Source organism: Pseudonaja textilis, chromosome 11 (genome assembly GCF_049901715.1).
Source record: "Pseudonaja textilis isolate UNSWEBS1 chromosome 11, rPseTex1.2, whole genome shotgun sequence".
NCBI lineage: Eukaryota > Metazoa > Chordata > Lepidosauria > Squamata > Elapidae > Pseudonaja > Pseudonaja textilis.
The window spans coordinates 7,078,024-7,193,857 of record NC_142000.1 but is presented as its reverse complement, the minus strand read 5'-3'; the positions used below and the strand labels follow the sequence as shown (position 1 = coordinate 7,193,857).

The window sequence follows — 115,834 nt, the reverse complement described above, 5'->3', positions numbered from 1 at the left end:
TATTCAATTTGATCTTTGGTTATCTCCTCCAGCCATTTTCTAATTTTTGCCAGTATTTCTGGGCTTCTTTACAGGTCCACCACATATGAAAGTAGGTTCCCTCTATGTTTTTACATTTCCAACATTTTGGACTAGAGTTTGGGTTCATTTTCGCTAACCTCGAAGGGGGTAAGTGCCATCTATATAACATTTTATACATATTTTCTTTGTACGCCGCAGATTTCGTAATCTTAATGATTCTATTCCAGATCTTTTCCCATTCTGTTAATGTAATGCTTCTTCCAATATTCCTACTCCACATTATCATGTTCCCTTTCACTATCTCTTGCTCTAATTCTACCTCCAATAAATATTTATAAAATTTAGAAATATTCTTTTTATTTGATCCTAATAAGATTTTATCTAAGTGTTGTAATTTGCTATAAATTCCAAACTCTTTGATATCTTGTTTGTATCTACTATGGTGCCGGGTCCCGAGCATCTTCAGAGGGCAGCCCGGGTGGATGGAGGCGCTCTGTGCATCCCTGGAGGCCGGCATCATCCCTGGGTGGAATTCCAGGGAGGCTTCCGTTTGTCTATGTCTGCAAAATATATATACTGTCTTTTGAAACACACACACACACAAACAAATTTTCCTTCTCTCTGTTTTCGTTTTTCTCTCTCTTATCGTTTTGTATGCGTCCTTTTTCTTAGTGTTTTTTGTTTTTTTTTTGTATTAGGAGGAAAGGAGGGAAGGAGGAGAAGATAGTTGGATAAAAAACAGAGAGAGGGAAAAAGGATGAATGAATGGGAGGGAAGGAGGAAGCCTAGACTTTAGAATGGCAGGCTGGATGGTAGGAGGGAAGGAAGGAGGAAGAACAGAAGGGGGGAAGGAAGGCCTAGAATTTAGAATAGATGGATGGATAGTGGGAGGGAGGGAGGGGAGGAAGAATGGAGGGAGGGGAGGAAGGAAGGAAGGAAGGCAGGCAGGCAGGCAGGCTTTCCTAACCTGCAGTCACTCTATCAGATGGACAAAGCGAGTTCTAGTGATGTACTGAACTGTCACTCAGGAAAGCGTCTGTCTTTTAATAATGTGGGTTAACAGGAAAGAGGGCTACCAGACGTCTGATTCTTGGCAACCCTGAAGTCTTATTATTATTGTTGTTAGGTCAGCATAATGCCTAACATTGTGGTCAACTTGAAGGTTGGCTCTAGGGACACCCATATTCAGGTTGAAGTCTCCTTTTGGCCAGGCATGCTCCATGCCAACCTGCCTCTGGAGGGAGTTGCTGTGCTAAAGAAAAGGCAGGTATAAATCCCCTAATGGAAGAACATCGCTGTTTCGCCTTTAACTTTCAAGTGTAAAATGAGCTGGATTAGAAAAACTGACCCGGATGAACTAATTTTGTTTTCCAAGGGCTTGTTTCCCTAAAGAAAATACGCACCCACACAAGTCTCATTGCCTGTTTATCTCAAAGTGCCTCCTACTCAAAGTCACTGAGTCTTAATCTCCATTTAGGATAGCTGCCTTTTAAAACTTTCTTGGTTTTTTTCTTTGAAAAATACAGTATTTCACTTCTCATCCAAGAAGCTTCTTCAGTTCATCAGTTCAGTTCTCCACCGAAGAAGCTTCTTTAATGAGAAGTGAAACTTTTTCAAAGAAAACAACAACCTGTTGTCTTTTTTCAGAAAGAGGGAAGTGCTGAAGAATCCACTTTATCTCATCCCAACCATGTCATTAAATTAAACGAGATGGCAGATATAAGGTCAGTCAGTTAATGTCATGTTGGGGAAGATTTGAGAAGATAATTGCTCTCACTCCCAATCCAACTCCAGATTATTTCTTCCATTTCCTTGCAACACCCCAAAAATAATTAGGGTTCCCACCCATATAATATAGATAATGCTTATGAATGTTAAGGCAAAACACCCTAGATTGTAGTTGGATAAGATTGTAGTTATAAAATATATGATTGATGCAATGATAAATCAACTGCAAGCAGAGTAATAGTGATCTATATGTATTTTTTTCTGTGAAAATTCTTGTTTGCCACCTTTTATTTATTTATTGCCTTGAGCTTGTAACCATTAGAAATAAGGACAACCTATATCCAGCATGAAGACTTTGTTTGTTCTTTATTTTTAATCAATCAGTCAAATGTTTATCACAGTATAATTAAAAATAGTCAGAAGAGTATCCAGTTAAATATTGTAGAACAGAATAATATCAAATAAAACCAATCATAATTTGGCACCCTATCTGTCAGCTACACGTAAACAAAAATACAACTTAAGCTATAATATAACAATCCTTTTAATTGTGTAGGCCTATAGTCATTAGATACTAAAATGCAACATAATACCAAAAGATTTGGTGCATTAATTATATAAAATAGCTATAATGATTATTCATCATGTTCTGACCAATCTTTAGTGCTAGTGCACATAATTTAGTTACCTGCACTGTGACTACAATCCATTCCTCTTTAAGCAGCCGCTTGAAGATAAACAATATCTGAACAACCAAATTCTTTTTTCCCCCATTCTTCCTGTTTCCTTCCATAGTGCGCTAAAGCCAATTATTGGGATATAATTTTAAATTTTTCCTTTGTGATCATAAACTCACCATCTTTTTACTTTGGTTCACTTACCTCAGGTCTGCGATTCAACATTTTATTGATTTATTTCCCACCTTCATTACTTTTATAAATAATTCAAGGCAGTGAACGCATCCAACACATCTTACTCCTATTTTCAGCACAACAATGATCCTGTGCGGTGAACTGGGCTGAGAGAGAGTAACTGGTCCAAAAAGTCACTCAGCCAGTTTTTCATGCCTGCAGTTCGATTAGAACTCACAGTAGCCTTGTGTCTTTGCCACTAGACCAAACTGGTTTAATTAAGGGTTTCGTTAAAGAAGGCTAGAAATTGAGATTTTATTACAAACATTAATTTATTTAGAAAATGCAATTAAACAGGTGTGCATCCTGTCAATTCCAGTATATCTGAAAACTCCGTTTTAGAAAAGCACAGAATTTAATAGTAATTACAAATTGGCTATGCGGCATGAAAATAGTGTCACCTAGGAGATGCTAGCTCAGCTTTATGTGGGATCGTGGGCATGGAACATTTTCTTTGGAGGCAGAAAAGGGTTTTCAATGTCTCATTAAAACACTCAGCCTAAGTAAGAGTAGGAGTATGATCAAAAGTTCCTACTAATCTCCACTCCTTCTCCTATATGAGAAGTATTTAATTACTCCGTGACATTCATGATGAGCGAAACACAATCCTTTTGAGTCACAAACGAGCTTCTTTGACAAGCAATAAACAATAATAGTTTTTGTAGCCAAAATTGATTTGCAAATAATACATTATGTTTCCATTGTTAAAAAGTTTGTACATTTCTCCTCAACTAAAGTGACAAATTCTGAGCTAGTTTATCCTAACTTGCAACATAAAACAGCTTTGTTTTCCTTCTCATACAATGCATACGTATTAGCTAATCAAATCAAACATTAAAAATATGAAAAAGCTTAGTTATAAATTCTGCTTCCTCACCTCCTCTGAATATTCACAAAACCTTTCTTAAAATAGTAGGTATTTATTTCATATGCACATATGTATATATGTGTACACACCCACATACTCCAGCAGATCAAAACATAGTTTAATGTCTACTTTAAATAATTTTAGTCAATTTGGCTGTCACAAACTAATTCAATGTTACTACCGTGCCTAAAAAGCAAGAGCATTGGAACAGTTTCATTGCCATCAAAGTAGCCTTCTTTGGCCATCTTAAATCTTTTCAAACCCTTGGGCATATCTCCTTTTATCTTTTCTGTTCCTTAAATATCCTGCATGTCAAAAATGAGACTCTCGGGGGGGCGGGGGGGGGATCTGGAAGCCCACCTGACTCTTACTGGCCTAAAAATGTAATGGCTCCCCCATATGATCCTTGCAAATGAAAGATGTGGCTGCTTATTTACTGCTATAGTCTTCAACTTATAACCATCATTCATATATGACCGTTTGCAGTTGCAATGGCACTGATAAAAATGACATGTGTTCTGGTTCGCCAGCAGCCAGCAGTGGAATCGGACAGTGGGGAAGAAAGGGGACCAGTCAGGGAATGTGGAGGGGACTCGGATGAGGGTCCTGCATCTGATGCAGAGATGGGGCCAGGACCAGCTGGGAGTGGGGTGCTGCCTTTGGAGCCTTTGGAGTCTGGCAGCAGCGAGGCAGAGGAACAAGGGGAGCCTGTTCCCAGTGCACGTGTGCACAGAGCTGCTAGAAGGCGAGAGCAGGTGAAACAAAAGGGGCAACTCGGGAGTAAGGCTGGGAGGTGATTGCCCCTCCCATAAGGGATAAAAGTCAGGCCAGGATGATGAAACCTTTGCAGGAAGCAAAGTAGTTTGATTGGTTCAGAATCATCCTTGAAGCTCTTTGTACTTCATATTTTTGTGGGTTTTTTGTACTTTGGTTGGTTCTTTTCTAGTTCATTTGATACTTCTGTTTTTGGCAGCATTTGACAGAACTGAAAGGTGTGTGCTTATCTCAGGGGACTGTTTGAGCTTAATTCCGACTGGGAATGAAAACAATTCCCAGCATTGCAATAAAATAAGTCTTGTTTTTAAAATGTGTGATTACGGTTTACGAAGCCTGGGTCAGAACACATGATAAAAGTGACTTTCACACAGTTATTTCAGCATCCCCATGGTCCCATGATCAAAATGCAGACGCTTGGCAACCGACTCCTATTTATGACGGTTGCTGTATCCCGGGGGCTCATGTGATCCCCTTTTGCGAACTTCCGACTGGCAAAGTCAACAAGGAAGCCAGATTCATTTAATAACTTCACAACTGCTGTGATTCGCTTAACAGCTGCGGCAAAGGAAATCGTAAAATGGGGCAAAAATGTCTTGGTAAGCAACAGAAATGTTGGGCTCAGTCGTTAAGTCAAGGACTATCTGTAAGGACATCTCATGTCTACTGCATATCACTGGCTGCCCGAAATGGCTTCGCTCATAAATGATGCACAGCTCTCTTTAACTCCATTTTCCCCCATCAATACACTGAACTGCAGCTGCAGTATTATTATTACCTTTATTGTCAAACATGTGTACAATTGACATTGGCTGAGCCTCCTTTCGTGCACCCTCCCCAACACAACACAGTGAGAAGTCCCTAACCCAGTCCCAATCTTATTACACTATGTGACCTTGTTGCACAAACCCCAGCTCCGCAAGTCTATCCTACTATGTTGACTTGAAGTTATTTTCTGTTCAGGAGTCTGACAGCCTACGGGTAGAAACTGTTCTTCAGCCAGGGGTGGGATTCTACCAGTTGACACCTATTTCCTAGAACTGGTTAACATTCTAAGCAGTTTGGAGAACCAGTTGTTAGAAGAAATTACTGGCCTAATCCTGTAAGGAAGGCAGGAAGGAAACATTCTGGTGTTGCTTACAGAAACTGCCTCTCCGTTAACCCTTATTACATTCTTGGCAGGACTAGACTTTCTGTCTCAGGAACTTCTCTGGAGTTTTTTTTCCCTTCCTTTGCTTGTACTTTGCTTGTGTGGAGTGACCATTCAAAGTTACAGTGGCACTGAAAAAAGTGACTAATGACCATTTTTCACACTTATGACTGTTGCAGCATCCCCACGGTCATGAGAGGCCAGGTGAGGCGATGCGGGCCTCGATGTGAGTGATATTGAGTTGGCTATGCCCAGCCAATAACATGGCCACCAAGCCACATCCACCCAGTCACATGACCACCAAGCCACGCCCACCAACTAAGCCATGCCCACAGAACCAGTTGTTAAAAAATTTGAATCCAACTTGTCTTCAGCCTGTTGGTGCGGCTGGCTATGCTTCTATATATCTCTACCCGACTGCAGGAGATTGAAGAAGTGCTGACCGGGATGTGAGTTGTCCCTGAGGATTTTCCTCACTCTTCTAAGGCAGCGAGTCCCAGTGAGGTCATCTAGTGGGTATCAGCCCACAATGTTTTGTGCTGTGTTCACCACCCTCTGTAATGTCTTTCTATCCATGGCTGTCAAGCCAGCATATCACACCTTAATGCAATAGGTGAGGATGCTTTCTATTGTGGACCAGTAAAAGGAGGTCATCAGTCATTGTTCCACTTTATTCTTTCGCAAGACCCTGAGGAAATGGAGTCTCTGTTGGACCTTTTTGCAGAAGGAATTCATATTCGGAAAAGGCCAGTCTGAGATCTCAATAATCCCTATATAGGCCTACTACTGTTTATATTCTGCACGGAGGGTTTTCCAGCCTGGGCCCCAGTATTAGGAAGAGATCTGGGGGCTGGCAGCAAGCTGTCCCTGCAGTTGCTTTGGTTTTTATGGCCAACTGCTATCCTCCAAGTTGAATTTCTGCCCTCCAGCCAGCCAGGCTGATGAACAAGAGATTGGGAAGCTTAGCCTGGAAGACGTTCAACTGCCTATCATCAACTGACAGCCATAGAGCTGATTAAGGATTTTTCCAGAGCAATGTTTCTAAACCTCAGCAACTTTAATAAGAAGTGTGGACTTCAAACTCCCAGAATGCTGGCTGTGGAATTCTAGGTGTTGAAGTCCACACACCTCTTAAAAGTTGCTGAGGTTAAGAAACAGGCATGACATCTCTTTTAAAGATGCAGCGCTGATTTACAGAAGATGTAAATCTTATATGAAGAAAGGTCATTTCTTATTCTGTTGTACTGCTTACTATAGAATGCCTGTTTTTGCAACTGCTAGTCATTTATTTTACACACACACACACACACACACAAAACTGCATTTTATGGCTTAGCTTGGGTTTCCTAGAAACCACTCCAGGTTATTGGAAATCATTAATCATCTGGGAGGTGTTTCTTGAAGGGAAAAAAACAAAACAATGGCAAATGCTTACATGCTGTTGCTAAGTAAACAATATGCCCAGAACTGTGCTTTGCTTCCAAGGAGCAAAGCACAGTTCATAAGAGGCTTTATGTTTTGTCTCTGGTAACTTAGAGCAGCACCAGACATGGTTAACATGAGAAAAAGCAGGTACTCATCCCTGCAATCTCGGGTACAGATGACTGAATAGCTCTAGTGGAGACCTCACCTCGGTTGCTGAGTGAGGATGGCACAGCAGTATCACTGCATTGGCACGTTCTCCGGATCCCCTCCATAAATAGACAGCACAGTAATATCTTGATATGACAGGGCTTGGTCTAGACTAGGACTCTTCCCATACTTGGTAACTTTAAGACCTTATTGTAGGCTGGAGGAATTCTGGGAGTTGAAATCCACAAGCCTTAAAAGTTGCCAAGTTTGAGACCCCTGGACTGAAAGATAAAGTGGGCTTTTTTAAAAAAAAAAGGGAGGAAGGAAAGGAAGGAAGGAAGGAAGGAAGGAAGGAAGGAAGGAAGGAAGGAAGGAAGGAAGGAAGGAAGGAAATTAACTGTGCTTCCTTCCTTCCCAACAGATTGTGAATCTGAGGCTTCGTGTGTCAAAATCAAGGGTTTATTTCATGGGGCATTATGTATGTCAACTGCATAGTTATGAAAAGGGTGGTGGTTAATGCAAATAATAAAAATGTCGATTTTTCCAACCCTTTGCTCCCCCGCTACCCTGCTCCATTTATATCTTCCAGAAGACCTTTTTTGGCAAGGCATCGTTTGCAGGTGTTGAAAACATCTAAGGAGCCAGCTCTGCCACCTCGCTTGAATATCCAGCCAGGGGGCTGGTTAACACCCTGAATGCCTCTCCCCTGTCTTTTAATTAACTTTTAGTGTCAACTTTAACTATCCTGGCCTCCATTTTAAATTTAAATTTTAAATTCAGTTTTTATGTTTTTAATATTTTAGTTGAACACCGTCCAGACTCCTCTGTGAGGCAGATCTGTGCTTTCTAAATTTATTTATTCGTGTCAGAAGCATCATCATTAAAAATTTCATGCATAGATATGGATACAAACATAAGAACATAAACTTTAAAATGTATAAAAGCCTAATTTGGGTGGTGCCTGCCCAGAAGCATGCAACATCAATGGCATTCTGTTGCACTGTCACAAGGCCCTCAAGAGGACATGGGGCGGAAGGCAAGGGTACAAGTGTGTGTTGCTTTGCAGATCTCCACATTCACTGTAGGCAGAAGTCAACAAGTATTCATTCCCCTTTATTCAAGGTATCTTTTGATCTTGCTGTTCCTAAAGATGATAGGTAGGTAGGTAGGTAGGTAGGCTGGCTGGTTGATGGGTAGATAGGTAGGTAGGTAGGCTGGCTGGTTGATGGGTAGATAGGTAGGTAGATAGGCAGGCAAATAGATATGGTAGATAGATCAGATTAGATTAGATTGGATTGGATTAATGAATGGATGGATCGACAGACGGACACAGGCAGGCAGGCAGATATGGTAGATATATTAGATAGATAGATAGATAGATAGATAGATAGATAGATAGATAGATAGATAGATAGATAGATATAGAAATAGACATAGACATAGCTATAGAGAGAGATAGATAGATAGATAGATAGATAGATAGATAGATAGATAGATAGATAGATAGATAGATTAGATAGACAGACAGAGAGGCATAGATAGATTAGATAGACATAGTTAGATAGATATAAATAATTAGATAGAAAGATATAGATAGATAAGAGACAGAAAGATAGGTAGGTAGGCAGGCAGGCAAAAATAGTCAGTGTTGGAGAGAAAAATGGTGCTAGGGAAGAATCTTAGAGTCTCTTGGACTGCAAGGAGATCAGATCAGTCAAACCTAACGGAAATCAACTCTTGAGTCTGTTCTTTGGAAGGAGAGATCCTGAAGCTGAAGCTCAGATAATGTGCGCCAAAAGAGGGGGAGGCAATGGCAGAGGATGAAATGGTGAGGTCATCGACGCAATGAACATAAATTCGGGGGAAATGTGGGAGACGATGGAGGTACAAGGCATCCTGGCATCCTGTAGTATACAGGGCCCCATCAAGGGTCAGACATGACTTAGCAACTGGAGAGGAAAAAAAAAACTAGATAGCTTCACCTGCAGCAAGGAGAGAAGGTCCTCTACCATGGCCCCAGGCTCTGGGCTGCTTTAGCGGAACTGCACAACGGAGCAGGTCCTCCAGAATCGGCCATCTGAATCAGAGTCATTCCCTGCCCTAACAGATCTTCCTCCGAGGACAAGTCCATTGATGAGAAAGATTCCCGCAGTGGTGCCTTTATCACACCTGAATGCCCATTACATCTGAATCTACTTGTGAAATATCACGAGCGAAGACTGTTGAAATCATCTAAATATGAGGAAACTGGCCTTGCAGGATTTCCCCTCACTGAGGAATCGATCGACTTTATCTTTATTCTGTATCGATAGGATCTGTACTGATATGATCTTTCTCATCTTCCCTACCTACCTTCTCCTAGTGGTATTTATGATTTATCCCTTGCTGTTGCGTCTTACGATTCATGATAGTAACGATGACCTCGCTTTGTGGTTTGTATGCACACTGAAAGCTTGCGCCCCTGGGTGTCCAACTACACTCGGCCATGAAGGAATTAATTCTTTAATTAACGAAGGAATTAATTCCTGAAGGAATTCTCAAGAATGAGAAAGCAAGAATAGTTAAGTATCTGTTTTCAGGAGCTCATCCACTCTCCCTCCCCTCCCTCTATCGCCAGCTATAACTTCCTAGATGAGAACTCGTATAAAAATCAAGAATGAACGTCCAGATGGGAAATGACTCAGAGAAGTTAGGAGGCAGCTCCGTGCCGAAGCCTCTTTTAGTTCAGATGGAAGTCACGTTTTCACTCCCACCAGGCTTCCTCCCGTTTCCCACGTCACCGTCCTTCAAGCGAAAGCCTCAAGAAACACAATCCTGCGGGAGGCTTGGATTTGTACGACTTCGCCACTCTGTACCATCAAACGGGCCGCGCGTGGTTCTTCTGCCCGTCCCACGAAGCGAGCCGCCCGCCCTTCGCACTGAGAGGCGGCATTCGCTCGTTTTGCCGCTAAAAGAGACTTTGCGCTTCGTTCTACCCGCAACTTTGCCGGCCAACTGCAACCCAGGGGGAATTTCCCTCTCCCGGGGGGTGGTTTGCATCGCCGCCACCCGAACTCGGCCCGCTGCGGTTTAAGCCGTCCGGGTCTCCTCCTTCCACCGCCTCTTCCCGAAAGGAACCGGGACCGCCGAGGCTAAAAAGCCCGGGAGCCGCCGGCACCGAAGCTGACCCAGCTCGCACCGTGGGAAAAAGACCGTGGATGGTGGCCGCCCGCCGAACCACGTAGGAGCGAGAGGCTGTTCCTGCGGGGGATTCCCACGCGCCGCCCTCGGCCGCACCCCCCCTGTCTGAAGGACGCGCGGAGGACGGGCGGCCCGAGCCGGCGAGCGAGGGAGGCGGGAGCGGCAAGGGGAGGCGAGGCCGACCCGCGGCCCGGCGCATCTCGAGCTGACTGCAGGGCTCCGCGACGTCAGTAGCCGCAGAGGCACAAGCAGCGGCGGCGCACCGGCAGTTGCAGCACCGCCGCCGCGAGGAAGAGCGGCGGCAGCGGCGGCTCCTGGTCAGCCGCTCGGCTCCCCACACGGGGACCCTGGCGGCGCCGGCGCGGGGACTCTGGTCCGAGCGGCTGGTGGCCGCGGGAGAGGCGCCAAGGCCGGCTATGCGCAGGCAAGAAGAGCCGGTAGGCGCCGCGGAGTGACCCCCGCCCTCCCCAAGCCACCCACCGAGGAGAAGCCGGTGCCGCGCGGCAGGATGGAGAAGGCCGGCTCCCTGCACGCCTCGGTGCCCACGCCGCCGCCGCGCCTCTACCTCCCGCGGAACTTCAGCTGCAGCGCCTGCCTCTACGGCAGCCTGGCCGAGCAATGCAAGGGCGGCTGCAGCCCCGAGATCGAGGCGGTGGAGCCGCTGCCCGCGCCCCCTCGCCGCCCGTCACCCGCGAAGCCGAGGCCGCCCGGTCGCCGCCGCCACCACCGCCGCCGCCCCGCTCCCCTTCGCCGCCTCTCTCGTCGCCGCCGCCGGCCAGCCGCGGCAGAGAGCCCACGCTCCCGTCCGTGCCGCCCAGCCCGACCCTGCGCCGCCGCGCCAAGTCCCTGCCCACGCCGGGCGAACGGGGGCTCCGGCCGGCTTTGCAGCAAAGCCCGTCGCGGCGCAAGACGGTGCGCTTCGCCGACTCGCTGGGGCTGGAGCTGACCGCCGTGCGCCACTTCTGCCAAGCCGACGTGCCGCAGGTCCCGCCGCCGCCCGCGCCGCTGCCCGCCTCGCCTCTCCCGCGCGGCGCGGACCTGCTGAAGACGCGCAAGCCGCCGGCGCTGGGCGAGCTGGAGCCGGTGCTCTTCGGGCCGCCGGCGCCCGTGCTGGAGCCGCTTTTCCCGCCGCAGCCCGGCGCGGGGGCGCGCTTCGCGGAGCGCGTGCGGCAGCACAAAGTCAAGCTGGAGTGGGTGCGCCCCGAGGCGGCCGGGCTGCGCGGCGCCGTGCGCGTCCTCAACTTGGCTTACGAGAAGGCCGTCTCGGTGCGCTACACGCTCAACCGCTGGGCCAGCTGCAACGAGGTGCCCGCCACTTACCTGCCGCCGCCCGCCGCCGCCCACGACGGCCAGACGGACCGCTTCGCCTTCCACCTGCCCGTGGGCGCCGGCACCACGCTGCTCGAGTTCGCCGTGCGCTACCGCGTGGCCGACACCGAGTACTGGGACAACAACGACGGGCACAACTACAAACTGCGAGGCAGGCAGCGACCCGACGGCCAGGAACCCGACGGCGGCGGCGCCTGGATTCACTTCATCTGAACCGAGCTTGGCTCGGGTTTCTCCGGGACTCCCCGGCCGGGAAAGCGGGCGCCTTCCTGCCTTCCTTCCTTCCACGGAGAAAGGGCAGGAGCGCTCCTTGGAGATGGGACGGGGAGGCGCGGAAGCGTGACAGACTCCCCCCCTCTACACACACACCATTTTAATTCAAGTGCTAAAGTATAAATCGCCCTTCGGATGCCAACTGTGCAGAAGAATCGTTCATCGGAGGGGTTTGAAGTGGGCAGCCCCCTATGTCCCCTGGTCTGGGCTTGGAAACTTAAGCTGTGCTGGGTCTGGTTAGAGCTTGAATGGGAGACCACTGAGAAATCCCACCAGCTAGGCTAGAGGAGTAAATTGGTACATCAAGGCAATTCAACTCATTGGGTCAAGTTTGATTCCCAGTAGATGATGTCTTTACTTCCCTTTTGGGGGTGCATTTTCCCCAAGAGGTCAGGAAGGGCTGGGCAACTGAAACAACTTTGACTTGCCGCATTTAATTAACCAGCCAGGGACCTCTTCCTTTTGCCAGCTCCTTGACTTGCCATTCCAGAGTAAATCCAATTAAACGTCTGACTTCTTGAAACGCCTAATCTGTACTTATTTAGAATTGCTGGAGCCAAAAACAGCTGCCTGCTGTCTCTTTGGAAGAAAATAAAACCCCTCCATCATGGAAACGGTTAGAATGAAGGCAAGCCTTTCTTCCTCCTGTCACACAGGCCACTTTTCTAGGGTGGGAGGATTTTCAAGAGAGGAGGGGGGCCCTGCTGCATGAGCCTTTTTCTGCATTTGAGATGGTCCAGGCATTAGATGCCCAGGTCAGGGGGTCTCCAACCTTGGCAACCTTTATGGACTTCAACTCCCAGAATCCCCCAGCCTTCAAAAGAGTCTTAAAGTTGCCAAGTTGGGAGAGTTCTAGTCTAGTCTAAGCTTTGCTGGCTGAGGAATTCTGGGAGTTGAAGTCCAGAAGTCTTAAAGTTGCCAAGGTCGGAGAGCCCTGGCCCAGGTGATTTGAAATGCAAGTTTCTGGTGAAAGTTACCCCATTGGTTTATCCTTAAAAGAAATAATCTTCTAAATATAAAATCAGGAACAACCATATCTGGGGTTGGGAAGAGAGTCATAGAGTGCCTCCCTCAGATTGGCTGGATGCTGGTGAGGTCGCAACCCATTTTCACTTCCTCCTTAAAAACAGCCTTTTCAGTGTCCAGTCAAATCTACTGTAGCTTTTCCCCACCTCAAAAAAAAAAGCGGGGGGGACAAATGAAAGTTTGTTTAGTTGGACCATGCTGAGGCAACACATTCTTTTCCTCAGAGCTGTTGGATTTCACATGATTCAAGGACATCCGGGTGACCTTGGAGAATCGAAAGTCTGGCACTTCTGAAGAACACCAGAATGAGGAAGATGGACGGGACAGAATTTTATTTTTTTATTTTTATTTTTAATGCGGCCAGCAATGGAAAGAAGAAGGAAAACAAAATCGGGAGCCCTAGATCGGAACTGCTTTGGAAAGCATCCCAAAGGTTGAAGAAAATGGCCCCAAAAGATGTCCTGTTTTGCATGCCTGCCTGCTCTTTCTTGCAACATTTGTCTAAACGTGTAGATGATCTCAACGAACCATTCCAAAGCTGTGTGAGAGCAGTCTCGTCCGTGTCTGGTTGTGCTCTCGGTTGACGGATCTCAGCCTTGTACTTCTGTTCCATCCAAGGCTCTGCACCTTCGTGCCTGAAAGGTTATCAATGAGATTTTTTCAACATCTGGGAACCTCTGACTTTATTCAAATTCCCGCAGCCTTCTCTCTCTTTCCCTCTCTCCCTCTCTCCCCCCCCCCCCAACCTCTCAAGCTGCTCTGGACCGTAAGACCTTGTCTAGTGTTTTCACGGGTATCTTCTTCTCTGCCAATTCTTCCCTTGCTGTCACTTAGTTGTGAGATGCTCCCGATTTATATTTATGTCACCAGAGGATTATTTTCAAAAAAAGTGTGTATTTCCAAGTTAAATACAGATGGTCTATATTTTATATTTTGAGAGTTATAATTGGGGGAGGGGTGGGGTGGGGGAAGAGAAGCTTCTTCTTCAAAGAGGAACAGCGCGCAATTATTCAGAAACGTGTGTTGTAATGACTGGCAAGTATTACCAGTCTGGTATCGTTTTTTATGATACCCGTTTCCTCTTTTCTTTTTTTTTCCACCCTTCCTTGATTCTTACAAAACCTGAAGATCTGAGGCCAACCTGTAAGGGAGTGAAAATGAGTTAATACTGCTGTTGAGGAGCAGAACTTGGGAAATCCAACTTCCGTTCCTGAGCATTTCTAAGCATAACAGTCAAATTTTGGGTCATCAGTACATTTTGGGGGTGGGTTTTAAGAAGTCAAAAAATTACAGCTCAGAAGTTGGGTTGCCAAGCAACTGGAAGTAAGGTAGTTCTGGCAGATAAAACCTCTGTATTGGGGAAAATGTGGAATATCAGAGGAGATGAATATCGGAGGACAATACCAGAAGCCCTTTGAGGTAGACCAGGTCAAGAAATAGATACTGTAGACGTACCAGAAATTAACCTTATTTGTTGTAGGGCAGAATAACACAATCTTGAAAGCCTAACTTATTGTTTATTTGCCCTGTCTTATACTGAAGAAAATCAAGGAAGAATGACCGTGAGTTTCTTGCTCACCCTTTCTTCTTTCCTGGGACAGAGCCCTCTTTTTCTGAGACCTCCACCTTAATGGGTCGCTCATTCTGAAGCCCAGTTTTACAATCCTTCGCCCAGAGCTAAATCTGCTTTGCTGGCGGTCCCCGTATCACATTCCGTGGATGTTTGTTCCAAATTAAATGCTCTTGCAAAACAAGTGTGCAGACATCAGGGTGCATAGGATTGTAGCCTTTGGTTTCATGACCAACCCTGTTTCAGACCGAAGATAAGAAAGATTTTTCTTTTCGCTGGGTATGTTCAGGTGTGCGCTGACAGCCATCTACCAGAGATGCTCGAATTGGGATACTGGGACTACAGTCGCAGGATTCGAGGCCTTTGTGGCACCTTCCTGCTGTAGGAATCTGTTTTATTTTATATCCGGTCATGTAGTTGGACACATGGCTCAGTCAGAAAGGCAAGACAGTCTATATTAGCCACGTATTTGTGCATGACCCCAGGCTGTTCCTGGAGAAACTATACATTAGCCATAATAACCAAGAAGTCTGTGCAAAGTGTTTGGGGGGGCATTCAGCCATCCAAACCTGCTGCTCAGAGCATCAAGGTGACCACATCCTTCAAAAGCTCTGCCAGTGGAGGTCTCACCTTGAATTTCTGAGCACACACCTACGCCGCTGAGACCTTTAGTGGCCATGTCGGTGCAAGCATCTTCAGCAACAGAGAGGGATGCTTTGGTGGTCCTGAAATTCCCCCACAACACACTCCCTCAAATACAATGCATGGGCCATTGACTAGTAGTCACTGATAGCCTTATTCACCTTGCATTTTTAATCTTTTAATCTTAGATTTTCGATGCTGGGACCTAAGGAACTGAATAATTGAAATAATTCTTTTATGCAGCCTTTCCTCCAGAATGTAGGAAGTCTGTTGAGGCTTACGTTTTTCACTCTGCGAATACATTGCTGTGTCTTCGGCAATAGGCACATTTGCATTCTTTGTGGGCATTCTGGGTTGTTGTTGTTTTTGCAAACGCGCCGGCATAATTTGACTGCTGTTATTTATTACGACTGCAGCACCTGTGCCCAGTAAAACACCATTTAATTATGTGGGAAAGGTGTGCAGCACATAAATCACAACTTCAGAGAAATATGGACGTTTTGATGCTAGAGGGAAAAATGGAATTAGAATTTCTAACTGGTTTCCTATTGGATGCCAAGCAGAATTTTTTTATTTATTTTCAATCCTTGATGATAGAGGAACCCTGGGAAAGAAGGCTAAGTTTTGCTCTCTCTCTTAAATAGAAACTTAGTGAAGATATAACGCAGATTGTTTATCTTAACAAAGTCCCGTGTCATCAGGAGATGATTAAACTGAATCCCAAAGGCTCACGTTACGTACCCTTTTCATCTTGCGAATTATAAACCAAAATGAAGAAGGAAAAACCCTATCCTAAAAATGTTATTTAAGTACATTTCCAAATGTTGGAGAAATCCTAGCCAAGTTGTCTGGGTTCTTCAGTGGATCTCTGTTTCACTGGCTAAATGCTTCTCTTTTAGAACCCCCTTCCCCAATGAAAAGCCAAAGAGATAGAGCATCAAGCATCAACGCCCTTATTTTGAATTGTTGGTGGTCCCCAAGACCCCCTTCAACCAAACTGGCTTAGAGAAAGCCTTCAGTGAAATGTATCCAAGGTCCGTTTTTTTTGTTTTTGATAAAGAAATCCATTTTTTTTTTGCGGCGGCTTATGGCTTAATACAAAAAAGAGCAGCATAGTTTAGCACAGCTTCTGATAGCTGCCAACCGATCTGCAATTTATATTTTTCACCATTTAGGCTGCCATCCTCTAGCCGGCAAACCAGACTGCATGGCTGGTCAAACATAACTAAGGCCAGCCTTAAAGGAAGGCTTCCCCATTTGAGCAGCAAGTTTTGTTCCTGTGTAATAGTTGCGTGGACGTTTTTCAACTTTGATTTAGCTGTAAGCTATTTTGACTCCTGCCCGTTCCATTTGAGACCAATGTATATTTAGATAGGGAAGGTGTTTATTTTTCTATAACAGTGTTTTAATAATGATCAGCTATCAGTTCTGAAAGACAATATATATATATAGGTACAGGTATGTACCTATCTTTATGTATCTTACCTTTATATCAGGGGTGGGCTTCATAAATTTTAGCAAGGGGTTCTCTGCCAGGTTGCTGAGTGGGTGTGGCCATGACACGCATGGCCTAATTGGCCTCCTGCATCATGGTGACGGGGGGGGCGTGTTTGCCCTCCCCGGGCTCTGGAGGCTCTCTGGAAGCCAGAAATGGGCCCATTTCCGGCCTTCATGAACTTCCGGGAGGCCCGTTTTTCACCTTCCCCAAGCCTCCACGCATGCCCTGCACTTACCTGCATCCCAAACGGGCCACAGACTCCTGGGAGGGGAGGGGCAGGGTGGGTGGGGCTAACCATTTGGGGGTTCTCTGAACTAAACACACTATATAGAGCTTGGTCAGTTTGACCCGAACCGTAATACTCACAGCTCTTCATGATCCAGGCTGGCTAATGCACCTCTTCTCTTGTAATCCAAATGTCTTAGTAAATGCTTGCCTATCAAACAGTCTGGCGATAATATTGCACTAGCTGCTTAATAACCAGCAAAAGAGTATTTATGATTTATGCTGCTCTCTCTCTCTCCAATTCCTGATCTTCTAGAATGAGCTTCCATGCCCTGGAGTTAATTCACTTTGGTTTGATGTCTGTCAAGCTTTCCTCGCCAGTACTTAATCCTGGCATAGATTTATCCTGGCAGGGCAAATGGTCAGAAAAGTCAAGATGAGGGCTACAGGGAGCCATCCATATGAAAACAGAGTTTCTATTGTATCATTGGACTTCTGGTTTGTTTGTTTTTTGTTTTTTTTTTATTGTATCCTACCTGGCATCATGCTTTTTTCAGCCATGTCCTCACAATGTTGGTTACATCAGCCCATGAACAAGGCAACCTTAATTTGTCTTTGTGACCCGGTGCTAAAATGCTGGCTTGTTCCATCCAAGGGGCAGCCTCTAGGTATGTCAAACCAGTTGGGCTTTGCCACTGTCTTGCAAGAAAGTTTCATGATTGGAAGTGATGGGGCACAGGAGCGGGAATGATAATCTCGTACCAGTATAGGTTTGTTGGTTTGTTTTGCTAATTCAAGGATGACTAGAGATTGTTTCAACTTGGCTGCAGGGACAGGGCCTGGGTCTCTGAAGGCAGATGGCTCAGAAGAAATGGACTGAGCTAATACAGAGACCGCTGGTGTTAGCAGGAGGAGCTTCCCTCAGATTAAGTGCCCTTATTTACACCTCTTTGCTCGTACTGCCAAGACTCATCTCACATACGTTGGGTTCTGAACCTTATAATCTCCCCCCAAAACAAAGTTAGACAAATAGTCCTCAATAATCCTAATTGGTACTAAGCAGTCAGTCATTAATTAAACCATCCTGTGACTTACGCCTGATTTTACTATATATATATATATATAAGTTTTCATATATATATATATATATATATATTTTCTTGAGTTTTCCACGTCATTGTAGTTGTGCTTTATAGCATTTGGCAGAATTCATCTGCCATCATCAGGCTTCTGTATTCATAAGATGAACACTATACAGAAGCCTGATGATGCAGATAAGTTGCAGCAAACGTTGCTACAACTTTAAAAGCACAACTACAATGATGTGGAAAATCTGAACAAAGCTGAATGCCATATATAAATATATGTATGTATGTATGTATGTATGTATGTATGTATGTATATTTTGCCACAGTCATTAAGCAAACCTGGCCTCCCACATAAACTTTGTTTGTTGGAAGCCAGCTAGCAACATCAAAAAATGATGATGAAGTAACCCCAGGGTGCTGTAACCATCATAAATCCATACCAGTTGCCAAGCACCCAAATCTTGAAGACCAACTCAGTCACTTCCCTCAACACTGCCGTAACTTTGAACAGTTGCTAAACCAATGGCCGTAAGTCGGAGACCACCTGTATGACCACCTGTTCATCCTATTGAATCAGTCGGGAGGTAGCTCTAAAGAGGAAGAAGAAGCCAGGAGGAAACAAGATGAGGAGGATCCAAATCCTGGCCCTGGAAGTGAAGATGGAAAAAAAACTTTCCCTGGTCAACGTCTGCATAATGTGTCAAAGACACAAGAGAAGATAATTGGACTTGCCTGATGCTCAGGTCCTAGCACTGGCCATGTTTCTAAAACAAGGGTCTCCAATCTTGACTTTTAAGACCCGTGGACTTCAACTCCCAGAATTCCCCAGCCTGCCATACTGGTTGAAATCAACAAGCCTTAAAGTTTGGAGACAAGCCAACAAGTTGCCAAGTTGGGAGGCCCCTGTCTAAAAGATGCCAATGGACCTTTGTGCACATGAAACCTTGTACGGCAGAGATGGAGGCTAGATATTAAGAGTGGTGTGGTGGCCTAGAGATGGAGCTCTTATGTCATAAACCAGGGCACTGTGAGTTTGATCCTAGATAGAGGCCGATATTTCTGTCTCTGGGCACAATGAGAATATAGAAGCTGAACACAACTCCGTATTGGCAACAGGAAGAGCATCCAGCCATTAAAACACTCTGCTAGCTCCATTCAGTTGCCCAGATTCCACCTTGCAAAGGATTATGGGGTCGTTAAAAGATGATGAAGAGGATGATGATGGCAGAGCTAGATATTTTGGGGGAATCTGTGGCTTCTGATCTGATAGGCGTTGAAGCTTCTGTTTTAATTGTATTGAGAAGAGTTGGTATCTTTCCTCTGTCTCCCCCTCCCCCCATTTCTTCCCATTAGAAGAATGTTCTGGTCCATTAACAATCACTTATTCTGGATCCTGATCTTCAGGATTTCATAGTATTGCGGATTGACACCATCTGTTGTTGCTCAACCTTATGCATCGACCTTCTTAAAGCTAATTCTGTAAATCATGATGTTTTGTTCACAGAGACAGTGAAATGTATTCATAACATTGCTAGGTAGCGTTTATGCGGCTTTCCTAAGCATCGAATTGTTCCCTTCGGATGGATTCAAGCGGTCGAGCAGGAAGCAAAAGAATCGCTTACGAAAACTCAGGATTGTTGAGCAGCATTTTGGAATCAAACACAGAGTTTGATGAGCAAACATTGACGGTACTGGGGGGGAAAAAGTATTTTTCCCAAACGAGTTTTGATAAATGTGTCACCGAATGTAATCAAACGTTAGCTGAGCTCCTTGTCTCGTCACAGCCAAATATTTCATACCTTAAGGACCCTTTTTTTAAAGAGCAAGATCTGTGTGTGATTTATTGACTCAATCCCAAATGAAGGACACAGAAGCAAGGACTTTTTCTTCTGAACCAAAGTTGTGTCGTACTAACAAAAATCAAATTTTCTCTTTTTGCTCTCTCACTCTCTTTCTCGCTACCCCCGCTTGATGGGATTGTGGATATTTTTTAAATGCCATATATTTTTAGAAAAACGATTTGTTCTAGTGTGCCCTTATCTGTGTGTAAACCAGCAGATCCTTTTTAGCAAGCTTAAAATGACTTTTCCTACAAAGCAATATTTAAAGCAATGGGTTGCAGGTCTCTCCTTGGATTAATGTGTGTAAAATGCAAATGTGGCATACATGTTTGTGGCTTAGCACGTTGAATCAAATTGGCTGTTTTCAGGTGCCAAACCTTCTGGGTTTGTGATGTCATATGCTCCTCAGCGATCTTTCAATAATGACATATTTTGATATGTAAAGGCACTTGAAGTTCCTGAAAGCAAGAAGTTTACTAGAGATTCTTCAGTAGAAAAACTGAGTAAGTAGGCAGGTTGTTTCACGATGTCTCATATAGTACGGTTGGATTACGGTTGCTGGAATTGGGTATGTCTAGTCTGATGAAAAGAAGGAGCCAAGCTATTCTCCAAAGCGCCTGAAGGCAGGACAAGAAGCAACAGATAGAAACTAATCAAGGAGAGAAGCAACTTAGAACTAAGGAGAAACTTCCTAACAGTGAGGACAATTAATCAGTGGAACAAATTGCCTTCAGAAGTTGTCTATTCTATTCTATTCTATTCTATTCTATTCTATTCTATTCTATTCTATTCTATTCTTTCCTATTCTGTTCTGTTCTGTTCTATTCTATTCTAATAGTAGTACAATCTGTAATGTGTTTCAGGTAGTCCTCAACCTACGACTGTAATGGATCCTGCTCATTATGATTATAAATCACAGCAGTTGTAAGTGGATCATTGTATGGCCAACCCAATTTTATGACCTTTTTTTGTTGTGGTCATTAAATGAATTGTGTGGATGATAAGCGAATACGCAGTCATTAGGTGAATGCCACAGCCATTGTTTACTATGGGGCATTTTTTTTTTTGCCAAAAGCCAGGGTAAACACCAGTTTTTTGGCAAAAACTGTTGTAAATCATAGTGTGTGATCCCAAACGGCTGTAAATGCAGGCCAGTTACTGACCGCCTAATATGCAGTCAAGTGACCACGGGGGGCGGCACAACCATCATAACTTTGGAACCAGGCCCCTTCATAGCTTCGAACATCCATAAATGACCAGTTGTAAGTCAAGAACTACCTGTATACTTTTGCCTGTAAGATCTGCACTTGGAGGACTATTGCTTGGAAGGTTAAACAAAGCTTTAAAAAGTTTCGCCCAGGGGCAAACCCCTGATTCTAACAGACTTTAGTGGACAGGTACCACTCCCCTCCCCGAATTTCCACTATAATTAGGGTGGCTGAACTCTATTTTTACGCCTTATACAAATTTGAGAACTGAGCATTATCCAACTGATCGGTGTTTTTCAGCCTGGACAACTTGAAGATGTATGGACTTCAGTTCCCAGAATTCTGCAGTCCACAGATTTTCAAGTTGTCCAGGTTGAGAAAAACTTGCCAGGAAAAATTGTGAAGTATAGTTGTGGCCAAAGACCAGTGGTGGCATTCAATTTTTTTTTTTTTACTACTGGTTCTGTGGGCCTGGCTTGGTGGGCGTGGCAGGGGAAGGATACTGTAAAATCCATTTCCTCCCCATCCCACTAACCTGCTTTCCAGCTCTGTTCTCCTGTGCAGGGCAACCAAAGAAGACCCAGCCAATCAGCTGGGACTCAATGGGAAGCAGAGAATAGATGGGGGCGGGGCCTGTCAGAGGTGGTATTGGCCGGTTCTCCGAACTACTCAAAATTCCCGCTACCGGTTCTCCAGAACTGGTCAGAACCTGCTGAATGCCACCTCTGCCAAAGGCATTCTAAATTTGAATCTTTTAGGTGCTTTCCAAGGATAATCATTGTTACAACACTTGGTAGTGGATCTATTCTTTAAACAGTTCCTTTAAATCAGAGATTGGTTTTACACTGTGAATATCTCCTTCCAAAACACTAAAATGAAACCCATCATTTATTAGTCCTTTCTTCCCCCCCACCCCCTGTGTGTTCAAAAAGCTTAACAGGTTGTTAACATTTTTCATGTTATCACAGTAACGAATCGGAGGGATAACTGTTTGTGCTCCACATATCCATTCATGATTCAGGAAGGAATAAGGTCACTATAATATTATCATATGAATTCTCTTCTTTGAGGGTATTTTTTGAAAGTGTTTTATGAAAGTGTTTAATCTTATGCTGCATTGGCACCCAGAGTTGGAGTTTCTCTCTTGCACATGTTGAAGTACTTAAAAAAAAAAAAACGCTTCTCCATTTTTGCACGGCTCTTTAGCAAAACTTGAATAATCGTGTTGTATGTTTGTCTGTTGTGGGAAGGTGTGAATTTTAGGACAATCAGCTTGTACAACATCGCAAATGCGATAGCCTTGGCACTCTGTTTGTGAATCCTTTCAGATCCCTTTCAATTTTATTGTTAGATTCACTTTAAAAAAAAAAAAACTTTCACTATGTGAAAGCATTAAAGTATTGCCTTGTCACTGGCCAAGCAAGCAAGCATGCAAAACAAATCTATTTAGAGGAAAATATAACTAGCACTTCCAAAGAGCATTTCCCTCCCCTCCACTCCATTTGTGTGTCTGTGTGTGTGTGTGTGTGTGTGTGTGTGTGTGTGTGTGTGTAGCAACATGGTAATGCTTGGGCTTTATTTGCTTTAGAAACTGCCCCAAAATACTTTCTGTTTTTGAATTAAAAACATGTTAGTCCCAAGGAATTTCTCTATGCAATAAGCCGTCCATTCCTTCCGCGTGTATTTGGGGCTTTGGTTTAAAGAAGAAAAACAAGAAAACATTATGCAAATGAGCACTTTATGAGGCTGCAAGCCTGTATATGAGGATGCATGAGGATTGCACCCCAATGAACCTGGGGGAAAAAAGATTGTTGCTCGTTAACTCTTTAAATGAGTGTAGGAGTTTATTGTGACTTCTGTTGGAGGGCTGGTGAACTTGCGTCGTTTCTGTTCTGAGCCTCCGTGCAGCAAATGAACTACAAACACGTATAGCGGACCGGAATCAGCGAGGTTTCCCTGGAGGAAGCAGAAATGCTGAGCAAACAAAATGCATCTCAGCCTTTCCACCACAAAAATCCATTGACATGTAGAGTAAGGATTTATAGTGAAGTTATACAGGTAGTCCTCAACTTATGATAACAGTTGAGCCCCAAATTTCTGTTGCTAAGCGAGGCAGTGGTTAAGTGAGTGGTTAAGTGAGTTTTGCCCCATTTTATGACCTTTCTTGCCATTGTTGTTAAGTGAATCACGGCAGCTGTTAAGTTAGTGACATGGTCGTTAAGTGAATCTGGCTTCCCCATTGACTTTGCTTGTCGGAAGGTCGCAAAAGGGGATCACATGACCCCAGGATACTGCAGCCGTCTGTTGTGGTTAGCCGGCAGCAGGTGCGGATGGCTGAGGAGAGCGAGGACTTGGATGAGGGGCCAGGACTATAATGGAGTGGACTGCTGCCTTCAGAGATTGTGGGGGCTGGCAGCAGTGATGAGGAGGATCCCGAGGAGCCTGTGGCAAGTGCGCGTGCGCGCAGGATTGCTCACAGGAAAGAGCAGTTGCAGCAGCACGGGCGACTCGGGAGCAAAGCTGCATGGTAATGGCCCTTCCTTCAAGAAGATAAAAGCCAGCTGTGAAGCGAACGTTCTTTGCAGGAAGCAAAGACGTTTTGAAACTCAGCCTCGTGGACATTACAGAAACTTAAGTTGGTCTTGGGAGATTCTTGTGTTGTGAAATATTTCTTATCTGTTATTCTTGTCAGCCTCGCACAGTTTTGGCGAGGCTCGTGCTTATCAAAGTTAATTAGTTTGCAGCAGCCTTTTAACCGGGGATTCGTCAGAATCATTAAAAGGTTTTTGTTCCTTTTGGTTCGTGTTCATTTTATTGGAAAAGGGTTTGGGTCAGAACACTATCATAAATATGAACTGAACTTTGATTACATGACCCTGGAGATGCTGCAACGGTCATAAGTGTGAAAAACGGTCATAAGTCCTTTTTTCAGTGCAGTTGTAACTTCACACGGTTACCAAATGAGTGTTTGTAAGTCACGGACTACCTGTACTCTATAAAGATGATCTGAATAACTATATATATATATATATATATATGATAATGATTAACAGTAGCTGGCTTATTTATATAAAATAAAGGAGTTTTCTTTCAGAAAAATAGTAAAGAAAAAATTCTTTGATGGTAGTTAGTCTGTTCAGTGAAGCAAATTACTTGTTACTAATTTTTCAGGTTAATATTGCAATCCTGTCTTGAATCTCGCAGCTAAACCCTATTGATTCAGTGAAGGCAAGATTGATCAGACAGGATCTGTACATTCCATTACAAATTGGAATTACGTCCAGCCTTTTGAAATAGTTTAAACTTTAAAGGTACGTTTCCACCCACTGTACTTTATTTTTCACTAATCACTAAGACTGCAATTTACACCTTTTTAGAGGGACTTGCACAGGAAAATATTTTGTGGATTGTACCAATGCTTGCTAGCTCTCAGAGAACTCCTGTTGTGAAAATGTAACTTGGTTATTTATTTCCACTCATTGTATTCAGCATTATCTCTTAGCTGCTAAGTGTCTTGATTCTGTAATGTTTAGATTTCAAACATTGGTTGATACGGTTTTTTTCCTGATGTTTTTCTTTGTACAAAAGGATTTTGTGCCATTTTATATTAATGTCTTTTACTTTTTCTGAAGCCAGTAAATATCAGTGTGATATCTTGCCTTATGACAATATTACATGTCTTGTCTAAAAATGTTATTCAGGTTGTCCTAGTACACTGAAAAAATATATTTGTAAGTATTTAATTACTAAATGTCATTAAAACTGGTGCAAAATAAGAGTATAGTGAATTTTTATACATTGTGCAGGCAGCTTGTAGGAAAATCTTTGCTCTAATCGCAGAGCCATTGGCTAAAATTGTCATAAATTGGCCAAAATTCTCATAATACCACTTACTTATATATTGCTTCACAGTGCTTTACAGCCCTCTCTAAATGGTTTACAGAGTCAGCCTCTTGCCCCCAGCAATCTGGCTCCTCATTTTACTGACCTCAGAATGATAGAAGGCTGAGTCAACTTTGATCCTGGTGAGATTCAAACTGCCAAATTGCAGTCAGCCAGCAGTCAGCAGAAGTAGCCTGCAGTACTGCACTCTAACCACTGCACCACCACAGCTCATAAACTATTGGCAATGGAGAATCTAGTCGTACATTTCTGATTTTTCCCATTAGTGCAAATAATTAAGCCATACTGATGTACTTCACTTGGAATCTGAATAAGAATTTGGAGAAGTTTTGTCACTTTGGCTTTAAAAAATGGGATCTAAACCCATTTCTTTTCTTGTTTTTCTATTTCCTGGCTTGATTCAGAGCTCAACTCAGGTAAGGATAGAAGACACTGTCATTCCCCATTCTGGAAAATGAGCATGCATCATTTTGTATTTGCACCAGCAATGAACCCCAATATCCACTTCAGAGCAAATGCAATTAGCAAAAATGATAGCTCGATATTTATGTATTGACCAAACGTCAAAAACAATAAATGGGCAAAAAGAAACTTGAATAAGAGAGAAAAGAGCAAAGGTCTTAAGGTTGCTGATTCAAGTTGTCTATATCAGCTGGAAAGTTGAGAACTCGTGTTCAAGACCCAAGCACTATGTGACGGGATGAGCTCCCATTCTTGCCTCTGTTCCTACTAATGTAGCAGTTTGAAAGCATGCAAATGCAAGTAGATTAATAGGTACCACTTTGGTAAGAAGGTAACAGTGTTCTGTGCTCTTTTGGCATATAGCTATGCTAGTCACATGAGCATGGAAATCGTCTTCGGGCAACGCTTGCTCCCTTGACCAAGAAACAAAGATGAGCACCATGCCCTACAGGTGGACATGACTGACAGGGAAACCTTTACCTCTATATAGTATTAATTGTTTAATATTGTTAGGGATACACCCCTAGCAAGATCTGCAGGGCAGTCAGGCAGGCAGGCAAAATATGTGAGATATTGTGTTGTGTAGCTTACACTCAGTAAACCATACACAGTGCCAATTAAAGTAGTTTTATTCCAGCAAGAGTTAAAGCATAGTCAAAACAGTCCATATATCATACACTTAGTTCAGTCCGTCCAGGGATTATTCAGTTGCAAATTCCAATGTCAAAAATGAGAGGTCGGTACACTTACAAAATAACAGTCCGGTAATTTATCTCCTCGCAGTAGAGAGAGATATGCACCAAACTCAGAAACTCCTCTCTTCCTTTCTGCAACTCCAGTAATTGCCAGCAAAGCGTCAGGGAATCGTCAGCTTCTCATCAGCATCTCTTGCTCCCTCTTATGGTGTTTTCACACCACACCCAAAATACATGCTTTGCATTTAAAGTAACACACACTTTAAACTAAGAATCATAGCTTATATATATATTATCTTACCCAAACTAGTTAGGTGACCAATGTTATACCTAACAAATATTTTTTATGCCGGCCATTTCCCTTGTAAGGGAATGTACAATTATAAACAGACAGATAGAAAAATGACAAAAACATGAAAACTATCAAATTAAAATTGTACCAAAAAAACACAGGACTGAGAGATGGATGGCCTGGGGATGAGGTCTTCTTACCCTATCAAGCATCTCCAGCGATGAGATATACACTATGCCAGAATTTTGCTAATGCCACTAGAAACAACGCCATGGATAATCAGTGTGAACAGACTCAAAGGAACTGGCCCTTCATTACTGCAGCTGCAGCCCTTTTAAAGCCATGGCAGCCTCGGAGCAGAGGTGGAAACTAAGGCTCCTGGCCACCCCATTAGCCTGCACCATGCAAGAAACAATATCCCCGAAGGATAAGTCATTGGAGTTTTGCTTTGTCACGAGAAGCAAATCAGGCCATTCTCTCCTGGGGTGGCCAACAATGACCGACTAGGGAGTATTCCTAAGATGGAAATATTGCTCTCTGCAGCGGAAGGCTTGCCAAATGTATAATTCAGATTGCCTTCAGAGCCTTGTGCCAAGGCTGCATGGAGCTGTGTTCCTTGGAGTGACGCATGCTAAAATCCTTGTTTTGCTGAAAAGAACAGACAAGCGAGAAGCCAATCAGACACAACCAGAATCCTGTTCCCAGTATGATTTAAATTATTTAATTATTGCCTTTATTATGTAAGTGCAGCTTGCAACCCACTTGGAATGGGGGACGGGGGTGTATGAGTTTTAGGATAATCTTTCTTGTCGGTTTCTTCAGGGTCCCTGTTCCTGCCATAAATCACTGGGTGTGTCCAGGGCTCCTCGAAATGTTCACGGGACATGAACCTGTAAAACCTTTCAGCAGTTCTTCTAAATTTGGAGGTTAAAGACCGCAAGCAAACTGCAGGCCGTATCTGCTTTCTCTTGGTTCAAATGTGATTTCTGGAGGTCTTGGCTCACAGGTCAACAATTGGGGCATCCGTTCAGGTGTCTGAGCAAATCACGTTTTGCATGGAAGTGCTGGCTCCAAATTCTTCAGCCATAAATACTTATACTATGTTGATTCATTGTGCATAAAACCGTGGTTAAAGATTCTTTAATCATACCTGGGACGCGGGGGCTCAGTGGCTAAGACGTTGAGCTTGTCGATCAGAAAGGTTGGCAGTTCGGCAGTTCGAATCCCTAGCACCGCGTAATGGAGTGAGCCCCTGTTACTTGTCCCAGCTTCTGCCAACCTAGCAGCTCGAAAGCACGTAAAAAAATGCAAGTAGGAAAATAGGGGCCACCTTTGGTGGGAAGGTAACAGCATTAGGTGCGCCTTCGGCGTTTAGTCATGTCACCACATGACCATGGAGACGTCTTCCAACAGTGCTGGCTCTTTCGCTTTGTAGCGAAGATGAGCATCACCCCCTAGAGCCGGAAACGACTAGCACGCATGTATGAGGGGAACCTTTACCTTTTAATCATAGGCATGAATCGTATAATTCCTTAATTGTGAGAAGTATGTATCCTAATCCCGAAGGTGCTTTTCCAAGAGGCAGTTGGACTTTCTGGTTTTTCTTTGAAGACATTTCACTTCTCATCCAAGAAGCCGAAATGGAGCTGCCTCTTGAAAAAGCACTTTGAGGACAACCATGTCCTGGATGACCGAGAATCTCCACAGACATATGTATCCCACTGACTTCTCTATTCAAGGAGTTTTGTGAGGCCTGAACCACCAGTGTTTCAGTACTCCGTGACCAGTGATGGCATTCAAATTTTTTTACTACCGGTTCTGTGGGCGTGGCTTGGTGGGTATGGCAGGGGAAGGTTATTGCAAAATCCCCATTCCCTCCCCACTCCTGGAGGAAGGTTACTACAAAACTCCTTTCCCTCCCCACCCCACTAACCTGCTTTCCAGCCCCGTTCTCCTGTGCATGGCAACCAAAGAAGACCCAGCCGATCAGCTGGGACTCGGGAGTCAGAGAATAGATGGGGGCGGGGCCAGTCAGAGGTGGGATTTGCCGGTTTTCTGAACTACTCAAAATGTCTGCTACCGGTTCTCCAGAACTGGTCAGAACCTGATGAATACCCACCTCTGTTAGAGACCATATGTAACATTCCCATTAAGTTCTTCCCTGCCCCCATCAGGAAGCAGGAACCCCCTCAAGAGAAAATCAAAGTTGTCGACCCCTCACCATAAATCTACACTTAGAAAAGCATCTACCCATCTGAAGGAATTTGCCCTTCCCCAAGACTTCTCAAAACAAAACCCCAGGTACACATCTAACATACACCTCACACTCAAAGCTAGGGGAGGAACACCTCAATCTACATACCTGAACATCAAAGCCTCTTGTCGTTATAAATACCTATTTGTACATCCTTAACCTGTGGCTGACCCCAAAAGTGAACCTCTTTGCTTTCAGGAACGAATATACGTCATCTCCTTTCCAAGCAGCTTGTCTGGATTTCATTTTGATTTCTTTTTGCATAACCCTGACAGAAATTATTCTTCTGATACCATAAGGCAGCTTTCCTCACAAAGATGGAAAAAAAGATAAAAGCCCCCTCAAAGCCCTTGGTAAAGTCTGCTGCTCTGATCAGTACTCCAAACTTGATACATAGAGATACATGGAATAATAAGAGTTGGAAGGGACCTTGGAGGTCCTCTAGTTCGCCCCCCTGCTTAAGCAGAAGACCTATAACATTTCCAATAAATGGTTGTCCGGTCTCTTTTTTGGAAAGCCTCCAGTGATGGAATACCCACAATTTCTGAAGGCCTCGTTGATGTCCCTCACCGTGAGAAAATGTCTCCTTAATTCTAGGTTGCTTGTCAGCCTAGAAGGTGGGAGGTGCAGTGGTTTAAGCCAGCCGAGCCAATTCTACAATTCATCCTGTGCGATAAAATGAGGTTCATTCAAGGCTTTTATCATAAATATTATTAATTGCCTTGCTCATCCCCCTCCCATTGCTCATTTTCTGGATTGGTGCTTTGTAATTGAAAAGTCTTTGATCCCGTTCCCATGTTCAAACGCTTCTGTAATTCATGCACAGCGTTCACATTTTATGGCCCAATCCCCTGTTGGCCTCCTCCTCTCACCCCACATTTTTACGGTCTGTTTGCTCTGCAGAGCAGTTGGCAGGGCCTTTGAAGATCATCTCCCCCTGCCCCCTGCCCCACAGAGCTTTCTGAACGTTTCCATGCCAGCCTTTTCCTCTTGCCGTTCACGTCCGAATGTGGAAAAACAACCCTCTCATGTGGATTCGGGCTAGGAGACCATTGCAGTGGTTGTTTCAATAAACATCCGTGTGATAAAAACCGTTTCCCAGTCAGGCTGTGCTGCTGTTTGCACCCAAATGAATGACATCTTTTTTTTTTCCCCCATCGCTGTGCTCAGGTTTTTATGAGTGAGACTTTGCATTCTCTTTTCAAGGCTTAAAAAAATAGTTTGGAGGCAGCCTCCCTAAAACTTGAATGAGATCTTAGTTCCTGCTTGGTTTTATAGCCTATCCAAGTGGAGTCTCTATGGATGGGGTTGTCCTTTTTCTTCTGCTTGCTTTTAAAACTCCCTTTGTTGCTAAAGAATGAGATTTAAGAGGGAGGGAAGAGAAAACCGCAAAGGGTCAACGTGGGAAGCAAATCCTTTCCCCTCTCTCCTTAGAGATCTGTGTGTGTGTGTGTGTGTGTGTGTGTGTGTGTGTGTGTGTGTGTGTGCATGTGTGCCATTCCTAGATTGGGAGACAATATTTTTAGTTAACATCCAAGCAGGCCTTTGTGGTCTCTTTTGTAGGCAGTGATAAAGATCCCTTCCAGTTCCTGCTGACTTGTGGCTGCCATCTTGAATTTTTTAATCCTTGCTCCCCTGTGTGTGTGTGTGTGTGTGTGTGTGTGTGTGTGTGTATGTATGTGTGTGTATATATATATATATATATATATATATATATATATACACACACACACACACATATATCATTTCACAAGTGAAAGGACACTGCATGGTGGCGCAGTGGTTAGAATGCAGGATTGCAAGCTAACTCTGCCGACTGCCAGCAGTTCGATCCTGACCAGATCAAGGTTAACTCAGCTTTCCATCCTTTTGAGGTGGGTAAAATGAGGACTCAGATTGCTGAGGGCATCTACCTAGGTTTATTAGCAGCAAGACAGACATAGTTTTCAACTGCCTTCTTCTTAACCGTGCTTCTAATACTGGGATGTGCTTGCAGACCTGACCCTGATTAAATTAGACAGGTCCAACCCCGCACCTTGAGCTGAATGTTGGACTACAAGACCTCTAAGATCCCTTCTGGCCGTATGACCCTATGTTGTAAGCAATAGCAATAGCACTTAGACTTATATACTGCTTCACAGTGCTTTAAAGCCCTCTACAGTCAGCCTATTGGCCCCAACAATCTGGGTCCTCATTTTATCCACCTTGGAAGGATGGAAGGCTGAGTTAACCTTGAGCCAGTCAGGATCAACTTGCTGGCAGTCAGTAGAGTTAGCCTGCAATGCTGCATTCTAACCACTGCGCCACCATGCAGTGTCCTTTCACTTATCAAATAATGTGTGTTTATATTTATATATATATACAGGGGAGGAAGGGGTTTAAAAAATTCAAGATGGCAGCCACAACACCGCCCCTCGTTATGTGCGTCAGTCAGACCCATTTAAATAGAACAAGGCTCTTTTTTACCGTGCAGTCGTGGCTGCCATTTTGAATTTTATTGGCCTGCCATGTGGATACTCTTGAGTACAATAGCCTGTGATTTACAGCCATTACTTTGGCAACTATTCGAAATCAGTGGAGCGTTAAAGAAAATGATTCATGACTGGCTGGGCCTCACACGCATGACTGTCACAACATCCTCACAATCCTGTGATAAAAATTCAGGCTTTTGTCAACCGGCATGTATTTGTCACTGTTGCAGCATCCTAGGGTTATGGAATTGCTACTTTTGGATACACACTCAAGTGTGATGACCCGGGGCATGGCACAAAAGCAACAAAGTCACAAAAATAGGTAAAGTCCCTTTAATACCTCCAACTTGGCCCCCAATGTCCAAAATTCTCCCAAGAACAGTCTTTAAAGGGAAGAAATGCAGTCCAAACCCAAAATACATATAAATTATAAATAAAAATCAACACAAACCACGCTGCAGCAATTATCGAGACAAGGCAGCATAAGGGATTGCAGACTTCAAAAGATAACGAAATACATTCAGTTGGGAGGACGCCAGAACCCAGATAAGGCTCAACAAACAAAGATAATTCATGCTTTGCTTCCAGCAAGGTGCTGTGTCCAAACGCCCTTTATAAATCCTATTTTCCCAGCTGCAGCTAATGAAGGGAATCAGGGCCCCTTTCTCCCCCGTAAGCCACGCAACTCACGTTGCTCCCTTCTCCATTCCTCCCTGCATGCCCTAGGATGAAAAGGGGGTGGGCCTGGATCTTCCTCTGAATGCCCAGCTAGCCTGTGCCCTTCCCCAGTTTCTTCCACAGCCACCGGAGCCACACTCCCACTCTGTGTCAGCTGCTCGACCTCCCCCTCGGAATCAGATTCCAGCAGGGGCATGACACTAAGCCTGCTTCTAACAAGCATAGTCAATGGGGGAAGCCAGATTCACTTAACAACCACATGATTCACTTAACAACTGTGGCAAAAAAGGTAAGCAGGATTTATTTAACAGCCACCTTGGCAATTCTGGTGGCAATTCCAATCCTAAATTGAGGACTACATATAAAGGAGGAGATTCGTTGCACTTGGAGATAGTTTGCTTTCAGCCAATCTTTACGGCTTTAATTTTGAAATACCCCCCCACACACACCCGAAAGCTGCTTTTCTTCTTTTTGTCTTTCATAAACCCCTCGCAGAGGCTGTCCTCACATTGCATTTCCTGCAGGCTGATTTCCTATGCTGGAAAACATCCATTGCCATTAAAAGAACATTAAAGTTCTTTTCTAAAGGCACCGATTCCCAAAAACTAATAGTAATAATCAGATTACCCCAACGACTCACGATATTTTAAAATGTCTGCTATAGTCCATTGCTGAAAAGCCTGAATCATAAGCAAAAATAATGAATGTATTTACTCAGGAAAAACAACTATTGTTTTGCAATTCATCCCCAATTCCTCTGGCTCCCCCCCCCAAATAAATAATTCCCTCCCTATAATGTTGGAGATTAAACTATTGCATTTACTCCCCCAAAAATCTGGGGTTTAAATCCCAAGCACTGTGTTAAATTCATGTACAAACTAAATTCACGTACAGACTAAATTCATGTGCAAACTAAATTCATGTACAAACCATGATCCCTGGACAATCACAGCCTAAATTTATTCATTGCACTGAAGTATGGTTTTGTTAACCGATTGGACCAATAATCCACAATGTATTCGGTAAGATTCACCCATTGTGCTGCGAAACAAATGACTGTTTACAAACCAGGATGGTTAGGATTCCTCCCTTAGCCAAACCCAAGACATATTGGGTCTTAGTTCAATGTTACGAGTGACCTCAGCTGATGTCTCTGAGATTTGATTCCAAAGCTTTTGTTCAGCGTTTTCTATTTCAGGATGTTTAAGAATCAATAAAAAAAGAGCTAAGAGACTAAAACAGCCTACAACGTTAATGGATAAATTAAAACACTGAAAGCACTAAAGAGCACCACTGCCAACATCGGATGAGTTACAAAGTGTGTGTGATTCCTTCTCTAAGCATTAAAGCTAAGCATGGAGGGAGTATTTTGTTCTGTCTCCTTCAATCGCAACCATCTAGGATGGTTTTCCTACCTTGGAGAACGCCGGATGGAGGAGGTCTCCGACAATCAACTTTCTGCTTGGTTTTCTAGCAAGAAATCAGGTAGTCCTTGACTTACGAACGCAATCGAGCCCAAAATTTCTGTTGCTAAGCGAGACATTTGTTCAACATTTTACATTTTGCCACAGTGGTTAAGTGAATCACTGCAGTTGTTCAGTTAGTGTTGGAAATAACTCAACGCCAACGACAACAACAACAAAAAAACTTGGATCGTTGAAAGCAAAGAGGATTTATTAAAAAAAAGAAATATTAAGATGGTTCGCAAAGCGCCGGTGGTCTTTAGAACCTCAACAAGCAGGTTCAAAATCAAGAGCCACCCCTTTAGAACCTCAAACCATACTTTATATACAGTTTCATCTCGTCACGCAAGTTCCCTCATTCTTTGAGACTCATTCCCTCCCAAGTTCAAACTCATTGGATTTGCCCTCAAGTGTTGCAGCTAATCCCAGGATGTCTCCAGGGAAAATTGTCTCCTTCCGATATGTTCTCATCCGTACCCATCCATACCTCTTACTTTGGCTGCCCACCTGGCATTTTTCCTTAGTGTTAAGGAATGTAGCATCCCCTCATCGGAGCCTCTTTCTAAGCTCATCATATGCTACCATTTTGTCCCAAAGAGATTATAACAACCCCCCCGAACATAATAAACATAATATAAAAGGCATATACATAAGACAAAAATATAAAAAGGCTTAACAATGGAGCATGTCAAAAGTATAAAAGCAAAGTATGTATATATACAGGGAGATATATTTCATTTGATAACATATTAACAGAATTGGAAGGGATCCTGCAAGGTCATCCAGTTCAACCCACATTTGTGAAACCTTGAAGCATCTTTATTTTTGAATTTACTTATTTCTTACATTAGCAATGTGGTTGTTAAGTGAATCTGGCTTCCCGTTGGCTTTGCTTATCAGAAGGTCACAAAATGTGATCCCACGACCCCGGGACACGGCGACCGTCATAAATATGAGACAGTTGCCAAACTTCTGAATTATGGGGTTGCTGCATGATCATGGGGATACTACACTTAACTATAAGTGTAAAAAGCGGTCATACGTCACTTTTTTTCAGTGCCATTGTAATTTTGAACAGTCACTAAAGAACTGTTGCAATAGTGGCATGGTGGCCTAGAGGTGGAGCTCTCACCTCACAATCAAAAGGCTGTGAGTTCGATCCTAGGTAGAAGCAGGAATTTCTCTCTCTGGGCACAATTAGAATATATCTGCGGAATAAAACTCTGCATTGGTGACAGGAAGAGCATTCAGTTCAGTTCCCCAGACCCCACGCCGCAAGGGATTATGGGATCATTAAAAGAAGATAAGGTTGATTAAGCGAACTGTTGCAAGTTAAGGACTATCTACACACTACCAAGGATTATTTTTCCATTAAAGATAATAAGTTGGAGTATAAAACCCAGCAACTTCATAGAAAGAAGTAGCATTTCTCCCTATAGGCACCTGTGGTAAAGGTACAGTTATTCCTTGCTTAATTACAATCATGGGGACCATAATTTCCATAACTAAGTCATGTGGTTGTAAAACCTGACAAAATATGACCATGCCATTTAGCGACAACTGTTCTCGCAGCGCCGGTTGCCATTGTTAAGTGAGTCCTTGTGGGCCCTTAAGTGAAAACCTACTGTGATCGCGATTTCTGACTTCTCACCAATTTTTCCATTGACTTTGCTTGTTGGAAACCAGCAAGGAAGAGATTGCAAATCTCAGTTATAGGATTGTGGGATGTGCAACAGTCAGAAATCTGTTATCCCGATTCATAAATCAAAAGTTTTGCTTAATGATTTTATTCTCTTACTGGTTTGCTTTGAGACTCTTCTTCTTTCTTGGAAAAACTCACTTAGATTTTATATACACACACACACACACACACACACACACACACATACACACACGTGTGTGTGTGTGTGTGTGTGTGTGTGTATCTTTGGTTATTCGGGTTTTCTCCCGCGTAAAATTACTCTGAGAAGCACAGAGCCGAAGACAGAAGCCTGAAGATGATGAATGAGACTTCATCGAAACGTTGCCTAGATACTTTCAATTTTACGCAGGAGAAAACCCAGACGAACACAATACAGAAGCCTGATGGTGGCAGATAAGATTCTGCTGAAACATTTATATATATATATATATATATATATATATATATATATATATATATATATATATATATATATATATATATATATTTGTTTTCTGAGGTTCTCGCGGGTATTTGTATGTGGATCTTTGGTTGTTCGGGTTTTCTCCCGCGTAAGATTCGAAGTATCTAGGCAACGTTTCGATGAAGTCTCATTCATCATCTTCAGGCTTCTGTCTCCGGCTCTGTACTTCTCAGAGTAATGTGAGATTGCAGCTGCTTCCTCCTTTTAACTGCCAGTGGGGGTGGGACTTGATTGGGTGGGGGCTTGGCTGTGTTCTGATTGGGTGGGGGTGTGTTCTCATTGGTAGGGGGTTTGGCTGTGTTCTGATTGGTTGAAAATATATATATATTTTCCATCAGTTTTAACTCACTTAGATTTTCTTTTCTCCTTCCATTATATGATCTAAGTGAGTTAAAATTGAAAGGTCTGATTTATTGCTTGTTCAAAAAAAAAAAAACTTCCAGGAAAGAAGACTCTCAAAGCAGATCTGTAAGAGAATATGGTAATTAAGCAGAACTTTTGATTTATGAATCGGGCTATCCGTGTTTTTAATGAAGGAGAAACCTTGCCTTCCAGCTCCTCGGAGGAACTGATGCAATTATTTCAGGCTGCTAAAATAATTACCTTGGTGGTGTTTTAATTCTGTAGTGGAGGCCTTCTGCTTCTGAAGTACATCTTTAAATAGGAGCATGGCTAGCAGAAGCAGACAAATGTGAAAAAAAGGCTCAAGTTTAGCTTTCAATTCAGGGTAACCCTCACATAAAACCTGGACTACGTCATATATCAGATCAGGGCAGGTTTGCAAAAGCTGTTTCATTCTCCGAATTAATACTGGCATAATCTTAAAGTGCAGCCTAAATTCACTTAGCAAATTCTGAAGTTAGACCAGAGGAACTATGTTAATCTGGTTGTTGTTTTTTTTAATCAATATAATATATGCTGCTTGATATGTTTATTCCTGCTTCACATATATCTCTATGCTGAATCCCCTTCTCTAAATTGTTGACTGAGCTACAACATCTTGGTTGCAGAAATGGGAACAACTGTTAGATGGCAGCAGACTTTCCCAACTCTTCCTGAACATGATCAAACAAACCTGTATGAAGAAGACATGAAGAAGACACTCGACAGTAACAGAAAACCATTTCTTAGTCCAAGGGAGGGAAGGAACATGAAAGACTTGGGAACTCCACTTTAATTTGGAATGGGACAACTCACCGCAGCCAGCTCACCCTGACCAACTCGTTTGACCCAACTCACCCCGGCCAACTCACTGCGAGATAATTCAACACGGGATAATAACACAAGAGAGGCACAAGTAGAATTGCAGCCTCGAAGCCTTCTAACTCGAGAAGGTTCAAACCTTAAGTAAGACAAGGCCTGCTGCAATTAACTTGTCCCTCTCTTGAATTATCCTGAGCTGAATTGCCCGCAGCGAGTTTTCTCCCATGGGGAATTTTTCCATGGCAAGTTGGCCAGGCTGCCAGGGTCAGTTGTCTTAGGCCACTTTAATTATGCTAGGTATAAGCTGAGCTGGATAATTGCTTTGACAAACTTTTAAGGTTCTTTTTTATTTTATTTTTATTTTTGACAACAAACACAAACAAACATAAACATAAAACCTTTCGGTTTATACAGTGTGTCGGTTGGTATATATTTCTTGTGCATAGTATCTGTAATCTTTCCCTCTTAGTTTTAAATTTATACTCATAATGATCAACTTTCATGTCATATTATGTTATTAAATCATCATTAGATTTTAATTGCAAGTTCACATTATCCTTTTCGAGCAAATCTCCATTTTTACCAATTCTAATTTTTATCATAATAATCAATTATACTATTGTATTATCTTTGCTATTGTATTATATTTATATTATAATATGTTTCATTTTCCTGTTTTTCTACCTAACCATTGATAAAACAAGTCCCATATTTTATAATGTTCTTTTTCTTCTTTCTCTCTAATTGCCAGTGTTAAACTTTTAAGGTTCTGTTATTATAATAGAATGTGGGAAAAACCACTTAAGATAAGAGACAGCATAGCCCTCAGCTAAATAGGGGATGGAACAAGAGGCTTAGGGGAGACCTTCCCCAGAGAGTATTGTGATTTCAGACTTGCAAGATCGATATTGCTTTCATGAGATAAATCAAATGAGCGAATTCTACTTTACTGTAATGCTACATTGACAGAATCTTGGCTGCAACTATTCATATGTCAGGTAGAGCAACTTTAATCTTAGACTTTTGCCCAATTGTCATCTACCTTGCCAGCCATTCCATCCGGTCCTATTTCCATAGAGAATTTATATCCTTAACCATCACTTATCCAGCAGCCCTTTCATAACTCTGCTTCAATTCTCCTGATCAAGGAGAGAAGGAAGCTACAATTAAAGAGAAATTTCCTAATGGTTAGAACAATTAAATCAATGGAACAGCTTGCTTCCAGAAGTTATGGATGCTCCATCACTGGAGGTTTCTAAGAAGAGACTGGACAGCCATTTGTCTGGAATGGTATAGGATTTCCTCCTTGAGCATGGGTTGGACTAGAAGACCTCCAAGGTCCCTTCCAACTCTGTTATTCTTCTAAGCATTTTCATTCCAGCTGATCTTGGTAACCTGAGAACTGTCACATGAAGGATGGGGGCCTGAGAATGGCATTGGCCCTTCCCTTGGTATTCCTTTGCTAGTTGCATTATATCATCAAGATTATAAATAGGAGTTGGTGCGGTGGCCTAGATGTGGAGCTCTTGCCTAACAATCAGGAGGCTATGAGTTTGGTCCTGGGTCTGCTGAACAAAACTCCGCATTGATGACAGGAAGGGCATCCGGCCAGTAAACACTCTGCTAGCTTCATTCAGTTGCCCAGACTTCAAGGGATTATGGAGTCTTTAAAAGAAGAAGATGATCGAGATTATAAATCGGAAAGCAGAACAATATCGCATTTCTTGGGCTATAGTTATTTTTGACCGAAGTGCAGGGTAAAAATATGCTGGAAATAAAATCACAAATATAGACATGGCCATCTGCTCAGGTGACTTTCAAGAGGAATGAGGTTCAAATGAATCCTGCAGGAAGAATGGTATATGTAAAAACAAAATGGACTCAACTAAATGCCGAGAAGTACAGGATAATCAGCTTCAGCAGCAGAGAGTTCTCACTTTTCTATCCTGCTTCACAATCTCAGCTGTTCAGCCGCAATCCATAAAGAAAGAGAAATAAAGCTCCATGGCACGTAGACAAGTCTTTATTCGTCCATATATCAGTCCGGGTTCGGGTAACAACAAGCACCAAAAAATGATAGTAAAGTCAGCTCTGGCACACCTTGCAGCCAGAGCTGTATTTATCCACCAGATAATAACGTAATGAGTTTATCCACCACCCGGTGGCTGCTACCGCTTAATTTCCGGTTATCCTCGATCCATGCATTCTTCTGTTAATTAACCACCCTCCTTTCCTATACCCTCACCACAGTACGCTTTCCATATTCCACCAAGGCCCCTGTGCCCTCCCAGTGTATATGCGTCCCTCAAGGTCATTGTTTTAACGGTTAGCCGGTTCATCGCTCTGCCAATAGCCTCCCGCAACTTGTGATAGTTTAGCGTCTAATATCATTGGGGCTCATCGTCTATCACCGTTGGCAACTCCGACCCAGTGTGGGTTGGCCGGCGGGTGCTTACTACTGTGGTAGAATACCCGGATGCAGTGGAACGCTCGGTGCCATGGCTCCAGCATGTCACGGGGCCGTGACAGTTCTCTGAAGTGTCTCTGGACACAAGAATGCTCTACTAGATAAACTGTTGCTATCACAAACCCTCACACACACAAAATGTAGGTTGTGCTACCTGCCTCTGATTCTTTTAAAGCAATAAAGTACCACTTATATTCACCTACAAGGAATGAAAGGAAACAGGCGAGATTCTGTTTCCCTGGAACTACAAAAATCCTAACTACTAGATGGTAGCAAAAAGGCAGAGTTTCCTATATCTCTTTGCTGCCATCTTCTGGATCTTTGCAATGTCTTCTGGATCTTTGCAATGTCTTCTGGATCTTTGCAATGTCTTCTGGATCTTTGCAAGCCAAATTTAATAGCCCTGAACAACATATCTCTGGAGATTCTCCGTCATCCGGGTCATGGTTGCCCCAACCGTGCTTTTTAAAGAGGCAACTGGACTTCCTGATTTTTTTTCTTTGAAAATGTTTCGCTTCTCATCCAAGAAGCTTCTTCAGAGCTGAGGGTGAGAAGCGACACGTCTTCAAAGAAAAACCAGAGAGTCCAGTTTCCTCTTGAAAAAGCAGCTTTTGGGATCTTAAGCAACATCTTAAAAACTAACATCACAACTGGAGTTTTTAAACAATGTCGTTTCTGATACCTAAAGTTAGGGAGCCACAGAGATGCCACAGTAAACCACAATAAATAAAAAAGGTTTTATTTTAACAGAAGGAGACATTGCCTTCAAGCTAAGGACTTTCAAGGGATGGATGGAGACTTACTGACGCTACTTACCTCACCCATTTGTGGGCATGATCAGGTCCCCTCCTGATAGTTTAGACTTCAGCTCCTATCCAATGCACCCTGCAGGGCCTGTGGCAAATATTTTTGAGAGTCATGGCCCCACACATCCTTTCCACTGATGATGATATTCACTAGCCTGTCTTTTTCTCTCCTAGCTCAGTCTCTGTTTTCCATCCTTGGACCTCTGCCAGGGATAAAACGTGGAAACCTTTACATTTCCACTGGAATGTTGCCAGGGCTACAACCGACCTTTCTCGGTCCATCCTGGTAATGCATGGCTTGTATCCAGTTCTTTAAATGTCGGTTTCAATTACTCTGCTGCGATTGTGTGCGCCGGGGCGGAGATCAGACGCTGAGTGGATCATAAATCTCATGGCACTCAAAGGATAAACGAGCGAGTCTTTTTCTCCTTTGAGCTGTGTCACAGTTGCCAAAATAAGATGGGTTTGGAACTGTCCCACCCAGTGGTAGGATCAGGATGCGGCTGCTTTCAAAGGCATCTCTTTTTAATGGAAGACAAAAGAAGCTCTTCAACTAATAATGACCCTGGCAGCAAAAGAGGAAAACTGGCTATTCTGTCTCCTTTTAGCATCGACTGTGCAGGTAGCCTTCGACTTACGATCACAATTGAGCCTGTTGCTAAGCAAGGCAGAAGTTAAGTGATTTCTGCCCCCCTTTTATGAGTGCCACAGACTGGACAACCAGTGTGTAAAATCTATCCCAGCCCACAAAAGGAAAGAGGATGTAGGAAGCATTTTCGAAAGGACCGTTCCTAGTTTTCCAAAGACTAAAAAGAAGGAGAAGAGAAAGACTTTCAGTTTGGCAAGATTCTGTTAAGGTGACCTTACAAGAAAGACAGAGCCACGTTAAACATTTTCGGCGTGTGAGTATTTTCACAAAATAGCTGCCATGGTGGGTATTATACCCATCACAGAAAATGAAACCCATCTCGCCCCCTTTTGCTTCCCGGAATAGCCACTTTGTGTATGTTCGGCATTTGGGTGCCTACGTGTCTTTCCGGAGAGAGAGTCACATTTCCCAGGAAAATGCTAAGATGTGACCTCTTGATATTTCTTGAGAATGTTTTGGGGATTAGGCAGACCCTAAAGCATCCTTAGAAATAAAACTGAGGTATTGAGCTGAGGTTTTGTGCTTGCTCTTTATTTTAAACAAAGCAGTGGACTATATATAAAAAGAAAAACCAGGAAGGACAAGGTACTGGGGGGAAAGGGAGTCGACATCAGCCTCTCCATAGAAAGATTTGGCTTTGCAAAGGAAGATTTATGTCTGCAAGAAGGATTTGCGTTTGCAAGCATTACACTGGGGACATGGAGCGTAAGACACAGCCAGGGACAATGAGAAAGCATTACAGTCCCTGCCATGACATCAGTGAATTGTCTGCGGTCTTGGCCAGCCATCTATCATCCTGGCCAAGAGATCTGGGCTAGCAGATGCAGACGGACAGCAGAAGCCTATCCTTCTATCACCCAAGCTCAGACTCTGTTTTCAACCAGAAAAGGCTGCAGGCAACAAATCAATCAGTTGAGGGGGGGGGAGAGGAGAGGAAGGGAAGAGCAGCCTAAAAAGCAACTTCAAACTGAAGAGAACAAACACAGCAAGTTAAAAATAACTTTACCTTTTAGCAAGCTAAGCCGCCATTTAAGTTAGGCAGAAGTATTCTTGCCAGGGTATTTTATACCACCATGTACCCCAAATGCCATACAGAATAAGACTTGGAAGGGACTTTGGAAGTCTTCTATTCCAACCCCCTGCCCAAGCAGGAGCCTCTATAACATTCCAAACACATGCATGTCCAGCCTCTTCTTAAAAACTTCCAGTAATGGATCACCTACAACTCCTGAAGGCCAGCTGTTCCACTGGTTAGTTGTTCTCACTGTGAAGAAATTTCTCCTTAGCTCTAGGTTGGATCTTGATAAGTTTCCATTTGTTACTACTTTCTCTCCTCTCAGGTGCTTTGGAGACTAGGTCAACTCCCTCTGTGCAACTACCGCTCAAATATTGGAAGACTGATATCAGTGTTTACCACCACCATCTTCTTCTTCTTCTTCTTCTTCTTCTTCTTCTTCTTCTTCTTCTTCTTCTTCTTCTTCTTCTTCTTCTTCTTCTTCTTCTTCTTCTTCTTCGTCTTCTTCTTCTTCTTCTTCTTCTTCTTCTTCTTCTTCATCTTCTCTTCTTCTCCTTCTCCTCCTCCTCCTCCTCCTTTTCCTTCTCCTTCTGGATTCAAAAATTTTCACTACTGGTTCCGTGGTCATGGCTTGGTGGGCCTGGTTTGGTGGTCATGTGACTGGGTGGGTGTGGGTGGGTGGTCATGTGATTAGGTGGGCGTGGCCAACTTGACATCACTCATGTCAAGGGGCACCTTACTTGGCCTCTCCTTGCCTCAAAGAGATACAATTTCCCTGTTTATTTATTTACTACTACTGAACATCCCAAATGCACTATTTAATTCTATGTATATATGCCATATGTGCACATATATATTACATAGTATAGAGTGTGTATAGACCCACAAAAAGATACGTTATCTACTATATATACAGATAGATAGATAGATAGATAGATAGATAGATAGATAGATAGATAGATAGATAGATAGATAGATAGATAGGCAGGCAGGCAGGCAGGCAGGCAGGCAGGCAGGCAGGCAGGCAGGCAGGCAAGGAGGTAGTAAGATACGTGCACCATTTTTGTCCAACCAGTTTTATTAAAAAGTTGCAGCTTCCTCAGAGGCAACGGCATGGCTAAACCGATGGAGGATTTAAACTGGGATCCAACATGAGAAGCAGGAGAGGAAGACAGGCTGATTAGCAAGATGCACGAAAGCTTTGCCTTTTAATCAAAACTTATTAGCGGGAAGGGGAAGGAGGACACCTCCTGTTTGATGGTCAAACGGATGTTGCTTTTCTTTTGCTTTTAGGGCCAGAAGGAGAGAAGGAGAGCAGGGCTGTTTTCCAGCATTCTCTGTGGGAAGCGGCTTGGAAATAATAGTCGTGTCAGCTGAGGCTGTTATTTTCCCAGTGAGTGTTTTGCATCAGAGCCATTCAAAATTAAAGTTATCAAAGGGGGGAGGTTTCCTTTAGACAGGCTTCATAAGAGGCCCCATCCATTCCAGCAGGCGGGCGGGTCTTTAAACTTCTCTGAGCAGACCAGTACTAAAAGATGTGGCTTTTAAAAAAAAATTCCTATAGGGCCTTTAAGGACCAGTCTTCAGAAGTTGTGGGTGCTTCGTCACTGAAGGCTTTTAAGAAGAGACTGGACAGCCACTTGTATGAAATGGTATTGTTCTCCTGCTTGAGCAAGGGGGTAGACTAGAAGACCTCCAAGGTCCTTTCCATCTCTATTCTGATTCAGGGATTGCTTGCCTTCAGAAGTTGTGGGGTGCTTCATCGCCGGAGGTTTTTAAGAAGAGAGTGGACAATCACTTGTCTGAAATGACGCAGGGTCTGCTACTTGAGCAGGAGGCTGGACTAGAACAGGGGTCGCCAATCTTTTGGACTTCAGGGACCACCAAACTCATAATTTTAAATTCCGCGGACCAGAGACCCCGAGAAAATCCCTCCAAAAGTCTGCAGGAAAATACAGTTTTCCTATCGATCGATCATTCTTTATTTGGGATCGCAGGATACCGGCTCCAGCTCCATTCTCGAGGAGATGAGGAGAAAGAGAGACTTTTGTCTTCATGCAAGGAAAGCAGCAGAAGCAGCAGAAGTCTTTTCTTTCTCTCCCCCAAACTCCACCAGAATGGCGCAGCCTCTTGGAGCAGGATGCTTTGCAGGGTCCCAAAGACTCATTTCTGACGGAGTTGTTAAGTGATTCACTTAACAACTATGGCAAGAAAGGTTGTAAATGGGGCTAAACCCCACTTAACCACTGTCTCGCTCAGCAACAGACATTTTGGATTCACTTGTGGTTTGTAAGCCAAGGACTATCTGTATAGATCAGTGATGGTGAACCTTTTTGTTGTGGTATGCCGAAAGCACGTGTGTGCTGGCACCCACAATGCAATGTGCCCCCCTCCCTGCGCACGCAACACTCCCACCCTACCGCCTTACCGGCACTGTGCATGCGCGTGCCTCCCAGCTGGTTTTTGCCCCATTTGAGGCCGTTCCCCCGCCCCCGGAGGCTCTGCAGCCTCGGGATGCAGAAAAACAGGCCTTCTGGAAATACCAGAAGTGCCGAAACGGGCCTGTTTTTAGCCTCCCAAGGCTGCACAGGCTTCCCTCGAGCCTCTGGGAGGGAGAAAACAGCCTCCAACAGGCCGAAAATCAGCTGGGAGATGCGCACATGCACAGTGCAGGTAAGTTTGGCTGGGGCTCGCATGCCCGCACAAATGGCTCTGCATACCACCCGTGGCACTTGTGCCATAGGTTCGCCCTCACGGGTATAGATCCATAACATTCCTAGCAGAACATTTCACGCATTTGAAAAGCCTTTCCTTTTTTAAGCGGGTGCACAACTTAGGAACTGCACTTGTCATAGAAGAAGAAGGTTTTTTAATGACCAAAAAAAGGCTTGATGGTTTGTTTTATGAATCGCAACCTCTCCCTGCAGATCCATAAAGGGACAATTTTCTCTCTAAATGAACTTGACTCCTACTGAGACTGCAGACCAATAAAAATGGTGTACTTATGAGTCATCACAGTTTTCTATTTTATTTCTTAAGGGAAGGGTTTTGAAGAAATAAATCTTTCTGTTTGATAGAATAATGCAGTCTTGTTTCTGAAATTAGACAGACAGACAGACAGACAATAAACAGATGAGATTCCAGTGAGATGATAGAGAGATGGTAGAGATGATAGAGAATGAAAGGAAGAGAAAGAAAGAGGGAGGGAGGGATGGAAGGAAGGAAGGAAGGCAGGAAAGCAGGGAGGGAGGGAAGGAAGGAAGATGTATCTTTCATTCCTAGTGTTTTTCGAAATATGTAAACTGTATATATCCGTGATGGCGAACCTACGGCATGTGTGCCGGAAGTGACATGCAGAGCCATCTCTTCAAGCATGACAGCCATTGCCCATTGGTCTTCTGGGTTCCGGTGCATGCTGGCCACCTGCTCTTCCAGTTTCTAACGTGCATGTGTGCACAAAGATCAGCTGGCTGGCACTCATGCACACAGGAAGACCAGCTGGCCAGCATGCATGTGTGTTAGAAAACAGCCGGCCACCTGGTCTTTCGGTTTCTGATGTGCATGCATGCAAAGACCAGCTGGCTGGCTGGTTTCTAACACTCATGAGTGTGGCAGTCAGCTGGTCTTTGTGGAAGCATGCACATTAGAAGCCGAAAGACCAGGTGACATGCATGCACACGTCGGGAGTTGCTCTTTCATTTTTCAGCGCGCACACAGGCATGTGTGTTTCGGCACTAGGTTTCTTGAGGGGGGGCGCTCCTGTTGGTTAACCACCATTGGTACATTGGCTGATGACAGCAGTGCAGTGATGCTCTCACCTCACAATCAGGAGGCTGTGAATTCGTTCGTAGGTAGCATCAGATATTTCTGGGTGCAATGAGTTATTGTGTGCTGCAAGCTCCACATAGGCATCAGGGAAGGCATCCAGCCAGTAAATGCTCAAATTCCAATCAGTCACCTGAATGGTTTTTCCTTAATCCATTTACTCTTTTACGGAAAAAAGTATATAATAATTTCAAGATTGTTGTGTTACTTATTGAGTACCGTATTTATCGGCGTATAACACGCACAGGCGTATAACACGCATTCCCTTTAATATGCGGCGGGCGCAGCGTCACGATGCTGCGCCGCCGCTAGGCATTACTGGGAACGGGACATCGGCGTATAACACGCATACATCATTTGCCCCCTATTTTCAGGGGGAAAAAGTGCGTGTTATACGCCGATAAATACGGTACACTGTCCAGTAGATTCCTATCAAAATGCAAATTTTTCTCATGGTCTTTCTACCTCTGTCCCTCTGTGTACCTCTGTGTCTGCATGTGAGAGAAAAAGAGTTGTCATCTATGAAACACCACCAAGGTTTTTAAAACTGGTCTGTCAAAGAAGCCATTGTAGCATAGTTCAGGCAGGCAATTAAGTCACAATTACATTTTGCAGCAAGTTTGCATAAAATAACAATAACGTGCATCCAGCTTCTGGATGTACGTCCAAGCCTGGACAGTGGTCATTTATTCAATAAACCACAACAAAACAAACACATGCTTAGTAAGATATATGGACCTGGGCATTATACAGAGAACCATCTTTGCTTTCTCCAGGAAATAAATTCGAGAATTAGGTAAGACATGCAAAATAAGTTAAAAAAAATGGACATTGTGGCACCCAAAATAGCTCTGAAATGTCTTCAGAGATACTCTGAATATGCATCCTTCTGCCACAACTTAAGATAATCTAAGCCAGAGGTCCACAAACTTGGCAACTTTTAAGACTTGTGGACTTCAACTCCCAGAATTCCTCATCCACAGGAATTCTGGGGGTTGAAGTCCACAAGTCTTAAAGTTGCCAAGTTTGGAGACCTCTGACCTAAACAGCGCCACACCCTTGAGGCCTTCTGGCCTCTATGGAGTTAAGCAGACATTTAAGATGTTAACACAAACATGTTGCTGCTTGGAGTCTGAATTTGTTCTGTACTATTCTCCCATCTTCCCCCCATGTTGGTGTCACATTGAGCTACTCAGGGAATTCTGGGAGTTGTAGTCCCAACACAACCAAGAGATAGCACCTTGGGAAAAACACTCCTAGTCGCGGGAACTCAGTGGTTGCTTAGCAAGCCAGCAGTGCCCTCTGCTGGTGGGGTCCAGAACTCACTCTTTTTCTAGCAGTTGATTTCCTGGCTATTGCAAGTAGAATTTACTAACGGCATTTAATTCCGTTGTACGAGGTGCAATGACAATAAAGTAATGAAAATCACAATGTCATGACATGCATGGTATCACTTCTCCCCCTCATTTCAATTTGCAGATGTCAGGGACTGTGTTTGTCCCATACTCTGGGTCTTTTCCCACTTCTATTTTTACCTTGATATACCAAGAAGATATTGAGACTCTAGAAAGAATGCAAAGTAGAACAAAGATGATTAGGGGACTGGAAGCTAAAGTGTATGATTAACGGTTATGGGAACTGGGGTATGTTTACTGTAATGAACATAAAGACTAGGGGTTGACATGATAGCAGTCTTCCAATATTTGAGGGGTACCCAACAGTAAGAAGAGGGTCAATCTATTCTCCAAAGCACCTGAAGGCAGAATACGAAGTAGTGGGTGGAAGCTTTAAGAAAAGTTCCAACTAGAAATAAGGAGACATTTCCAGACAGTTTAACCAGTTGAACAGATTGTCTCCGGATGTTGTGGGTACCTCATCACTGGAGATTTTCAAGAAGAGAATGGACAACCATTTGTCTGAAATGGTATAGGTTCTCCTGCTTGAGCAGGGGGCTGGACTAGAAGACCTCCAAGGTCCCTTCCAATCCCGGCTATTCTATTTATTTATATTCCACCTTTATTTTTACAAACCATTCAAGGAGGCGAACATATCCAACACAGCTTTCTCTTCCTAGTGTTGCGTGGATAGAAATATTTATATTAGATTTACATTTATATTTTGTGTATTTTTGTAGTACTATTTTTTTTTTTGCTGACTCCAAATTATGACTCATATTTACAAGGGTTGCTGTGTCCCTTGGTCACACAATAACCTTTTGCAACCTTCTGAAGAGCCAAGTCAGTGGCGAAGCCAGATTCATTCAACAACCGTTACTAACTTAACAACTGCCATGATTCACAGCTGTGGCGAGAGGTCGTTAAAAAAAATGGGCAAAACTTGCTTAACCATTGTCTCACTTAGCAACAGAAACTTTGGTCGTAAATAGAGGACTACCGGTGTGGAGGCACCAAGATTGACTTTCAAACTTTCTAAAAAAACTCCAAGGTCAAATACACCACCTCAGTCTTACCCACCACTTAAATTATTAAGCTACGACAAACACAGTTGGTAAAGTCAGGATTTTTTATTAACTTTCTGTTATCTTATCTGCTGCGAGGCAGGAAGACTTAGCTGGAGGTCTCCATGTCTCCAGCCCAACCCTTGTACTTTTGAACCACCTAATCTCTGAGGACTTTCACTAATATCAAAGGCAGCAGGACAGCTTCTGGAAGATGACCAACACCAGACGCCCAGGGAAAAAAATGGGTGGAAAAGAAATGCAAAGAAAATCTGTACAAATAAAACATAGACGTTGGAATTAAGGCTGTTGCACCAGCTTCCAGATCTATCTTATTAACCCTCTGGGTTTATTTCAGGAACAAAGCTCATTGTAGCCCAGAGAAGGAATTATGGACTTCAAACTTTGGAATTATATTCATCAGGATGAAGGGGGGGAAAGTCGAAACGATTCCTGATGTTTGCCTTACTAAGAGAAGCCACAAACATTTTAATTTACATTTGTGGGCTGCCTTTAACTCAATTGGAAGAAAGGCAGTATTTTTGTCCCCCCGTTGAAAATTTCCTCCACCAGCTGCTGTGCCAACTTCTCTTTGTGCCAGTAATTTGGGGCCATCTACGTCAAAGAAAGTAGCTGGGTACTGGCTCAGCTTGCCACCTTCTAGCTATTCTTCCATGGATTTGATGTATTTTTCATACGCATCTTCAGTCAAGAGATCGTCCAGTTCAGAAGGATTATCCACAGTCATTTTGATAAGCCAACCTGTGAGCCAAAAAAAAGACAAATTAGGGCGTGTGTGTTTTTAAAAAGCACCACAATATCCAGGGCTCTTGTGGTTCTAGTAAATGCTACTCTTGGGTCCAATGGTTTCTAGTCTTAACTCTACAGATTTTTGTTCAGTCATTAAATCAGGTCCAACTCTTCACCACCCCATGGACCATAGCATGCCAGATCTTCCTCCATTGTCTCCCAGAGTTTGCCCAAGTTCACGTTCATTGCATCAGTGACACCATCTGTGATGATGTGAGGCATAACACAAAAATAACCAAGTCACAAAAATCCAATAAAATTCTTTTAATGCCTCCAACTTGGCCTCAATGTCCAATTATCCTCGGCTGGAAATCAAACTCTTAAAGAAAACAGTTTATGGAGAAGTAAAAGTAGTCCACACCCAAAGTAAAGTTAATTTGAACCCAACACAAACCACACTGAAAGAATTACTATAGCAGGCAAGGATGATTAATTGGAGACTTCTACCAGATAATGCAGCAACCACAATTGGGAGGAAGCCAAAACACAGATAAGTTCCAACAAGAATAATGCACGCTTTGCTTCCAGCAGCCTTGCCATGCGCAGTTTGTCCTTTTAACCAGTCCTCCCAGATGCAACCCATGAAGGGGATCAGGGCCCCTTCCTCCCCCATAGACCATGCCACTCACGTTTCTCCCTTATCCGTTCCTCCCTGCGTGCCCTAAGATGAAGAGCGGATGGGCCTGGGTCTTCCTCTGAATGCCCGTCTGGCCTGTGCCCTTTCCCAGTTTCCTCCACAACCACCGGGGCCACACTCCCACTCCCTGTCAGCTGTACCATCTCTCCCTTGGAGTCAGACTCCAACATGGCATGACACCATCTAACCATCTCCTCTGCCATCCCCTTCTCCTTTCGCCCTCCATCTTTCCCAACATCTGTGTCTTGTCCAAGGAGTCCTCTCTTCTCTACTCATTAGGTGGCCAAAGTATTTGAGCTTCAGCTTCAGGATCCGTCCTTCCAAAGATCTTGACAGGTAATCCTTGCTTAACTTTGCAACCAAAAGAAACAACTGACTTTCCCAGAGCTACTTACAATCCAATTTCAAAGTTCTGGCAGCCTTATAAACCCTGTGGTCACATGGTTATATTTTGGGGTTCTTAGCAAATCGGCTGTCAACTCATAAAACATTTCTATGCCCGTTTTATAGTTTCCAACAGAAAGGGGAGGGAGGAAGGAGTATGAAAGACCAGTTTGGAATCAAAAGTGCATTCCATTCATGTTTTTTCAGAGATTGTAACTAGGCGACTGAAGTTTCTGCCATGCAAAGATCTAATTGGAGAACATGATTGATGACTCTTGGCTATGGACGTGTTTCATTGGAGAATATGAATTATGATACACCCAGAGGGGTGGGAAAAACACAGGCTCAAGGGTGACAGTGAATTACATGTCTCAGAGTTGGCCATATCCAGGTCATGCCGACATGTTAACTCCCAATAAATCCTTTGTAGTTTTGGAGATTTGGCTCAAGACTCATGATTTAATTGGGGTAACTGCCGGAATCCTGGCATCGGCTTGCATTTAAGGCTCTTTGTAGCACCCCAGACACGTGACTTCAAATTTTGCCATTTTTTTTCCCCCAGTTTCCATTATTTACTTCCAATTCTGGGCCACAAAACCCCACAAACCACCCATTGGGGGACAATAGGCTTGCTTAACAACCATCACAAAAAGGTTGCCAAATCAGTCATGTGGTCCCATGGTGATCCGCTTAAAGACCACGAGTTACAATTGTAATTCCGGCTTCAATTACAATTGTTAAGTTGAGGACCGACTACCTGACTTGTTGATCCCACAACACTCTGTTGGGTAAGTTCCAATATTATCATTGGGATATTCTGCAAACTACTGTTCAGAATCCTTGGGATCCTTCTCTTACCATCTTGGTAACAAGATTTGTTGACAAGTCCAGGATTATCAGCAAGGGCGGTGTTAATTTCTGTGACTTCTCCTGTGACGGGAGAGTAGATTTCACTAGCAGCCTTCACACTTTCCAAGGCTCCAAACTCATCTGGAACATTAAATGGGAAAAGGCCTTGGTACAGAAAACCCAGAACGAGAATTTGCATTTTTATGATGTGTCATGCTACAAGTGGCTGCTGGATTGATGGCGCGCGTGTACGTACACACACACACACATACACACACACACACACACACACACACGTTCTCTGCTCTCCACCTGTCCATCTTTCTTTTTTGGTAATCATACAGTTGCATTTCTTTTTCATTGTTTTTTTCTGGATCTATTATCTTCTGTTCACGTTCTTTTCATTTCTTCCTTTTTATTGTTGTAAACCACAAAGCAAGATAGGCATCAAATAAAGTTAACAAATGAATAATAATAATAATAATAATAATAATAATAATAATAACAACAAATAATAACAAATAATAATAATAATAATAATAATAATAATAATAATAATAATAATAATAATAATAATAATAATAATAATAATAAACATGCCAAATCCAGTCTGAACATCTAGCTGACTCTGTGACAAACAGGGGCCTCAGCTGCAGTCCCAAAACCACTGGAGCATCACTTGAAAGACATTGGCATTGACAAACTCACAATCGGTCAATTGCCAAAGGCTCAGAACAGCTGACATCCTGCCATGATTCCTGTAACACTATCAAACGTCCACATCTGAATATCCCACTTGTCCTTGGAAAGGACTCAACAGGCAGTCAAAAATGCCAAATCCAGTCTTGAACATCTGGCTGACTTGTGCAATGACGCATAATAATAATAATAACAACCGTTAATCTGCAGCTATGGAACCAATCTAGTCCTTGCACTACTCGAAGTGCTTGTCCTATCAACAGAAGCTGGTAGTAGCTTAGCAGGCTGTTCACACTCTCTCTCTGGAGAAGGTTTAAGAGCTGCACATATCTGGGGGATGGGAGGGTACCCACAGCCTTGCTAAATAAACGTAGAGGTCCACATTTAGTTCTTTCCTTCAAAGACCTTTTCATCTGCCTTCCTGAAGCAGTTATCCTTTTGGAAACAGGAGTCTTTCGTAACTTGTTTCTCCTCTTGACAGCTTGTAAGACAAGGAACTGGGGGCCAGTTTTTTTCTTAATGTCAAGAAAAAGAAATACTTGGGGCATACCCTTAAAAAAAGCCTAAAATAACTTTATTCCTCCAAAGCATAATGTTATTGCTGCCTAATCTAACATTTACCTTTTTGGGGTGGTGGGGAGAGACAAGATTGTTTTAAAAATATGAATAAGGCTCACCTTGTTTGTTCAGCTTTGTTCCAATTTCTGGAAGACTGCAATACACAACATCCCCTAACGCTTCCTGAAATGAAAAATTCCTGCATCAACAATGATCTAGAGAAGTGGAAACCATTATGGGAAAGAAAGTTGAGCATCTCATGGTGGAGTTTAAGCAGAAAACATACGGAGATTCTCAATCCTCCAGGTCATGGTTGTGCCAAGGTGCTTTTTTCAAGAGGCAACTGGACTTTCTGGGTTTTTGTTTTTTTCTTTGAAGACGTTTCGCTTCTCATCCAAGAAGCTTCTTCAGCTCCGTTTCTTGGATGAGAAGCGAAATGTCTTCAAAGATAAACCAAAAACTCCAGCTGCCTCTTGAAAAAAAAAAAACACCTTTGGGACCAGCAGAAAACAAGTTCATACCCCTCCCAGTCAGTTTGTGCCAACTGGCTGACCCTAAATATGAGAAGCTTTCTTACACTTCTCACGTTGTCCTTAAGAAAGAGAGCCAGTGGAGAGCCAGTTTGGTTTAATGGTTAAGGCTCCAGGCTCTAGAGAGCAGGAGGCGGTGAGTTCGAGTCCTGTCTTATCCATGAAAGCCAGCTGGGTGACTTTGGGCCAATCACCAGGAGACGGTGAGTTCAAGTTCTATTTTGGCCTTGAAAGCCAGCTGGTGGATGACTTTGGACTAGTCACTCTCTCTCTCTCTCTCAGGCCAACTCATCTCACAGGATTGTTGTTGTTGTGGAGAAAATAGCCCAATTGTGTTGGATATTGTTGCCACCTTGAGTTATTTGTAAAACATAATAAAGGCGGGATACAGAATAGAATAGAATAGAACAGAATAGAATTCTTTATTGGCCAAGTGTGATTGGACACACAAGGAATTTGTCTTGCTGTAAATACTCTCAGTATACATAAAGAAATGATACATTCATTAAGAATCAAGAATCATAATGCACAACACTTAATGACAGTCATAGGGTACAATAAGCAATCAAATCATACTAGGAAACAGTCAATATAAATTGTAAGGATACAAGCGACAAAGTTACAGTCCTACAATCACAAATGGGAGGGGATGGGTGAGAAGGAGTGATGAGAAGATTAATAGTAATAGTAGTGTAGACTTTATAATAGTTGAACAGTGTTGAGAGAATTATTTGTTTAGCAGAGTGATGGCTTTCGGGGGAAAAACTGCCATCACTTGTGACTTTCAAGAAGAGATTGGATTCCCATCTGTCAGAAATGGTGTAGGGTCTCCTGCTTGGACAGGGGGTGAGACTAGATGACTTACAAGGTCCCTTCCAACTCTGATTATCTGTTTAATCTGTTTAAATAAAGTCTTAAAACACTTCAAGACATACAACTTGCAAAATTCCTCACCAATCCAGTGGTCCCCAGCTGAGGGTGTTCAGAGCAAGCACAGCCTGTTGTGTTGTGTTTCACAAAATAACAGCTTTTGACATTACGAAAGTGCTGCTGACCACTTGGACAATGTCAGGTTGACTTTGAAAATGCTGACCTCATAAAACAGCCTTAGGTTCCTTCTTAGTGAATTCACACCACTTGATTAAATATCCAGAAGAAGAACCACAAGATTGCTAGAATTCCCATCACAAGATGTGCCTTGGCTGCATGGACCCCTCAAATATCTCTCTCACACTTCCCAGATACTTGCTCCTTTGACCACAACTGTCAGAAACTATCAGCATCACTGTCACCAGTTTAAGATGAAAGCATGCCAAAAAAAAAGATCTGTCCAGAAAACCCTAAAATGACATTTGGAGGAAATAATTAGGATATCTTGGCAATATCCATGGATCAGGGACAGCCTCACCTATTTTGGAGCACTGTTCAGCCATCCTCTTTACTAAAATGTTAAGTTACAGGTAGTCCTTGACTTACAACCACAATTGAGCCCAAAATTTATATTGCTAAGTGAGACATTTTGCCCCATTTTACGACCTTTCTCGCAACAGTGGTTAAGTGAATCCCTGCAGTTGTTAAGCTGGTGACACAACTGCTAAATCACCATGGCTTCTCCATGGACTTTGCTTGTGGGGTGGCCCGCCAGTGGCTAGCGGAGCTGGCAGCAGAATCGGACAAGGAGAGGACATTGGGGAGGAACATGGGCCAGTCCTGGAGGTTGAGGAAGGCTCGGATGGGGGCTCTGCATCAGAGGCAGAGATGGGGCCAGGGCAGACTGGCAGTTATCAGCTGCCTTTGGAGCCGGACAGCAGTGAGGCTGGGGGAGCAAGTGGAGCCGGTTCCCAACCTGTCCATGCAAAAGAAAAGAACAATGACGAACTCAGGGTCGACGTGGGAGTAAGGCCACAGGTGGATGGTGAATGGCCCCTCCCATAGGGATTAAAAGAGGAGCAAAAGGGGAGGGGGCCCTTGCAGGAAACAATTCGTTCGTTGCAGCAGTGTGAAGATCTGTCTGTGTATCTCAGAGGCTCTGTGCCGAGTCCTTCCTTGTCAGCACCGCGTTTGGAAATACTTACTTGGCAGCTCTCTAAGCTAGGTAAGGTCTGTGCTCCTAATTGCACCCTTGAAAGACTGTTTGCCAGGCCTTTGGCTGAAGGTGAATGCAAGAAATTCACCTTCGTTTAATAAAAGGGGTTTTGCCCGGACAAAGAGTCTGCTTTGTGCTTTGGGGGGAAGCCCAGGTCAGACCAGCTTGTCAGATCACAAATGGTGATCGCATGACCCCTAGGACACTGCAACCATGCATGCCAGTTGCCAAGCACCTGAATTTTGATCACGTGACCATGGGAATGCTGCAACAGTCGTGAGTATCAAAAGAGGTCCTAAGTTACTTTTTTCAGTGCTGTTGCAACTTGAACGGTCCCTAAAACAAACCGAAGACTACCTGTATTGCTCCTAGTGATCTAAAGGCTACCTGGCCCTCTCTTACGTGACAAATGCATTTTCTTCAACGAACCAAACAGAAACCAACAGAAACTTTTGGGCTCGATTCCCTCTCGGGTTCCTAAGCTTTTTTTTGGGATGAGGCCAAGCCAGCGAGGCACAGCCAGGGCTTTCAATCGTGTTTTCCAGGCAGGAAAACACCCCTGAGGTCCAAGTCCACAAACTGGCTTTGCAGGCAGAAACGGCAGTTAGGACAATCAAGAAATCAAAGAGCAAGGCCAACCGACGAGGCCAAGATCACCAGGGAGGGCAGGAACAGTACCTGTGCAAAGTTGCTAATTCCTATCGTTCCAATTCCGTTTTCGACGGCGATCCATTCGTGCTTGTCTGTAAACCGACGAGCTAAAAAATAATAACATCCCCCAAAACAAAACAAATGGGTCAGTTTTAAGGCTCTGTATTTGCATCTACCTTGGCAATCCTACTTAGGTTCTTCTAGTACAGGGGTCCCCAAACTTGGCAACTTGAAGACTCCTATAGCAGGACCCCCAAAAGTATAAAGATGGTTTATGCGCTCAGATCTCGCACGAGAGCAAGCCAGCATTGTTCCCAGGTTGCTTTTCAAGAGCCCCGTGGAATCCTTTGAAATCCCCTGGCGTGCCAATGCCAGAAATCCAAAGAAATTGTTTACGGTTGGATTGTTTAAATTGTTGGTCTGCCTTTCATGCTTTGTAATCAACTCAGGGACGCCAACATACCTAACACTCCTCCCTCCTCCTATTTTCCCCACAACAACAACCCCGTGAGGTGGGTAGGGCTGAGAAAGAGGAACTGGCCCAAAGTCACCCAGCCGTCTTTCTTGCTCAATTTCTCCCAACAAAATTCTCTGCACCCCCGGGTAGCCTAGAATCCAGAATGATTGTATTGGAAAGGAGGGGGGGGGAAGGGAGAATAGGCTACAACGCACTTCATAGTAACGTTTGGCTGGTTGACAGATTACCAAAAATGACCTTCGCTCAACATCGGAAGCTTAGCCTTGCCTGGAGGGGAGGATCGCTACGTCCTGGGGTTAATTTGTTTTTTCCACCCTGCGTTGCAACAACGGGCCTGTCCAGGAAGCCAACTTCCTGGGTGAGCTGCCCACGCGTGGAAGCAAAGGCCCGTGACTTCCAGGAAGCGGGCTTCGCTTCGGATTCCAGGGAAGCCTAATCCAACTCTTGGCATCCCCTCCCAAACTCCCCGAAGCGTGCAGCTCAGCCGTCGCCAAACTGAGTTGCACTCGTATGCGACCCGGATATGCACGGACTTTCACTCCAAGTCAGGGCGCACAGGGGCAGCAGGGGGGCTGGCAGCCTTGGAAGCTCTGGAGAGGCCTCCGGCTAAGCGCATCGATGCCCGGGCTTTGGCTGCGATCCCTCGGCTCGGCTGGAACCGGAGCAGAGCGACGAAGGGGGCTGGGTGACTCCCGCCGCGCTTCGGCGCACGCCTCTCCTTGCAATGGCGCAAAGGAACTCCGGTTCCCCTGCCGCCCGCCCGCCGCCCCTTCAACCGCGCCCCGGCCGCCACTCACCGGCGAGCAGCAACGCAGGGCTGGTGCTGAGCCGCCGGGCCTCGGGGCTGCGTACGATGCTGCTGCTGCTGCTGCTGCTGCTGGGCCAACCCAGCAAGGAACCGCGCGGCCCGGTCCGTGCGCCAAGCCCGACCCTCCGCAACGCTCGCCAAGCCGTCGCCGCCACTGCCATCGCGGGGCCGCTCCACGAAGAGGCGGCCCGGGCCGGAGGGCAAAAGCAGCCGGGGGAGAGGAGGGGAGGGTGGAGGCGGGCCTTCCCGGCCCGAGGGGGCCTGGCCTGGCTCCTCGGTCGGGCGAAGGGAAGGGAAGGGGTGCCGCGCCGGGCGGAATCGCTGCGCGCCGCCGCGGAGAGGGTGGTTGTGGGGGTTGCCTCCTTTGTCCCGCGCGATGCGCTCTGGAGTGGAGGGACTACAATCCCCCTCTTTCCCGGCCTGCATAAAGGAAGAATCCGGGGAACCAGGATTAAACCTCCGGCCGGAGAGGTTTTCTGCTGCTTCAAAGAATAGCAACCAAGGAGAGAGAGGCAGTTGCAAAACTGCAGAGGTTCCCATTTTTAGGGGATGGCGACGGCCCCCCAACTGGGCAAAATCAGGCCTGGTTTATGGACCGGGATGGAAAGCTCAGTAGGCAGGATATAGAGTTGGCCAAACGTTTGGGAGTTTAATGGCCAACCAAGTCCAAAGCCCCTTTTAGAAAACTGTGCATGGTGTCGACAAGTCAAGCTGGACCTGAGAATGCTTTGCTAGTTAGTCTTCAGTGTAAACCTTTTTTTACTTAAATTGTATCTCCTATCGGTTTTTGTTTTTCAAAGCACTTCTCCCCAGTAGATTGCAACATGTCTGTTTTCCTTCGAAAACCTGAATAAACATCCTCTTTTGTTCTCTGGAAAGTAGGTTGGAATCCCCAGACAAAGAGTGTTGAGGAATTATTTTGGAAAAAAATGGGTGAGAGATTTGTGAAGCGCTGCACTGCTGCAAATCCAGTCCCCCAAGAAGGGGTGTTTGGTTTAACCCTTTACATTTTGTAATTATATTTACTAGGCCTTTAGTGGAAAATGTCATATCAAAAGGACTGGTTCAGCTTTTCTTCTCAATCATTTCAATTTTTAAGACCTTCCACTCACACATGATGACTTTTGAATGAGAGCCAAACATTTCCATGTGGAAATTTTTACAGGAATGTGAGACACGCCAGTTGCAAATTGATAGCAGGCTTCTAATTTTAAATAAACTGAGCTACAATTATGCTTTAACACTTAACATTTATTATATCACACTGAGAAATAGTAACAGGAAACAGCCATGTTAAACCTGTTCCATATAGCTTAAAGTATTTCTATATCTATAGTGAGAAACCACATTCAATTATTGGAGATCAAATGAAGCTTTTGATTCCTAAAAATGAGCTCACGTTTTCTACCACAGCATTTCACAAACCCCAAAATCACAACATTTACAAGTAATACAACAGCTACAAATTCACAGGAGAAGTAAAATCTTGGCTGAGTCATCAGATGTCATTCCCAGATGCTTGCAGATGCTTGCCACAAACTGGAGTTTGGTCATTTTTATATTTAATTCCAAGAAAACTGCACATTTTCTTCATCATGAGGTCTACTATCTCTTCTTCTTCTGAAGCCTTTTAAAAAAAAGAGAGAAATGTTATCAGTGTTTTATGATGCTTGATTCCTAGATAGAAAACTGTTTCTCAACCTTAGCAAAATTTAAGATGCGCAGACTTGAACTCCCAGAATTCCCCCAGCCAGGCGGCTGATTTGACAGTGAATTGATGCCACAAAATCAAGAAAAGGGAAAGAAATCCATCTTGTAAATCAAAATGTGTTATTTAATGCAGAGCATCCTACCCTGATATTATCCAGGTGTGTTAAAATTCCAAGCACCCCCAGTCAAGCTGAATCAAAAGTTGGATTTTCTATTTTGATGGCTTTTTAAATAATGATTTTTGACATTTGTGTTTGGGCAATTGCACTGCATCCATCTTCAGCCATGCATGCTTCCCCCCCACCGTTTTTTTTTCCATTATTTCCTTCAACAAAATGGCAAAAAAAAAAAAACAAAACACTGCCAATCTGAGACAGTTCCCCCAATCACACCGGGTGGTGACAGAGTTGCAGAAACTCCAGAGGCCCGTAGAATACTTCCTCGTGTCTCCTTTAAACGCTGAGATTCGATGAACAAACCTGATAATGTTTCTGCTCCTCACTAAAAGCCACCAGGATGACAGAAATGAACAGGTTCAAGACCACAAATGTCATAAAGATTATGCAGGAACCGATTAAGAAGGACCCCAAGATAGGATTGTAATCCAAGACCTGTAATGCGAGAAATATGATTAAGTCTATGAAAAAACAAAATAGAAGAAAAAAAATGTTTTTATAAAGCTGTTTAAAAACTTTAAGCAGGGCACTAGGTGCTGTGTTGCCTGGATGCATCAGAGCCTCCAATTTGGAACAGGAATCCAGCTATCCTGTGTACGTTGAATAGACCTATTTCAATGCTTATGATTTTATGTACCTGTTCAATTTTTATTTTTGACATAAGTGAAACAAGTTTTTTTTTTAATTGGCATAATAATAAGTAAAATCTGTTTTTTTAACAGAATAGAATAGAAATTCTTTATTGACCAAATGATTGGACACACAAGGAATTTGTCTTGGTGCATATGCTCTCAGTGTACATAAAAGAAAAGATACATTTGTCAAGAATCATCAGGTACAACACAATGATAGTCATAGGGCACAATAAGCAATCAAATCATACTAGGAAACAGTCAATAAAAATCATTAGGATACAAGCGACAAAGTTACATTCATACAGTCATAAGTGGGAGGAGATGGGTGAAAGGAAGGATGGGAGGAATAATAGTAATAGCAATGCAGACTTTGTAAATAGTTGGACAATGTTGAGGGAATTATTTGTTTAGCAGAGTGATGGCATTCAGGGAAAAACTCCTTGTGTCTAGTTGTCCTGGTATGCAGTGCTGTATAGCATCATTTTGAGGGAAGGAGTTGAAACAATTTATGTCTGGGATGTGAGGGGTCTCTAAATATTTTCACAGCCCTCTTTTTAACTCATGCAGTGTACAGGTCCTCAATGGAAGGCAGGTGGGTAGTAATTGTTTTTTCTGCAGTTCTAATTACTCTGAAGTCTATGTCTGTCTTGCTGGGTTGCAGAACCCAATACATACATACACACATACATACATACAAACATACACACACAGACACATCACTATTGTCATAATTTTAGCCATTGTCTATCCACTGTAGACAATGTTTCCAACCCATATGGTCCCAAGATTTCTTTTGCCAATTGGCCCTGCAATACTAGCTAATATTTTCAGTCCATTTTGTTTTAGGTCTCTTTCGTGGATTCTTTTGATCAAGTGGGATCCATTCTATGATCGCTTTGGTCCACCTGCCATCCGTTCTTCTTGCTATGTGACCAATCCATTTCCATTTCAATTATTTTACTCTCTTGATGATATCGTCTACTTTTGTTTGTTCTCTAATCCATCCATCCATCAAACCCATTCTAATAACAAGAAGAAGCTAGCCCAGCTTCCTGTAACCAAATTATTTTCCATGTATGGATTGCAGCTCCAAAAATTCTCAAAGTGGCTAAGATGACTGGGTAACTCTGACTCCAGATAGTTGAAGGATATCAAGTTGGAGAGACTTAAATGCTATGCTAGGTACAATCCTTTGCATGTACATGCAAAAATAAGCTTTGTTGTATGTGGTAAGGATGCATAGATTTGCACCCCAAGTTAGTCTATATTTCAGTTTTGATTTTTCCCCATGATACATTTTTCTCTCTCTAGATCTAAACCACATGTTTCTGCTCACAAGATCAGTCCAAATTTTTCCATGCTCTAAATAAAATAAACACAGTTTGAACTTTTCATTTGATTGGTCATATTTAGAAAGTGTCATACCTCTTCATAGTTGAAGATTCCTAACTGAAGGCTGACCATAGTCTCAGCAGAATCAAACAGAGTCTTGTATGAATTCAGTTTCCAGCCATATATTAGATTTGTCTGCATTTAAAACAAACAAATAATCATCTTAGATGCCAGTCACTTCACTTACTCCATAATATCTACTGCTCATTTTTTATTCTGACAGGAAAATATCTCAGAAGACGGAATAAGTTTGAACCACTTTGATAGGAAAACCTTCTGATTAATTGATGGTCAAGGCAAATATAACCTCATAGAATAAATAGTAGATGAAGTGTTTAACCAGTCTTCCCTCAGCTATTGAAGCTCCTTCGTGACGTTTGAGCCAGCTGCCTTGTCTTAAGAACACAAACAACCTTGTAGTTGCAGAGAAAATTTGGGGGAGAAATGCTACGTGTGACATCTTGAGCTCCTGGAGGAAGGTCATAAAACTAATGAATGGATGAAATTAATGAATAATGAAAAAAGGACTGTTTGCGGGCTGGTGAACAAGAAAGTCAAGTAAGATATTTGCTTCCATTAAGTAACTTACTCATGCCTTCCTGTTGCTCAAAGTTCACGTGGTATGGAGAAAACATAACAATCAGTGCAATGGCTTGCCTCCAGAATTTGTGGGTGCTCCATGTTAGGAATATAAGTCACCTAACAGTTATTTGGGTTGGAAATATATAAACTAGGATAGACGTTTTAATACTATGTCTTTAAGAGAATACTAAATCTGTAATTGGGTGTGGTGCCGCAAAGGGCCACAAGATGGAGCCAGAAACCTGGGTTGTTTAGTCTCAGTCTCTCTGTTCCTTCTGTTGGAGAGTGTTGCCGTTCCTCCTAATGACTGATGTAAGTCTGTTACTGAACTGTTTTTTGATTCTGGACTTTGATATTTGGATTACCCCTGAACTGAACACTGACTGCTTTACCTGTGAATGACTTGGACTGCTTATCTTAGAATTTGCTTAAATGTTTATTGGAAGCAAAACCCTAAATTTACTGTATAGTGTATCTGTGCGCTGTGTGTTTATTATTCAACATTACTCTCACTACGTCTCCCTGTATGTGCTCATTCTCCTCACGGGGAATTACCTCAACACTCCATCACTGAAGGTTTTTCAAGAAGAGATCAGGCAGCCATTTGTCTGAAATGGCATGGGGTCTCTTGCTTTGTTGGGGGTGGACTAGAAGACCTTTAAGGACCCTTCCAATTCTGTTATTTTGTTGTTCTTTTATTCTGTAGAACATTGACTAATTCTGCCCATAATAGTCTCAAACCTGATAATCAACAGGAGATTCTCAATAGGACCAGATTCCTCAACACGTTGTCACAGTGTAATTTCCACAATGCTCCAACATCTTATAATCTTGTTTTGTATCATGCAGGATGCTGCAATGGAGCTCCCAAGGTGATTTGGCACCAGTCCTACTTTCCTAAACCAACTCATAGAAACGATGCCCCAGGAATAACTTTTTAGTTCCCAGAATAAAAGTAGACTGGAAATGAGTATTATTGAATACTCATATTTAGGACATTTCCACATAAGGATTGTGAACCAGTTTGAAACCAGTTCCAGTTCAATGTTGGTATTGGAGAACGAAGCTAGTTTATTTCTAAGGTCTAGTCTAAAGCAGAGTTCTTTGCAAAGGCTCAGGATGGGATCCTAATATACAGTTCTGCTCAGGATTTGAAGTTTGGTGAACAAGGGTCCCTTTTGCTCTGGAGTTCTCTGCTTTATGAACAACCCATGTAGTAGATGCTACCTACATTGAATAAACAAACATAGAAGGAGGCTCAGTCTGGTTGAATACAGCCTCCTGGACTACTCACAGCAATGGAATAAGCTAGGAACATGATAATAATCACGGTGGCAAATCCTGATATGTCCCCCCAGGCTCTCCGCAAGGTGGAGGTGATCATGTTCAACTTGGGGTTGAGCCTCAATAGGTGCCAAAGTTTCACAGTGGAAAGAAGCACCAGGAATGCAATCAGGTAGCCCAACACTGCATCCACCGTAGCGGTTTGATTGAAGCTCACAAACCTAAGAAGAAGATTCAGGGGTTGTAATAAGCTGGCATGCAGCAGTGGGGAAGGCAACCTTGGTGCCTTGCTTGTGGGAACTGCCATCCCAATCCATCGGTCGGAGCATGGGAACTGAGCCACGATTGGAGGAACCTAGGTTCAGCTTCTCAATTAGTCACAAGCCACATTAGATGATCCTGAGGGGTGGTGCTCATCTCTGTTTCCTAGGAGAGGAAGCCAGTGTTGTCTGAAGATGCTTCTGTGGTCATGTGGCCAGCACGTCTAGACACTAAGGCGCACAGAACACTGTTACCTTCTTACCAAAGTGGTACCTATTTATCTACTCGCACGCTTTTGAATTGTTAGGCTGTCAAAAGCTGGAGCAAGTAACGGGAGCTCATCCTATCAGGCAGTGCTTGGGTTTTGAACTACCAACCTTCCGGTCAACAAGCCCAGTGTCTTAATCGCTCGGCCACTGACTGCACCTCAAACTATCCTACATCTTTCTAATAAAAGAAAAACTCACTCGATTATTGACTTATATCTGGGTCACCTGCATTAGTGCTGCAAAGAACATTTTCCCTGCATTCTCATTTAATCCGACTGGAACAGAAATTGCTTTTCTGTTAATTCATTTTTTAACTTCACAAGAGGAAAAACCGTGTGTGTGTGTGTGTGTGTGTGTGTGTGTGTGTGTGTGTTAATGAGGGCAGGAGAAGATTTGACACAGGACAAAGCTGCAGCATTGCTAGCAGGTGTGTATGAACCTCCTGTCTTTTATGACTAAATTCTCTTTCCAAGAATCTGCAACCTCCCCAGTTTCTCACACTTCAATCAAATCATCATGGCAGACATTTGGAAATGGTTTCTCTGAGTTTTTTTTTTTCCCCAGCCAGGAAGCGAGAATAGCCAAGGAGGATGGTAGAAAGATACCAGCAACAAAGCAAAAATCACCCAGAGAAATCTTCTCTGCCACCTCTTTTGCAAAAGAAAGAAACTGGATGAAATAGTTTAACTTGTATGTATAAAGCACAAGCACACAAATGCTCACTTGTAAATCGTAACAACCCTGACTCTTAAAAGGAAGAGGCTTGCTATTAGCAAATTCTCCTCCTTTCTATCTTTGGTGGGGCAGTGTATTTAGAAAGTGCCAGAGCATCCAACATACTCATCCTTATGTTCCTGGTAGTAACAGATGTCCCTTAAGCCCAAGATCATCCGGCGAACGAAAACGGACAGGGCACTCCAGCTGATCAAGATGATGGCCAACTCCAGGAGGTTCCATTTGCTGTGGAAGTAATTCCATTTCAGAGCCCGCAGGATTTTTCCCTGTTGGAAGAAGACATTCATTTTTCAGTAGTACAATCTGCGAGCAGTGGGGAGTAAGGCAGCATTTATAACTCATGAGAGCGCAATGCAGTTTCATTTAATTAGTTAGAAGATAGATAGATAGATAGATAGATAGATAGATAGATAGATAGATAGATAGATAGATAGATAATAGATAGATAGATAGATAGATAGATAGATAATAGATAGATAGATAGATAGATAGATAGATAGATAGATAGATATAGATAGATAGATAGATAGATAGATAGATAGATAGATAGATAGATAGATAGATAGATAGATAGATAGATAGATAGATAGATAGATAGATAGATAGATAGATAGATAGATAGATAGATAGATAGATAGATAGATAGATAGATAGATAGATGAATAGATAAATTAACAGAGTTGGAAGGGACCTTATAGGTCATCTAGTCCAACCTCCCACTCAAGCAGGAGACCCTACACCGTTTCTGACAAATGGCAGTCCAGTCTCTTCTTGAAAGCTTCCAGTGATTATGAAGCTCCCACAACTTCTGAAGGCAACTTCTGTTCCACTGGTTGATTGTTCTCACTGTCAGAAAATTCCTCCTTATTTCCAGGTTGAATCTCTCCTTGATCAGTTTTCATCCATTATTCCTTGCCTGGCCTTCAGGTGCCTTGGAAAATAGCTTGACCCCTTCCTCCTCTCTGTGGCAGCCCCTCAAATATTGGAACACTGCTATCATGTCTCCCCTGGACTAGACTAGCCATGCCCAGTTCCTGCAACTGTCCATCGTACATTTTAACCTCCAGTCTCCTCATCATCCTGGTTGCTCTTCTCTGCACTTTTTCTAGAGTCTCAACATCTTTTTTTGTAGCGTGGGTGACCAAAACTGGATGCAGGATTCTAGCTGTGGTCTTACTTATGATTACAGGCAAGTGTGGATATTTTGGTCAATTTTATTTATACACTAGGCAACCCATGGCCAATTGAATAATTGTTTCAGAGATATTTCTTTAACTAAACAGACAAACTTGCAGGCAAAAAAAAAAAAAAACCCAGAGAGGGGAAGACTAATGTCTGACTTCCTGCTGGCCTTCCCACTGACTTTCCTTGTAGGAAGCTGGCAAGGAATGTCAGAAATTACGACCACATGACCATAGCTGACCTCAGCAGCACTGAATCAAACATAAATTTCAATTCCATGGGAGTTATGAATCCCAGATTTTGGGCACATTCAGTAAGTTGGCCCATTTGAAGTACATTAATTCAAAAGCTGTTTTGAAACAGACCTGAGGTTTTTAGTACATTTAGATATTATCCATCTTCATTCTTTTGCAAACAGAACCAATTATCATACTGTTTTTGCAAAACAGTTAAAGGATTGGGACTGGATGAGAAGATAGATGGGGAATATAAGCATGGCTTGTGACAACTGGCAACCAGGAAATCACATTCTTCCTTTGCCAGATAGCCCTGAAGCTGAATCCATGATTATTTATCAGTTCAAATTCTTAGCTCAGATCTTCTTTAGATGTGTATGCTATGATGCCGTTGTAGAAGCCCTGCATAGTGACATCGCTGACTGTGACCAGCTGTCATAAAAGCACATCTTATCTCTTGCTTACTAGCAAAAATCTGACTAGCCAATCCATCAGGCTTGTTTTCTGCCTATAATTGGCAAATACCAGTTAAGATCAGACTGGCTACAGTCTGTTTTCCTCTCAAGGTATCATTAATTAATTCATGGCCATTGTATCTCTGCTTGAATTTTTTAATAACTTTTTTGGAAATTAGTTTATTCCCATTAGCTTTCCTCTCTATAGACCAGACACCCAGAATCTAGAACTGGTCAGTTTGGTAATAAAACAATTTGCAGGCTGCCTATTCAACCCAGCAAAGTTCTTCTTACCTGCTCCACCATGTAGTATATAACAAAGAGGAAATAAATTATTTCTGCTGCAACAACAAAGATATGCAGACCATCGGTGTATGGATAAAGGCGTATACTTTGCAATTCTGCCCGTGGAAAGAAAGCTCCTAAAAAAATCAAAGCAGGAGTTAGTTGTACATAAATATTTGTTATCTGTAAACAACGGCAAGAGAAAGCAGGATTAATATTTCTTTATTTATGCATAAACATATCCCATAGATACAAGGTGAGAAGCTCCTTATAAGGATTGGGAATCACTTTATATGCAGTTCAAACTTACTGTGTTTGAAATGTGTTCTTTCATTGGTAAGCATCAATTGACTCATCTGTCATCTAGTGAGCATGCTCAGTAGCTCTAGAATGTACTATGTAATATTTCATATTATCCCACCACCTTAGTTTGATCTTGTTAATGCCCAATTGCATATTCACTAGGTGTGGTTCTCATATTGGAATGAGTTTTCAGGTTTTCAGCTTTGGGGGGAAATTCTGGTCTCTGGCCAATTTGAACCAGTTCTTATCTGAATGTCACATTCTTGCTTGTTACTTCAAAGAACTAGACATCTTCATCAAAAGCACTCATAATTACTGAAAATATTGTTCCAAGAGGCCTCCCTTGCTTGCTCCCATTGTAGTTTTGACCTTTAGGATGGAAATTTGGCCAAAACAAACAAAAACAATTCTCAGATGTCCTTTAGATATCTAATTATCAGACATCCTTTAGATAGCTCTTTCTTTAGCTCCCCTGAAATTGCAGCATTTTAAAGGTGTGATGACATGACACAGTGAAGACAACTCAGAGGGAATTCCCCAGCTGCCTTAAGCAGCTATATAAAAAATGTTTATTTCTTGAGGGATTAAAATCAGGGATGTGAGAACTCACACTGAGCTGAAGTGATGGAAAATAAAAATTGGTATCCAGATCATTCCGTTTCTGCACGAGGTTGATTTGGATGCTCAGTATGAAAGCATGCGAGTGGCATGAATGTACGCCATTCCTTCAGCCTTGACTTATTCTACGGTTTTGCTAGAGTTGGAAACTATTTCATTGAACCTGCAAGCCGTCTTGTCATGCAAAAGCGGAGATCAACGGCAGACTTTGGCCTCTTTAACAGCAACGCTCACGTGGACAAAGCCTTTTCCTGCATCCAGATTGTAGTCAACTGCCGTCTTATTTCAGTGGATTTGTGTGTTATGCCACCTGCAGACAATAGTTCTAGAGCAGGGCAGCTCAAGTCATGCATAGTATAAGTGTAATTAAATCAACAGGACAGATAAACCTACATAGACCAATGCATAATGACACTTATATGCATGTTTCATCTTGAGAAGGACAAGAAGCAATGGGTGGAAACTAATCAGGGATGGAAGCAACCTAGAACTAAGGAGAAATTTCTTGACTGTTAGAACAATTAATCAGTGGAACAATTTGCCTCCAGAAGTCGTGGATGCTTCAACACTGGAAGTTTTTAAATAAGAGATTGGATAACTATTTGTCCGAAGTGGTGTAGGGTTTTCTGCCTAGGCAGGGGGTTGGACTAGAAGACCTCCAAGGTCCCTTCTAGCTCTATTATTCTATTCTATTCTATTCTATTCTATTCTATATTTGCTGGACTAAAAGCATGGACAATCAGGGGTCCTTGGTTCTCGGTGCTCTCTGAGCTTCGTTGTTTTCAAGAACAATCAAGAGAGCACCAAAGCCCTCTCATTTCAACCCTCAGCTACAAATATTCTCCTTTACTGGTATCACGGACAACTGCCAGGAAGCTCTTTGCATCACACGAGGAGAAGAAAAAGGAGCATAGGTTGCATTAGCATTGTGCATGCTTTGGAGAAAGAATCCACAGCGTTGCATAGACCTAGCCTCAAAATCCAACGAAATCCCTTGAAGGAAGTAAGACATCAGTAATGGAAAAAGGGACAGAACTTGGGAGAGTGGACAAGGGATACTACTAAGGGAAAGGTCAGGTGAAAAACTAACCCAATCTAGAAGAGACCCTCCTAATTTCTTGGTCTATAAAGGAGATGGGGGAGAAAATTATACTTTCCATCTTGCAAGATTCTGTCAATCTAGCTTTACAATGAAGTAGAATTAGCTCATCTGGTTGTGATTCCTATCTCGTACATCCCACAAGGCCGCCATCAATTTTGCACATCTGAAAGTACAATTCTCTCCACCCACCCACCCATCTCTTTAACCCCCTGAGAAACTAGGGAGGGTCTCTTCTGAGCCTCTTGCCCTTCCCCCTGTCCACCTATAATGCACTTATTTTCCTTAAGCCTTCCCCCAAGTAGGGAGAGGATAAGAAGGCAGCAGATTCTACTCATCCCCTTTCCAATGGCGTAATCAGGAATGTCTTCAGGGGACAGTCCAAAAAGTCAAGATGCGCTGTCCAGACAGTATTTAGTTAATTGGGAATTGGGAGCTGTCCCCTTAAGGGAATGCCTCATGGGAAATGTAATTAATGTATCTTGGGAAATGTAGTTCATGTCAAGTGGCCACATCTGTAATCCTGATTGGTCACTGAATTGACCCTTGGTTGGGTTGGGGGAGTTTCCATTATTCTTGCTTGGACCCCAGCAGCATCGTGCTGCTTTGCTCCATCGTTATGGGATGAAGATAACTGTATTTTCACACTACGAAGTCAGCTAGGCAAAGATTTGGACATTAGATGAATCTCAACATAACTGTGAGTTATACCTTGAGGATGCCTTGTGATCCAATAAAGAAACTTTGTATGGAAGCCTTTGTAGAGTTTGCCTGACTGTCTTTATATTCAGCCAGCAATTTAAAGACAGAACACAAGACGATGTGAAGCTCCATCAATTTGTTTGTATGTGTTGCAATCTGGCCATAATAGGCACCCAGGAGCTCTCCTAAATTATCATAGATAGATTCCGGTCTAACATCTCCAGCTCTTACCTAAGGCGTTGGTTTCAAACATCAGGCTCACGATGCAGAACAGGTTCACATTTGCATTGTAGACGGTGAACTCGACAAACAAAGCTCTCGTAAAGCTATCCAGCCAGGTGTTATCGAACAAGTATTGGAGAATTCTGGTGGTATAAATCAATGGATGAACAATTAGTTGCTCCTATGACATTGAGAACTTACTCTTGTTAAGACTTGAGCAGTTGGGGCAAGAATTGGCCACGCCCAATCTAAGGCACAGCCAAACCCTTACCCCAATAATAGGGTCTCCTGCCCAACCAGGGGGCTAGAAGACCTCCAAGGTCCCTTCCAACTTATTCTATTCTATTTTCCTCCACAAAGAGGCAGCAGGAAAGAACCCTAAATTTACATTCACTGCCACTTCATTCTTTTCCCTTCAAATCCAGATTGCTGCTTTGCCCTAAGAACCACAGAGCCAACCCAACCCATGTAGCAGCCAGAAGTTACCTGGAGGCATTGGTGGAATCCATCCCCAGGTGAACAAGATAGCCTCCCCCTCTGTAAACAGCCAGTTTGCCCCAGATGGGGTGTCCTCTCAGCCTTGCCTGGCTCTGATATTGCCAAGCTGAATAGAACTCTGAAGAGTTGTCCAAGAAAGAGCCATTCCAGTTGACGCCATAATCTCCCATATCCTCTGTGTCAAAGGAATAGGCGGCGCGGCACTCTCTGACTGTCCTATTTAAGCTTGGATCAATGGGGCAGGAATTGCCCTTGACTCTCACTTGCCGAATCCGAGCACTCCCCACCAGTTTGGAGTTGCCATCTGTGATGAAACCTGGGGAGGATTTGAGAAGGAAGGAGGGTTTGAATATGCCGTTCAACCCGTACGCATTTGCAGAGCTTCAAAGTAATTTTCTCTCTTTTCAGTTGCTTCAGCTTCAAACCAAGGACTGAAAACATGGTTCATGATTCCTCCAGTTGTACGTGGAGATAATATGGTGTGTGTCTGTGTATCCATCAGTGGTGGGATTCAATTTTTTTTACTACCAGTTCTGTGGGCGTGGCTTGGTGGGCTTGGCTTGGCTTGGTGGACATGGGTTGGTAGGCATGACAGGGAAAGGATACTGCAAAATCTCCATTCCCTCTCCACTCCACTAACCAGCTTTCCAGCTCCGTTCTTCTGTGCAGGGCAGCCAAAGAAGACCCAGCCAATCAGCTGGGACTCAGGAGACAGGGAATAGATGGGGGTGGGGCCAGTCAGAGGTGGTATTTGCCGGTTGTCCGGTAAAAAAAATTTCAAAATTTCTGCAGAACTGGTCAGAACCTGCTAAATACCACCTCTGGTATCCATGTATGCGTCTATGTATTTTGAAATCCCCAAAATCTTCTGAGATCTGTCTGATGATCTCACAAGGCTTAGGTTGCATGACAACAATTAACTGAACTCAGTTATTAGAGTTTGAATTGCATTTTGGCCATTTAAATGTATTTTGGCTCCTTCCTTCCTTCTCCCCTTCTTTCCTTCCTTTCCCCATTATTGAATGATAATGCTCAGCACCCCAAAAGTTTGGTGACCTTTTTATGCTAAACACTGTAGCATAAACACCAAGTTACCCTACCAACAAAAAGTATCTGCAAAATAATTCAAGACACCCTTACTGCCTCCAGCCTCCTTGCTGTATATTATGATGGCAGTTAGAGAGAAAAATCCATTTAAAGGTACATTAGAGTAAAGGTTGGTGCTGTGGTTAAGGCATCAGGCTAGGAATTGGGTGATGGTGAGTTCTAGTCCTGCCTTAGGTATAAAAGCCGGCTGGGTGACTTTGGCCCAATCACTCTTCATTTCACAGGGTTGCTGTTGTGGAGAAAATAGGAAGAGGAAGATGTGGATATGTTTGCTGCTTTGATTTTTTTTGTAAAAATAATACAGGTAGGATATAAATGAACAAACGAAGAAATAATTCAGTTATTAGAAGTTTTGTAACCCCGGCCCATTCATCTCAATATATTTTCTTAACAAAGAACTCTGTGAGAATAATACTGCATTCAGTTTGGTTTGAGACAGCTGCCATAGGCCCCTATATCACCGTACCTTCATAGGGCCCGTATAAGTTGCTGATTAAGATGGTTCTAGCCCACTTGAAGAAGTCCTGATAACTTAAAACCTCTTCAAATCCTTCTGTGAAACTGTTCTCAATATGTTTGTTGAGATAATAGGAGTTTGGATCACGCTGTCCGTAGGCTACCAGGAGCAACATCCATAAGAATCCCAGGTAGGCTGAAGAAAAGATGCATAGAAACATAGAAAACAAATTATATTCCCGAGTCCAAGACTGATGCTGGGAGAACCGTTGCATGATTTTTATCATGGTGCAGGTTGATTCTGTTGCTTGCTAACGCATTCAAATCAGGGATCCTGACCAATCTTACTTCCTAATCTTTCATGCACCTTCCCACACCCCAAACACTTGGTCAACCAGATGTCAAAGATAGTTCAGGAGGTGGGCAGCTTGAGCCCCTAGGGGAGGAGTCATGCATGTCATCAGTTTGGAGTCCCTTCACGCTCACAATAGATTTAAGTCCGGCCCTCTTTGAGTTCCTTTGACTCTTATCTACCACCAATTTCACCTGACCGTCAGTCGTTCAGATTCTTGTAGAGCTAGCATGGATTAAACTTGCACTCATTTGAATAACCTGGGTGCCTGATTTCTTGTGCCCGACAGTTCGACAGCGAAAAGAATCACAGCTCCTGGTGCGAATTTTCAAAATAAATGGGAAATGACGCGGATGACATACCAGAGGCCAAAGGCTTGCTAGCCTTACAAAAGCCAGGCTTTAATCCGAAGCGTCCTTTCCTTCAACAGTTTTTCAGAGTACAGGCCTAAAACATACCCAATATTTCCCGGATCAGGGCAAAGGCTTTCTGCTCCTTGATATGGTCCCTCTTCATTTTCTCAATGTCGGTAGCGGGAGGAGGCTGGTAGATGTTATTTCCACTATCTCTGCTCACCCCAAAGATAGGAGTTAGATCACCTGCCCCCACAAAAACACCCAAGCAGACTTATTAACTGTTATAAAATGCACTAGTTGGAACCGTGAAGTTTATTTTTAGAAGCCCTATATGTAACAGCATATGTAGACACCAAGAGACATCCAATCACACGATTCTTTAGGGCCAAACTTTGCAATCTCACTTAATAGCATTGAATAGAATGGAAGTTCGTCTCCCCGCTCAAGTCCAACTCCCTGCTGAAACAGACAAGTGATTATTTACAATTATTTCAGACAAGTGACTGTCCAGTCTCTTCTTAAAAACCTCCAGTGATGGAGCACCCATGATTCCTGGAGGCAAGTTGTTCCGCTGGTTAATTGTCCTCACTCTTAGGAAATGTGTCCCTAATTCCAGGTCGCTTCTCTCCTTGGGAATAGTTTCCATCCATTGTTTCTTATTCTGCCTTCTGGTGCTTTGGAAAATAAGTTGACCCTCTCTTCTTTGTGGCATATCAAAACTTATCAAAAAGTATATCAAAACTATAAATGCATAGATGAGACCGAATTCCTTTCAGTTACTAAACTGAACGGAACTATTTCCAGGTAAATATGTAGGTTATTCTTAAATATACAGTACATGCAATGGAATGATTTCTATTTAATGCAGCAGGGTTTATCTTCAAAGTGTATAAGATATTCTTTTGAATTATCACGTTATTGACCTGGATACCTAATATTTGGAACACTATTAATCAACCACCGATTTTTATTCTTCTTCTCGACTGCCTATTTGAAGCCAAGACTTTCCTTTGATGCCCTTATTTGATGCTGGATTCAGTTTGCATGCAACTTGTTTTATGCTCTTATTGAAAAGGAAAGCAATATTAAAATACACGTTCAGAAGAGAGTTCAAAGCTCAAACAGAAAAGCTCAATGTTTAGATAAGCATAATAATGAGACTTACCTAACACTCAGATTACAGACCAAAAAAACGAAAGAAGAAAATAGATACCAAGCAAAACAAATGATCCTGTGCTCATCATAGCTATCGAAAGGAATAAGAAGAGAGAAAACATTCAACTTAAAGAGGAGATAAAAATAGATAATCAGGAAGAAAAGACGCATAAATGGTGCAGTACTTGCTCTTCAAAGACACTAGGAGAACTGGCAGATGTCCAAAATAGTTGGAAATGTACTCATTCTCTAACAAAACCAAAGTGTTTTGTTTTTTTTAAACCAACTTCTCATGGAAAAATAGACTTTCCGGAATCATATTTTTAGGATGTGCTCACCCAAGGAATAATCTTATCCTCACTCTTAGAATAATTATTGTGGTACTAAGGTTGAAAGAGACTTTTATTATGTTTTCAGGGTGACATGATAGCAGTGTTCCAGTATCTCAGGTGGTGCCACAAAGAAGAGCCAGGTCAAGCTATTCTCCAAAGGATCTGAGGGCAGGACAAGAAGCAGTGGGTAGAAGCTGAACAAAGAGAAAAGCAACTTAGAACTAAGGAGAAATTTCTTGACTGTTAGAACAATTAATCAATGGAAAAATTTGCCTCCAGAAGTCGTGAATGCTTCAACACTGGAAGTTTTTAAATAAGAGATTGGATAACTATTTGTCTGAAGTGGTGTAAGGTTTCCTGCCTAGGCAGGGGGTTGGACTAGAAGACCTCCAAGGTCCCTTCCAACTCAGTTATTCTATATTCATCTAGCTGTAAACTGATCTTCTATTCAAACTCAGTTATCTTTTCACATGCACTCTGTGAAAGTTTGCGCTAACCCCAAAATATGGACATGGGGAAAGTCTGCACAAAGATGTGTATATTCATGCATTTCATGTGCAAGTATTTATTCTGGTAAGAAATGGTTGAAAACTGTACAGCTACAAAAATCCAAATGGAAGTGATGTGTACAATATTTGGAGAAACATACACAAGAATTTATAATATTTCTGTGCATTTAAAAAAAATCGATTTCCGTTGTCTCAGTGTGATAGCCCAAATCTGTAAATGGCAGAATGAGTAACGAAGGAACCAAATTTGACAAATTTAGAAAAACGAGATGACAGAAGCTAAAACTGATGGAATCATCCTTTCCACCCAACCGCTTACCACTACTGCTTGCGGGCATAATTCAAAACATCAAGAATTACTTCTAAAACCACAGCAACACAATTTAGGGGAAGCCACCTGTTTATCCTCCAGATGTTTTGGAGTTTAGTTCCCATGAGCACCAGAAAGTATGACAAATAGCAAAATATAAGAAACATAATCTTATTGTCTGTCCATGGCTTAGATGCAGGAAAGCTCAGAGATTATACTTGTAGTAGTGGCCACTACTAAAAACCTGAATGATAGACTATTTTCTGTGTTCCACTTTTGATGGAAATACCATATAGTTGGATAGAACAAGGAAGACCTTTTGTTGATCATATTCAGATTACGAGGCAACTTATCCCAATAGCATATCCCAGGATCTTCCATGCTGTTTTTCTTTAGTCATTTGAGATATTTTTTTGTTCTAGCAAACTTCTCCTTTGTGAAGCAGACATTTTTATTCTCTGGTTTAATTACTGGCATCTTTTTTTATCAATTGCTTTTATTTTTTGCCTTTTTTGTTCAGGTATATACTACCTCCCCATATATTACTAAACTAGTAATCCCTCAGCAGGGCCTGCTACAGTATGTTCAGCTCAACCTGGAAAGACACAGATACTGTGCTCCAGGTCTCAATGAGTTAAATAGATTACCTGTGACCGACAAAGGGCCGTTAATAGATGCGTTCTCCTCATCTTCCTCTTCTACCTTTTTCAGAACCAGAGCAAAGAAAGCAGCAAACCCAAGAACCTAGAAAAGAACAGTACATAGTCAACTTTGACTGAGATGTTTGTGCCCACGTCCACAGACTTACCTTTTGATATCCTACAGTCCCTTTTGAAAATTATTTTTAAAAAATATAACATCCATTTTGTTTTCCAAGTGAAGACAGAAAGTTAGTCTACTGTAGTTACTGAATTAATCCACTTTTCTTGTTTTGTCCAGCACAATGAGTAATAAATTAATCAAATTGTCAGGATGTCCAGAATGTACTAACTCACAAAAAAAATATCAAAGTTGAAACTAACCAGGCTTGGCATGTTATAAGAATGCATTTGCTATGTCTTTGTTACATGAGGTCAAGCATGATGCCTGAAGACAACCATATAGTACAACCTTGTGTACATATCGCAATTGTCTTCTTCTCATATTGTGGATTATATCAAAAATGTTTAGGTTCTGTCTTCCATAGAGAAACATGACATTTTTGGTCTATCCACTTCATAGCCAATCGAAACACACCTTCTTGCACCTTTCCCCTGTGCTTGTCAGCATTTTGTTGAATGACCACCTGTTCCGAACTTCAAAACACATCTTTGGAAGCCAAGCAAGATTAGGGAAAGCTTAGTGGCAATAAAACACTTTGAAGGCAACTTTCAAATCAAACTACATTTTCCTAACTAGGGTTGGAGACTTCATAGAGGAGACATAACAAAAAAGATACCTTTAATGGCTGGGTGATGAAGAGGCTCTCAAAGAAAGAGATGGCCATGGAAATCAGCCACTTGATGGAATTATCCTTGCCATAATGCAGTCCATACAGCATGGTGAAAAAACCAGAGACTCCACTGGTCAGGACCACCAGGAACCAGCCGACAAATACGAACCACCAAGGTAAACCTTTAGATGTCAATTCTTTCTTGTTATCTCCAGGAAGGGTTGGAGTTGGTGAGTTCCTAGAGTAACAAAGAACATGGGTGGCACCAGGGTCGGATACCACTTGCAATCAATCAATTCCACACCGTGGAAAAAAAAAATAGAGAAGGAACAAAAAAATAGAGAAGGAGCTGAACCGGAAGGAAGGAAGGAAGGAAGACCAAGACTGTTGTACAATGAGAACTTCAGCCATTCCTCTCTACAGGTCTTATGGATGAGTCTGATGTGAAGTAGCATTCTGTGGTGCTTGAAGGACCAATTATTGAGAAATGTATCCCACATTTTCTTTAGGTTGTCAAGGATTATTTTTTCAATTTATCCAGTAAGAACCAGGCTATCTGAGGGACCGTCTCTTGCCGGTCACATCTACCCAACCCATTAGAGTGGGGAGGCAGGGAACGTTTCAGCTCCCATCCTTGAGGGAGATACACCTGGTGGGACCCAGAAGAAGGGCCTTCCCTGTGGTGGCTCCCTCCCTCTGGAACATCATTCCCCCAGAGATTAAAATGGCCTCCTCTCTGACTCTCTTCAGGAAGGTGTTGAAGACCTGGTTCTGCCAGCGGGCCTGGGGAACCCAGAGCGGGATGGAGCCCATTAAATGGCTCAGGCGATCTGCTGTCGCTGGGGTGGGGGAGGTGGGGGGTGATTTTACTATATTAATTTATTTGATTTTACAAGTTTTATTGCTTTACATCGGGGTTTTATATGCTGTAAAGCCTCCTTGAGTCACCATGGCGAATAGGCGGCAGTTCAAATCAAATAAACAAAGAAGCACATAAACGAACAAACTCTGGGAGTAGGCTGAGCTAAGAAGAGGCAACTGGCTCAAAGTCCTCCAGGATGTTTCCATGGCTGTTCAGGGAGATCAGAAGCCGCCCCTCATCCAGCATCTCCACTTGCTAAACCATGCTGTATGCTTTGTGGAGTTGTCTATCTGCTTTATACATTCAGTCAGTATTTATAGGGGACAGAATAGTAAAAAGATGGTACTATCTTCGAATTCCCAAGACTAGTAAAAGGATAAATCTGGGCTCCCTCAGTAAAAAGACAGTTAATTCGGACTCCTAAAAGTAAAGAATTATTGCTATATTGGAATCCCTGTGAAGATTAATAGCAATTTGATTTCCTGTGATAAAGACAAAGATATATTGAAGCCAGGAGTGAATGTGGAATGCTAAGTTCTCTGTGTCTTGTTGTCTTTTTGAAGCAATTTCCTACGAAACAGGAGCGGTGCTAAAGTTCTGGGTGTAAGTGCACTGTTTCTACCTTTCGCTGTCAGGCGTGGCGGAGCAGAGCTGACTTTCCAAAAAGCGCTTCATGTGTCGCACTTGTCGAACCGCCTGGGAGTAGCTATGCGGGTCCTGGAAGCGCTGAGGCCCCAGAAGCTCCAGTTCAAGCTCCATGTGCTGTAGCTGGGCATGGAGGCAACGCTTGTAATCCCGGTGCTTCAGCTTTTCCTCCATCCCTCTCTCTGGGCTCGGCGTCCTTCTCTTTTCTGGGAGGAAAGAGGCGGAGGGGAAGGTGAAAGGAGGACGGGAGGAAATAATGTAGATATATATGTCAGGCAAGAGAAGGTGAGGAGAGGAGAGGAGAGGAGAGAGGAGAGGAGAGGAGAGGAAGGAAGGAAATGTAAATATATATGTCAGACGAGAGAAGGAGAGGACGGAAGGAAGGAAGGAAATGTAAATATATATCAGACGAGAGAAGAAGGAAAGGAAGGAAGGAAATGTAAATATATATGTCAGATGAGAGAAGGAGAGGACAGAAGGAAGGAAGGAAATGTAAATATATATCAGACGAGAGAAGGAGGGAAGGAAGGAAGGAAATGTAAATATATATCAGATGAGAGAAGGAGGGAAGAGGAGAGGAGGGAAGAAAGGAAGGAAGGAAATGTAAATATATATGTCAGTCGAGAGGAGAGGAGGGAAGGAAGGAAGGAAGGAAGGAAGGAAGGAAGGAAGGAAGGAAGGAAGGAAGGAAGGAAGGAAGGAAGGAAGGAAGGAAGGAAGGAAGGAAATAATGTAGATTTATATATGTCAGACAAGAGAGGAGAGGAGAGAAGGAAGGAAGGAAATAATATAGATATGAATGTCAGATGAGAAAAGGAGAGAATAGAAGAGGAGAAAAAGAAAGGAGGAAGGGGAAGAGGCAGGGAGGAAGGAAGGAAATAATGTAGATATATATTTCAGATGAGAGAAGGAGGGAAGAGGAGAGAAGGGAGAGAAGGAAGGAAGGAAATAATGTAGATATATATTTCAGATGAGAGAAGGAGGGAAGAGGAGAGAAGGGGGGAAGGGAGGAAGGAAGGAAGGAAGTAGGTTATTTGAGAATTATAAAAAACGTATCACTGTTCTGAAATTTTATATAAAAATGTGCTTAGGGACAAACTTAATTTTGCATTCAACACATGTAATAATAAGGTCCAGAACTGTGAAAATCCACGTTCATTTATAGAGAGAGAGGAGATAGTGCTAACAGCCAATTTAAACACACCTGCCTGTGTGAGACAAATGGGAAGAATAACCAGCTTAATTACCACCACAACGGAAGGAGATTTTAATTGGCTAATTAAGATTCAGTTTTGAGGTCACCCTCTCCTTCACTTATGGGACTCCTGCCACATATGACTTACCTTCTAGATCCACCAGCCCGAGACTAATGATAATGGGGTCATCTTTCTTTTTGCTCTCATCGTAAAATTCCTCTCCCACCCTGTTCTGCTGACAGATAATGTCCTCCACCAAGGCCAGCAGTTTGTTGATATCGGTCGATTTACTAAAATCTGGATCCGAGGAAGGTAAAGGAGCCTTCAAGGTTTTGAACAGGGAATTGGCAATCCGCCTAATATCCTGGATAAAATGGTTACAAGAATGATAGTTAAAAAGAAAAAAGAAATTGGACAGAATCACTGGGATGCCCTTTGCGTTCCTTCCATACCGATAACAAACCACATGTTGTGTTTTTTCTTCTAAAGCAAGATTAGGCGACCTATTCTGGATGAGAGTTTTGATCTTTCAGTGTTGTGTTGGGATACACAGACAGGAGGAAAAAAAAAAAATCCCAAACTCTCCAAAATTCAATCCCTGAGGAAAAAAGAACTCTAACTTTTTTCCTAAAATTATTCAGGGGCTTTAAATAAAAAAAATCAAGCTTTTAAAAGGCCAATCTTTCTGAAATCACAGTTTTCCTGACTTTTGAGGGCCAAAGATGAACCTCACATTTTGGGGGGAATGGAAATGGAAGATCAAGGAGTCACACAAGACAGGAGAAGACAAAGAGGAATGAGGGGTCCTTGATGCTCTCTGAACTTGGTTGCTCAATTCTGCAGACGTTTCATTACCCAACTAGGTAATATCACTGAGTTTGAATACTGAAGCGTCTGCAGGAAAACAACAAAGCTCAGAGAACACTGAGAAGCCTTCATTTCAACTCTGAGCTACAAATAGTCTCCTTTTTAAGGAGAAATGGACAGCCTCTCCATCCCAGATTGTCTAATCTGACCTAAGCAAAAACTTATTCTCATGAAAATAACTTAGGGCCTTTTCCTGGTTTTTAAAAATTAATGTATTAGATATATAGCCCGTTTTTTTCCCCAGAAGCTCAAGAGACTATATATATAGCGCTCTTCCAGTTTTTCTCCCAAAATTTCCAAAGGGCAGGTTGGGCTGAAAGACACTAGCCCAAAGTCACCTAATGAACTTCTATATAGTGGGGTGGATTTGAAACTGGGTCTCAAAGTTCCTCATCTAACACCAAATTCTACTTTCCTCCAATGGGAAGAAATGCAAGTTGAAAAATGCCAGAGAAAGAGCTACCTGAGACTCTTCCACTAAGAAACTGTGTCACTGGGTCAGATAGGCAACCAGGGGTACATGATGCTCCCCTAGAGTAGACTATCTGAGTTATGGAATCTCTGAGATCTCTATGGGTTGAGTGCCCATAGAGGTCAGCACTGTCTGCTCTGACTAACAGAGCTTTCCAGACAGAAGTCTTGCTCTTCAATAGCACTACCTTACTTTTGAGAAGTCTATAAGACAACTGTCTAAGTTCTAATCAAGTCATATGGGCATTCAGCTCCTTGTTTTATTTTATTATAAGTTATTTATGTATATATTTATATAAGTTATATATTTGAAAGATATTTGTGGGATGGATGCCTTCCTGGGGTTTTGGGTACTTAGATGCACCTGAGCCTCATTTTCTGTTTTGCCATAGAAAGCAATATGTCTTAGGCCAGGGGTCTCCAACCTTGGCAACTTTAAGACTTGTGGACTTCAACTCCCAGAATTCTGGAAATTGAAGTCCACAAGTCTTCAAGTTGCCAAGGTTGGAGACCCCTGTCTTAGGCTGTTCTTACGCATCATTTGCTACTTGAGCTTCCTATCTGAGATGGCATATCTTGTGTGAGTCAAACCAACTGTCTCACTCGCCATAAATAGCTACAATCACTTGCCTTGATCACAGCCTCAGCGGTGAGGGACACATTTGAGGGAGGTTGTTGGGGAAGAGAAGGCAAGTCAGGGGATACACGCCCACTTTTCCCTGGTTTCTGTTCTTTCTTAAACTGAGAACGAATATTCCTGAAGATCTGGACAATGAGCAAGTTGATGGGGAACATCAGGATGGAACTTTCAAAACCAATCATCACTTCTTGCCACGTGAACTCTATCTTGCCTGGAGAGAGCAAGCGAAAAAGAAGAGTCATGTGCTTGACCAGTTTTGACAATCTATTTTTTTGCAAAACCAATTTTAATGATTTGGAAGCCATGGTTTAGCATAATGTGTGAGTCCTACTTTAAATAATGCCAATAAGAAACCAAGTGAACCCCATTCAAGTGCACCAGGTGATGACTAATATTGACATTAACGAAGCATTTGGCCATGCTGCATAGGAGTCATATGAGTTATAATTAACACAGGTAGATGGTTGGAAGAAAACTAGAGTATTGTTCCAACAGAAGTGTGTGGCTTTGAGTCTTTAAACAAGGGTTCTATTGACAAATGTTTGAGGCTAACAAAAGTTCCTTTGAAGATGATTCATAGCTACGCTGGGACACCAGCTTCCTTGACCTTTGACTGTAATGCCTGATAATTTGGCATTTGTAGTTCCAATCTATCTGGAAGGTGCAAGAGTTAGGATGAATGATCCCAACCCATCTTCCCCTACTCTTCTCTCTCTCTCTTTTTTTCCCCCAATAATAATTGGGAACATCCATCTCACCATCTTCCCTAACTGTCATTCCCTGTTCTTTTCTATTTCTCTTTTTCTTTTCATATGCCAGACTCCTCTTGGTCATCTCCAAATACAAACCACAAACAAGATTCAGTACTCAAAACATGTTTCACCTACCAATGGCAGACTCAATAGCTCTTACTCTATCTGTCCCGGCAAAGCATTTATGCAGCAGGTTTCATACAGATTAAGCATCCTGTAAGTTTTCCTCCAACTTCTTTATAACAGTCATTTAGCATACTGTAGGTCAGTATGGTTTTTAGTAAGGGGAGAAATCAAGAAAACATTCTCAAAGTGCCACCAACTTCAAAGCAAAAAGCATCAGATCTAGAATTTGTTCTCTGTGGCTAGATTTCATACTTGGATAGCCCTCTTAACTCCTCTTAGTTGTCCTTCCTACTGTACTCCAAAGCAATAAAGCCATGATGCTATTACCTAAATCCATTTTTTGGTCTGCTGGATCCTTGGGCACTCCCCAAAACATGATGCTGGTCAACATAGTGCACAGAAGAAGCGAGAAGCAACAAGACACTCTCTGGGCTCGTGTAAAAGAGCTGCGTGGACAACGGTTGAAAATGGAGTACCAGATATGGCTGTCACGGAAACCTTTGGAGGTCTTCATGAAAAAGAGATTGCTGAAGAGAAATGAAAGAGACAAGATGAGGAACCAAAGCAAAGACTGTTGCTTTTTGTTTGCCAATTAATTACCCCTAGAGACAATTTTTAAAAATACGAATAGAATTCCGGAAACTTGACCAAACTTTTTATTTTTTTTTTGAGCCTTTGTTGGGTAGAAAAATATACTGTGTTCTAGACACACCACTTTCCAAAACAAACAAAAATACACACCTAAACTGCTTCATGTCTTGTTCAGTGGCCACAGGGAAGACTTTATCTAGGACGCAATCTCCAACGTCAATGGCCAGCCAAGAGTTACAAAGAAAATACCACTTCTGATCAGTGGCCACATCATGGACGAGAACACGATTCACATACCTTTGAATAAAAAATATAAAAGAAAGGACACAATGAAGTTCATGCATTATTTTAAGCAATGGCATAGTTAGATGGTTAGCAAGGCAAAGTAATCTGGTTTCCACACCACACAACACAGAGAGCCAGTTTGGTCTAGTAATTAAGGCACCAGACAAGAAACTGGGAGACAGTGAATTCTAGCCCCGCCTTAGTCATAGAATAGCTAGGTTGGTAGAAAGGGTGAACCTAGCCTACAAATCTGGGATATTTTTTACTCCCCCGGTCCCCACAAAAAAAATCACTTGAAGCTGCCTTGCAGTCTTATTCTTGATGGAGTAGATTGGCAACTGGCCAGCACGTTCTGGACACGAGCTATTTTTAGGCTCGCTTAGTAAAAAGCAGTAATATTTCATGTCTCACACTGAGGACACTCTCAACACCAAACTACATTAATTTTTCAACTGGATGCCTTTCAGAAGTCACAGTCTAACACTCCCACGGATGTCTCCAATCTATAAAGGTTAATCTAACAAGGGCTAGAATTGTAACCCAATGTGTTTGAGGGCCCCTTTAAATTGGGGTAGGTGGGAATCATGAATTAAAATAGAAGATCCCTTCCTTCAACCTTCAGGAAAGAGAACAATTTTATTTCTTTATTCATGTCTTTATTTCTTAAATTGGTATGGCTGCCCAGCTCACACCCATCATTACGAGTTAAAGGTAAAGGTTCCCCTCGCACACACATGGTTGTCATTTCCTGCCTCTAGGGGGCGCTGCTCATCTCTGTTACAATGCCGAAGAGCCAGCACTGTCCAAAGAGGTCTCTGTGTTCATGTGACTGGCATGACTAAACACTGAAGGTGCACAGAACGCTGTTCTCTTCCCAACAAAGGGGTCCCTATTTTTCTACTTGCATTTTTACATGCTTTCGAAATGCTAGGTTGGCAGAAGCTCTGCCAACCTAGTAATTTTGCATTAATTCAATGCAAAACCATGCAAAAAAAAAAAAAAACTTAATCAGAAAGTAAAGTATTAACTTAACCAATAAAGAAGTATTTCAGAAGATGTCCTCTTTGCAAAAGGAGGATAAAAGGACATCTTTACTTCGGTTCTCTCTCTTACATACCAGGCAGGGCTCGTTCCTGAATTGTCATGCCACAGTCTGATACTCTGTAGTTCCCCAAGAGGAAAGAGGGTGCATAAGAGAAAGATATCCACACCCCCTCGCTCAAAAACTGGGGTGTCGGGGTCCATCAAATGATGCGGCTCACTCTCTCCTTCCTGGCCGTACAAGGTGAGAGTCACCTGGAATAGAAAGGACGCTTAAGAATTGCTTCACTTCCTCATGTATTTCATTTGCATGTGGGTAGTCCTCAATTTACAATTGCGCCCAACACTTCTGTTAAGGGAGACATTTGTTAAGTGGATTTTGCCACATTTTATGACCTTTCTTGCCACAGTTGTTAACTGAATCACTGCAGTTGATATGTCAGTAACATGGTTTTTAAGTGAATTTGGCTTCCCCGTTGATTTTGCTTGCAAAGGGGGATCACAGGACCTTCGGACACAGCAACGGTCATAAGTATGAACCAGTTGCATCTGAATTTTGATCACATGACCATGGGAATGCTACAAGCTATAGATCTATAGGGCACTGCACACCAGAACAACTAGATACAAGGACAGTTTATTCCTGAACGCCATCCCTCTGCTAAACAAATAATTCTCTCAACACTGTTCAACTATTACAAAGTCTGCATTACTATTACTATTCATCTTCTCATCACTCCTTATCCCCCTTCCCCCTCCCACTTGTGACTGTATGACTGTAACCTTGTCGCTTGTATCCTTACGATTTTTATTGACTATTTCCTAGTATGATTGGATTGCTTATTGTACCCCATGACTATCATTAAGTGTTGGACCTGATGATTCCTGACTCTTGACAAATGTATCTTTTCTTTGATGTACACTGAGAGCATTTGCACCAAGACAAATTCCTTGTGTGTCCAATCACACTTGTTCAATAAAGAATTCTATTCTATTCTATTCTATTCTATTCTATTCTATTCTATTCTATTCTATTCTATTCTATTCTATTCTAATTCTAATTCTTTTCTAGTCTACTCTATTTCTACAAAGGTCGTAAGTGTGAAAAGTGGTCAGAAGTCACTTTTCTTCGGTGCCATTGTAAATTTGAACAGTCACTACATGAACTGCTTTATGTCGAGAACGATCTGTACATGCCAGTTGTCAGGTGCCCAAACTTTGATCCTGTAACAATGGAGGATGCTGCCACAGTCAAAAGTGTGAAAAACGTTCATAAGTAACTTTTTTCCGTCCCGTTGTAACTTTGAATGGTCACTAAACAAATTGAGGACTACTTGTGCTATATGCAGGGCTCCTATTTGTCTATCACTACTTCCCGTCTGTCTTCCTTCTAGCAAATACCAAGGCATGAGTGTCTGAGGATCAGAGAAGAGTATACTATGCAGATAGTTATCATTTTCATTTTTATTAATTAAAGATTGGGCCGTGCGCATGCCATGCTGAGTGGGGAATGCAATGAGGAGGAAAAGAAGTCTTAGTTTTGTCACCTATTCCCATCAGAAAGACGTCCCCTAGCAGTCTATGGCTTTGGTGATTTAAGAGAATATTCTCTCCGGCACTTATTTAGACTCAGGATAAAATAAATGCTGTGGCTCTTTTAAGCCACAAGATCAGGGACTCCATTCGTTCGTTCGTTGATTCGTTCATTTGTTCATTCGTTCATTCATTTGTTCATTTGTTTATTCATTTATTTTATATTGCCACCTATTTGCCCATGGCGACTCGAGGTAACTTACCGAATATAAAAACCATACTTAAAACAATAAAAACTACCAAAAGAATCAAATAAATTAATATAATACAATCTAACAAAATTACCCCCACCCCAACTCACACCCTGATGAGAGATCACACGAACTATTCAATGGCCTCCATCCCACTCTGGGTTCCCCGGGCCCGCTGGCAGAACCAGATCTTCAGTGCCTTCCAGAAGAGTATTAGAGAGGGGATCATTCCAATCTCTGGGGGGATGATGTTCCAGAGAGAGGGAGCCACTACGAAGAAGGCCCTTCTTCTGGGTCTCACCAGGTGTATCTCTCTTGGGGATGGGACCCACAACGTTCCCTGCCTCCTTGATCTAATGGGTCGGGTAGAGGTGACTGGCAAGAGGCAGTCCCTCAGATAACCCGGTCCCAAGCCATGAAGGGCTTTAAAGGGGACAACCTTGAATTGCACCCTGAATTGCACCCAGAAGCAAATTGGCAACCAATGCAGTTCCCGCAGGAGAGATGATACATGGGGACACCGGGGTCTGCATAAAACCACTGCTACCTTAGAGGTCGTAGCTGCACCTCGGCGATGTCCAGTATAAACCGTCACTAGATAACGATATTGAGCAAAAGGATCGTTGTCTTCTAGGAGGGTTATCTTCACCTAGAGAGAAGTAACGCAACTTTAGGAGATGAGGAATAGAAATATGTCAATAAACAAGGAAAGATTCCTTGCTAGATCGGTGCCGGCAGGTTTAAAGACTGTACACTGTTCAAGATCTACAGAATCGAAAATGGGACAATCTTCCACGATGGCTTCTTGGATGGGAAGCGAAACGTCTTCAAAACAAAACAACAACAACAGGAAGTTCAAGTTGCCTCTTGAAAAAGCACCTTTGGGACAACCATGATTACCTGGATGACTGAGAATCTCCATAGTTTTCATGACCGGTAAATAAACCACAGAACCCATCTTGCACAACTCAGCCTCTCTTTACAAGCAAAAGAAAACTCTTTGTGTTGCAAAAGAAATAAAAGCCAGGCAGAAACCATGTGCAACTTACTTTGGCATCATCTTGGATGTCTTTTCTTCTGGCCCAGATCAGAACCAGAAGGTAGACGAGGAAGATGCAGCCTACTGTCGTCACCACAACAGGGTTGTCCACAAAAGTGGCAAACAGCTCCACAGTTTTGCTGACATCAATGCTGTTTGGCATGACAAAGAAAGAGCTACCAAAGAAGGTCAGGTGGTTACAGAGACACTGAGTATCTGCAGGAGTAGATTTGGGACCAACCTAGAAGCCAAAGAAGAGGTGTCATTTTGATGTCTATCTCTGTTTCATCTGTACAGTCACAGACTTCACACAGATGTTTGGGGTCTTTGTTTCCACATCTGTCAGTGTGTGGTTCTGACCCAAACCTGGTTCCAAGGAAGCAAACAGAGACAGAGGTAACAGCACAACCTTTTAATGTTTCTTAACGAATCCTGTTCCTTCATGGGTAAAAGGCTGCTTCAAACCAATTAGCTCCGATAAGTAAGAGCCTTGCCAACGTTTTGCAAGGCTGCTGCTGCAGCTGTTCTTTTCTTCAAGCAGCCCTGCGCATGTGCCCTAGGCACAGGCTCCTCGGGAACCTCTTCATCGTTGCTGCCACCCTCCACAATCTCCCAAGGCAGCATTCCACTCCCTGATGGTCCTGGCCTCATCCCTACATCACATGCAGGCCCCTCGCCTGAGTCCTCACTCTCTGAGACCTCAGCCGTCCGCACCTGCTGCCGGTGAACCAACAACAGTTTAGTAGGTGAAGTGCCCAATGGAAGAAAAGGGTTGAATCTGGGCCAGGGTCATAGATTGTTTTTAGGGAAGGCTGATAGTTCAGCACAAAACAAAATAAAACAAAAAACACGTGAGCAGAAAAGCAGAAGACGCTAAGAATGCCTCTGTAAAGGGGCACATACATGCCGTAGATATGGAATATAAAAAACAGAGAGGAAAAGCAGAGAAGAAAGGGCATTTCAGATGCTGCAGGATATGTTTTACGTGGAATGGAATGGAGCAAGGTCCCAGCCTGTCCCATCGAGAGATTCCAAGCTGGGACATGAAAAAACATCAGGAGAAAATGCTTGGAATGTCTTGTGAAAGTGTGAAAAAAAAACGGTGTGGTGGACTGAGTTGTGTGTATGGAGATTTTGGAACATTGTGACTTGAAGGCTTTGTTTAGAAGCAGGACTAAAAACTCAGAGACATTCCAATATCAGTAACTGAGATAAGGAGCAGGAGATGAAGCCATAATAAATTGCTTATTATTCAGGGAAAGTGACATTAGGTGGAGAAACACTAATTATTTTCTTGCTTTGACTCTCTATTATAGAAAGCAGGCAGACCTGGAGGGTGGAACAAAAGGCGTCATCAGTTTAGAATCCTTGCATTGCCCACAGGAGGCTCAAGTACAGCCCTCCCTGAATTCAGTTGGCCCTTATCTAGCACCAATGTAGTGTTGACCATTCATTGACCAGATTTTTGTATTTAGAGCAATAAATCTTTCTGAGCTACAATTTAACTTATGGTCCTGATTCTTTGTGTCTGACAATAAAGGACTACACATGTTTCTCTTTTAGGCAAAAGAAACACTTCCCATTTAGTCCTAGTTTCAATAACATCTGCATTTAAAATCAGGTTATTTACTTTTGACTGAGAGGAAAATAAGTCTTAAAATAAAATAGCTGTCCATAGCCTGCATTCTCCAGAAATGTTAGTAATATTACTCCCAATATTCAAAACTTGCAGTCCCGGTATATCTAAAAGGTTTTACATCAGAGAAAAACGTTGCCTAGCAATACATCTCCATTAAGTATTCCAATATTTCTACTTCTCTCTACTTACGCGGCATCCATAGCTATTCCAACTCTTTTGGTGCTCATCCCAGAATACGCACTGGGACACAAAGCAAGTGACGGAGATATTCATTTCATTGGAAGCAAGGATGTCTAGTTCTGTGTCTGGTCTCACTACAAAATAATACATTCCTTCTCCAAATATCAGATCTTCTGAGTGAAGTACCCAGGAATATACCTCATCTGAGTTGCAAAAAACAAACCAACAAAAAACAACGACAGTAAGTATTTGTTAGCTGTGGTTTTTTTCCCCACAAATTCAGGTTCTACATTAAATATCCTTATGGCGGCACAACAGTTACAAAATAATTGACACTCATTACAAAATCATTTACCAGTTTTTGAATTCTAGAGGGATCAAATTTGATGCCCTTTGAGTTGACTTCATCAATATCAGATAAAGCCATGTAGAAATCAGATAAATAGTTGAATAAATCTGGGATTTAAACCACGAATAAATACAATCACCGGTTTATAAAAGCAGATCAATTTCAGCAAGAGTGTTATCTGATTAGGAAACCAGTCTTAGAACATGCAGAATTGTTTTTGAAGTCTCTTGTGTATTTATACAAAAAATATTGGGCAAAAAAAATGTTTTTGCCTCACTTCAAACAGAAATTTTCCAAACAAAAATAAAACACTGAAAGTTAACTATTTTATTTTCAGAATGCTAATTTTCTATTTTTAATTAATCACGAAAAAAATAGGCAGGTTAGGAAGACAGGTGGATTCAAAGTACACAATGACATCGTCAAACTCAAACCCCATGCTGAGGACCACCAAATGATGTCATAATGTTGTTAAAGATGTAGTTTTAGGTCTGATCCAAGCCATTATGGGTAATCATTATGGCTTACTCAACAAAACATTATTGACTGAGCTTTAAAAATGTGTGAGAGTATTTTATTTTACCTCTGGTATTTCTGTTGTGAGGAAGACGTGCCATCAGTTCATGATCAGTCTCGTTGGGAAGATAATCATATCCCAAATAAAGGATAAGTGGAATATTTTGATCCATCTCCAGGTAAATCACCAGAGAGGAGTCTGCTGAAGTCACGTTGACTTGGACAGCTGTGAAATTTCCCAGGTTCAATATATTCTTGTCCTCTTGAGTTGCAGGGCTCCTGGGTAACCTTATCTATGGTTAAAGTTAACCAATTAGCTCTGGAGATCTATTCATACCTTGAGAGCCTTAAAAATAAATCATAAGCATTTACACGTGAAAGGATAGCACTAACTATAGCCTTGCTCTGTGATTTACGCCAACATTTTACAAACTTAAGGACGATGGGATAAATAGAGAAGGTGTTTCTGTCTCCTAAATATTGAAGATTGGAGGAGAGAGTGAATAACTTGAAAGAAAATGGAGAGATGTAGAATGCTAGTAGAATATTTAGTATTTTCCATTCTGATCTTTCTCAACTCTGGTATTACCAGTTTAATAGGGGGACTAAAAATGTAGAAGAAGAAAAAACAAAACCATCAGGACACAGGACAAATTTGTCTTCAGCAAACCCCCTAAGGCAAGGTTATTAAGCTCAATTTCATTGAGGGCCGCATCAGGTTATGTTTGACCTCGGAGGGCCAAGGTGAGTATGGCCAGATCATTGAGACCAGGGGTAGGAATCAAACTTTTTAACAGCCGGTTCTGTGGCCATGGCTTAGTTGGTGGTTGTGGGTTGGTGGTCATGTGACTGGGTGGACATGGCTTGGTGGTCATGTTATTGGCTGGGCGTGGCCAACTCAATATCACTCACATCAAGGCCTTGCCTCTCATGACTATGGGGATGCTGCAACAGTCGTAAGCGTAGAAAATGGTCATAAGTCACTTTTTTCAGTGCCATTGTAACTTTGAATGGTCACTCCACACAAGCAAAGTACCAGCAAAGGAGGGGAAAAAAAACTCCAGAGACGTTCCTGAGACAGGAAGTCTAATGCTGCCAAGAATAAGGGTTAACAGAGAGGCAGTTTCTGTAAGCAACACCAGAATGTTTCCTTCCTGGCTTCCTTGCAGGATTAGGCCAGTAATTTCTTCTAACAACTGGTTCTCTGAACTGCTTAGAATGTTAACAACCAGTTCTAGCGAATAGGTGCGAACTGGTAGAATTCCATCCCTGATTGAGACTCTGTTTTCAACTGTGATGGCCTCCTGAAGCCCTCTGCCAGCAAAAACAGAGACCGGGTGGGCCACACGTGGCCGTCCCAAGCTCTGTTTTCACTGGCAAAAGCACCACAGGCCAGTCCTTCATTGTTTCTAGGGCAGGCCTGCGGGCTAGATCTATGAGGGCTGGATGTGGTCCACGGACCTTGAACAGTTTGACACCCCTGCCCTAAGGGGTGGAAAGCACACAGAGGAGAAAAATTACCTCAATATCTTCTGACAGGTCATACACTGGAATGACCAGTCCATCTAGGCTGGTGAGAGTCAGTCCTCCAACAGCTCCATTGATATCAAATGAGTCACTTGAGGAAAAGGGATTCACTGAGAAGCTCACCATCTGCAAGAAGGGAAAGTTAATGGTCAAAATTTCTTCAGATAAGGGCCAGTCCTTGTCTCTCAGCCCTTGGAAGGATGCAATGGCAAATGTGACAACCCGGGGCGTGGCCCAAAGTCAACACAGTCAGATAATCAGTTGGAGTCCCTTTATTATCTCCAACTTTACCCCCAATGTCCAGGTTATCTTCTGGCTGGAGAAAAACTCTCCCAGGAACAGCCTTAAGTTAAAAACATGGTCAACACAAATTGTAACTTAAAGTCCAAACAAGCCAAACTGAAGTAATTAGTTAGGCAGGGCAGGAGCAAGAATTTCAGACTTGAAGACACGGCAAAACTCACATGGTTGGGAAGACACCAGGAACACAGATAAGCAACAACAACACCAGATAAAGTCATGTTTGCTCCCAGCAGCCTGCAGAACGCAGACTGCCTTTCTTATCAACTGTTTTCCCAGCTGTGGCTAATGAAGGGAATCAAGGCCCTTTCCTCCCCCTAAGCCACGCAACTCATATTGCTCTCTTTTCTGTTCCTCCCTGCGTGCCCTAGGATGAAGAGGGAGTGGGCTTGGTTCTTCCCCTGACCTCCCTCTCCCTTGTTCTATCTCTTCCCTGCTCTGCCCAGCCAGACTTTGCCCTTCCCCAGCCTCCTCCACAGCCAATGGAGCCACACTCTCCCTCCCTGTCAGTTGTCCAGCCTCCTTCTTGGATTCAGACTCTGACAGGGGCATGACAGCAAATCACTTCTGAGATCTTGCCAAGAAACCTGCAGAGACTTTTCCAAAATGGTTGCCAGAAGTCAATCTTGATTTGAATGAAATAAAAGGAGGAGAGATGGTCATATGGCCCATCACTGCTACTTCAACATTTAAACTCTAATTAAAAATGAAGAAACATTTCAAGGCCAGAAGAAAACCCATTCCCGGAGCAAAGAAAACCCCCATAAAAGTGCAGGCTTGCCCTAATGTCCACCGTCTCATCGCTGTCTCCAGAGATGCTGAGAGAAGAAGCAGAAGGGAGCGTGAAAGAAGCAGAACTGGAGTTGGAGATTTTAATCGCTGTGCTGTTGACATTCTCGGTCTGCAACCTTGACACGAAAGGGTCGGAAAACAAAGACAGGTGAGAAGACAAGGCAGAAAAGCAAACACGCAGATCCTCAGTGGCACGATGCATTGGGTGAAAGGGATCGATTTATGAGTAATGGCTCCTCCCTTGGTCTTCTTTTATGCTCTCTTAAGAGGAGAAATAAGAAACAAGTGAGAAACTGACTTCATAACACTCTGTAAGTAAGAATGTGGCTGTTTGACTTTGAGTTATGTTTAGTGCATTGTAGGGATCTGGATAATGTTTACCATGGTTTATGATTTAATGTGCCCTGCAGTGATCGAAGGGAAGGGAAGGGCTATCAGGTGAGACCAGAAATGAGCAGAAAGGACGAGATAAACCTTGGTTTGTTCCTGACATCTCCATCTTAAGGAGCCTAAACAGAAGATCTAGGAAATCATTCTGAGAAGCTACTTCTAAGAAAATAAAAAAAATGCTAAGTGAAATCAGTTTATTTTGGGTATAACACAATGCATAAACTCAGAAATGCACTTTATGAAACAAACTAGGATCCTTCCTTCCTTCCTTCCTCCCTCCCTCCCTTCCTCTCTCCCATCTTTTCCCGGGTGGTCATAAGAAAGTTTGCAACCCAGGATAACAATGATATAATTCGTCTTTCCTAAACAGAAATGGAAAACAGTTGAGATGGATTACCTGTTGATATACATAGCTGCAGAAGGAGCTGTTAGCACCAAAGGCTCGTTGTCGGGCAATTTTCCAAAAAGGAGAGCACTCTGAAGATTTTCAACTGTGGTTATGAGTTCTTGCGAAACTGAATTCTATGGCAGAAGAAATAAACTAGATTCTGTAAGAGTCCTTTAAGTCAGGTAGAACGGAGCCCCCTAAAGATATTTCAGTGGATACCAGTGTCCCCACCTGTGATATCCATCGAACGGTTATCTAATGGAACACTGTTTTAAATTTTGGATGCCTCTAACCATTTACAAAGTAGGAAATGGGAAAATCACACCATAAATTGCTACCCTCCAATGTGACTGAAGATCTCTTAAAAAGTACACGCAGCCTGCTAATGATAACTGTGGGTGAAAAGACAAGCACCTATTTTAGGAGAGGATCCAGAACATGCCGTACATCACTTGGGACCATAAATGGGGAATGAAGATACCAACAAGATTTGCAGAGGCATGTAAATGCAAGGCAACACACCTGATTCATCACACCCTCACCTGTGCCATTTCGGAGACAGAGGCTTCTTCTGTTCCATTCTGCACAGTAGCTTCCAGGACGTTGCTTACTGCACTGAAAAGATAGCTGGCAGCTTCCTTGCGCTTTAGATGATCTTCTCCATCTTCTGTGTCCACCATCAGTAAGGATTCACTAACACTCTTCAGAGTGTGACTAGCTTCCACCTAGATAGGAGAAAAAGAGGCTTCTGGAGATGACCATACTGCGACTGAGGGAGAGGTCAAGTGTGTTATCAGTCTCAAGTCCCTTCACTCCCAGAAAAGATCTTAAGCCTAGCCTTCCTTGAATCCTGTTGACTCTTATCTAGTGCCAATTTGCTTTGACTGTTAATAGTTCCCAATAAAGGAGAATATTTGTAGCTCAGGATTGAAATGAGGGGTCCTCAAAGCATCAATAATATTACCTAACTGGCTTGATACTTGTGCTTCGCTATGAAACTATGTGATCGGGTTTAGTTTTTGGGGAGGAAAATAGAGGAAAAAATTCCGCCTTTGCCTGCCAGCATCTATTATCGGTATTCATCTGGCTAGTGTCCTGTCAGTGTGTGAGAGAGTTGAGGGCTGTTTGGAAACCAAAGCAGTATTTGCTGTGTGAGCAAGAAGGAGAAAGAAAGAAGCCTGGGCGTAGCTTAGCTCAACTCTTCTGTACTAAAGCTGCTTGGTGCTGTGAAACTAAAACTGAAACCGAAACTCCTCTCTTCTGCTTGTGTTTTGCATTTGGAACAGATTTCTTTCCAGGTGGGGAGGGAGAGTAGAACTCCTTAGCATCAGAGCGTGTTAATAATAATATATGAAATGCTAATGCTCTGATGGTCATTTCAAAAAATCCTTTCTTAATGAGCACCCATAAGCAAAAAGGAACATATGTGCCAAGTTTCAAATTTGTAGGCTTTACGGTTCTGGAGATTTTGTGATGATGCGTGAGTGGTATTTCACTTTTATATATATATATATTGGGTAATGAAACATCTGCAAGAAAACAACCAAGCTCAGAGAGCACCAAGGACCCTTCGTTAATAGTTCAGATTCTTTCACAGAATACAGAAAGTCCTCGATTTACAGCAGTTCATTTAATGACTGTTCAAAATTACAACAGAACTAGAAAATGTGACTTATGATTGTTTTTCACAGTTACGACCTTTGCAGCATTCCCCACGATCATGTGATCAAAATTTTGATGCTTGGCAACCAACTCATATTTATGACGGCTGCAATGTTCCGGGATCGTGTGATCTCCTTCTATGATCTTCCCCACAAGCAAAGCCAATGGGGGAAGCTAGATTCACTTAACGGGTGGGTTACTAACTTATCAACTGCAGTGACTCACTTAACAACTGTGGCAAGAAAGGATGTAAAATGGGGGCAAACTCACTTAACCAATGTCTCACTTAAGAACCGCAATTTTGGGGCTGGCTATTATTGTCCAATCTTGCCATGTTGGCTGGTTAATGCTTTGCTCTACTTCTAAAAGAAAAGTAAATGAAATTGTTCCTATCCATTTCCTCTTTGTGACCCCCCTCTTTTTAATTCCCACCCACCCACCCCTTTTGCAGGCTGTGGAATATTTTCTGAAGTGACCCACATTCACTTCAGAAGTGACCCACTTCTGACATCCTTGTTACAGTCTGGGTTGCTTTATCTAGAGGTCAGAAGCAGTGGAGGGATTAAATTTTTTTTTTACTTACAGTTCTGTGGACGTGGCTTGATGGACATGGCTTAGTGGGCACGGCAGGGGAAGGATAGTGCTAAATCCCCATTCCCTCCCCGCCCTACTAACCTGCTTTCCAGCTCTGTTCTCCTGTGCGGGGCAACCAAAGAAAAGCCAGCCGATCAGCTGGGACTCAATGGGAGGCAGAGAGTAGAGGGGGTTGGCGGGGCCAGTCAGAGGTGGCATTTTCCGGTTCTCCAAACCACTCAAAATTCCCGCTACTGGTTCTCCAGAACTGGTCAGAACCTGCTGAATATCACCTCTAGTCAGAAGGCACCTTCTCAGCTGCCTACTCACCTGTGCAGAAGAAGAGAGCTCTTCGCTCCTGTATGTTATTTCCTTGAGGACTTCTGACATTTTGAGGGCCGTCTGCATCGATGTGACATTAACCACGGAGAGGGTTGTCAGCATTAGTTCTCTAAGCTTGAGAGACAAGGAGAGGCCGTGAAAGGAAGGACGCAGAACACTGAATAACTGTGATGACCCAGGGTGGGATACAAAACAAACATAGTCACAGAAAACAGGTGAAGCCCCTTTTATTCCTTCACTTTGCTTCCAAGCTCTGAATATCTTTGACGGAAGACAAAAACACTCCCACACAAACAGTTACATGAAGAAGGAGAAAAGCAACGCAAACCAGGCAAGATCAGGGCTGGTGGATGTCCACAGATAACACACTCTGGGAAGGATGCCAAACTCAGAGAGGAACTATAAACTAGAGATATTTACACAATTTGTTTCCAGCATTTGCCAATACGCAGGTCCAAACTCTTATTCAGTTGACACAGCTGCAGCCTGTGAAGGAGGATCAAGGCCTTCTCCTGCCGAGTAGACCACGTCTCTCCCTTGTCCTCTCCTCCCTGTGTGCCCTAGGATGGAGAGGGGATGGGCCTGGGTCCTCCTCTGACTGCCCAGATGGCCTCTGCCCTTCCCCAGCCTCCTCCACAACCTCCAGAGCCACACTTCCACTCCGTGGGCTGTTCCTCAGAGTCAGACTCCACTAGGGGCATGACAATAACATTCCCTTGATTGTTCTCACTGTCAGGAAATTTCTTTCAACCTAGTTCTAGGTTGGATCTCTCTTTAATGATCTTCCACCCATTACTTCTTGTCCTGCCCTCTGGTGCTTTGGAGAAAAGAGAAGCTCAAAAGACAAACCTCTTTCCGCGTATCTGTCTGCAGAGATGAATTAAAAGTGGCTTCTTTCGTGTCTTGGTTAAGAACAGAAGAAACCGACTTATACAGCTGAAAGAGGGACATGCTGTTATTCTCTCCTCTCAGGATGCTGTTTGATTTTTCCAAAATCATGGCCTGCAAAGTTTGGTTCCCACTGTTTAGATCTTCAGGTTGAACCTGGCAAAACAAGATGGTTTAGGGCAGGGATGGCTAACCTTTTCGGCACCGGGTGCCCAAAGCGTGTGAATGCGCTTCGCCAAAATGCAACGTGCATGTACCTCCCGTGCATGATACATATGCCCCACACATGTACCCTGCTCCCATGCATGTGCCCCGCCCCCACCCCATGCATGCACAGCAGAGACCCAAAGACCACTGACTGGTGGGAGACACACGCACATTTACGACAGAGCTGAGCTGTGCCATCTTATCCTGGGCACCCTTTTTTTGAACTATGACCACCTGGCAGACGGTACAGGATAATAAAAACAAGGACAAACAGGCTGAAAAACAGCTTCTATCCCAGGGCAGTTGCTCTTTTGAATTCTACCGTATAGTACAATATTAATGCAATATCAAGGGGTTTTCAATTCATTGTATAGAATGTGAAGGATGTGTGGTTCTGTTTATTTTCATAGTCATAATGTACATTGAAGATGGTATTCAACTTCATTGTATGAGGTGCAAAGACAATAAAGTAAACTAAACTAAACTGGGGCAATGGCTTGTCTGCCCTGGGAGAGGACTCTGCGTGTCACCTCTGGCACCCATGCCCTAGGTTCGCCATCACGGGTTTAGGGCAGTGGTGGGATTCCATTTTTTTTACTACTGGTTCTGTGGGCATGACTTGGTGGGCGTGGCTTGGTGGGCGTGGCAGGGGAAGGATACTGCAAAACCTCTATTCCCTCCCCCCCCCCACTTAACGTGCTTTCCAGCTCTGTTCTCCTGTGCAGGGCAACAAAAGAAGATCCAGGCTATCAGCTCAGACTTGGGAGGCAGAGAATAGATGGGGACAGGGCCAGTCAGAAGTGGTATTCTGAACTACTCAAAATTTCTGCTACTGGTTCTCCGAACTACTCAAAATTTCTGCTACTGGTTCTCCGAACTACTCAAAATTTCTGCTACCGGTTCTCCAGAACTGGTCAGAACCTGCTGAATACCACCTCTGGTTTGGGGGTGGGGCGTAGAGTTGTCTATCACATCCTTCACTCCTAGTGCCCAGAGTCCCTGAGACTTAGGGGACATACATCTTTAATAAATTATTATATACACAACATTATGAAATCACAGCTGCCAATTATTTAGCCTGTGTTGGCTTTTATGCACACTGAATTCTTCCCAAGAACTAGGATGTTGTAATGCTTTTATAACTGATGGGTGGAAATGTTGTCAATGCTCCTGTTTTCTAAGTGCTGTCCAATGTTTATTACTTACTATTGTTACCGACATACTTACTTAGGTTCTAACTCAGCATGTTCATGAAACCAATTGTGAGTTTATTCAACAAACTATTATAGGTACCCTTCATTTAGCGTCCAGAATTGGGACTGGCAATAACTGTGAATGGTTGTTAAAAGAGGCAGACACTAAACAAGGACTGCTTGTATTAAATAGACCTCCTGTCTCTGTTGGGGAACTCTTCTCAGGAAATACAATATGCTTCCTGGACATGAAGGCATTGTTGACTTTCAGAGATAATTAAAAGCAGAGCCAAGACTGCAGTAGAAGTAATGGACTTTGGCTGATTTGTTACGAGATAAGATACAGGAAGAAAATATAGGAAGAAATCATATTGTTGTGTTTTTAAGAGCAGGTAATAAGTTAGTAAAAAATTATACCCATACCTGTGGTGAAAGAGAAAGTTATTTTCTGTATATATTTTTTCTTTTTCTTTACTATACACCTTTTTTTTCTTTTCTATTTTTCATTCTATAATTTTCTTTTTTGCACTTTTTTTATTTTTTTACTTTGTATTGGTTTTTATTACTGCAATTGTAATTTTTTTTAATAAAATAACTATTAAAAAGAAGAGCTGACAATGTTGAAGTTTAAATGATGAATGGCCATTTTTTTTTAAAAAAAACCTATCTTTTTGTGAACATGAAGGCACTAGGAAGGTTTTTAAAAAGTGTCAATTTGGGGGAGAAAATCTTAGAAAGTTGGTTCAAATCATTTATTTCTCCTTGTCCTGGATGATGAAGTCTATGGACATGAAGGCAAAAAGTTGGGAAGGTAACCAAGGTCATCACTCACCCTTACGGTGGCATTTGAATAAACAATATGGCCATAATTATTGGTCACTGAAATTTTAATCTGTAGAACAAAGTCGTTGTCTTCTTCTCCCAATGGAAGGTAGACCAAGGGTAGGGCTGGATCTTGCCCACAGTGAAGGAGAGAATCTGAAAAGAACAAGAAAGAAGGAAGTGGACTCAGATGCAAGATTGGACTCACCAAATGAAAAAGGAAATTTCCTTAAGCAATTAAAGAAGGGCTAATGAACCAATCTAAGCTGTCTGAACGCTCCTCCTCCCTCCAACACAAATTACCTAAACTTTGCTGTCTCTTGTTCCTCTGGAACGCACTCCCTTCCCACCTGGGAATCCGGACTACATTCCATCACAGTCCTTTAGTTAAAGAAGGACCTTGAGGTATCAACCCAATAACTGGTTCTCACTTGGTTCCAGGTAGAAGCAATATGTGAATGAAGAGCTGTCAGTTCGGAGGCACTGGCCCAACAGGCAGGAAGACTGGCAGGAGATGGAGAAGCTGTTGAGTACTGATCCTTGAGGAGGAGAAACAGAACATTCTGGAGCTACCGGAGGAGGCACTGAGCTGACAATGTAGGTTTCTTCTCCATATTTGTTCTCAGTCACAACTGAAATTTTGAAACAAAAATTGGTTTACTGTGATGTACATCGTGATTGGGCACTAAAATGTACCCTGGCTCTTTTTAAATCAAACACACGTATCTTTACTAAAAAAAACAGGTTATTTTATTACTATTCCCATCTACAATTCCTTTCTCAACCTTTTTTACAGGTTATTACTTAGAACAGAATAGAAATGTTATTGATATAGTACGTTATGACTTACTTCAGCTGAATTGCAAGGTTTATGGAGTTAACGCAAAGCTACTTAAAATGTTTGGTGTCAACTTTTGAAAAAAGAACTTGGGATTTGAAAGTACCTTTAAAAGATCATCTCCAAGTTAGCAGGGAAAAAATCGGTTTTTGCTCAGAATTGGAAGAACAATGGGATTCCGATAATATATGTTTGAAAACTTAAACTTGGAGAATTTGCAACTACGGCAAATACATATACACAAAAGAAGTTTAATCAGATTTAAGCAAGGATGGTTCCCATACATACTACATGTCACACAACATAATAAATATAATCACTTACAGTCTCTAATGGAGGCTAAATGTCTACAAATATTGCTAATTTAGCAGATGTATAAAAAGGGAGAAACCAGAAATCCAATAATTCAATTTTTATTTCCTTTCATATTAGTTGGAGTTGCTTTCAGATGAACATGTGATTTTTACACAAAACAAATGTTGGCCATTCTCTATTCCAAGGAGGGGTTTAAAATATGGTATTTTCATAATAAAAGGTTAATATAATCTTAGTATCTATGTTACAATTTAATATAGACTGGACCTCACTTATAGATGTTGGGTGGGTTGTTTTATAAACATATTTAAATATTGTCTTAAACTTTATTTATCATCTCTCAAGATAGATTTTATATATACAGTATATATTCACAGAGCACTCTACTTGTGCTGGTCTAGGACTACAGTAAACTGGATTGAAATTGAATTAATAATAAGAGCAAGACAGTTGATCTTGTAATTGATCCCAGAATTATGGTCATAAGTTATTTCAGTCATTGAGTGTCAGTGTGTCAGATTTTATGACTTTTTTGTGGCAGTTGTTAAGTGAAAAGCATGGTTGTTAAGCAAATTCAATGGGCAAAACAAATCAAGGTCATATGACCTACATGCAAACAGCTATAAAGGCAAGATAGTTGACAAGCAATCGTTGACTAGATCTAGTCTACAATAGTCATATTCTAGATAGTGATCATGTGATCTGAAATCAAAACTTCAAAATTGGATTATGACTATCTTTTGAGGGGCCCATCATAACTCTGAATAGTCCACTAAGCAACTTGTTCTAAGTCAAGGAGCACTTGTAAATACTTGGAAAGTTCATAAGTCCAAAACTAGCCATTAACATAACAATTAACAATTATCAGCGCGACACTAAAAACTGCCAGTTTAAAAAAAACAACCACTAAATTTTAGTGACCAATACCTGTTGCTCTGATTTGAAAGGCTTCGCCATGTGATTGCAAGAACGAGCTGTTCAGGACAAGAACTTCAGTATCATTCTGAAGAAAAGTGAGTGAGCTTTGTGGGAAACCATTTAAGTTGCATCCTGGAGGAAGCAGATTAGACTGAGAAAGGAAATCAAATGAAAGTCGAAGAAAAACAGGAATTAAAAAATATCCAATTTTTAGTAGCCATCATCTCTTCCAAATATGCTACTGTATGTCCACTAGGCAGGACTATTTGCTTCACCTCATTCTCAAATGGTGAAATTAAACTCTTCTTTTTAAAATGTTCTTTTGGAAAGAACATAATCAGCATTTCTTTGGCTCATGTATATATTTGAATAGCAAGTATGTTTAGGAACAATAGCTTTGGGTTTCTAAAAGAGGGGCCTTTTTGTTTAATTAGCCAAATTTCACACCAACAAAAATGAAGCCTCCAGAGGAAGAAAAACAGAGTTAAGAGAAAAAGGAAATCACATACACTCAGGTCATTCCAGGAAATGCTGCCAAGAAGTAGCTGTCTTCAAGGAACTTTCCACACATCCGTGAACACATGGTTCATTTTTGTTGAGAGAAGGGTGGAGCTAAGACCGCCCCCCTCCATTCTGAATATTTTCCAAAACGAGATTGATAATTTCTCTAGAAAGGCGAAAACTAGATGCGCTATTTCAGAGTAATAGAATATTAGAGTTGGAAGGCACCTTGGAGGTCTTATAGTTCTGCTCAAGCAAGAGACCCTATACCATGGCCCAAACTCTTCTTGATAACCTCCAGTTATGGGGCACCCACAACTTCTGGAGGCAAGCTGTTCCACTGGTTAACATTTTCACTGTCAGCAAATTTCTCCTTAGTTTTAGCTAGACTGTAGTTCTACCTTCCTACTCATAATCACACCATCATGAATTTGCTATAAGTGAAGATCTGGAATCTGCTCCTGGAAAAATTACGCAGTGTAGTTCTTTATAACCAGGGGTGGGATTCTACCAGTTCACACCTATTCGCTAGAACCAGTTGTTAACATTCTAAGCAGTTCAGAGAACCGGTTGTTAGAAGAAATTACTGGCCTAATCCTGTAAGGAAGGCAGGAAGGAAACATTGTGGTGTTGCTTACAGAAACTGCCTCTCCGTTAACCCTTATTACATTCTTGGCAGGAGTAGAGTTCCTGTCTCAGGAACTTCTTTGGAGTTTTCTTCCCTCCTTTGCTGGTACTTTGCTTGTGTGGAGTGACCATTGAAAAAAGTGACTTATGACCATTTTTTACACTTACGACTGTTGCAGCATCCCCACAGTCACGAGAGGCCAGACGAGGAGATGCGTGCCTTGATGTGAGTGATGTTGAGTTGGCCACGCCCAGCCAGTAACATGACCACCAAGCCATGTCCACCCAGTCACATGACCACCAAGCCACGCCCACCAACTAAGCCACAGCCACAGAACCGGTTGTTAAAAAATTTGAATCCCACCCCTGTTTATAACCCTACTTTGCTCATCCAATATGTCCATATCTCTTGAATGTTGTTTGTTCTCAGAGGGAATGTTATTCTCTACAAAATATTTTTTTTCAGAGTGTAGGAACATATGGAATTTCTGAGGTGGTCATAAACTTACCTTTCTTCCAAAGGAGTGGTCTAAATACCACTTGTAAAGTACAGGCTTTGCATCTTCCCTCATTGAAACTTTAAGGATAACATCTTCACTGATATTCACAGGATTGCAATTCCTCTCACAACTAGGAGGAGCCAAATAAAATGACATTTAGTAAACTAAAAATAAGCACCTGCTGAGAAAATTAACCAATCCTACCAAAATGGCACAAGGATAATCTCAAGATGACAACAGGGTTCTCTAGCTCTTTTTCTGCTGAGCAGTGTTTCCCCAGTGGTAGCATATCAGCTGATCTCTCTTAGCAACATACAAATTTTTTTCACTATAGCTAGCTTTTAGTGGTTCACAGCCTAAATATGGTTTGGTTTTACAAGCATAAAAGAAAAAAAAATAGAGTTGGTGTGTTAATAGTCTGACTGGAGGTATAGCAGCAGAGAATTTTGATCAATATACTGGGTTACTTATAGTGAGAAGGCAGCATGTAAACTTAGTAAATAAATACATATTGTGACCTATAGTTCAGAGAGAAATTCATACCACCCTTAACATAAAGGTATTTCAAATCACTGCACCAGTACTTGTTTGACAGATGAATGTATCTTTTCTTTTATGTACAATGAGAGCAAATGCACCAAGACAAATTCCTTGTGTGTACAATCACACTTGGCCAATAAAGAATTCTATTCTATTCTATTCTATTCTATTCTATTCTATTCTATTCTATTCTATTCTATTCTATTTGGGTCTTGTCCAACAGAACAGCAAACAATGTGCTTTAGTGAGATTCGTGAAGCGAAAAAGAGACATTATAATTCATAAATATCAGGGCCTGTATTCACAACAGTAATTGGGGGATTAGAAAGATGTCCCTTTTTTTTTTTTTACAATCAAATGGATTAACTTTTTAAAGAGTTAATCCATCCATCCTCCCCATCCACCTTAAAAAATAATAATGCAAGGTTGCCACACCTGATCCTCAGGCTCAAATCTCGCTTTGCTGTGACGTACAAACATTGTTCATCCTGCTTCTCCTCTTTCTCTGGGGTTTTCACCACAACCTTCACTGTCACTGCAGAGCTGGGAGGAGGCAAGCAGTTGGGTGGTATCCGGATCTCTCTTTGTGCAGTGTCGATAGATTGTTGCTGCACACATTCATCCCACTGAGGCCAGCAGAACCCTGCAAAGGCAGTTTTTCAGTCAACTTATTTGCACTTTCTCATCTACCCCAGAACCAGGATAAATGTGATGGTCCTGAGTTATCTCAGAGTTGAAGTCATTTGTGTGTGGGTGTGTTTGAAAAAGATAGAATTTTCCCAACACAATTGTGATGGAATGTGCACCTATAAAAGTAGGAGGAGAGTTTTTTGACAACACAGTGCCGTCCCAAAAGGAAACTAGGATTAAGAAATTGCTGGATGTGGAACAAAAGAAGTAGTTCAGGGTAATCATACCTTAGAATCTCATAGGTTGCATCTAAAAGCTTAGGAACTTATAGCTTTAATCTGGCAAGATTCTGTCCATTAGGTGTAAGCAAATAAAGTATTGGTCACTATTGGATCTTGCTGTCCCACTTCTGGGTTTGAGCTTGACAAAACTAAGAGAAGGACAAGGCCAGATGAAGGTCACCTGATTTCCTAAGCACACCCCAACAATGATGTCTTGGCCGTCCTGTTACTTAATTGACAAGACCTTAAGACGTGATAACTGCTGAAAAGTCTTGTGTGTCAGTGAAAGTGTTAAGGATAAGGGGGGAAATTCTAGGGTTCCCCCTTACTTTGGTTCACTAAGCATGGGCTTATCTTGTTCTGGGCTGGAGAAGGATGGATTTCTCCTTTCAAGATTCAGAATGTTCTACCTGCAAAAACTGTAAAGCATCGCACCACCATTCCACTTCCCAGAGCTTCATGCTCAGCTCATTACAGATCTCCACTTTTCTGGCTCTTCTTTTCTTCAGACATTTGCAACTGTAATAGTTTATGAGAACAACCTTGAGAAACCCAGGAAAAAGGTGCCACCAGGGCATGGTTAGATAAGAGAGGTATTATACCCATAACTGCATAATGGGTGGAGAAAGAGGATCAGAAAAAATCTTCCTTAATTTGTCAGGTTGTAAAGGAGATGATGTGAGATTTTTACTATCAAATTTGCAAGATTGATGTCAGCCTTCACAGATAGATCAGCAGGAAACACAATCAGCTGAGCTAATTCTATTTTATGGTCAGGCTACATTAACAGAATCTTGCCTGAGAAATAAGGCAAGGAAGCACACTGAGAGACACACACTTACCACAAGACCAACTGTAGAGTGAATTGTTGCTGTCAGTCTCAGGCCAACCCAAGATAATTGTTGCAAAGACACTGGCATGGCGGCTGGGTGAAATGTAGATCCTATTTTTCCCCTTGTCATCCTGAAGCCACAGAAATGTGAGGAATTAGGCACAAAAGTATCTCTGCAAAGTATTTACAGTAGACAGACGCTTCCAAACTTCCTTATTTAACAGGCATAACTGATAAATAGCATAACTTTATAAATAATATAATTTATTTTGCAGCCTGGATTGAACTGCCTCTGGGTTAAATGACTAACAAGTAGTCCCAGAGGTGCTTTTTTCAAGAGGCAACTGGACTTTCTGGTTTTCTCTGAAGATGTTTCACTTCTCATCCAAGAAGCTTCTTCAGCTCTTGTTGACTAACAAGTACTTCTCCCACCTGTTGGCTGTATGTGTCTAATATTCCATTATATTCCCATGATGTTTCACAGAGGAATACATTTGGATAAATTGGATTAGGTTTTTCTAAATAAACCAGTGGAAGATAGAAGACTGCATATCTGATTTAAATCATTTAAAGGATTTGGATTGATCACAATTTAAAAAAAATATGGATGCTTAGAAATTATCTCAGTAGGTCAACGTGGTTTTTGCAGGGGTCCCCAACCTTGGCAACTTTAAGATTTGCAGACTTATTAGAACAGTGTTTTTCAACTTTAAAATATGTGGACCAACTCCCAGAATTCCCCAGCTAGTATACTGGCTGGGGAATTCTGGGAGTTGATGTCCATACATCTTAAAGTTGCCAAGTTGAGAAACACTAGATTAGAACAACACTTGCAATATTACATTGTTCACTGCACAATTCATCTGTCTTAATATGACACACAAATAGCTAAGACACATTTCTCAGCAATCTATCTCCTCTATACACTAGTTTATGCACTTCCTTTTCTTCCACATTTTCCCAGTACTCACAAGTCTTCTTTTCCCATTTGTGCTGGATTTTTCTTCGTTCGCTACAGGATCTGTTTGTGCCAAGAACACAATAGAAGATTTAAACTTTATCATTCAAGATAGGCTTGAGTTTCTCTCAGCAAAACATGAATGTTTCTCCTTTGCTCTGTTGGGTTGAGTAGAGTCTACCCATTCTTTTTATATGAAAGACAACTAAAAATGGTTTCTAGAAAGACGGACTTTAGATAAGTTAATAAGGAAAAGTTTTTATTCCACAGTTGCTAAATCTGGACTTCTTCTGCCCTAAACATTTTTTCATCACCAGTCTTGAGATCACAGAACAGTATATACAACAGCAATCTACCCACTGAAGTTGATCCTGGGAGATCACATTGCTTTGTTGAAACCATTTTATTATAGGATCCAATCTGAGTCGGTCATTGAGACCGCAGGTTTCATCTTCTGAGCTTTTGGACACATGCTGGAGCCCAGAGAAGTTCTCTCTCACCAGAATGTCCAAAAGCTTGGAAGACTCAACTTCTGCTCTCAGTGACCGACCCAACTTGTATCCTGTAACATTATCCTGGTTAGTTGCTTTCATTCGTGAGTTTTATCCTACCCATTTCCTGCACCATTACAATCAAGGTCCCATGATTACCTTTTTTGTGAGAGCTGTTAGACACCGTGACAGTTCCAACATCAACACTCATGTTTGAGAAGGCGTTCATCACGAACACTTTGACCAGAAAAGTACCTGAGAAGAGCACATGGCAAAAAAAACAAAAAAACAAAAATGAAATAGAATAAATGAAACAGATTCAACAATTAAAAAATGAATCTTGAACGTTCAAAGGTGAGCTGGGCTGGGTTTTGGTGATTCAGAGAATTCGAGAGAATGGGTGGCAGAGACCATGGCAAAGCAAGCAAAGCCTGATGAATAAAAAGTTTAATCTGACAGCAAAAGTTTGAGATTATGGTGTGGCTCGGAAGAACTCAAAAGAACGAACTTTTCATCCCCAATACTGATGATTTGACAACCAAGCGGACTGCATATTTTGGGCAACTCTCTACTCTCCGCAAGCCACCTTTTTATCCTGTCATTACTGAATTCCTTGTATTTTCTGCTTCTTCTTTTCAGTTCCATTTCATGGTTTAGCAATAGGGGGTGGGAGGTGGGGCAGACATTAATAAAGCTCAAAAATATTAGTATTTGTTAATGTTCTCTTTGCCAACTGTGAGTCTTGGCTATTGGCCAACAATGCCAAGCCAGGAGCCTTTTTTTCCTGAAAATACTATAAATCTGGTAAAATGCTGATTAGTTGGATATGCCGAATAGAAAATGAAATAAGATTTTTATATTTTGATTTAGATATTTCAGAGTTTGCTTTCTTTTTTAACCCTAACCTTCACTTAATCTGTTTGTATATATTATTTACCAGGCAGGGTTTAGAAATGGATAAGTCTAGGTTAGTTATTATTATTATTACTGTTGTTGTTGTTGTTGATGATGAGGATTAGCCTTTAGGCCATGTCAAAGTGCAGAGTTCCAGAAAGAAGTTATTACTGAAATTTGATAAAAGCAATTTAAAATGGAATTGGATAAAATACAGTTTAAAATGAAATCGGAATAAAATAGGATCTAAGATGAAAATAGAATAAAATATAATAATAATATAGATACAATATGATAAAATTATATTTCGGTATCATCCCTACAATCTACCTCAATCAGTCCTGCATATGCCGATCTCAACGGAACCATTTTGCTTAAGTTATGTGCTGTGTTAAATGTTATTTTCAGATTCTGACCGCATATAAGTTGCTTTGATATGGGGATCCCAACGGGTCATTTATTTGGTATATAGACCAAGGTACCTGTCTTTCACCCTCTTATACAGGCAATTCATGAAACCCCCTCACTGCACGATCTAACTTTCAGAGAGAAAAATGGGGAGCATTTTGTTTGGCGTCTCGGATGAATACTTGGAGGAAAGATAGCATGTAAACCAGCTGAATATAAATAATTAGAATCTTTGCATTACAATACCTTCAGAATTTATTGGGATTGTATAAATTTCAGACTTCCCTTCAACGAAGTCTTTCGAGTGAGAAAATGTTTCATTCATCCCCGTCACTTCAAATCTCGCTTTTTCAGGGGTGCCACGACGTACAGAGACCTTGATTTCCAGGTCTTCTCCTAATTCTAAGGAGTCGGAGGTTAACATGGCTTGGAGACCAGAAATCGGCTCTACTAAATGAACAGTCAGGATTTCTATGACCTCTGAATCTGTGGTGTTGCTGGTGGCAACTATTTCCAGGGAATGGACCCCAGGGCCAATCAGCCGTTGAAGGACTCCATCCAAGGTCAGATTATGAGGGACAGTTCCTATTTTCGTGCTGGTCTCCATCACAGTCTTGTTATCACTTAATACAGTATAGGTTACTCCAGTCCCTGCAAAAGAAAACAACAACCCAAAATCCAAAATAGCTTAAAAGTGATATAATAAACGCTGTATGCCTTCATTATTATAAATGTATTTGTTTATTTAGCATATTTATCCAGTGTTTATTATACACATAGACCAGGGGTCTTCAGACTTGACAGCTTTAAGACTTGTGGACTTCAACTCCCAGAATTCCTCCTGCAGTCATGTTAGCTCAGGAATTCTGGGAGTTGAAGTCCACAAGTCTTAAACTTGCCAAGTTTGAAGATCCTTGACATCGACAAATACTATGCAGTATGCATTAAATAAACAAATGCACTTGGATGGATGGATGGACAGACAATAGCCAGACTGACTGAAGATAAAGGGAATTGCAACGTATTTAGAAGCCTTTGTTTTAGAAAAAACAGCTTTACAATCTAAGATAGGGGTTCTAACATCCCTTAGAGAATGCAACCTTTTTCAATGAGTGTATGGTTTATTTTCTCCCCATCCTTCCCCCCGCACCTTTTGTTATGCTGTATGTTTCATTTGTAAACCTGACAATAGGGTCCCAAGGTAGACAGACTCAATTCCAGTGACAATGTGTGCACAATTGCAACACCTGTAAGATCAGATAGTTAAAATCTATCTATGTAGTTGCTAAGAACTGAAAACAATCAATCAAGTAGCCATTAAGTTCTGATTCCATTTTGAAATATGCAGGATGCAAATACAGCACTCTGTATTTCACGGCTCTTTAAAGCAACCACATCTTTTCTCTGTTTCTGGCACCCACCAATCTCCTTGCTAGTGAAGGCTAAGCACAGCATTCTAAATCATAACTATGTAAGAATTTTCTCTCTTTTCTTTTTTCCTTTCTAATTACCTATTTGCCTCCCTTCCTGTGGAAAGCTGATACATACACAAACACACACAGCCTTTATGTTTGTCACCAGGTTTTTTAAAAAAAATATTAATAAGAAAAGTTGTTGCCAGTGGCCAAAGTCCCAAAATGGCTGTTCTTCCTTCCGATCCATGAATAAACTTAGTTAGCAATTTATTCTCCTGCTCTCAGAATATGTTGCAGGAGACACAATCTGTCCAATTTTTCCTATTGGGAGTTTTGGCCCTGATTTCAAAATTATACACTTTTCTTTCAGGATGATTTGTTTATAGAAAAGATTTGGATATTTTAAGGAATAGTTCAGATTAGCAGAGATCTACTTTATGTACAGAGAATATATACTGTTTGAACGGCAATTGGTAGAGAGTAGAGACACCATACTAACCTCCATTAAGTTCTACTTGAATCCACAAGGTTTCCTCATAAAGGCCCCTGCAATGAGAGCTGTTCCCCACTTCATATTTGCTGAAGCACCCGGTCACGGTGAGTTTATCCATTTTATCTCGAACAGTGACGAGTTTTTGAGCCGTCACGTGCCACTCACTTGTAGTGCACTCCACAAAAACTGTGAACTTGCCTGGTTCGATGTAACAATGAGTCACATTGCTATGCAAGCTGTAAACACAAAACTAGGAAAATTATCGGCAGATCTGTCAAGCCCCAAATCAAGAATAACACTTGGTAATTCTTCCAAGCTGAGATCTTTATTGCTTTACAGACAAACTCTTGACAGACTGAAGACTGTCCTATCTGCATCTATAATACATTCTAGAAACTATGAAGGAGAGGCTGTCTTCACCCCCTTTCTGTCCCAAGTTACCTATTATTCTCTGGAATGCACCCCTCCCTCCGGGAAATCCACATCCTTAGTGTCACGGGTTATAAGCTGACACTTAATACATTCCATCCCAAGATCACCAGATCTACAGTTAGGCATTGAAAAGTGTAAGATATTGGCTGTAGGTCCAAATTGACCAAGCATCCCTTCTTAGAGGACATTACATTTAGGGATGAGGTAAAGGTTCCCCTCTCACATACATGCTAGTCGTTTCCAGCTCTAGGGGGCAGTGCTCATCTCCATTACAAAGCCGAAGAGCCAGCGCTGTCCGAAGACATCTCCATAATCATGTGGCCGGCATGACTAAACGCCTTTGAAGGCGCATGGGACGCTGTTCCCTTCCCACCAAAGATGGTTCCTATTTTTCTACTTTCTACTTTCTATTTTCTTACATGCTTTCAAACTGCTAGGTTGGCCAACGCTGGGACAAGTAATGGGAGCTCACTCTGTTATGCTGTGCTAGGTATTCAAACCTCCGAACTACCAACCTTTCTGATCGACAAAGCTCAGTATCTTAGCCTCTGAGTCACTGCGTCCCTTAGGGATGAGGTAGGGGTCAAAAAGGTTAAGACAGTGACTGTGACTCTGTAATCAAAGCTGTGTCCTTTTTTTATATGGGGCATGGAGTTGCATTGATGAGGAAGATGGGGATGGTTATCAAAACATAGTCTAGCAAAGTCCACCCTTGAATCTCACTGACTCTACGATGCAGCTGCAATCTCTTTAAAGCCTCTGCCTCATTTTTCTCCCCAAGCTTTCTCTGACCTTGAAGGGTAGTAGGGATCCACACTGTTTCCATCTCCAGTGGTGATTATGCAGGAGAGGTTTCCAGTGTATGGTGAGAGCAGCCATTTCAAGGAAATGGTGACGTTTTCCAACACAAACGTGGTTTCGGTCACCACCAAGCTCAAGCCTGTAAAAGAGTAGAGTGTCAGCATTCTGAGTAATGCACCCATTGAAAGCATAACTCCAGGGTAGATAAATTCCTCAAAGGATATGTATATTGGATATATCATATTGGCACAGCTGGTGAAAAACAACTCTGACAGTTCCCCGTGGTTTTCACCTCATTAAAAGAATCAAACTCCCCTCCCTCCCAGATGTCACTGGTCATATTGTCCAATGAAGATGGACGGCAGGCTCCTCTCCGCTTTCAGTAGCCACCTGTTTCAGTGACCTTGGTTCCCTCAAGAAAGTATTTTGTTTTGGCTGGAGCCTGGCTATCTACTCCCCCCCTCCCTTCTCCCTTTCTGGCTTCATGGCAACTATGAGGCAGCACAAAATGGCTTCAGCTGGATTTGCTTCAGAGTTGCCATAGAGAGAATACATCCTCTTTTGCATTCAGAGACAACTCTGAGCCTTGTCAAATCTATATTCCACAAACAGACAAAATATCCTCCATAAAATTCCCAATCATTTCATTCATCGCTATGGAACCGGAGAAACAAAAGCTAACAATATCAACACAATACTCTCGTATTGAAGCTCCAAGATCTTTACAGAACAATCCTCGGTGTTAAGACCGAGCTTGTGAGCAAAACAGTAAAACTATAATAGAATATGAAATAGAAAATCGTAACAGCCAAATGATTAATTTTAATATGTGTACTGCAATGCTAAAGTTTTTTGAATAGATTCCAATAATATAAGTTATAATATAAATATAAATATAATATAAATTATATATAATATAAATATAAGTATTATAAAAAGTATTATATAAAAATGTCCTCATCTAACCCTGAATTTGTTTACTTCTGATCACAGATCAGGGAGAAATAAAATATAAATCCTACACTGCTAAGTGCACAATTAACCTTTTCAGCTGGAATGATTTCCTGCTCAATAGAGCTCAAGGTCGGAGAAGAAATAGGTTGACTTGTTTGTTTGTTTTATTAAATGTGTTGGCCGCTCATCCTGCCACCAGGGCTACAGAGATGTATGGTAAAGGGATTTGTTTGGTTGTAGCTTCAGAGTCTAATTAAGGTGATTCTGGAAAAAAAAAATGAAAATCCAGCTTCTTCACCATTAGAAATTATCCCCAGCTAGGAGTGCAGCATTTGCAAGAATCTAAATGATTCTGCAAACTATTACAGGCTGGCACCAAGCTGATAAGTCTCTGAATCTCAGACATCGCATTGTTGCTTCTGGGGGAAAAAAAAAAACAGACTGCTGGTTGGCTATTTTTAAACAGGGTTTCTACGCAGATGTCACTAACCAATCTCTGCCTCCATGGATGGTGTGTAGAAACAGCGACTGCTTACCTTCCATGCAATGGTATTGGACGGAGAGGTAGCTTCCTAAACCTGGACAAGGCTCTCCGAAAAAAGTTCCATCCGCTGCAACTTGGCATGCCTGGAGCCCGTGACATTGCCCTGCAAAGATTAAAATGGCCGCCTGAGCTATGATTTCAGTTGATTTCAGTTTCTCATGTCTGTAGATGGATGGATGAATAGGTAGATAAAAGATTGGGTGGATGGATGGATGGATGGATGGATGGATGGATGGATGGATAGATAGATGGATAGATAGATAGATAGATAGATAGATAGATAGATAGATGATAGGATGGATGGATGGGTAGATAGTGGATGGATGGAGAGATGGATAGATAGATAGATAGATAGATAGATAGATAGATAGATAGATAGAGAGAGAGAGAGATAATAGAAGGATGGATGGATAGATGGGTAGAGAGTGGATGGATGCAGAGATGGGTAGATAGATAATGGAAAGATAGATAGATAGATAGATAGATAGATAGATAGATAGATAGATAGATAGGGTAGATAATGGATGGATGGAGAGATGGGTAAATAGATAGATAATGGAAAGATAGATAGATAGATAGATAGATAGATAGATAGATAGATAGATAGATAGATAGACAGACAGACAGATAATACTGGTTGTAATTCCTATCTGGATTGCCCCTTGAGGCTCTCCAAGAAGCTAAGCAGAACTGGATTTGTTAGCATCTGAATATGATTAGAATCCATTAAGAAATGTTTGAACTGTAGCATAAACCAGACAGCACCAGGCTGAATATAAGGGAATTTGCCTATTGCTGTCAAGAAAACTACCTGGACCTGTTCATATGGTTATAGTAAGTGAAACTTGACTGAAGGTAATCTTTATTATTCCCCTTGGAGGCTTCTAATGTGAGGGGCCACATAGGATGGACTTTCTAACACTTGCAATATGAATGTTGAGGCTTACCTGCAACTTCGTCTTTCACGCTAATCCAACTGCACTCTTCTTCATCGTCAAACTGCAGGGGCGTCTCGAGGAGACAGTAGTGAGGAGTTTTCCTCCCATAGAAACTCTCTCCGATTTGAATGACTTCTCCTGATCCACACTGCACAGTGGCATTCGAGTTGTCACAAGCAATGCTGTGGCCTGATTCTGGATAGTAAGGAATAATGAAAACATCTTTATCTTCTTAATGCAGCTTCTCTAATGAGGTACTCTCCAGATAGGTTGGACTTGAATATGTGAATTTCCAAAAGACAGCCAAAGGCAAAATAGCTGGGAATTATGGGAGCTGAATTCCAGAACATCTGGTGAGACAATCTGGGAAAGCTTTCCTTAAGTGCTCCAATGAGGAACAGATAGGGCTACTGAGAAACTAGAAGACATGGTCTGTGCCAGTCTTGTGCTGTTTGGTGGCACAGATTCCCATAGTTATATGGCTACAGTTGACATGGTTAAGAAACACTGGTCCTGGTCAAGGGTCCCCAAACTTGGCAACTTTAAGACTTTTGGACTTCAACTCCCAGAATTCTGGGAAGTCCACAAGTCTTAAAAGTTGCCAAGTTTGGAGACCTCTGGTCTAGGTGGTCATATCTGTGTATTTTAAAGGCATGGGTTTGGGGGTAATTTCTTACCAAATTCACAAATAAAGTCAAACTCCTGGCTACAATTCTCAGTTACTCCCCACTGGTAGTCAGCATTCTTCAGGATATAGCCACAGGACGAGGCAAAGACTGAGGGTGGATCTTGGAACCACTTGGTGTAGGTGAGGTTCGAAGTATCTAGCCAAATCATAGATCCTGCAGGGAAAGAAATCGATATAGCGTATGGATGCACCACACAATATTTTACGGCTACAAAGAGAAGTTGTCCATCAAGATCTCCTTCCTTGGCCACTGACCAACTGGATAGATATCCCTTCAACCAGAGGATCTCTCAGGTTATCCCCCAGAAAGTAGTGGGTGATCAGGTAGCAAACAAGCTAAGTGTTGATCCCCTGGCTTCCATGGCAAAGTTTACTCATTGGGTTGCTGTTTTATGACACAGCACCTTTTTAAGAAAAGAATTTAGCAAGATGATTCAGATGCTCTTCCATCAATCCTTTAATCATTCATGGACCGTAATTGTCACTTAAATATTTTAAACTTGGCATTTTTGCTTTCAAATTTGTAAGTCATCTTAGGTGCTTATGTAAGTAGAAAGGTGGCTCTTGGTGCATTCTGTCAATAATCAGAACATGCCCAGTAAATTGCTTCAAAGGCCATGCCCTCTCCTGCATTTTGGCCACTCATTAATTGGCCAATATTTAAGAAGTCCATAGGCATGGACAGAGGCTGGTGACTTCTTTCTCCCCCACGCCTTATTGCTGATATTTAAGAGTGCTGTTTATTTAAGAGTGCACATTTGAATACAATTTATTGAGGATTGGCATCCTACATAGAAAACATGGAAAGGAGGGAGGGACAGAAGGAAGGAAGGAAGGAAGGAAGGAAGGAAGGAAGGAAGGAAGGAAGGAAGGAAGGAAGGAAGGAAGGAAGGAAGGAAGGATAGAGATGGATGGGAAGAAAAGGGAAGGGGAAACAAGGAAGGAAAGAAGGAAGGAAGGAAGGAAGGAAGGAAGGAAGGAAGGAAGGAAGGAAGGAAGGAAGGAAGGAAGGAATGATAGAGATGGATGGGAAGAAAAGGGAAGGGGAAGGAAGGAAGGAAAGAAGGAAGGAAGGAAGGAAGGAAGGAAGGAGGGAGGGAGGGAAGGAGGGAGGAAGGAAGGAAGGAAGGAAGGAAGGAAGGAAGGAAGGAAGGAAGGAAGGAAGGAAGGAAGGAAGGAGTGACAAACTTCTTTAGCATTGTCAAGAAAATTACATAGATATGTTCATAAATGCATCAGAAGCTGAGCTTCTCATTCCCTTTACAATTTGCCTCTCACATTTGTATCTAGGGTTCCAACCACAACTTTCTGCACACACAACTGTCCCCAGTTCTTCTTACCTTCATTGGTTTCATTGGAAGAGGTGTAGGTTATTCCGATCCACCACTCCTTGTCCTCAGAGATGTGTTCCTCCAAGAATGTTTGAGTCCCTTCATTTCCAATAAAGGCCAGATGCCCACCTCCTCTCTCACACCAGCTCTGGGCACTTGTGAACGTGCGTTGGAGTCTCACAAATTCGTAGCATGAGTGATTGAAAGCCACTTGATACTTTGAACAAGGGATCTCTTCTGCCAGGGATAAGTCCTCTCCTGTAGACCAGGAAATTATGAGTATAAAAATTATGCTAAGGAAATACATGACTGGATCAACAGTTGATGCAGTTCCTGCATTGAGAAAGAGAGAAAGAAACAGACAGAGAGCCCATCACCAATTCTCTACACTTTCTGACTTGGTTTTGTAAACCTATTTCTCTTTTCTACCTCTTCTCCTAATGCCTGTAGCAGCCTACTAAACCCTTTGCTTCCAATTTAAATAAAAAAGAAGCTTCTTTGAATGATCATTAAAAAAAACACACGACCTGGTGCTATTGATGTACCAATGGATTTGAAAAAAGGCCATTGTGCAAATGTCTGTTACAAATCAAGAAGAATAAACAGCAAGCTTTAATGGACAAATTTCCATGTGAGCCGAAAAGATTACATTGATAAATAAGCACACTTCGCTGTATGGCAGCCACAGATAAAAGAGGCAATAAAAGGAGCTATTGTATTTTTTAAGGTGTTGGGCATTTTATTCCCAAAAAAGAATTTAAAAACCTTGAACATTTGATTCATCACTGTTTTCAGTTAAAAATTCAGTATCCATAGTGAGATGTCGACATACACTGTGTGTATCTTGTGAGGAATATATGTGACAATTTCAGCAATCCTTAAAAATTGTGAACAAAGAAAATAGGTGGAAATTAAATGTATATCCATAGAAAGAAACAGCACACATCAAATTTCTGGAGAGTTAGGAATAAGAAGAAACTTTCGTTCGTCACTTCCTTGCATCTCATCAACCTGCAAATGCATTGGCCAGTCTAAGAACTGCCGGGATGAAAGATGTGGACATTTTGAATAATAGGAGTATTATCTCAAAACTGGTAAAAAAAACCTTTCAGTAAGATCCAGTCCAGTGAGTTGGTTGATGCTTTCTTCTTCTTCTTCTTCTTCTTCTTCTTCTTCTTCTTCTTCTTCTTCTTCTTCTTCTTCTTCTTCTTCTTCTTCTTCTTCTTCTTCTTCTTCTTCTTCTTCTTCTTCTTCTTCTTCTTCTTCTTCTTCTTCTTCTTCTTCTTCTTCTTCTTCTTCCTCTTCCTCTTCCTCTTCCTCTTCCTCTTCTTCTTCTTCTTCTTCTTCTTCTTCTTCTTCTTCTTCTTCTTCTTCTTCTTCTTCTTCCCCTCCTCCCTGTCCTCCTCCCCCTCTTCCCCCTCCTTCTCTGATTCTATCATCGTCACATTGCCCTGTTCTAGGAAAACCGCATTCTACCTTGCTTATGGTCCTTTCTGACATGTCCAGAAGAGGACTAGGCTTGTACGCCTCTCAGTTCAGATGCTGAAGAACCAAGCTTTAGAGACAAAGGAGACCTCTTTGTAGGAAGAGGTTCTTGACAGAAGGTGAAGCTTTGCAGAATATGACCTTATCAAACCAAAGGTGTTTAGCTTCAGCTGTGCATAGTGGACAGGGAATAGGGGCCTTGGGTTGGCTATGTAAAGCTCCTGGGGAAATATATTTTCTTTCTGGAACAGCTTGAAGATACAACCTCTCCTGTGGTGGTGAGTACTTGCAATGGTCCTTGATCCAATTCTGAAGCCTGCATAATTTACTTGAAGACCTATACACAGATCCTCACCTGTGACCCATGCAATATACAAGATAATTGAGGACCTGTATACTGCATGGGGCAGAAAGGGGGCTGAGAAAGTATCTAGAGATCCCTCACATCCCTCACATAAACTGCTTCAACTGCTGCCCTGCATGCCAAAACACATAGACACAAAGACAGTTTTACTCCATGCCATCACTCCGCTGAACACCAAATGATCATAGTATTGCCTTATGTCTAAGGATATTTACCCATGTAATAGGCTGAATTACTATTATCCTTCTCATCTTTTCTACTACCTTCTCATATTGGTATCTTATGATTATATTACTTTGTTGTTTGTATGTACAGTGAGAGCTTATGCAATCAGAGACAACTTCCTTGTGTGTCCAATCACACTTGGCCAATAAAAGTATTCTATTGTTGTTGATTCTCAGGCTTATGAATAGCTGTTGCTGACTTCCTTCAACCCAACGAAAACTAGCTCTTGGCTTAGTACATTACACACAATGGTGATTATCATTTGAATATGAGCTTTGAGTTGTTTTTAGTTTGAATATTCATGTTCAACTAGAACACTTTTGCAAATAGGTTGAAAAAAAAAAAAAAAAAAATAAATAAAATCTGGATATGTTTTGGCATATGGGCTACAGGGATGATAGTTGAGAAAGCTTGGAATATCTTCAATGACCACAAGATGGAGAGAGATCATTAGGGATGGGTTGAGTAGCAGGTCTTTAGAAAAGAATAGAAACTTTCTCCCACTAGATGG

The 115,834-nt window shown here is 42.3% G+C and overlaps 3 protein-coding genes across 3 annotated transcripts; 1 reads left to right on the top strand and 2 right to left on the bottom strand.

Moving 5' to 3' along the window:
* Window positions 1–10,550: 10,550 nt before the first annotated feature.
* Window positions 10,551–12,525, top strand: LOC113445130 (protein phosphatase 1 regulatory subunit 3E-like). Its single transcript, XM_026714149.2, is given in 2 exon segments — window positions 10,551–10,875; window positions 10,878–12,525. Coding segments are annotated over 2 exon segments (1,032 nt in total). The 5' UTR covers window positions 10,551–10,712; the 3' UTR covers window positions 11,747–12,525.
* A 35,236-nt stretch (window positions 12,526–47,761) lies between these two features.
* GCSH (glycine cleavage system protein H) lies at window positions 47,762–56,395 on the bottom strand. The gene is made up of 5 exons (XM_026714150.2): window positions 56,190–56,395; window positions 54,942–55,021; window positions 51,767–51,830; window positions 50,400–50,531; window positions 47,762–48,472 (listed from the first exon to the last, which is right to left on the bottom strand). The coding sequence occupies exons 1-5, from the start codon at window positions 56,359–56,361 to the stop codon at window positions 48,375–48,377; spliced, it is 546 nt and encodes a 181-aa protein (XP_026569935.1). The 5' UTR covers window positions 56,362–56,395; the 3' UTR covers window positions 47,762–48,374.
* A 1,132-nt stretch (window positions 56,396–57,527) lies between these two features.
* On the bottom strand, window positions 57,528–115,317 carry PKD1L3 (polycystin 1 like 3, transient receptor potential channel interacting). The gene is made up of 44 exons (XM_087940788.1): window positions 115,314–115,317; window positions 113,259–113,507; window positions 111,908–112,072; window positions 111,240–111,425; window positions 110,285–110,395; window positions 108,786–108,933; window positions 107,568–107,788; window positions 105,900–106,304; window positions 104,472–104,612; window positions 103,874–103,923; window positions 102,913–103,033; window positions 101,595–101,802; window positions 100,629–100,749; window positions 99,001–99,142; window positions 97,334–97,552; window positions 96,888–97,148; window positions 94,660–94,841; window positions 93,799–93,924; window positions 91,776–91,958; window positions 91,243–91,367; window positions 90,445–90,571; window positions 89,358–89,489; window positions 87,904–88,129; window positions 86,981–87,174; window positions 85,163–85,393; window positions 84,661–84,762; window positions 82,406–82,584; window positions 81,154–81,300; window positions 80,740–80,939; window positions 79,525–79,745; window positions 77,704–77,920; window positions 76,338–76,566; window positions 74,860–75,091; window positions 74,069–74,165; window positions 71,218–71,358; window positions 70,418–70,603; window positions 68,833–69,160; window positions 68,356–68,489; window positions 65,412–65,539; window positions 63,350–63,510; window positions 61,990–62,200; window positions 60,147–60,248; window positions 58,390–58,521; window positions 57,528–57,827 (listed from the first exon to the last, which is right to left on the bottom strand). The coding sequence occupies exons 1-44, from the start codon at window positions 115,315–115,317 to the stop codon at window positions 57,699–57,701; spliced, it is 7,554 nt and encodes a 2,517-aa protein (XP_087796914.1). The 3' UTR covers window positions 57,528–57,698.
* Window positions 115,318–115,834: the final 517 nt, after the last annotated feature.

What these genes read in the sequence shown, in the direction of transcription:
- GCSH (XM_026714150.2), bottom strand. Translation starts at nt 56,361, where the DNA reads ATGGCAGTGGCGGCGACGGCTTGGCGAGCGTTGCGGAGGGTCGGGCTT. An exon ending in GAATTAGCAACTTTGCACAG is followed by an intron (nt 51,831 to 54,941) that starts GTACTGTTCCTG and finishes TTTTCATTTCAG; the next exon opens with GAAGCGTTAGGGGATGTTGT. An exon ending in AACAAAGCTGAACAAACAAG is followed by an intron (nt 50,532 to 51,766) that starts GTGAGCCTTATT and finishes TTAATGTTCCAG; the next exon opens with ATGAGTTTGGAGCCTTGGAA.
- PKD1L3 (XM_087940788.1), bottom strand. An exon ending in TGTAATGGTGCAGGAAATGG is followed by an intron (nt 103,924 to 104,471) that starts GTAGGATAAAAC and finishes TGGCACAAACAG; the next exon opens with ATCCTGTAGCGAACGAAGAA. An exon ending in GAATCTTCAACTATGAAGAG is followed by an intron (nt 58,522 to 60,146) that starts GTATGACACTTT and finishes CTCGCATTACAG; the next exon opens with GTCTTGGATTACAATCCTAT.